Below are 144,179 nucleotides of genomic sequence, written 5' to 3'. Positions count from 1 at the left end.
GGCATTAAACCAGTTCACAGTGCTGTCAGGCAGAGGAGTGACTTCATGCTTATGGCAAAGTGAGTAACAAAGCTTTCTGCTCTTGACTCCTGCAGTGTCTTCCTAATTTCTAAGATCACCAGATTGCTTTTTAGTTGGCTTTAATTGTTCATTTTCCGGTATTTTTGGATATCCGATTGATAAGAAATGAATTTTTTTCTTGTGTCTTTTGTAGGAGAATTGGCAGGGACCTTAGCAACACCTTTGCAAAGTTGGAAAAGCTGACAATACGTAAGTGTCTGTCTGCACGACAGTTCAAGCCACTTGTCCAAGTCTTAACCCGTGTCCCATGTTGAGATTTGTGACATTCTGTCCTTTTGATCACAGTGGCCAAAAGGAAATCCCTCTTCGATGATAAACCAGTGGAGATCGATGAGTTGACCTATATTGTGAAACAGGTACAAATGTTTATGGTCTTGCCTGCATAGTTAATCCGTTTTCAGTTCTGCACTTTAAAGACCCGGTCCCACAATACCGATAACTGTAACGATAATTATAAATAAATCGGTCCCCTGCAGTTTATGTGGTTGGTGGTCACACCAGACCGATAACCATACCTATAGCCCAGGGTTTATCCGTATCGCTGAGATTGCTTCTGGAGCGATTTTTCCAGACCTGGACCTGATCCAATAAAACATCTGGCCAATCAGGTAATTGTTTACATGTGACGTTGTCTGAGCACGTGCTATTTTTCCTGTGCATCTTTGTACATCCTTGTTGCGTCATGAAGTCATGGAATACGGATTCATGGAAAATTAAAAAAAAAAAAAAATACAAAGCACGGATTTTTTATTCACGGTTATGTGATATTTTCTGTGAAATATCAATAGTAAATTAATAAAGTAAACATATAAATGCAGGTAAGATATTTTAATTATCAACTTCAGCAGGCCAAGCATTTGATTGTTTTTGACTTCTTAATTTTTTATCCGTGATGCATCATCCATATGAAATCGGTAACCAATCTGTAATATACTAAAACATCCGTGATCGATTCGTAAATTATTAGCATCCGTATTAAAATCCGTAACCACTCTGTCGTTTCTATCCTTTTTTTTTTATCCCCCGCTGGCCGAAAGGCCTGAAGGGGGATTATGTCGTGGCGATGTCCATCCGTCAGTCCCTTTAAGGATATTCACCTTCTGAAATCAACTCCTCTCACAATTTTTGGAGGAATTTCACGAAACTTGGCAGGATTCTTTGTTATATGTAGGTATTATGCATATTGCAATTTAGTTCAATTCAGTCACATTTTACCAGAGTTATGGCATAGTTGCCAGCATGGGATATTGTGCTCCAAGAGCACTCTTGTTGTTATATTTCTGTAATCCATTATCTATTCATATTATATAAACCACTGGAGTGTGTACATGGGTTGTTTTGAAATCCAAGCTGTACAGTATGACCTGGAATAATGTGCTACTATTTGGGAAAAAACTCCCATGACTGTTTCTAAGTTGCATGCATTTATTTACCTGAGTGGCAGAACCAACTGATATTATAGTTGTGGTGTGACTGCTCCAGACTGGAACCAAATTCAGGTATAGTCATAGTTGGAGCTATAGTTATTGGTGGTGTGGGACTGGATCCTAAATTTGTCTTCTTTTTTCCCCTCAGGATATTAACAGCCTGAATAAACAGATAGCCCAACTCCAGGGTTTTGTCCGATCCAGAAATGGCCAAAATAGCAGACATCTTCAAACACATTCCAATACTATTGTTGTATCACTGCAGGTATGGACACCTCCCAAACATCTAACTTAAAGCTGGACGGTCTTTCAGATTTTTCAAGTGTAGGTCATAAAAAAAATTTTCCCCGACACCCAATTATTTTTGTTTAGTGGACCGAAAGCTACTGAATTCGAATCACAGACTTCCAATTTTATTAGTTTTTTTAAAAATAGAACAATTAATGAATTTAAGGCCAAGTGGCCCTAAATTCTCCGTTATTTTTTCCTGCTTCACCATGACCCAATTCAAGATGCTACATCATGCATCACGTAGTGGGCTTTCTCCTTTTGCGCAAGGCATTGTGGGACACACATTTGAAATGGGAGAGGAAAACGGAGAATGCGAAAGACCGACTACAGTAACGGAAAGCGAGAAGAAAAGACATGTTGTGAAGGAAAGGAAATGCAGGACAAAACTAATAAATATCGGCGGTCAGCGAGCACCTCGGTGTGATCGCTGCTCGTTTAGCGACAGAATGATGGAACTGTCGGTGCACGGTTAAGGTAAACCTGTAGATGGCAGTAATGCAACACTGGATGCCAGCTGCTGTAAAACTCAAAAGAAGAAGGTAAACCTGCGCATGCACACACGGACTTCCTCTGTCTGCTTGACTGCGCAAAGCAAGCAATTTCATGCACATTATTTGCTCGGGAATCTGCTCAAATTACATAACTTCCCAACCACAGAATGGCCTGGGGATTTTTTTTTTTTTGAGATATTGCAGAAATAATGATGACCAAATTTCAGAGGGAACTAAATTTCACCGATTTTATGAAATTGAAAGGCTGTATAGCTTTAAATAAGCCAGAAAAAACTAATCTTTTGCAAAGTGAGATGACAGTTAATGCCTTTTATGTTTGTCTCTTTCAGTCAAAATTGGCATCAATGTCAAGTGATTTCAAATCAGTTCTGGAAGTGAGAACAGAGGTAACTCATGGTATAAATGAAAAGTTGTTTTATGGATATTTCATTCATATTAATAGTGACTGAATTAATTTTGCAGAACCTGAAGCAACAAAGAAGCAGGCAAGAGCAGTTCTCTCAGTCGCCAGCCGCCTCCACCTCCTTCCATAACTCCAGCTTTGGTAAGCACCAGCTTTATACTTGATCTTCTTGTAGTTTGTTATATATATAGGTGGTTGTGTGTTAATCTTAATTCAAGTCCAAAGACCAAGAGTGCAAGCATCCAGTTTCACATGAAAGTATGAACTTTAGTTAGCATGGATGTCTTGTTAAGACGGACAAATTTCACAATTCAGTCCACTGACTCTGCTCAGCAAGAAGTCAGCCATTTTGGATTTTGTGCGTTTTGCCAGATACCAAGCTTTTAAATACTCCTTCTAGAAGGTTCGTCTGTTGATACCAGAGTTGATCAAGATGATGCTAAGATATCTAAAATTCATTTGCAATTAAATATCTGAAACAGTGTTACTATGGTGGTACATTCAATCAGTGTATAACCAGAGGTGGACAAAGTACCCAACTTCATTACTTAAGTCAAAGTGCAGATCCCACTGGTCAAATGTTACTCTGATACAAGTGAAAGTTGTCCAGTCAAATTTTTACTTAAGTTAAAGTACTGAAGTACTTGCTTTTAAAAATACTTAAAGGGGAACAGAGGGCAATATATAGAGTAAATATAACAATAAAACACCCATTAACGAACCTTATTCAAGACTTACAAAAGTTTTTTGTTCTAAGGTTGGAAAGTTATAGTGTTTTGAAAGTAGCTCGAGCAAACTATTTCCGCAGTTTGAACAGCCCGCCATGATATTAATTTTATCCAATCAGAATGCACGTTCATTTTCTCTGTGTAACACTCATGACGTATGTATGTGCCCAGTTGTGTTGGCTCATTGAGGTTGGGACTAGCACGTGTGAATCGGAAAGTAGGATGAATTGTAAGTGATCGGCTACACGATGCCACAGTGTGTTGCTTTCGGGTGTAATAACAGGACCGATGGAAAGCATAACGATCCTCCAGACGTGTCTTTTGCGGGATCTCTTCGTATGATTCGACAAAGCTGTCGCTTTCACTTGATGCACCCGACGCCATGATTACACGCTTCTCTCCTAGTGCAGTGGGTAGGGCTGACGTCACGGTCTTTTAAAAATGGCGACTCTTGTGCCGTTTAGCGTACCGACTATTATATTTACAATTACCAAGATATTTCGTTGTTTTCTAGTATATAAATTTGATAGAATACGTTACTTTGTCACATCAGCAACTGTATATATTATATTTGGTACCCCTTTAAGTAGTAAAAGTACATTTTCCGTCAAGGCATCGTTGTATTATTGCCACAATGCTGACAAAACCTAATGCTCGTGGCTCAGGTGGATAAGGCGCCATACCATAAATCCGGGGACCCGGGTTCGATTCCGACCCGAGGTCATTTCCCGATCCCTCCCCGTCTCTCTCCAGTTCATTTCCTGTCTCTACACTGTCCTATCCAATAAAGGTGGAAAAAGCCCAAAAAAATCTTTTAAAAAAAGAATAATTTAAGTACAGTACTCAAGTAAATGTACTTCGTTACTGTCCACCTCTGCGTATAACTACACAGAAACAGGAAGTGAAGCATAATTCCACTGTACATCATTTGGTCCAAAGTTTTCATTTATATGCAATGATGGGGCATAATCACATACACAAGCCTTTCGTGATTCACTGTTATAACACCACCACGTGGCAACAGGAAATGAGGCTTATAAACCAAACTTTTCTTTCTTTTTTTAAATTAATTAATTAGTTTGTTTATTTATTTATTTTTTAGCAGAATCATCCAGTTCATATCAGAATTTTTCCAACATAATGTTAAGATATGCCTTTCTGTGCAGAGTTTGCATGTTCTCCCCGTGTCCGCGTGGGTTTCCTCCGGGTGCTCCGGTTTCCCCCACAGTCCAAAGACATGCAGGTTAGGTTAACTGGTGACTCTAAATTGACCGTAGGTGTGAATGTGAGTGTGAATGGTTGTCTGTGTCTATGTGTCAGCCCTGTGATGACCTGGCGACTTGTCCAGGGTGTACCCCGCCTTTCGCCCGTAGTCAGCTGGGATAGGCTCCAGCTTGCCTGCGACCCTGTAGAAGGATAAAGCGGCTACAGATAATGAGATGAGATGAGATGTTAAGATATCTGTGATGCTAAAGTGCAAAGGAAATGCTGATATCTCATTTGTTGTTGTTGTTATGGCAGTTCCATAACTTAACATGTAATGATGCTCAAATAGGAAGTGTGACAATTTCACTTCGCATGGTGCAATGTTAGGAACACACTTTAAATATATGTTAAATGATGGGACAATCATTCACACGTGCTAGTAGAGTGGCATTGGGGCTTTATAGTGCCCCCTGTGGCATTTGTCGAAAATGTGGGCATCTAATTTCACCTACATGCAACAAATTTGGAAGAAATATTGGATGTCTTAACTCTTTACCCCTTAATGACGACCCCGTGTATATCCCATAATGACAACATATGATGCCTTGTCTAAAACCTTGTCAAAACCTTGTCTTTAGACTTTTTTTCTTGTAAATATGTTCTCAGGGTGAACAGTGTATGCATATACAGTACAAGGGTGGCTGTAGCAACTGCTTTAAGGGGTAAAGAGTTAAACAAAGTTCACAATCAAATCCATTAACTTCGCCCAACAGTAAGTGTGCTGTTTTGGATTTTGTGTGTTTTGACGGGTACGTTTTTATTTATTTATTTATTTAAAATACTCCTCCTAGAGCGTTCAACTGATTCATTCCAAATTTGGAGAGCATGATGGCAAGATATTTCTGATATTACCGTGTGAAAGAATTTTTGATGTTTCAAACGATCCAATCAATCGTCCCGTCACTCCATGCAAACATGTATACTCGGTGATGAGGCATAAACATGTGTATTATATGGAAACGAGTGTTTTACTGGGAAATAAACCACTCGTATTTTTCATACGAGCTACATCCGGGACATGGAGAATGAAAACCGTGACCTAAATCTCTGTATATCACTTGTGAGGAAATCGATGAATTGTTTTGATAAATTTGGGTACTTTATGTTTGTGAATGTGTCTATATAATAAAAAGAAAATCACACGTTGCCTTAAAGAGATGAAGTTTATCTTCTCGTGTTGAAAAACTCTCACTTTTCATACAGAATACATCAAGGATCTGAGTGACACATTTAAATAATATTGGCTGGCTTTGACTCATTCAATATCATGCTAGCTAAATGGAATATAGCTGATAGACCATGAAAAAAGTCAGCCAATATTATTATTATTATTATTATTATTATAATACATACACACTCTTCATATCAGCATTCTTGAAGGCCAGTGTTAACTTGCCCGTGACTTGGTGCTGTTAGCATGGCAGTCCAGTTAACTTCCAGCTGGTGTAGCAGTAGCGTTAGCGAAGGCCAACGTGAGCTTACCCACGACTCAGTGCTGTTAGCGCGGCAGTCCAGTTACCTTTCTAACTGAAGTAGTGTTAGCGCAGTCAAGCCGATTATTATTATTATTCCTGTGTCATTTACTTGGTTACTTTTAAAATCAACATCGACAACTATACACAATGGAGCGACCTGGCAGCCAAAATTCTCTCAAAATTTTCCGTTTTTAACGAAGCAAACCTCGCAGTCATGTTTGTTTACAAACTGTCGGTCACTCGCTAGCACAGAAGTTTCACATCTTCGACGTGTCTTTTCCAGTTTTTCAATCCGTTGGTATGTTTTTCTCTTGTAAATATGTGTGAAAAATATATAATGAAGTTTTGGTAGCCTTTCAGATGTTCAGCGCATCTTTAGTTTCAGTTTATTTATTTACTGCTTAAACCTAGCACTGGATTAGCCTCGTCTTCTCTCTTTCCTGGCCGACAAAGAAATGATTCTGCACGTGCGCAGTAGACAAGTTTTGTCCTTGGATCTTTGCATGAGCTCCGACGTGTGATGTCATGTTGTCTCGACAACGTGCAATATTACAACAGTATTGCACGCTTATTCTCCATTGAGGAGCGTGGCGTAATCCATGGAGGAGTGGCGTAATCCATGGAGGATAAGCGATATGATTATAATATTGCATGCCATCAATAAACCCACTAGAAGGGAATAGAATGCATGTTTTTATTCCATGGAAGAAGTGGCCTGTATGTATAATAATTCCCGATATTTCACTCCCAGTGTTTTCCTGCTGACTTGATGCATGTTGTCAAAATGGCGAACTAGTTCAAAATTAAAAAAAAAAAAAAAAGAGTAATTTGCTTATTTATTTATTTAGTGGATGTGCCCATATAATATAAAGAACATTGCATGGTGGTGCGAAGATATGAAGTTTTTCTCGTGTTGAAAATATACGTTCACCACTCGAAGATAAACTTCATATCTTCACGCAACCGTGTAATATCCTCTATGTATGTATCAGTAGTGATCCATTGTCATAGCGCCACCAACTGGGTACAGGAAGTGATGCTTGTAAAACAATTTTTTTCAAAAATCTACCTAGTTATTTCTTCCCAAGTATGTTAAATGAGGAGGCCACAGTTGCATACTGATAAGATTAGTGATTCATTGTCATAATGCTACCACATAGCAAGAGGAAGTTTTTATTCTCTGTGTCAAAGGTTAATCAGATTGATGTCAGATTTGGTCAGCACAATGCAAAGAAATTTGATGTAAATTGCTAAAGAATTGATAATATTTTGAACACCAATGCCATGGTGATGTAATTAAATTACCTATAACACAGTTCAAAGAGAAAGTGCTGTATAATTATCTCTACATCATAGGATGTGGTTTAGATTTCACATGAATGTGACAACCTTGAAAATGCAGGATTATTTTATTGATCATCTCAACCGTTCATTACAATATGGCCCTTTTTTTAAACAATTAAAAAAAATTTTTAATTATTCACAATCCTTCACGTAACGGAGCTGATATTTCAATTGTATAATATTATTATAGTGTTCATGTCTTTTAATGTCTCTGACCGATGTTGTTGCACCCTTGGTGCTTGGATCTGTGAGTTACAGGAATATCTATTTATTTTTGATTTCACAACAGACAATTCAGTGTTGATGCAGGATAATTCCAAGAAAGCAGATATCTCTATAGACATGGATCTCCGTTCCAGCCAGCAGATGCAACTCCTCCATGAGAAGGTAGTTCATAGCGTCATAGTTTAATCGTTAGAAGGTTGCACATGCTATGAATTGAAAGTTTTAATATGATTAAGTTTATCTGTTTTATTAATGTGTGTGTCTGTGTGTGTGTGTGTGTGTGTGTGTGTGTGTGTGTGTGTGTGTGTGTGTGTGTGTTCTGGGCAATTCCATGTAAATGTCAACCTCACCATGCAAAAATAAAGCAACATGTAATACATCAAAACCACTCCCATAGATATCACCTAGGCCTGTATTTTACAGATGTGAATAAGTTGAATCAGTTTGTCACAAGAATTGTTCCCTTCGCCTTCACTACTTTAGCTAATGACAATCAAGAATTTGGTGATTTCAATGCATCCAATTGAGTACTTTTTTCAACAACCAAAATATGATACATACGGGGCGGTCCTGGGGGCGGTCCGACCGGGCAGCCGCCCGGGGCGGCATCGCGGGGGGGGGGGGGGCGGCACGAGCACGGGCGCAAAAAAAAAAAAGTGGTCCCAAAATAAAAAAGGTCCCCCCAAAAAAAACCCCGAAAAAAAAAAACAAGAGGGGGGGGGTGAACATTTTGGATGGGGAAGCCCAATAAAAAAAAAGTGGTCCCCCCAAAAAAAAACCCCGAAAAAAAAAAAAGCTGGGGGGGGCGCCAGCAGGGGGTTTCGCCCGGGGAGTAAATCACTCTAGGATCACCACTGGGGGTGAACATTTTGGATGGGGAAGCCCAATACCAAAGTTGCGCAGGTGACGTCATCAGTGTGTGCCTAACTTGTCGTAGCCCCATAATATGCACAATCCCGCCAGCGGAACGTTGTACTAGTCATCAAAAAGACTTTACTACCATAGTACTACACTATTATGATATTACACAGAGTCTTAAGTAATACATTACGACTTGATCATTGCCATTCTGGTAACAGCAAATTTATAACGGGCCGTGTCCGCGACGTACAACACACGACGAGAAATGTTTAAACGACCATGTAAAGCTGTTAACATTCTGTTGGCTAATACAGAGCCCAACGCGGGGGGTACGAGCGCGGGCGCGAAAAAAAAAAACGGTCCCAAAAAAAAAAGTGGTCCCCAAAAAAAAAACCCCGAAAAAAAAAAAGCTGGGGGGGGGGCGCCAGCAGGGGGTTTCGCCCGGGGAGTAAATCACTCTAGGATCGCCACTGGGGGTGAACATTTTGGATGGGGAAGCCCAATACCAAAGTTGCGCAGGTGACGTCATCAGTGTGTGTGTGTGTGCCTAACTTGTCGTAGCCCCATAATATGCACAATCCCGCCAGCGGAACGTTGTACTAGTCATCAAAAAGACTTTACTACCATAGTACTACACTATTATGATATTACACAGAGTCTTAAGTAATACATTACGACTTGATCATTGCCATTCTGGTAACAGCAAATTTATAACGGGCCGTGTCCGTGACGTACAACACACGACGAGAAATGTTTAAACGACCATGTAAAGCTGTTAACATTCTGTTGGCTAATACAGAGCCCAACGCGCGGGGGGGGGGCACGAGCGCGGGCGCAAAAAAAAACGGTCCCAAAAAAAAAAAGTGGTCCCCAAAAAAAAAACCACGAAAAAAAAAACAAGATGGGGGGGCGCCAGCAGGGGGTTTCGCCCGGGGAGTAAATCACTCTAGGATCGCCACTGGATACATATATTCGCCCACAACAATGTTCAGCATCCTTTCAGGACGCAATGGGGTTATTGAAGCAAACTGTAAATGAGGTATATGATTTCGCATTTCATTGTCACCGTGGAGCCGTGTTGATGCGACACCGATTTACAGGACAGGCGCTGTCACGTCCATAACTTTTTTTTTTTTTGAAAAAGTTCTTATTATACATCCGTATGAAATGCAACATAGAACACACTCTTTGCGCAAAACTAATTCATTTTGAGTTGATATATTAAAATAATTATATTTTCTGATTTTCTAAACATATGCCATGTCTATTTCAGACGCGTCACATCCATAACGGAATTTCGTCACATCCATAACGCTGACTTTTCCTTCCGAAACTCTGCATGAAATACAAAATATTTTAAACAAAGATTTTTTTAATATTCACCTTGGACCCCTCTATCAAATGGATATCTCCATTTCGACATTAGGTTTACAATTTCACAGAGTTTGATAAAAATGTACAGTCACCCAAGAAAAGTGATACTTTTTCTGTCACATCCATAACGCATCTTTTTATTGGCATTTTCTGGCATGCCCTAGATGTACTATGGGAATTGTTCTTGTTCTATCACTTCTCCAGTATGGTACAGCCTTAAAGGTCCCATGGCATGGTGGTTTGTTGATGCTTTAAACGGGCTCGTGGAGGTTTCCGGATGTTATATCCGCAGCCTTTCTCGAAATGAACCCTCGGCACGTAGAGATAGCCTCCTGGGAGAAAGCCCCATTTCAGCGCTTTTCCCAGTGCGTCGTTTTGCTAATGAGAAGCAGGAGGCGGGGAAGGGTAGAGGGTGGGGGCGGGTCTTATCATTAATATTCATGACATGTAAACGTGTTACCTCTGATTGGCTAACAGCACTGTGACGCTACCTCCAGTGGGTCAGAACAAGCGGATGTGGGTGTCTTACTATGGCGAGAGAGAAGGAACAAACCGCGAAGGGAAAAATACCGCGCGCTGACGTCATTAAGGTGCGACGCGAGGAAATAAAATAAATTCAACAAATGTTTGGGTTTTTACTGAACAAACAAACAAATAAAATGAACGAGTGACTTAAAAAAAAAGAATGTGGGTGTCTTTGTAAAAACTGTTTTGATTGGCTATTATAACAGAGCATGCTGCATGCTTTTTGGTTTTGTAGCACAGAGTACCTGGCTAACTGCAGGAAGCGGTTAGCTGCACAGCTAATGTAGCCATTGCAAGGCTAACGCACCAATTTTAAAACAAGGCAAAACATAAGCTCATAAGTTACAGTCAATTTCCAGACTAAACTCAGTTTAACAGAGCATGCTGCATGCTTTTTGGTTTTGTAGCGCAGAGTACCTGGCGGGCGGCACGGTGGTGTAGTGGTTAGCGCTGTCGCCTCACAGCAAGAAGGTCCTGGGTTCGAGCCCCGGGGCCGGCGAGGGCCTTTCTGTGCGGAGTTTGCATGTTCTCCCCGTGTCCGCGTGGGTTTCCTCCGGGTGCTCCGGTTTCCCCCACAGTCCAAAGACATGCAGGTTAGGTTAACTGGTGACTCTAAATTGACCGTAGGTGTGAATGTGAGTGTGAATGGTTGTCTGTGTCTATGTGTCAGCCCTGTGATGACCTGGCGACTTGTCCAGGGTGTACCCCGCCTTTCGCCCGTAGTCAGCTGGGATAGGCTCCAGCTTGCCTGCGACCCTGTAGAAGGATAAAGCGGCTAGAGATAATGAGATGAGATGAGATGAGAGTACCTGGCTAACTGCAGGAAGCGGTTAGCTGCACAGCTAATGTAGCCATTGCTAGGCTAACGCACCGATTTTAAAACACGGCAAAACGACTTAACAGTTATACGCTTACTTGTTCGGTGTTTGTGGCTGATGCGGCAGGGATGCTTGGTACGGACCCAGGCTTCAGTAACAGTTGATGTGCAAAACCTGCCCTGTACTGTCCCAAGTTGTGGAAACATTCATCAGGAAAATGCTTCTGACAAACATACACCGTCTTAGGTAGACTCGACGGCGTATTATTGGAGTAAATAAAATTAAGCTACTGCGTCTTCAGGGGCTCTCCCGTCGGCAGTAAAAACAGACTCCTTTCTGTGTTGTTACAGCGCAACTTCCATGTTTGGTGGCAACTTTTGAGCTGGACGGGCAATCCATACAGTGGGTGGGAATCCAGAGGGGGGGGCGTGGGGATCATCTCCCTTGCTGACGTAGGCAAGGGAAGAGTTTATCAACGCTCCGTTTTGACGCGCCATTCTCAAATGTTGGGCATAGTTTGGTTTACACATTATGAAATTTCTAGCCACTGGGGTGACTTAAGAAGGTCAGAGGAACTCATTTTAACTAGTGCTGTCAAAAATGTCGCGTTATTAACGTGTTAACTTGACTCAATTTTAACGGTGATAATTTTTTTATCGCGAGATTAACGCTCTGTGACATGATGTAGGTTTTTCATAAGCTTTTGAAACTGCCAGGAACTTGGAACAGAGACTTTGCTTAGAAAAACGATAGCAGCTAGACTACCCTACTATGGAATGCCATTTGAGACTCATTTATGCGCGAACAGAAAACCAACATTGAGCGCATGGCACCTGTTTTGAGCGAACAGAAGACTGCTATCGCTTAATTTCACCAGTGTTCGCTCAAATCCTGTACAGTGCGTTCCATTTGTGCCACGACTGTCGGCCAATCACAACTATCTGCCAGCGTTGGATTGGCGGGCAACCTGACCAATCAGAGTTTCCGATTCTCCCAGCTACTCTGATTGGTCAGGTTGCCCGCCAATCCAACGCTGGCGGATAGTTGTGATTGGCCGACAGTCGTGGCACAAATGGAACGCACTGTACAGGATTTGAGCGAGCACTGGTGAAATTAAGCGAGCGCGACAGAGATCATACGGAGCGAGCAGAGGAGATTGAAAGAGCGCGCGCAGAGGGCTGTTGTTGCGCACAGAGATTCATTCCCCCCCCCAAAGTATAATTTATGTGCTCGCTCAAAACACCTTTCTGCGCTCAATATCGGTCTTCTGTTCGCTCAAAACAGGTGCCATGCGCTCAATGTTGGTTTTCTGTTCGCGCATAAATGAGTCTCAAATGGCATTCCATACGAGTACCCCTGTAGTTCGAACGGTGAGCAAGCCCATTCACTTTTTTATGCTGATAAGAGAATTACAATGGTTTTTCATGTGACAAAAATGTGCGATTAAATTGCGATTAATCGCGAGTTAACTATGACAGTCGCGACATTAATCGCGATTAAATATTTTAATCGCTTGACAGCACTAATTTTAACGTTAAAAAACCTCAAAGTGAAAATTTCCTGCCATGGGACCTTTAAAATATGCAGCACCTGTTTAAATACTGGGAGACAATAAAACATGCACTGGGTCATTTGTTGCCATTTTGAGTTCAAGTGTCACGTCCATAACGCTGGAATTGCTCTTCTCAGGACTCTTTTATTCAGGACCGAGCAAACACTATGCAAAACATAGAGACGACTATTGTCGAGCTAGGATCTATTTTCCAGCAGTTGGCCCACATGGTGAAAGAGCAGGAAGAGACAGTTCACAGGTAAGAGAGAAGACACTGATCAGGAAGGCAAGTTGTTTTGTTTGCTCATATGCATTTTAATCCTATGTTTAATCTTCCTCATCACAGGATTGACGCCAACGTAGAAGACACTCAGCTCAACGTGGACTTCGCTCATACGGAAATCCTCAAGTACTTTCAGTCCGTGTCAAACAATCGCTGGTTGCTTATCAAAATCTTCATTATCCTCATCGTTTTCTTCTTCATCTTTGTCGTCTTCTTGGCCTGAAAACTATGGATAACGTGACTATTCAGCGGCAAAGATGAAGCATTTATTGACAGGAGCGAACAAGCAGGGAGTTAAAATGTAAAATAAAGCAAGGCTCCCTCAGCTTTGGTGTGGCTAGAGACAGGACTGTATAGTGTTCTTAAATAATGTCGCTTTACACAATCTTCACCTTTGGATCATGAACAGTGTTATTTGATCGGCCTATTACTAAAGTAACTTAGGAATATTAGCAGCAAGATTATTTTTGTGGTCAAAAGAATTTGGTTTTAACTACTGAGTAATTTTATACCCGGAAACATATTCTCATTCTTATCCCACTTCTTTAGATTAGAAGACAGGGTAGCTACACCATTGTAGCTGTAAATAGCTTGTTTCATTATTCCTTATTAATGACTTTTTGAAAATGATATGAAATAGTGTGGAACTTACGCTTACGTCTCAGGCTTTTTTTTTTTTTTTTTTTCACACTGTGATTCAGTAGCCATGTTTATTTTGAGACAGCGATGTAGATTTGGGAAAAACTCTTAAATAGGGCACTGTGCTGGGTGACTAGTTAAAACTAGCCTATTCTGGAGATCGCGAGTTCAGATCCTGGCAATGCCAAAGCAGCTCGTGACTAGAAGTCAAGAGAGGAAAGTTGACTGTGCTCTCCGGGTGGGATGGATGGCATAGTGTCTGTCATCTGTCAATCACAGCAACACTAGCCAATTGTGAGCTAGTGTATGCAGGTGTGGAGGTTAACGTCACATGCCTCGGAGGAAGCGCGTGTTAGTTTTTCTCTTTCGCGGTTGGTTTCGGGAGAGAGCTGGCTAGTGAGTGGTATTAGCAAGCCCGGATGTGTGAATTCAGCCAAAATTGTAAGAAAGATTTACGAGCAATTCAATTATTTAAGAAAGACTGAAAGTTGCCATAATATTTACTTCAGGAATATTCAAGAAATAAGGTTATATTGCAACATGAAATCAATACCAAACTGTGCTGAAACTATTTGTCTTAATGAATAGTGTTCTTGGAAGAGATAAACAGTATGCTAATTCACAATAGTATGAATGTTCTAATAGTTACTGCATTCTATTGAATACATTTAATGCCCTAGAATCATGACGTGGCAGCAAAGTTTATATCAGATGTCTAATTCATATCATAAAGTGCAATTTTAGAGTTTAAGTATACATGTAGACACTAACTCACTGTTCATGCCAACATTCCACTTCCTAAAATGTTCAGCTGTACTGTGAACCAGAGAATAAAAATCCAGCAGATTTATTAAAAAAAAAAAAAAGTGGCCTGAACAGAGTGTTAATACAACTTTAATTTCTCGTTCGATCTGCTTTTCTCTGTTGGTCTTTGTGTGAAAATATCTACTGTCTACAGCCACTTTCTGACATAATGGTTGCAGTTCATCACTTTTTAAAAGTGGTAAAAACTTTTCATGGCTTCTTTATACTTCTGGTCAGTAATTTTTCAATAGATTCAGAATTTCAGAAATCTCTGTTTGTTCTAAAAGTACCTATTGTACATTCTAACAGGACGGTTGATGTAATATTGATCAGTATCATAAATTATTTCTGTGAAAAATAAACTTACTCTTGCTAACTGTGTTTTATGTGACCTGTACTTTTAGATATCATATACACTTGTGTTCAAAATAATAGCAGTCCAACACGACTAACCAGATCAGTCACTGTTTTTGGTGGAAATTATATTACTACATGGCAAATAATTTACCAGTAGGTGTAGTAGAGTCCATAGAAAACCAACAGACCCAACATTCATGATATGCATGCTCCTGAGTCTGTGTAATCGAATAATTAAGTGAAAGGGACGTGTTCAAAATAATAGCAGTGTGGAGTTTAATTAGTGAGATCATTCATTCTGTGAAAAAACAGATGTCAGTCAGGTGGCCCTAATTTAAGGATGAAGCCAGCACATGTTGTACATCCATTTCTCTCTGAAAACCTGAGAAACATGGGTCGTTCCAGACATTGTTCAGAAGAACAGCGTGCTTTGATTAAAACGTTGATTGGAGAGGTAAAACGTATACTGTAAAGAAGTGCAGAAAATGATGGGCTGCTCGGCTAAAATGATCTCCAGTGCTTTAAAATGGACAGCAAAGCCAGAGAGGCGTGGAAGAAAACAGAAGACTACCATTCGAATGGATCGAAGAATAGCCAGAATGGCAAAGACTCAGCCAATGATCAGCTCTAGGGTGATCAAAGACGGTCTGAAGTTACCTGTGAGTACTGTGACGATTAGAAGATGCCTGTGTGAAGCTAATCTATCGGCAAGAAGCTCCCGCAAAGTTCCACTGTTAAAAAAAAGACGTGCTGAAGAGGATGCAATTTGCCAAAGAACACGTCGACTGGCCTAAAGAGAAATGGAAAAACATTTTGTGGACTGATGAAAGTAAAATTGTTCTTTTTGGGTCCAAGAGCCGCAGACAGTTTTTCAGACGACCCCCAAACACTGAATTCAAGCCACAGTACACTCTGAAGACAGTGAAGCATGGTGGTGCAAGCATCATGATATGGGGATGTTTCTCTTACTGTGGTGTTGGGCCCATTTATCGCATACCAGGGATCATGGATCAGTTTGCATATATCAAAATACTTGAAGAGGTCATGTTGCCTTATGCTGAAGAGGAAATGCCCTTGAAATGGGTGTTTCAACAAGACAATGACCCCAAACACACCAGTAAGCGAGCAGCATCAGGGTTCAAGACCAACAAAATGAAAGTTATGGAGTGGCCAGCCCAATCCCCGGACCTTAATCCGATAGAAAACTTGTGGGGTGACATCAAAAATGCTGTTTCTGAGGCAAAACCAAGAAATGCAGAGGAATTGTGGAATGTTGTCAAATCATCCTGGGCTGGAATACCTGTTCACAGGTGCCAGAAGTTCTCAGAAACCGTGGTTATACAACTAAATATTAGTTTAGTGATTCACAGGAATACTAAATCCTTAAGATTTTTTCAGTTTATACAGTAAATATTTGGAGTTTGTAATGAAAAATGCAGACACTGCTATTTTTTTGAACAGCCCAATGTTCATTTTTCTTCATTTTCTGTAAAGTAATTAAAATATTGATACATTTTTCTTCATGTTTTGATGTAGAATATAATGTGCATTGTTCCCAATGCATGGAAATAAAAACTATTATAAGGATTTTGAGCTTTACTCACGTTTTTAAACACACTGCTATTATTTTGAACACAACTGTAACTAAAACACTGAACTTTTATAAAGCATTCATAACATTTCTACAGATGTCAGAATCTATAAGTAAGAAGCGTTTTAAGGCATTTCCATCCTGTGCATTTTGATCAGACTAAAGTGAGTCAGGATCTGATCTATTTTTCAGGTAATAATGATAAGGAGAAGGACCAGCACTAACTGTTTAATATGCTTTATGTTAATATTTTGAGCGGGTAACAGGTGCTAGGAATAAATATTATAGACTTTACTAAAAGTCTATAATAAAGTCTATAGTAATACTCCTAAAGCGCATATATATATATATATATATATATATATATATATATATATATATATATAAGTGGTACAAACTCATTTTAATGTGAAAAAAATGTATATAAAGTCATGTTCATAAATATTCGGACAGTAACATATTTACATAATTTTGTCTCTGTACACCACCACAATAGTTTTGAAATGAAGCCAGCAAGATGTGACTGAAGTGTTGAATTTGGCGTTTAACAAAAGTATTGCATTAACCATTTAGGAATTACAGCCTTTTTTTTCCCCCTTCTCTCATAGGTCCCTCCCATTTTCACAGGCTCAAAAGCAATTGGACAGTTTACTAATAAGCAGTTTCGTGGTCAATTATGGTCTGTTTCCTCATTATTTCATGACAGATGAAGGAGATTAAAGGTCTGGAGTTGATTTCAAGTGTTGAATTTGCATTCAGCAGGACTGTTCATGGGAACTCTCAATATGCAGTCCAAAGAGGTGTCGATGTAAGTCAAGGAGGCCATCATTAGGCTGAAAAACAAAAAACGAAACAGACCTGTCAGAGAGATGGCAGAAACTTTAGGAGTGGCCAAATGAACAATTTGGTGCATTCTTAAAAAGAAGGAAGGCACTAGCGAGCTCAGCATCACCAAAAGGCCTGGAAGACCATGGAAGACAGCTACTGTAGTGGATGATCACAGAATTCTTTCCTTGGTGAAGAAAAACCCCTACATAGCATCTAGCCAAATTGAGACCATTCTCAAGAAGGAAGGCCCATCATTATCAAAGTTTATAATCAAGAGACACCTTCAGAAATGTAAATACATAGGTTTTACCTCAAGATGGAAACCACTGGTAACACTCAAGACTGGCCAGATTAGACTTTGCTAGAAAGTCTGCCCAGTTCTGGAAAAAGATTAACTTATTTCCAGAATGACAGCAAGAGAAGAGTATGGAGAAGGAAAGGAAGGGTTCATAATTAAAAGCATACCACACCATCTGTCAAACATGGTGGACATGGGCAAGTACTGTATAGCTGCCAGTGGAACAGGGTCACTAGCATTTATTGGTGATGTGACTGCTGATAGAAGTAGCAGGATGAATTCTGAAATAAATAGAGATACTTTCTGCTCAGATTCAGTCAAATGCTGAAAAACTGATAGGATAGTACTTCACAGTACAGATGGATAATGACCCAAAACATACCACGAGAGCAACTCGAGCTAATAAGGCAAAGAAATAGAATGTTCTTAAAGGGCCGAATCGGTCAAACCAACTGAGCATGCATTTCACTTACTGAAGACAAAACTGAAGGCAGCTGCACTGATAGCCTGGCGAAGTCAAGTCAAGTTTATTTTTATTTTTATAGCATTTTAACAATAGACATTGTCGCAAAGCAGCTTTACAGAATTTGAATGACTTTAAACATGAGCTAATTTTATCCCTAATCTATCCCCAATGAGCACGCCTGTGATGACAGTGGCAAGGAAAAACTCCCTTAGATGACATGAGGAAGAAACCTCAAGAGGAACCAGACTCAAAAGGGAACCCATCCTCATTTGGGCGACAACAGACAACGTGATGATAACAGTTTTAACATGAAGTCTGTTTCGTTGATGTTAAAGCATTTCAAGAGAGGAAACTCAGCGTTTGGTGATACCCATGGGTTCCAGAATTCAGGCAGTTACTGACTATAAACGATTTGCATCCAAGTATTAAAAATGATGCTTATAATTTTGTTAGTTTGTCCAATTACTTTCAAGCCTGTGAAAATGGAGGGGTAATGTAATAAATGGCTGTAATTCCTAAACAGTTAATGCAACGGCTATGTTTCAAATCCGTTGTGGTGGTGTACAGAGGCAAAATTGCAAAAATTGTGTCACTGTCCAAATACTTATAAACCTGGCTATTATGTACATCATTAACATTCACTCAAATAAAAGTTCTTTTGTCTGGTTTGACTACTGGGGTTTTTTTTTAGTGCAGGGTGAATTTCTCTTGCCATGTTCATGCTGGTCGCACTGTTGCAGAACATCTTTATACTTAGACAGATGTGAAGCACGAGTCCAAAAGAAGGAAGCTCACTTTCCTGGTAACTTGGTGGCAACACTAGATTGAGGACCTAACCGAGCCCAAATGAACACTTTGTTTTTGTTTTTTTTTCCAGTTTTATATGGTTATAGAGGCTAATTATTAAGTAGCTGTGTGCATCAGTTATGTACACAAAAATAATTTTAATTTGAATTACTTGCCTTTTAAGTTTTGTTAGACTCAAGTAAATTGTGACTGATTTGCACACGGTCCTGGTGATAAACAGGAGAGGATGTAAAGTCTTTTTTTATGTATATTTGCACCAGAACCAAAGAAGTGTGACAGTGAGTATGCACCAATTAGCATGATTTCCTTTACGAAGTCAAAATCATTGCAGAATTTCTTCAAATCACATTTCTTGCGGTCACGTATTTTGATAAATTGCATCATATTAATTGATGGCTGTTGTTCTTTCCCCACTTTCTCTGATATTGTTGACGTAATTTTTATCTGGTTTTCAAATTCAGTCTATATGGTTATACTTTTTTTTTTTAAACCTGAATTCAATTTTCAACAGCAAATATATATTCACACCATAATTACGTCATCATTGTAATTCCTCAGGTTTGTGCACTCTCCTCTATGGCGCTAAAATCAGGCATGCTCCTGACTCTCCGGCAACGTGGGACCACCACTCTGAACTCTTCATCCTTGGCCCAGGCCCCATCCTCCTCAAACAGTGTCTCTCTGTCCTGCCCTTCTGCTCCTCTGCTTGAATGTTTTTTGAGGCACTGGTGTGAGGAAAGGCCAATAGAGAAGGCGCTGTTACTACGATGCTGGCTCCAGAAGATGGCCTGAGCCCGCTGAGATGTCTCCCTGAATGTTAAGTCTTCATGCTGCTCATCCAGACAGTCACACAATACCAGGTAGAAAAGTCGTGGCACCTCTGTCACCTCTGGTTCCAACTCTGTCACCAACTTCCTTAGTCTGTACAGAATATAAGAACAGGGAAGTTATAGAGCTCATGAGATGTCAGCATATAGCAGGATCAGGATGAAGATTCAATTGATCATACATTTATTCATGCTTAATGTAGGTCCTGCATGAAAAGCCTAACTCTTGTCTATCCACCACTTTCTTTCATGCAGCGTAAAGTATCTGAAATTTTGGAACCAAACATCTATAATTGGGCATTTTCTATTGACTGGTCACTGGTCCAGTAGCAAAGACTTCAGCTGTATGATGGCCAATGTCGTTATTGGCTGTCCATCGTTAACAATGATGACTGCTTGGGGGCGTTGTGGCTCAGGTGGATAAGGCGCCATACCATAAATCTGGGGACCCGGGTTCGATTCCGACCCGAGGTCATTTCCCGATCCCTCCCCGTCTCTCTCCCGCTCATTTCCTGTCTCTACACTGTCCTATCCAATAAAGGTGGAAAAAGCCCAAAAAAATACTCTTTAAAAAAAACAACAGTGATGACTGCTTCATTAGGATGCGCAGAAACGCAGATGGGCCATGAGGCCCGCACCAGAGTAGACAGAGCCATTCGCAACGGCGGCACGAATGGCCCAGCTGAGCCGCCATGGAATGCCTGGCCTCATGAGCTCTTGCATACTATTCTCCTCTCCTAGCAAAGCACCTTGCACAGTAAGCCAAGACAAACAATGTCATGCCCCCATTGTGTTGTCTCTCTGGACCTCCAGACCTGATGCCAAGTGGTGCACAAAAGTGCCACAGACCTGACGGGGTATGGAAGTTGCCCTGCAGGGACAAATTACTTGCCGAGTGATGCCATCCGTTGGCCATTTGAGTGGCTCTTCTGCATGCCATCTGATGGTGTGCCGTTGACCTTGTTGGGTTCATCTGCCACAATGCACCAAAAAGCACCCTGCTGCCAGTGCCTTATGGGTGCCACCACTCCAGGTCAGAGCAGACCTGGGAGCAATGGTGATTAAGGGGTAACTCCACTTTCCCCAATACTCAAGTCCTCCCAGACCTGAGACTCACCACTGGTTGTAGTTTAAAGTCATACCCAGGACTAGATGGCCAATGTAATCAACCTGTCACATATTGTCACAACCTGTCACATATGTTGCACATATGGGGAAGCCATGGCCTAATGTTTAGAGAAGCAGCTTTGGGAGCAAAAGGTTGTTGGTTCAATTCCCTGGACCAGCAGGAATAGTTGAAGTGCCCTTGAGCAAGGCATCTAACCCTAGGCTGCTCTGGGTATGTTGTACATCGCTCTGGATAAGAGTGTCCGCTAAATGCCATTTAATGTAAATTTTTTACAACATTTTTTTTTTGTCTCAATCAGGCTCAGTGAAAACAGGATATAAGTGATGTGAATTGTATCAACAGAATTTTAAGACTTTGAAAAAAGCTATACTTCTATAATCACTTTAATTATTTAAACGAGACCGTCAATGATGGCGTACCTCACTCCGGCGCCATCTAGTCCAGAAGGAACGATCTAAAGTGGGCCACCTTGCGCAATAAATGTTGCAAGCTCATACACCCTAAGAATCCCTACCTGTTTGCCAGAAAGAATCCAAAATGGCGAGGAATTCACCAAGAAGAAGTGGTTTTTGTTGAACTGCTCATTAAGCTTTAATTAGTCCATAACTTCATTAATAATTGTGGTTAAGCAAATCTGGATAGAAGTTATACGCACCCCAGGTCCCCCTACCTTCATGCCAGAAAGAATCAAAATCGGTGAAGAACTGAGGGAGAAGAAGCGATTTGTGTGGAAACCGCTCGTTAGGGCTTAATTACTCCATATCTTCATTATTAATTGCAATTATGCAAATTTGGGTAGAAGCTAAATGCACCCCAGGCAGACCCACCTTCCTGCCAAAAAGAGTAAAAATCTGTGAAGAATTGAGAGAGAAGAAGCGATTTTCATGAAATGTGGACGACGGACAACACACGATGGCATAAGCTATCGCCTGTCGGCCGGATGAGTTAATAACTGGTTAAAATGGAACTGTACCTTTTGCTCTGAGATGTATTTGAAATGACGGATTGCTTTCAGTGCAAATTGGCCTGATTTCTGACCTAATTTTTTGGCTAACATGGTGAAAGATTAGGAATTTTTTCCTCATTTTCTCCCCAGTTTTGTCTTTCCAATTCCTAGCCATCAGCAAGCCCGTCCTTACTGTATGACAGCTACCAGCTGGAGTGAGTGAATACTGAAATGTGCTGCTCAAGCTGAGTCAAAAGGCAGAGTATTTCCTTCCACATTTGGAAGAAAGCACTAACTAGCCTCTTCCATATACATCTCACATCTCACAGACAACCCTGACCGGCTGCTGCCAACTACAGCAAAGGCAAAACATTGTTCGTCCAAAGACTCCATCCATTTTGAACTTAACGATGGCATCATTTTGTAATACAGTCAAATTTACCACCATCATCATTGTGACACTTTCAATTGTCCGTTTGGTGGAAAATCAATTTAGGGTTTATAACCCCGATTCCAAAAAAGTTGGGACAAAGTACAAATTGTAAATAAAAACGGAATGCAATGATGTGGAAGTTTCAAAACTCCATATTTTATTCAGAATAGAACATAGATGACATATCAAATGTTTAAACTGAGAAAATGTATCATTTAAAGAGAAAAATTAGGTGATTTTAAATTTCATGACAACACCACATCTCAAAAAAGTTGGGACAAGGCCATGTTTACCACTGTGAGACATCCCCTTTTCTCTTTACAACAGTCTGTAAACGTCTGGGGACTGAGGAGACAAGTTGCTCAAGTTTAGGGATAGGAATGTTAACCCATTCTTGTCTAATGTAGGATTCTAGTTGCTCAACTGTCTTAGGTCTTTTTTGTCGTATCTTCCGTTTTATGATGCGCCAAATGTTTTCTATGGATGAAAGATCTGGACTGCAGACTGGCCAGTTCAGTACCCGGACCCTTCTTCTACGCAGCCATGATGCTGTAATTGATGCAGTATGGCATTGTCATGTTGGAAAATGCAAGGTCTTCCCTGAAAGAGACGTCGTCTGGATGGGAGCATATGTTGCTCTAGAACCTGGATATACCTTTCAGCATTGATGGTGTCTTTCCAGATGTGTAAGCTGCCCATGCCACACGCACTAATGCAACCCCATACCATCAGAGATGCAGGCTTCTGAACTGAGCGCCGATAACAACTTGGGTCGTCCTTCTCCTCTTTAGTCTGAATGACACGGCGTCCCTGATTTCCATAAAGAACTTCAAATTTTGATTCGTCTGACCACAGAACAGTTTTCCACTTTGCCACAGTCCATTTTAAATGAGCCTTGGCCCAGAGAAGACGTCTGCGCTTCTGGATCATGTTTAGATATGGCTTCTTCTTTGAACTATAGAGTTTTAGCTGGCAACGGCGGATGGCACGGTGAATTGTGTTCACAGATAATGTTCTCTGGAAATACTCCTGAGCCCATTTTGTGATTTCCAATACAGAAGCATGCCTGTATGTGATGCAGTGCCGTCTAAGGGCCCGAAGATCACGGGCACCCAGTATGGTTTTCCGGCCTTGACCCTTACGCACAGAGATTCTTCCAGATTCTCTGAATCTTTTGATGATATTATGCACTGTAGATGATGATATGTTCAAACTCTTTGCAATTTTACACTGTCGAACTCCTTTCTGATATTGCTCCACTATTTGTCGGCGCAGAATTAGGGGGATTGGTGATCCTCTTCCCATCTTTACTTCTGAGAGCCGCTGCCACTCCAAGATGCTCTTTTTATACCCAGTCATGTTAATGACCTATTGCCAGTTGACCTAATGAGTTGCAATTTGGTCCTCCAGCTGTTCCTTTTTTGTACCTTTAACTTTTCCAGCCTCTTATTGCCCCGTCCCAACTTTTTTGAGATGTGTTGCTGTCATGAAATTTCAAATGAGCCAATATTTGGCATGAAATTTCAAAATGTCTCACTTTCGACATTTGATATGTTGTCTGTGTTCTATTGTGAATACAATATCAGTTTTTGAGATTTGTAAATTATTGCATTCCGTTTTTATTTACAATTTGTACTTTGTCCCAACTTTTTTGGAATCAGGGTTGTATATGGACGGTCTTATTTTGTAAGAGAAAAAGTCTGCATTTAATATCTGCCTTATTTTTATCATCCACTCACACACACAGTGAGCTCCACTATCACATGTTTTTCTCCCGACAAATTTGATAACCCACCTGAGAATGACAGGGCCACACTGAGACGGAGGGATCTTTAAGCAGAGTTCCTGAAGCTCTAACAACTTTCCAGGCGTGATCGCGTATGAGGGCTTCTGCTGTGTCACTGCCAGCCAGCTGTAGTCCACACCAGAGCTGCGTCTGCGAATCTTGGATGTCCTATCCAGACATAGACGTTCTGTGCGTTTCAGCAAAGAGCCCAGCTCCTGCATGAGTGTATGGGTTACCATCTCTGCAGGCGAGCGCTGACTAGGACGCTGGGGCTCCAGAGTGAACGTAGCAGACCAAGGAAACATCTGAATAGAGGACAGGAGGACACAATATCCAGAAATGGTCTGAAGTGCTGTAATATTAAATACAGAGTCGACTCAAAGATGAACAAAGTTGACATCATACCTTAGAAACTCTTAGGAAAATGGATAGTCAAGACAGGATTTCTGGCTTCCTATGATAGAGAAACTGCTGTAAGGTTTTAGATCGAAACATTAAGAATCCTTTTAGGGTTTTTGCTTGAACTATTTTGTATAATAGTGGTGTACACATGTGAGTCATTCTATAATTAGGGGTACATCTCAAGTCCATGTGCTGTATTTGTCAATTTCACTAACTATTAACTTCAGCCAATGATCTTTTGTACATTAGCACACATTTCTCTTTTATATAATACAAAAAGTCAACAAATTACATCATTTTGCTCTGCAAAAATGCATATATAATACTGGAATTTGGTGTTTTTATGCTGTCCGATTTTCCAAATGTCAGGTTTGGTCTTCATATTTACATTTTAAAAAAAGGTTTTTGTTTAAAGTTTTTACAAATATTTATTCATGGTAATTATTATAATATGACAAAAGTGTTTAAAAGCCTAAAATTATAAATTAAATGAAGAATTTTGTGTGTCCGAGAAACTTATGTCAACTGTGTTACCCACTGAAACACCCCCCCCCCCCCCCCCCCCCCCCCCCCCCAATAAATCGGCAAATGGTTTGGTCCTAAGTCATGTGACCAACATCATGTGATGTCATATCCTCTTTGGTGGGAAATTTGAAGACCGTGTGGTAAGTTTTGAGTTCACCTCTTCAATATTTTCATCAATACTGTTGTATAGTCCTAGAGAGGGTTAATTGTCTGTCAACTGTGTTGTCAACATATTCACATAAACCTGATTTAGAAATTGTATTTACAAAGTATACAGCTAAAGATAATAAAAATATGAATTGATTAAGGTCTTGTAGTGAAAGCTCTGAGGTCTGCAGTTAGCACAACACTCTAAAAATGGCCGAAATGTCAACTGTGTTACTGTCAACTGTGTTACCCATCAGCTATGACACAGTTGAGGAGGAGTATGTTTTTGTCACTTAATCTTCATATTGACAGACAAACAAACAGAATGATTTAATATGTTCAATTTGTTAAATAAGCTACGTTTCTCTGAAATTGTGTCTAAATGTTGTTTTAACAGTTCACCTGAATTCATCAGCTTATTTGTAGTTAAATTTAAAACAATAAAAAGCTCTTTTTATCCTAAAACGTGTCCTCTTGTTCTTCTGCCCTGTCAACTGTGTTACTCCCGTCAATTGTGTTACATTGCCTGTCAACTGTGTTGCAAGTGTTTTTTGTGCTATAAATCTCTTATGTGTTTGATGAACTGTAAAATAAAAGATTGGGGATTATCTCTGGATAGGGAAGTCTTGTATAAGGAGGGAGAACAACTCTAAATTCGACGTAACAAGGATTTATGTTGAAAAAAGTGTCATTCTGTATCACAGTGAACCATAAAATCCTATTTATGAAGCTCAAAATTCATATTTTCCATAACAGTTGTACAGATTAATTAAAAACATCTTGTTAATGGACTTAAGCACTTTCAAACAAATGTGTTTTCAAATGTGTAGTATTTTTATATATGTTTAAGATGACATAACGTTTGTCCGTAACGCGGTTGACAAAATAAACAATCAAATGTTCATTTTCATTAAAATATTTTAAAAGTAATTTAAGATTAAGCTTGGCAATTAATTTGTTTAGGAACTTGAGGGTATATACCATGGAAACATATAGCTTATTTATTGAAAAAGAATACTGATATTTTGAGGTTTTGCTTTACATGAAATGTACCCCTAATTATAGAATGACTCATGTACCTTGTCATGTTTCTAATGTTACCAAGCTCTATCACTGCTACATTGATAGCTTAAAGTACTAAAAGTGTCTGAAAACTAATAGTCACTGAACACAGTGATAAGTTGTCCTAACTACAGGTAATGCATGACTAGACGTTACCTTTTAAAAACAGCGCGATATGCAGTAGATGCTAGAGTCCCCTCTTGTCATCAAATGAGCCAAACATAATTACAAGATCCTGGCACCAATCTGTCCTGCATGACTAGCAAGTGGCTTAAAGCACCTTTCCTATCAACACAAGCTAATGGGCTGAGGATAAATGTTAATCCGCTATTATTACAGTGTCCTTTTAGCCTGCATTTTAATGCTTCAGCACTTTGGACACATAAACAAATAGAACCAAGCTGTGGCTTTGTTGTTCACACAGTCTGATAAAGTTATCTCACTGTATTTCCAAATCTATACATGTATATTTCTAATATTTCTCAGTATCCCTGTGGGGACTGTATATTATGAAACTGGATTAGTGTCTTGTCTGTGAGATCCAACAGGAGGGCTGAATGTATACAGTGGCCTCCATAAGCATTCACCTCACCTCAATTTTTCCTTTTGGAGTATTACAACCTGGAATTGAAATGGACTTCATTTGGATTATATTGTATGTCTTGAATCTACACAATATAGGCTATAATATTGAAATGGTAGGAAATCAATATCTCATCTCATTATCTCTAGCCGCTTTATCCTGTTCTACAGGGTTGCAGGCAAGCTGGAGCCTATCCCAGCTGACTACGGGCGAAAGGCGGGGTACACCCTGGACAAGTCGCCAGGTCATCACAGGGCTGACACATAGACACAGACAACCATTCACACTCACATTCACACCTACGGTCAATTTAGAGTCGCCAGTTAACCTAACCTGCATGTCTTTGGACTGTGGGGGAAACCGGAGCACCTGGAGGAAACCCACGCCGACACGGGGAGAACATGCAAACTCCACACAGAAAGGCCCTCGCCGGCCACGGGGCTCGAACCCGGACCTTCTTGCTGTGAGGCGACAGCGCTAACCACTACACCACCATGCTGCCCCAGGAAATCAATATAGTTTCCAAAATTCTAAATAAAATGTAAAGGTTGTGATTCAAACCTTTTTCTGTGAAATCACTAAATTAGTTTTGGTGCTGTTGGCTCCTTTGATTTTGAAAGATTATGGTGATCTGCGCCAGGGGTCATCCAACAGTTGTCGAGTTGCAGCGCCTAGTATGACTCTATAGGCCGATGCGTGAGCCGCATGGTCTGCTACAGTTGCTGCAGGTGAAGTTGCTTGGTCGGGTGTCTGTTGGTGCCAACTGCAGTCTCGGCTGTCGTCGGAGCCTCCTCTCCCTCCACCGGGTCTCTCTCCTTTCCTCGGCTTCCCCAATGATGGCCTTGGTGGTGGACTGCCAGCCAGCGCTGTCTGAGGCCGCCGTCTGCGGGGTTGAAGCCGCCTGCCCTCGGGTCGCACTTACACATGTCCTTGTAGCGTAGTGCAGGTCGTCCTGTGGGTCTGGAGCCTGTGGCCAGCTCATCTTACAGCACGTCCTTTGGGATGCAGCTGTCGCCCATGCGGCTGATGTGGCCTAGCCAGTGCAGGCGTCTCTGGGTCAGCATGGCAAACCCATGCTAAATACCGGGCAATCCTTGATAACCGATCTTCCAATCTGTAAGAGACTTGATATTTAGGCAGAGTATTATATAGATATATACTTCCAACATGACACCACCACGTCAAAACTCTTTGAAACAAAAAACTCATTGTGAGAGAGTAGAGTCAAAGCCCAGATCTCAAACCAGCTGAGAATATGTGACAAGACATAAAATTGCTGTTTTTCACCAGTCTTTATCCAACCATCCATCCATTATCTAAGCTGGAGCCAATCCCAGTGAACTTCGGGCAAGAGTCGGGGAACACCCTGGGCAGGTCACCAGTCTATTGCAGAGCTAACACAGAGATGAACAACCATTCACACTCAAATTCACATCTATGGACAATCTAGAGTAGCCAGTTGACCTAATCAGCATGTCTTTGGACTATGGGAGAAAACCAGAGCACCCGAAGGAAACCCAGAACATGCAAACTCCACACAGAAAATCCCCGGTTGGCCACGAGGTCCAAACCCAGAACATTCTTTCTGTGAGATGACAGTTGTAACCACTGTGCCACCAATCTCCATCCAGTCAAACAAATTTTGAGCACTTTTGCCAAGAAGAATGGGGAAAAATATCGAGATCATAATCTAAAAGCTGATAAGGACAGCTTTAACCCAGCTCTAATTTCAGCCCAAGGTGGTTCTAACAAATATTAACCCAGCAATGAAATATTTATGCAACCAACAAATTCCTCTGGGTTTTTTTTGTTGTTGTTGTTGTTGTTGTTGTTGTTAAAAAAAACACTAAAAACTATTTAAAAATATTTTTGCACCTTCAAATGTTGAACATTGAATAAATCAAACGATTAAGGAAAAACTTAAGTCCATTTCAGTTCTTGTTTGTAGCATTAAAAATGTGGAAAAATTCAAGGGGGTGAATATTTATGCAACATATTAATAGTATATTTTGATAGAAGCAGTACATTGTTCAATTTTGCACCGCTAGACCCAAGCAAACAACAACATACAGTAATAATTTGACTTTTGAAATTAAAATAATCTGCACTTGATAAATGATGGGGAATGTGCACTCACTGGCCACTTTAATAGGAACTTGTTCTTGATTCAAAGAGTCCTGTTCTTGGCTGCAGGAGTGGAACCCAATGTGGTGTTCTGCTGTTGCATGCTGAGATGCTTTTCTGCTCACCACGGTTGTAAAGAGTTGCTATGAGTTGCTATATCCTTCCTCACAGTTCAAACCAATCAAGGAGTTTGTTTCCACCTACAGAACTGTCGCCCACTCGATGATGTTTTTTTGTTTTTCGCACCATTCTGTGCAAACTCTAGAGACTGTTGTGTGTGAAAACCCCAGGAGATCAGCAGTTTCTGAAATACTCAAACCCGTCCATCTGACACCAACACCCATGCCATGGTGAAAGAAAGTCACACTTTGAGATCACAATTTTTCCCATTCTGATGTTTGGAGTGAACATGAACTGAAGCTCTTGATTTGATTTGTATCTGCGTGATTTTATGCATTGTGCTGCTGTCAAGGGATTGGCTGATTAGATAATTGCATAAAAGAGTAGGTGGACGGGTGTTAAAAAAAGTTAAAGTCCTTCTCATGCCTTACAGTACCTGGTATTCCTAGGCAGTCTCCCACTCAAGTACTAACCAGGCCCAACCTGTATGGTGGCGCATCGGGCGGCGCCGATCTCCGTTTCCATAGCCCTCGGCCTCTCGCCTATTACATAGCTAGGGTTACAGTGGGGGCTAGTCCTCTGGTAACCACGAGAGTTTAACTCCCCATGCACATCTGTATTGCAGCGTGCCTTGCCAGATGGCAGTAGGCACCATTTTTTATGATGGTCTTTGGTATGACCCGACCGTGAATAGAACTCACGATCTCCCGATCGAGAGGCGGACACGCTACCACTAGGCCATGGTGGACGGGTGTACAAGACTATAATTTTTTTCTGTCATGTGAAGAAAACTGGATTGTGATGTAAACTTCAGTGCTGGTCATAATCTTTTGAACTTCTCACCGTTCTTCCCTCCTCGACAGCCTCCCCTCCCCGGTCTTATGTTAAAAGCTTGCCAGAGTTGGATTAGATTATTAGATTAATGTGTAATGTAAGAGTTCTTCACATATTGATCAAGTGCAGGAGAGTGCTGTTTCTTTGGAGGTGTCTGCTGGGCTACTTCCCATCAGGATTGAGAGGGGGAAAAAAAGCTTACACATGCCCTCTTCTATCTGTCACTCATCATGTATTCCATTGAACGTAGAGTATTTCAAACTTTAAACACTTCCTATTAAATATCATAGTCGCTGATGTCCTTTGAGAGCATTTATTCCTACGTAAACGCTGTGAGTTAATGGTGTTTTATAGTACGTTATAGCACATTTTAGAAATCTGTTCGAGTGGGCGGAAATTGTGCTAGAATTGTTCTTTTCGGAGTTGTCTGCCAGTGGTCTGCTTCGCCCTGGGTGAAATGGGATAAAAATGCACACGTCTGCAAACAGATCAATTTGCGGCCTCTGAAATCCATGCATCATCAGAAAAATAGCACAAAAGGGGGCTTAATTGAAGACGCTTGTAATGTGGGAGATAAACACAGGCATTAGTGTTTAATCAATTCGAAAGTTTTGTCTTTGAACCAAGGCGCTGCTCACATTCTGTTTCCAGCCCATCAGGAAATCATCATCAGAGCATAGCATTGTCTTGCTTTTTTGTTGTGGCTTGAAGCAAATGGACAGAACAAATCTGAGACAAACTGAAGAAAAAGAAAACTTCCACCAACATTGCCAGTAAAAGGAATGAGTAAGTTTTCTGTCTTGCATGATGTCATGAATGATAGGAAATAGTTCAAGCGTCCATAATGATATGCTGTAGCGACAACTAAACGAGTGTATACGGTGTTGTTTTAGAGGCTAAACGTAGTGTTGTATTTTTGACAGGTGAGATCAGTGATATAGATAAAGTAATAACTTACACTGGAAAAAATGACATCTTAGAAAATGATTGATTTAGTATTTCTGATTACAAGATTAAACCAAAATATAAGATTATTAAACCTATTTCTATTTGCTTAGTTTTTTTAAAGAAGTAATTTCCAAATGTAAATTTTAAAGTTTGCTTCTTTCTAGAAATTAATGTTTAAATTTAGTCTGAAAAAAAGTCTATAACTAGATTTAATAATCTTCTATTTGGTTTGTTGTAATCTTATACTGTATATAAGGAAATACTAGATATATTTATCAATATTGAAGCTATTTCACTTCCTAAGATGCCATTATTTGCAGTGCATTACTTCACTGTCAGGCAAGAAAACATTACCTTTACGCCGGTTTCCTGCAGATAATATGTGATACAGTATGTCACTTTGGGATTCTTCATGCCTGCGTAGTCGATAAATGTCATTTCTTTAGTGTTTTTATAAACGTAACAGTGACCTCCTTTTATTTCTAGTGATATACTTAAAAATAAACCACAAATAATAACTTGCCTGCATATTGCCAGTGTAACAGAACCCTTTGAATGTTGTTAAGGTGAAAAAGAAAGAAAGACTCAAGGACTTGCAGGTAGGACACTTGACCTTGACTGAGTTCTAAAGAAAACCGACAGTGGAACCATTTTACAGGAAGGACACCTTTTATTCTTTGGACGGTAAGTGGCAAATAATCAGCAAGAAGTGGAAAATATTTTACCTACATTACATGGAAATTGTCCATGTCGTGATGGGAAGTAGGACGTAATCAATTTGTGGTCAGGAAAATGTGTAATTTGAGAAATAAAAAGAAGGCGTGAGAGAGGAAATGGTAAGGTATCACGTTTTATATTATTTGACATACCTGAGTCTGGAGCACGCAGGGCTCATCATGAGCTGCTAGCTATTTATTGTAGTCCAGATTGGATCATATCTAGAGCATCTTTGAGTCTCTTCTTGAAGCCGTATATATTTGGGCTGGAGCGTCTTTATGAAAACAAAAAATAAAAATGTACAAATTGATAATACTAACCATTCAAGCAAAGGAAGGTGCTTTTTTTCTTTTTTCTTTTTTTTTTTTGGTGCTACGATTTGAGGAATCCCTTACGAAGAACATTAAACATCAGGTAAGACTGCATAAAATCTTAGTCATGGCCATCATTAGCCACCATCTGCTCCAACATTCCAAAACTCCTCAATTTGGCTGTGTTCCAGTCTCAATTTTTGAGCAGTTTGGCACGACTGTCCATTGGACAACATCTCATCTCATCTCATCTCATTATCTCTAGCCGCTTTATCCTGTTCTACAGGGTCGCAGGCAAGCTGGAGCCTATCCCAGCTGACTATGGGCGAAAGGCGGGGTACACCCTGGACAAGTTGCCAGGTCATCACAGGGCTGACACATAGACACAGACAACCATTCACACTCACACCTACAGTCAATTTAGAGTCGCCAGTTAACCTAACCTGCATGTCTTTGGACTGTGGGGGAAACCGGAGCACCCGGAGGAAACCCACGCGGACACGGGGAGAACATGCAAACTCCGCACAGAAAGGCCCTCGCCGGCCACGGGGCTCGAACCCGGACCTTCTTGCTGTGAGACGACAGCGCTAACCACTACACCACCGTGCCGCCCGAGGACTAACATATAATATGATATTTTTCATAACAGACCTTATGGATTACCAGGTTGAACTCTAAAATATTTTCATGACTGATGGTTGATGTTGTGTGATGGTCAGGAGTAGGAGGATGAGTACAATTAACTGCACTTAGATTTTTCTTCCCCAAATCAGTTATTACTTCTATTATAGTGTTGTTGTCTACTGTCTATTTGTTTGTAGGTTAAAAATGTTAAAGCTTTTATTAGAACTTTTTTATTACCACAGAACATTGCTAAACACTTCACCTAGGAAACTCAGTCAAATCCATGCAGCTCTCTTTAACATGTTAGAATTTTTTTTAATGTATCTGGAAATGACTAAAAAAAGGTACATTGCAAAAAAAAAGGATATTAGCAAGTACAGATCTTATCTCATCTCATTATCTCTAGCCGCTTTATCCTGCTCTACAGGGTCGCAGGCAAGCTGGAGCCTATCCCAGCTGACTACGGGCGAAAGGCGGGGTACACCCTGGACAAGTCGCCAGGTCATCGCAGGGCTGACACATAGACACAGACAACCATTCACACTCGCATTCACACCTACAGTCAATTTAGAGTCACCAGTTAACCTAACCTGCATGTCTTTGGACTGTGGGGGAAACCGGAGCACCCGGAGGAAGCCCACGCGGACACGGGGAGAACATGCAAACTCCGCACAGAAAGGCCCTCGCCGGCCACGGGGCTCGAACCCGGACCTTCTTGCTGTGAGGCGACAGCGCTAACCACTACACCACCGTGCCTCCCGCAAGTACAGATATCTTGAATAAACAGAAAGTTATCTAATATTTCTCATTATGAGATAATTATATCACAAATATAAAACTATTAAGTCTATTTCTAGCCATATTTACACATTTCAAGGTTAAAATTGTTTTATTCCATTGGTAGATAATTTTGCTTCTTTCTAGAAATAACACTTGAAGTGCGTACAATTATTTGCTAAAAGATTATAACAATTTCAAGCTTGAAATTAGTAAAAATAAAAAGTTAGAAATAGGTTCAATGAGCTTATATTTGTTTAAAAACCATTAAAGAAGAGACATATTTGCCTGTATTTTTCTATATTAAAAATAGTTTTACTTGCTATCTTTATTTTTTTTGCTTTGTAACTGTCATGTAAATCAACCTACACATCTATGTACCTCAACATATTTGATTATTAACACAATTTTCCAATATTTTCCACTCCATTATCTATAGATACATTTCACTGCTTAATACTGGATATCATGAATATTTATTCTTTTTAAATACCATTTTTAAATAAACAAGAAACATCTTGTATTGTATGCTTTGCTTTTTCTCAAAGTTTAAATTACATCATGCTACACTGATAGAGGACCGTGAGCTAGCCTAGTGGTTAGCGTGTCCACCTCTTGACCGGGTGATTGTGAGTTCTACTCGTGGCCGGGTCACACCAAAGACCGTTATAAAAATGGTACCTACTGCTATCTGGCAAGGCATGTTGCAATCCAGATATGAGTAGGGAGTCAAACTCTCACGGTTACCAGAGGACTAACCCCCCACTGTAACCCTAGCTATATAATAGGCGAGAGGCCGAGGGCTACGGAAACGGAGATCAGTGCTGCCCAGCGTGCCTCAAAAGGGTTCTTACTGGGATGGGACACTGCCTGGGAAGACCAGGTCCTGGCATGGGATGGAATTTGACTGACACTGATAAAGGCAGTATCCCCTCTCCCCAAAAAACACATGAATTTCTACATAAATAGAAGATGCATGCATGCATTACACCAATTCTAACTTTTACATGAAGAACTTCTTTATATCACTGGTCCAAACCTCAAGTAGAACTAATAATAGACATCCTAAGTGATTGGACATGCCAACATGAATCCAAAAGGGATATAATGGCAGTTGTTCAAAGGGCGGATGACATATTCTTGCATCTCTAGTATGCACTTGTGCTTGTGTGGATTTCAGCACTCGGCCCTGCAATGTCCATACTAATGCACTGACTGATACAGTGGTGTTTGAAAGCTTGTGGACCCTTTAGAATTTTCTATATTTCTGCATAAATATGACCTAAAACATCATCAGATTTTCACACAAGTCCTGAAAGTAGATAAAGAGAGCCCAGTTAAACAAATAAGACAAAAATATGATACTTGGTCATTTATTTATTGAGGAAAAGGATCCAGTATTACATATCTGTGAGTGGCAAAAGTATGTGAACCTTTGCATTCAGTATCTGCTGTGACCCCCTTGTGCAGCAATAACTGCAACTAAACGTTTGTGGTAACTGTTGATCAGTCCTGCACACCGGCTTGGAGGAATTTTAGCCCATTCCTCCGTACAGAACAGCTTCAACTCTGGGATGTTGGTGGGTTTCCTCACATAAACTGCTTGCTTCAGTTCCTTCCACAACATTTCAATTGGATTAAGGTCAGGACTTTGACTTGGCAATTCCAAAACATTAATTTTATTCTTCTTTAACCATTCTTTACAGGCGGCACAGTGGTGTAGTGGTTAGCATGGTCGCCTCACAGCAAGAAGGGTCTGGGTTTGAACCCAGCGGCTGGCAAGGGCCCTTCTGTGTGGAGTTTGCATGTTCTCCCTGTGTCTGCGTGGGTTTCCTCCGGGTGCTCTGGTTTCCCCCACAGTCCAAAGACATGCAGGTTAGGTTAACTGGTGACTCTAAATTGACCGTAGGTGTGAATGTTGTTAGCATGGCTGCCCGATACTCTGGGTATATGTGTGTGTTCACTGCTTCAGGTGGGTTAAATGCAGAGAGGAAATTTCACAAGTGTGTGATGAATAAAGTTGTGCTTTCTTTCTTTCTTTTCTTTGGTAGAATGACTTGTGTGCTTAGGGTCGTTGTCTTGCTGCATGACCCACCTTCTCTTGAGATTCAGTTCATGGACAGATGTCCTGACATTTTCCTTTAGAATTCGCTGGTATAATTCAGAATTCATTGTTCCATCAATGATGGTAAGCCATCCTGGCCCAGATGCGGCAAAACAGGCCCAACCCCTGATACTACCACCACCATGTTTCACAGATGGGATAAGGTTCTTAGGCTGGAATGCAGTGTTTTCCTTTCTCCAAAGATAACGCTTCTCATTTAAACCAAAAAGTTCTATTTTGGTCTCATCCGTCCACAAAACATTTTTCCAATAGCCTTCTGGCTTGTCCACGTGATCTTTAGCAAACTGCAGACAAGCAGCAATGTTCTTTTTGGAGAGCAGTGGCTTTCTCCTTGCAACCCTGCCATGCTCACCATTGTTGTTCAGTGTTCTCCTGATGGTGGACTCGTGAACATTTAACATTAGCCAATGTGAGAGAGGCCTTCAGTTGCTTAGAAGTTACCCTGGGGTCCTTTGTGACCTCGCCGACTATTACACCCCTTGCTCTTGGAGTGATCTTTGTTGGTCGACCACTCCTGGGGAGGGTAACAATGGTCTTGAATTTCCTCCATTTGTACACAATCTGTCTGACTGTGGATTGGTGGAGTCCAAACTCTTTAGAGATGGTTTTGTAACCTTTTCCAGCCTGATGAGCATCAACAACATTTTTTCTGAGGTCCTCAGAAATCTCCTTTGCTTGTGCCATGATACACTTCCACAAACATGTGTTGTGAAGATCAGACTTTGATAGATCCCTGTTCTTTAAATAAAACAGGGTGCCCACTCACACCTGATTGTCATCCCATTGATTGAAAACACCTGACTCTAATTTCACCTTCAAATTAGCTGCTAACCCTAGAGGTTCACATACTTTTGCCACTCACAGATATGGATCATTTTCACATTGGATCATTTTCCTCAATAAATAAATTACCAAGTATAATATTTTTGTCTCATTTGTTTAACTGGGTTCTCTTTATCTACTTTTAGGACTTGCGTGAAAATCTGATGCTGTTTTAGATCATATTTATGCAGAAATATAGAAAATTCTAAAGGGTTCACAAACTTTCAAGCACCACTGTATTTGGGAAGAGCATGAGGTCATCTTGCTGAGGTAATGTCTGAGGACGTGATGCTATTGCTCCTTCAATGGCGTCTGGGAGGTTTTGTGTTTTGTTGGTCCACTGACAGGATGTGTACAGGTCAGATATGTAACAACATTGATCTTGAAGGGAAGGAGGATCAATAACCACACGAAACTCTAACGCATGTCCTTCAATGACTACTGGTTGAGCATCTGGGCACTCAAGTTTAGATCAGTGTAGTTCTCAAAGTGGAATCCAGGGATCCCCAAAGGTCTGTGAAGCTAAGCTAGGGAGTCCATGTCTTTTCTTTTTCTCTGTTACACTGGTGGAAATCGCAATGTCACATTAAGTTATTATATTTAGGGGTCCAAGCACCAAAGTCAGTTCAGACTTAATGTGTTCAATCAGTGGAAATTTCAGGAATAGAACGTCCTCTGCCTCTGAAAAATCCATTCATTATCTGTAACTGCTTATCCTGTACAGAGTCACGGGCAAGCTAGAGCCTACCCGAGTTGACTATGGGCGAGAGGCAGGGTACACCCTGGACAAGTCGCCAGATCATCAAGTCGCCAGGGCTGACATAGAGACAAACAACCATTCACACACCTCCACACCTATGGTCAATTTGGAGCCACCAATTAACCTAACCTGCATGTCTTTGGACTGTGGGGGAAACCAGAGCACCCGGAGGAAACCCACGCAGACATGGGGAGAACATGCAAACTCCACACAGAAAGGCCCCTGTCAGCTACTGGGCTTGAACCCAGAACCTTCTTGCTGTGAGGCAACAGTGCTAACCACTACACCACTGTGCTCCTGCTCTGAAAAATATAATTTCAAATTTTTAAAAATAATTTTCAAGAAATATTTGTAGGTGTCCGTGGAATTGATTTTACAGTTTAAGTGGTCCCTGGCTACAAAGGGTTTGAGAACCACTGCAATAGACCACCAGTATATTTCTACACTCTCAGAAAATAAAGTACATTATTGTACCTTTAGGGGTACAATGGCTTGTCGCTGGGACAGTACCCTCTAAAGTACTTATTTGTACCCTTTATATACTGCTTGGGAACATATATGTACGACCCCAATTCCAAAAAAGTTGGGACAAAGTACAAATTGTAAATAAAAACGGAATGCAATGATGTGGAACTTTCAAAATTCCATATTTTATTCAGAATAGAACATAGATGACATATCAAATGTTTAAACTGAGAAAATGTATAATTTAAAGAGAAAAATTAGGTGATTTTAAATTTCATGACAACAACACATCTCAAAAAAGTTGGGACAAGGCCATGTTTACCACTGTGAGACATCCCCTTTTCTCTTTACAGCAGTCTGTAAACGTCTGGGGACTGAGGAGACAAGTTGCTCAAGTTTAGGGATAGGAATGTTAACCCATTCTTGTCTAATGTAAGATTCTAGTTGCTCAACTGTCTTAGGTCTTCTTTGTCGTATCTTCCGTTTTATGATGTGCCAAATGTTTTCTATGGGTGAAAGATCTGGACTGCAGGCTGGCCAGTTCAGTACCCGGACCCTTCTTCTACGCAGCCATGATGTTGTAATTGATGCAGTATGTGGTTTGCCATTGTCATGTTGGAAAATTCAAGGTCTTCCCTGAAAGAGACGTCGTCTGGATGGGAGCATATGTTGCTCTAGAACCTGGACATACCTTTCAGCATTGATGGTGTCTTTCCAGATGTGTAAGCTGCCCATGTCACATGCACTAATGCAACCCCATACCATCAGAGATGCAGGCTTCTGAACTGAGCGCTGATAACAACTCGGGTCGTCCTTCTCCTCTTTAGTCCGAAGGACACGGCGTCCCTGATTTCCATAAAGAACTTCAAATTTTGATTCGTCTGACCACAGAACAGTTTTCCACTTTGCCAAAGTCCATTTTAAATGAGCCTTGGCCCAGAGAAGACGTCTGCGCTTCTGGATCATGTTTAGATACGGCTTCTTCTTTGAACTATAGAGTTTTAGCTGGCAACGGCGGATGGCACGGTGAATTGTGTTCACAGATAATGTTCTCTGGAAATATTCCTGAGCCCATTTTGTTATTTCCAATACAGAAGCATGCCTGTATGTGATGCAGTGCCGTCTAAGGGCCCGAAGATCACGGGCACCCAGTATGGTTTTCCGGCCTTGACCCTTACGCACAGAGATTCTTCTAGATTCTCTGAATCTTTTGATGATATTATGCACTGTAGATGATGATATGTTCAAACTCTTTGCAATTTGACACTGTCGAACTCTTTTCTGATATTGCTCCACTATTTGTCGGCGCAGAATTAGGGGGATTGGTGATCCTCTTCCCATCTTTACTTCTGAGAGCCACTGCCACTCCAAGATGCTCTTTTTATACCCAGTCATGTTAATGACCTATTGCCAATTGACCTAATGAGTTGCAATTTGGTCCTCCAGCTGTTCCTTTTTTGTACCTTTAACTTTTCCAGCCTCTTATTGCCCCTGTCCCAACTTTTTTGAGATGTGTTGCTGTCATGAAATTTCAAATGAGCCAATATTTGGCATGAAATTTCAAAATGTCTCACTTTCGACATTTGATATGTTGTCTATGTTCTATTGTGAATACAATATCAGTTTTTGAGATTTGTAAATTATTGCATTCCGTTTTTATTTACAATTTGTACTTTGTCCCAACTTTTTTGGAATCGGGGTTGTACCTTTTTGGCCCTAAAAAGGTACACATAGTTACCTTGAGGTCCAATAATGAGCACTAGGGGGTACATTAGTGTAGATTGTACCTTGGGGGACAGAAATGGACTCCTACTGTATCTCTATTTCTGACAGTGCACATGGAGTCTACAAACCAAGCATCATCGGTCAAAAGGCTCATAAAAAGATCAGTCAGACACTTTTTTTAGCAGCTCTAGCATATTATATTCCCCTTCCTCATTCAAAACTCCTTTCATAACACTCCCACTCTCTCTACATGAGTAAATCATCATTTTCTGCCACTGATCAATTTTTATATTTTTTACATTTAGCCAGTGAATGTGTCCTGTGAATCAGTTCACAAAACAACCGTGATTTACCGCTGCCTCCCATGAGGGTAATAAGACTCCTGTTTAACAGTTGTTGAATCACATTCAGAGCCTGGAAGAGAAGACAGCTGGAGACTCTCACACAAATTGCATTGAAAGAGCAAAGTGGGCATAAAAGTTTGCTGAAACTGAATCAAGCTGCAAATGGAGGTTGTGCTGAACACTCCAGGAGCTGTCAGGATGCAAGCGGATACTGTACTGTACGTATGATCACTGATTTCAGTTTCAAACACGTATGAGTCACCTATTTGGAATGTACTTTAGGACTTTCTGAAAGTGTAGATCTACTCCTCCATATTGTATGCAACTGATGGATGATATTGCTGAGGAGTGTCAGGGCGATTTGCCCTTCCCTGTTCTGACAGACGGCAACAATATGTTTGAGATATTTACTGAACTATGGAAGCTCCTTAGTAAAATGACCAGGCACTAAGCATATTTTATTTTTTACTGAATATGGCACAGAGCCCAGTGTAAGGAAATTGGCACATGGAGTGCTCCAGTACAACACATTTAATCAGTCTATCACTGTTGTGCATAACCAGCATAAAAGCCAGAAATTACCAAGGATAGGTCTTTAAATTAAAAAAAAAAAAAAATTGGACCATGTGACCACTTAACAGCTGGTTAAAACTGACTAGGGCAACTGTTGTTTACTTTCATCTATGGAAAGCCAAGATGATGTGGTTACAGTCAAACTCCCTCAGGAGTATTACTGTAGGCCATTCCTCCATCATCTCCAACTGGTTTACTCTCTATTACAAGCGGATTTCGATCCCCAGTGGCAGTTAAGACTGTCCCGGGGCAGCTGTCCTATAACTTTGAGCTTTTTCAACAGCCGAGAGAGATTACTGGAGAGATGTAATCGTTGTACTGTGTAAAGGCGATCACAAGAATGGAAAATGGATGATGCAGCCAATTTTGTAGACATGGCAGCTTAGTGGTACATCATCATGAATAATAGAGCATCACTGATGTACTCACAGTCCTAATGTGTAATTGATGGCTGCATATTGGTATTGAGTGTTTTACTAAATCTGTTACATTTATTTTAATTTTTGTTCCCATTTTAACAAAAATAATCATAATTTCCTAATCTTTTTCAGCTTCTGATTGATGTGTTGTTGTTGTTGTTGTTGTTTCAAGTAGGACATGGGAATCAGAGTCATTTATTCACAAAGTATATGAAATTTATTCTGGTTTGATATCATTAAACGTATATCAGTACACTACAATACACTACAATACAGTTCAGTGCAAAAATGCAGGACACTTTATACCATATAAATACTACCAGTGGTGAAAAAGTATGCTAATGATGTAATTGCTATTATTATGACTGCTAAGTATTGAATAATTATAAAAAATAGTACAATTTAATGGGCGGCACGGTGGTGTAGTAGTTAGCGCTGTCGCCTCACAGCAAGAAGGTCTGGGTTTGAGCCCCGTGGCCGGCGAGGGTCTTTCTGTGTGGAGTTTGCATGTTCTCCCCGTGTCCACGTGGGTTTCCTCCGGGTGCTCCGGTTTCCCCCACAGTCCAAAGACATGCAGGTTAGGTTAACTGGTGACTCTAAATTGACCGTAGGTGTGAATGTGAGTGTGAATGGTTGTCTGTGTCTATGTGTCAGCCCTGTGATGACCTGGCGACTTGTCCAGGGTGTACCCCGCCTTTCGCCCGTAGTCAGCTGGGATAGGCTCCAGCTTGCCTGCGACCCTGTAGAACAGGATAAAGCGGCTAGAGATAATGAGATGAGTACAATTTAATGATGTATATTGAAGAATATATACAGGTAAATATCCGAGCAACGAGTGTGTTGTGTTATGCAGTTACATGTTACACATTACATCAGTGAGGACGGATGTGGGAAGGGTTCTTATTTCAGAGCATTGTAGTCTTGGGAAAGAAGATATGCAGGGTTTGTTGACTCTTATTCTTGGTTTTCACTGTGAAGTGAAATGCCGGACGAGTGTGGCTAGTGGGGGGAGGTGTCAGCCATGTTTCCCCACCTTCTACCCCACCCTAGAAGACAAATCTAAGAGAGGTAGAACTGCAGCCAATGATTTTCTCTGTGTTGGACAATGCGGTGTAGCTTATGCTTGACTTGCAAGGTTGAAGAACTGAACCAGACAGAGATAGACCTGTTCCTGAATCAATATTCCTTATTATTATACATACAGGACACTTTTTCGATGGAATAAAAACATGCATTCTATTCCCTTCTAGCGGGTTTCATTCATTTGGTTTGATAGCATGCAATATTGTTAGCATATCGCTTATCCTCTGTGTGTTACGTCACTCTACCCAATGGAGAACGAGCGTTGAATATGGTTTACGATATTGCATGATTGTCAAGACAACATGACATCACATGTCGGAGATGTAAAACTTCCATGCTAGCGAGCAACTGTGACAATTTGTAAACAAACATGGCCGCCAGGTTTGCTTTGTTAAATATGGAAGATTTTGAGAGAATTTTGAAAGAGAAAGATGCGTTGAACACCCGAAAGGAATGTCTCATCTCATCTCATTATCTCTAGCCGCTTTGTCCTGTTCTACAGGGTTGCAGGCAAGCTGGAGCCTATCCCAGCTGACTATGGGCGAAAGGCGGGGTACACCCTGGACAAGTCGCCAGGTCATCACAGGGCTGACACATAGACACAGACAACCATTCACACTCACATTCACACCTACGGTCAATTTAGAGTCACCAGTTAACCTAACCTGCATGTCTTTGGACTGTGGGGGAAACCGGAGCACCCGGAGGAAACCCACGCAGACACGGGGAGAACATGCAAACTCCACACAGAAAGGCCCTCGCCGGCCACGGGGCTCGAACCCGGACCTTCTTGCTGTGAGGCGACAGCGCTAACCACTACACCACCGTGCCGCCCCCGAAAGGAATGTGTATGTGGAATAATAATAATATTGGCTGTTTTTTTTCATGGTATCTCATCTCATCTCATTATCTCTAGCCGCTTTATCCTTCTACAGGGTCGCAGGCAAGCTGGAGCCTATCCCAGCTGACTACGGGCGAAAGGCGGGGTACACCCTGGACAAGTCGCCAGATCATCGCAGGGCTGACACATAGACACAGACAACCATTCACACTCACATTCACACCTACGGTCAATTTAGAGTCACCAGTTAACCTAACCTGCATGTCTTTGGACTGTGGGGGAAACCGGAGCACCCGGAGGAAACCCACGCGGACACGGGGAGAACATGCAAACTCCACACAGAAAGCCCCTCGCCGGCCACGGGGCTCGAACCCGGACCTTCTTATTGTGAGGCGACATCGCTAACCACTACACCACCGTGCCGCCCCCGAAAGGAATGTGTATGTGGAATAATAATAATATTGGCTGGTTTTTTTCATGGTATATCAGATATATTCCATTCAGCTATTTGTTCAATATCATGCTAGCTGAATGGAATATATCTGATATACCACTCAATATTATTTAAATATTGGTCCTGCAACAACATTCAGCTTAATTAATCACCACTAAATAGTGTCCTTATTGTGTGACTTATCTCCCTCCCATTCCTGCGCCATTGAAAATGCTTCTAAGAAAACTCCTTCCAGATGCATTAAATGGCTTCCATTGGAAAGCTATTGTGTCACTTGGCATTTTAAAAAATTTTTCTTTCATTGGCTACTTTAATAGAAACACCTTTACAGCTGTTCATTCATGCAATTACAGTATTTAAGTAGCCTATCAAACATAAGAATGAGGGACATATGATCTGAGTGACTTTGATCACAGAATGTTTTTTGCTGCCAGATGAGCTGGCTTGAGTATTTCAGAAACTGCTGATCTCCTGGGATTTTCACGCACAGCAGTCTCTGGTGTTTACACAGAATTGTGTGAAGAAATAAACATCTAGTGAGTTGCAGTTCTGACAAGAAGGCTACCGTAACTCAAATAAACCACTCTTTACAACCGTGATGAGCAGAAAAGCATCTCATTAGATTAGATTAGATTAGATTAGATTAGATTAGATTAGATTAGATTAGATTAGATTAGATTAGATTAGATTAGATTAGATTAGATTAGATAGAACTTTATTGATCCCTTTGGGAGGGTTCCTTCAGGGAAATTAAAATTCCTGCAGCATCATTACAGGATAAACAGAGAATAGAAAATAGAGAAAACTTCTAGATAAATTAAATTACATTAAATATTTACATATACAAATATAAAAAAGAATAAGATATGGAAAAAGAAGAAAGAAAAAGGACAAAAAGCCCAGCAGGAGAGGTATTGTACATTATATTGCACATTGTCCAGTATTGCTTTTTGTCAGGCTAGGCTACTGCTCCTTCCCGTCCTCTGTCCTCCTGTTACCCCCCCCGAGAGGAGTTGTACAGTCTGATGGCGTGAGGGACAAAGGAGTTTTTAAGTCTGTTAGTCCTGCACTTGGGAAGGAGCATTCTGTCACTGAACAGGCTCCTCTGGTTGCTGATGATGGTGTGCAGAGGGTGACTGGCATCGTCCATGATGTTCAGTAGTTTGTCCATAGTCCTCTTCTCTGCCACCATCACCAGAGAGTCCAGCTTCATGCCGACCACAGAACCAACCTGCCTGATCAGTTTGTCCAGCCTGGATGTGTCCTCCTTGGATGTGCTGCCCCCCCAGCACACCACGGCGTAAAACAGGACACTGGCGACCACAGACTGATAGAACATCCACAGGAGTTTCCTGCAGATGTTAAAGGACCGCAGCCTCCTCAGGAAGTACAGCCTGCTCTGACCCTTCCTGTACAAGTGGTTGGTGTTGTAAGTCCAGTCCAGCTTGCTGTCCAGCCACAGCCCAAGGTACTTGTAGGAATCCACAGCCTCCACCTCGACTCCCTCAATCAGAACTGGTCGTGACCTTGATCTGGACCTCCCATGTATGCACAACATGTCGACTCTTGAGGCTACAACAGCAAAAGACCACTAGCATCTGTTAGCCAAAAACAGGAATCTGAGGCTCCAGTGTACACAGTGGGTACAGTGTTTTCTGTAATGCTCTGTGTAAACTGTAGTGACTGTTACCCAGGAAGTTAATTCATTCTGAAATACTCAAAGCAACCCCTTTGTTGAAAATATTGAAACATTTTGCATATATTGCTGCACACAGCCAATTTAAGGCCAAAGTAGTAGCCTAGTATAGTATGCATAGCTGGCAAACATCAGTACTGCAATTCCTAGGTTAGCTGATTTGATAGCTACAAATGAAAAGTACGAAGAAACCTAGTGATAGGTTTTGATTCGTCTGTATTCAAGAAGGTTGAACTGAGTGATCTAGGAACATGTCCTCTGCTGCTAAGGAGATTCTGCCTCACAGATTGATCCGGGAGTGACAATCACTGACACAGACTAGTCGTTCAGAGACGTTTATCAGTTTACTGAAGGTCAAACATGAGTATACACTCACTGGCCACTTTAATAGGAATTTGTTCTTGATTCTAAGAGTCTTATTCTTGGCTGCAGGAGTGGAACCCAATGTGGTCTTCTGCTGTTGCATGCTGAGATGCTTTTCTGCTCACCATGGTTGTAAAGAGTTGCTATGTGTTACTATATTTATCTTTCCTGGCAGCTCAAACCAATCTGGCCATTTTCCTCTGACCTCTTATCAACAAGGCGTTTGTTTCCACCCACAGAACTGTCACTCACTCACTCACTCACTCACTCAATGTTTTTTGTTTTTGACACCATTCTGTGTAAACTTTAGAGACTGTTGTGTGTGAAAACCCCAGGAGATCAGCAGTTTCTGAAATAGTCAAACCAGTCCATCTGGCTCAAACCAACACCCATGCCACAGTCACACTTTGAGATCACAATTATAGTCACACTTTGAGATCACAATTTTTCCCATTCTGATGTTTGAATGATGTGAACATTAACTGAAGCTCTTGATTGGTATCTGCATGACTTGATGCATTGTGCTGCTGTCAAGGGAGTGGCTGATTAGATAACTGCATCAAACAGCAGGTGTATGGGTGTGCCTAATAAAGTGGCCGGTGTGTGTACATATCTATATTCAAGAGTTTGGTGTATAGATATGATTCTCATCTCATTATCTCTAGCCGCTTTATCCTGTTCTACAGGGTCGCAGGCAAGCTGGAGCCTATCCCAGCTGACTACGGGCGAAAGGCGGGGTACATCCTGGACAAGTCGCCAGGTCATCACAGGGCTGACACATAGACACAGACAAGCATTCACACTCACATTCACACCTACGGTCAATTTAGAGTCACCAGTTAACCTAACCTGCATGTCTTTGGGCTGTGGGGGAAACCGGAGCACCCGGAGGAAACCCACGTGGACACGGGGAGAACATGCAAACTCCACACAGAAAGGCCCTCGCCGGCCACGGGGCTCGAACCCGGACCTTCTTGCTGTGAGGCGACAGCGCTAACCATAGATATGATTGTAAAATGTAATTTCAGGAAGCAGAGTTGACTGAGTGTGATAGGGTAGCTTCAACGGGTGATGGAAAATTACTGAGCAGAAAAACAGAGAGCAGATGTGCGAGCGAAGATAAGTTTCAAGGATTTAACTGAAACTCGCCAAAACAAGTTGCAAGCATGCCAAACAATTATCTCGATCACTTTTTATTATTTTTTTTTTAACTGTTGAAGGAAGTGCAGCTTTTTCAAGCTTGAAGGGGTTTGTTCATTTTTCTGAACTGAAAGTGAAGCTACACAATGCTTTACCTCTTTGGGGAAAAAAGCACTTTCTTTTTTTAAAATCAGTGACTTGGCTAACATTACTCGCTAAACTAACATTAGCTAGCTACACCTTACCCAACAACAACCAAACAAACAAACAAAAATGTGGAGCCACACAATAGATTTTCTGTCTGGAAACCAGCCAGTGTATTTGGAGATATTTTTTGGGATGAAATTTTTCCAAAGTAAACGATCAACTTTAAAATATAACAATTTAAAGGTGCACATGTAAAATTATGACATTGGAAGGCAGCAAATAGCTGAAAGGAATATTGTTCCAAAAACAGCAAAGTGATCTTGCTCCAGGAACTAAAAGAAGTTGTCACATTCAAAAAATGACTTTATTAAAGGAAATTGTGCTTTAAATTTGAGGCTTGCTTCCAACAACAGCTGTTTTCAAGTCAGCAGGGAAGTTGTTGTGATGTGGCCATGTCAACCTGGCTACCAGATGGTTTTTAAATCAGATAGCTTATGCAGGTATGCTCAGATCAGTATGTACCGTAGCTGATAGCAATATGACTCCGAGTTTACGGATTTACGCTTGCTATGATTGCAACATGTCTGCTGCAAAGCTCCCACAGGTATGCTGAACTGAATGTAACACTGCTACATACGGTACACAAACCATAAACCAGTATATCCATCCATCCATTATCTGTGGCCACTTATCCAGTCCTACAGGGTCGCAGGCAAGCTGGAGCCTATCCCAGCTGACTATGGGCGAGAGGCGGGGTACACCCTGGACAAGTCACCAGGTTAAACCAGTATAGTGTATGCTATATATACATTTTATACAGGAACAAACATGACAGAAAAGGTGATAGAGAATCGATGAGGTGAAGGAAAGACAGGTTAATACAGTAAGTGTCAACTTTAGGGTAAGTATTATTGATAAAAAGGGGTTTACTACTAAAAATACAGGGTTTTTTTCTTATTTCGTTAAATGGAGAAAATTATACACTCTTAGAAAAAAAAGAAGTAAAATCTAGAACCCTAAAAAGTATATTTGTCTGTCTAGGAGTAGCCTTAAGTGTTTAAGTTGTAATTGTAAAATTTATTATTATTATTTTTATTATTATTATTGAGTTTTAAATATCCTCATAATCCTTTTTTATGAGTGTATAAAGAATCTCATCTCATCTCATTATCTCTAGCCGCTTTATCCTGTTCTACAGGGTCGCAGGCAAGCTGGAGCCTATCCCAGCTGACTACGGGCGAAAGGCGGGGTACACCCTGGACAAGTCGCCAGGTCATCACAGGGCTGACACATAGACACAGACAACCATTCACACTCACATTCACACCTACGGTCAATTTAGAGTCACCAGTTAACCTAACCTGCATGTCTTTGGACTGTGGGGGAAACCGGAGCACCCGGAGGAAACCCACGCGGACACGGGGAGAACATACAAACTCCACACAGAAAGGCCCTCGCCGCCACAGGGCTCGAACCCGGACCTTCTTGCTGTGAGGCGACAGCGCTAACCACTACACCACCGTGCCGCCCTGTATAAAGAATAATTTACAAAAATAAATAATAATAAAATAATAACAATAATAATATTACATTCTTTTATACCAGACATCATAATGTCACATATACATTTTTATGATCTGTATTTGAAAATATGGCCAAAAACAACAACATGTGAACTAATGCTTTAAAATGCATACAGCATGTTTTCCTATGCTTGCTAATATTTAGATGTCGCGTTTTGAAATGATAAACCATCAATAATTTTTTTTTACTCTTTATATTTTGCTGTTATAATTAAAATATAAAATTTGTGTGTTTTCTGTAGGTTTGTTTTCCATTCATGCATTTTTTTTAAACTTTAACCAATAAACATACAGTATATCATTTTAGTTTCATATGAAATACTGGTGTTCATATAGAATGATCCATATCCAGAAATGACAAATACCTTCGATTTATCAGTTTACTGAGATTCTGAGTCTTGAGTCATAAGTTACTTGTGTGTGCCTTGACAGATTGCAGGCTTGACAGATTGTAAAAGGGAAGGATGGTCGCTGTTTCTTTCTCTGTAAATATTTCATGGAATGTCTCCAAAACCACATCGACTATGTCCACTGGAGGAGGAGCAGTGAAATACTGTCTGAAATGGCAAAAGAGGAAAGAAAGCAGCAAGACACATAATACGAACTAAGCAGTTAACTCAGTCAGGCTGAGAATATCTGCATCGACCCCTCCCTTTATTTCTCTCTCTTGCTCTCTCACTCTTTGCGTCTCTCTCTTTCGCCCTCACATTAGTACCTATTCATTTCTTCCCTCTCTCATTCCCTATCTGTCCCCCGCCCTCTTTCACGGAAACACACTTGGTGCACCACTCTCTTAAAACTTGCTTGAGTCAATTTGATTGAGTATCTTTTTATTTCTTGGACGCTCAGCAAAGTGTCTCAGACACACACCCAGCAAAACGCACTGACTATCTGGATAGACTCCTGCACTTTGTGGTTGCCTCTTGGAATTTCCTGGACCATTTACCGTACTCTGAGGTAAGAGATGGACATGAGTGTCTCTGTGTGGGTGTCTATGTGCATGATTGTATATTAGATGAAATGGTTCATGGTGATTTTACCATCTTGGCTCAGAAGTGGACATTAGCCTTATAAATTGTAATAGTCATGTCATGTATCACATTTGCTTGGAACTGTGCAACTGTTTCGCTGTAACTGTGCATGTGTGCCCTCCAGTTGTATACTTTTGCTCACTTTATATGCTGTGCATCATCGTGAGTTGGTCATGTATGGTCATGGAGCTGCACAGGTGAAAATGTGCACGTTCTTCGTTGCTATTATAACACTTAATAACAAATGTGTGTGCAGATATGTGTGACTTGTGAGTAAACACATCAGTCTAGCTCTCGAGCATGAACTGGTGCCATTCCATAGAGAATACCACTTGGGGTAATGGGATGTGTGCATTAAAATGATGTCTATAGTCACTTTTCTACAGTGCAGTTCAGGTTGATCTTGCAGCTGTAGAGTCAGCAGCAACTCCTGCTATCTGAATTAGCTCAAGCCTATTAAACTGTCACACAAATGTGTTCCTCCACCCCTGGCATCTAATCTAAACCTTCACACACACACACACACACAGCCACAGACAGACCACTACACACAATTCTCAGTATCATTCTACGGGTATAGGCTTACCACTTAAATCTTCACCCCCTAAAAAAATCTAATTACAATGTATGAGTGGTCAGATCATCTATTTGTGCAACATTAGTAATATCAACATCATCACTCAAGTGAGATACGAATGACAGACCATCACATTAACCCTGAGCTTATTCCTTTATGGACCTCAAGAGTTGTTAAGCTGTTAAAATGTTATTCCCATTCTTAGCTCTTCAGGTGATTATTTATGCAGACCTGACGTGACTTTTCTGTCATTTCACGGTCGATTAACTTTTCATGCCTCTTGTGTCTCACTCCAGAGCTGCCGAAATATGTTTTTCCTGCAAAATAGTTCACCTTTCCCAGCGACTTCTGGTGAATGGTATATGGTTAATATACTTTACAGCTTACCACAGGTGCATCCACGGTTGTTCCTACGCAATGGCTGTTCCAAAACATGACTCTAAAGAAGTGCCAAACACGCCCTGGACAAATGAAAAGACAAAAATACACAGCTTTATTGCCAGCCATGCATGAGGTGGGATACAGGCTGGGATTATAGTGTAAATTGTTTCCAGTGTGTTTCATGAAAAGGTTTTACAGCTTCAAGCCAATCTTTCATACAGACGCAAACTTTTTTGATGTGAACTTTCAGGTGTATTCTGAATACATGCTCTTAATTTAGGATATATCTTTATTTCTTTGTCATTAGTGTCTCCCCGGTCTGACTGTGAGGATTTCCCGGTCAGTTACGGCTCCAGAGATTCCATCCTCAGCCACAAAAACAGCTGGAGAAAGCAGAAAAGGAAAAACCAAAGAGAGAGGTACAGTACATACAATATTCCAGCCTTTTCAATGTCATCTCTATCGAGTGCAGATATAGTGTACGGAAGGAAAATCTATCAACTCCAAACTTGGTTGTAATAAAAGTCGAAGAGTAACTCCAAATCTACAATGCTGAATGGTAAATATTATGAAAAATTCACTTTTCAGAGCTTGTGCACATACATTTGGAGTGCCTACCAACCCATAAACATGACAATCTAGTCCATCTTTCGTGCTGCTTATTTCAGAAAACATGCTTAAAGGAGATACGCAGTACCTTTATTTTTAAATAAATTTCTGAGTGGATAGTATCTCCATCCTCGACTCTTGTATGCTGCATAAATGGGAATTAAAATAAATATATAGTTTTGAGAGTTAAAATTGACCGCAAAGTTGGCATTCGAGCTGCCCCGCTGAGCCAGCCAGCCCTGAGTGTGTGTCGTCACTGTGGGAACCGGTTTTAAGGCCGAGGCCTTTGACAACCATAGACCAAAGTCATATAAATAAAAATTTATGGTGAAGGTAAGAAATAGCGTTACCGACTTGCTCAACTAAGACTGATTTGACTTCATTGATTGTGGGTTGACTCTCATTAAAACAGGATAGGTGTTATAACTTATGCAACATACATGTACATGCATGCATTTTCACTGATAAAATGTAAAAGGCTCATTAAATAATCAGATGAACTGAGACAATCACATTCTGAAGCAAATTAAATAATCTTATATCGGTAACTTAAACACACAATACAAGTTACATGTATTAATCTAAGTGCAGGTAAACAACGTGTTGTTTTTTTATCTAAATGAGAGTCGGAGCTTACCCTTCTGTGTTCTCGCTTCTTGAAGGCCGATCTTCTGGCCGATTGTTTTGAAACAATCTGACTTTCAGTTGTTCGTTCAGTTCTCTGTTCATTTGCTTCTTCCACGTAAGGGCGAGACTGCAGCAATATCCAGTTTAGAAATCAGGTGGCTGCTCCACTCATTCTTCATTCTCTCCATATGGAGTACTCCGCCATTACTGCTTGGCTCAGGCAATTACTAAAATCTGGGACGGAACAGGATGTCACTGGTTTTAGCAACAAGTGCAGGGAGGTCATTGCTCAAGCGATATGTCCTGACCCGTTCCGTCCCGGGTTTTACCAACGACCCTCGGCTCACTCTGGTAGAACTGGTGCAACTAAACTCACTTTCCTTTTAAAAAAATAAATAAAATAAATACTTTCCTTTTCTTGTAGTTTTCTTTAATTGTTTATACTGCACCGTCTTTCAATACGGGCTTATAGCCAACGCTCCTCAACAGATCAGAGGTTTCGTACGAGTCTTCAGTAAAATGTGCAAAGCAGAGGAGAGACCACTTCGTAGCTGCCCAATGTGCCCGTGAACTTCTTGCAAAACACGTCCAAATCTTTGCAGTTTGAACATTCTTGGGCCATGAATGCAACATAAATCCACCTTCTGTCGTGTTGCTGCACCTGCCAACAACACACCTACGTGGCATGGCGATAAATTAGCTCAAAATGGAGGATCGGAGTTGCAGTCAGCTCTGTGTTTTAGTATCGCGGAAATGGCGATGAGACCGATAGACTTCCTGCTGTGACGTTACGGACATCAAGGTCATTCACTCAGGCCGCTACCTATATAAATCACTTTAATCGTAAAAATTACTATATTAGATTTATTGTTAACGCTTAAAACTATTCCTTTGCCATTCTTGAGGTCTCAAGGCATTTATAAACCAAAGTGAAGCCATGGTTCTGCATATATGCTTTATAGAAGCTGTTCAGATTCAGCTCCACTTCCTATGTCACAAGGAGAGCTCATTAGAATGATGTATCTGAGTATCTCCAATCATGGCTTGAGAACAGCCTTTCCGAATGAATATTCATGAGGAAAGTGCTACCCAACTGGTTGGGGGTGGGGTGAGTAGTGGCTCATTATCATTTAAAGGAACAGACATTCAAATAAGCCACTGTTTAGACAGGGTGAGAATGGAGCCATTGTGCTTTATCCTTGTTGTATTTTAACCAAAACATGTCACAGACCTCAGGGACCTGTGTCAACTTGTAGAAAAGGGGTTTAATATGTCACCTTTAAAAAATTCTGAATAAAGGCACTGGAATCAAAGAAACATGAGAAAGTCTTACCGAAGCTGTTATTACTGTATTCGTTTTAACCAACTTTCCAACACTGGAGTAAAATGATTGCTTCTATTAGTAACACAGAGCTACAAATTCCTCCCTTTGAAACATTTTTCTCATCTATATGGCTTGAATTATACAGATTTATCACAATTTTGCCTAATTTACAAAAATCAATTAATGAAAGAGCTTGACTAAAGCGCATGTTTCTCATAAGCACTTGTTAATTGGTCAATCAACTGACTTCCAGTAGACTTCAATATAGCCTTGTCAGGGCCGGCTCTAGGTCTTTGGCTGCCCTAGGCGAGATTGAGTTTTGGCGCCCCCCCAAGAAAAAAAACCCTCTAATAACATCTAAATAACACTTTAATCTAATCACTCTATTCTATTACTATTAAACAATGTATGGTGCATGGACAATAAACAAGAAGTCATTTTTATCTTTTTCATTATTGTTATTATTATCATTATTCACATAAAGTGTCACAAAGTAAAATGACCAGACAAATTCAATACATATCTCCATATAATGGGCAAAAACTCTTCCGCACCCTGTTCAAAGTGTATAGTGCATGGACAATAAACAAGAAATTATTTTTAGTTTCTTTTTTGCTATTAAAAGTTAAGTCATCTCTGAAGAATTAACAAATTAAATGAATAAAAAATTCTACAATTCTAAATTGTGCAAACTTAAGCACCCTGTTAGGACATCAATGGGCTGTATTTTCAAACAAAAGTGCTATTATGGGTACTTTGTTATTGAAGTCTATTGCTGTTTGCATCTAGTTAGCTAGGCAGACATTGATTCAGGCGTCTAAAATATTAATTTGCCACTATAATGGTTGATATGAGAGATTAGATCAGACTTACCTCTATACTTGGCTCTATTTGTTTCTTCCTGTAGCCTTCATTTGGATTTCTTCATTTAAGCACTTGTAGTCGGGGCTACTTTTTGCAGTGGATAGCCATTCTCATTCCCCGATGAACACCGCTCCCCCCGCCCCCCTTATAACCTATCATTGTGCATTTTTAGTAGGCATAAGGGAATCACCGACCAGTACTGCGTAGGCTACACTTGTTTTTCAACCTTTTTGAGCCAGGGTGCACTTTTTTCAATGAAAAAAATCTCAAGGCACATCACCAATAGAAAATGTTGACTGAAACTAAAACACTGTTGCCAATATTTACAATATACAGTCATTCTATAATTTTCCACGGTACACTTGGTGATCTCTCACGGCACACTAGTGTTCCGCGGTACTAGAGTTCGGCAGCACAGTGGTTGAAAACACGGTACACCACTGATGCACTTGGTAACATCTCCATTCAATAACTCCATCCCTCCTTTTTGGTGGGGTTTTGGTCGCCCTTGGCACCCCTGGGCACACTTTGCGCTCTAGGCAATTGGCCAAAACAGAGAATAGCCGCGGATGCGCACTTGTGCGCCCGAAGACACACTATAGACAGGGCGAACTACTGTTGAGCGCTTATTGTTTCATGATTAACAATCACCACCCCACCCCACCCTGCCTTTTTTGACAAATCGCACCCTGACTACATGCTTTGCTGTACAATTAAATTAGGCTAAGACATTATAATGCTAACTCGTTTTCAGAATAGTGGAAGTTATAATTTTTCTCCCCCCGTTTCTGCGCCCCTGGATGGACGCAGCGCCCTTAGCATTTGCCTATATTGCCTATGCCACGGGCCGGCTCTGAGCCTTGTTAATGTTAACATATTAATAAAACTTACCCCAACATGCTTTTTCAAATGGAGTTTATGTCTTCTAGGGAGGCAAAGGAGACACCCCATTTTATACAAGTCTTTTCACACTGCAGTTCAGTGGCTTACCTCTCTTCAGATGCATACGGATAGCTATAGCTATCTCTAACTCCATTGTGTAGCATGAGAAGGTCACTACAGATGACCAGTTCATACAATTCTTGATGGTTCTTTCTACATTGATAATCCGATGCTTTAAACGGAAATGTATATCACTTTAAAAAAAAAAGGTTGCCCAATTAAGTTATGTGAACCTATTTCTTCTCTTTAACTCCAATTGTCATGACAACTTAAGTTTTGTATATTGAATTCAAGTTTATAAGTAATCAATTTTCTTGACTACTTGTGAGTTGAAACAAAGGTCATCTTCAAGTTGAGTTTACTCACATTTTTAGGTCAGCAGGCGAACTTTGTTTTCTAAGTTTAACCAACTTGAAATTTTGTATAGTGTAAAATGAGAAGGCAGCTGATGTATAGCATACAGTCATTGACCGTGTGAGAGAAGAGATTTTCAGCATTTGTAACGATTACTTTGTGGGCAGCACAGTGGTATAAGTGGTTAGCACGGTCACCTCAGAGCAAGAAGGTTCTGGGTTCGAGCCCAGCAGCTGGCGGGGGCCTTTCTGTGTGGAGTTTGTATATTCTCCCCTTGTCTACGTGGGTTTCCTCCGGGTGCTCCAGTTTCCCCCACAGTTCAAAAACATGTGGTTAGGTTAATATGGAACGGCCTTGGGCTGAGGTGCCCTTGAGCAAGGCACCTAACTCCCAACTGCTCCCCGGGCGCTGTTAGCATGGCTGCCCACTGCTCTGGGTATGTGTGTGTGTGTGTGTGCTCATTGCTCATGTGTGTGTTCACTGCTTCAGATGGGTTAAATGCAGAGAGGAATTTCACAAGCGTGTGATGAATAAAGTTGTTCTTCTTCTTAAAGTCTAAATCAAAATTTAGGGAGTAAAAAGCATGAGGTTTTTTTTTTACTTACAAATGTAATTAAGTGTACTTAAATTTATTTTTCACTTTTAAAAGTCCCTTCCCATCTCATGTGGCGCATAGGGCAGCGCTGATCTCTGTTTCCGTAGCCCTTGGCCTCTCGCCTATTGCATAGGTTACAGTGGGGGGCTAGTCCTCTGGTAACTGTGAGAGTTTGACTCCCCACTCACATCTGTATTACAGCGTGCCTTGCCAGACAGCAGTAGGTACCATTTTCACAATGGTCTTTGGTATGACCCGACCGTGAATAGAACTTACGATCTCCTGATCAAGAGGCAGACACACTAACCACTAGGCCAACTTGCAATATTCATGTTTAAGAACACTCAAATAAAGCAAAAATGCTCCAAAACGATACTTTGGTAACAAAGAACAAAATAGTACTCAGGTATTTACCATTCCTGGATAGACATTAGACTGATAAACAATGGTTTATATCTTTAAGGGAAGCCATTCCATATTGTTAGAGAAACAGCTTTGGGACCAAAAGGTCACTGGTTCAGTTCCCCAAACCAGTAGGACTGGCTCAAGTGCCCTTGAGCAAGGTACCTAATCCCCAGCTGCTCTGGCAAGTGTGGTGGTGTACCTTGTGTCTAATTAGCCAAAGAAAAACCGATGATGTGAATATCAGTTCGGGCAAGAACTTGGCCATAATAATAATTTTAAAAAGTATACCTTTAATAACGTTAAAGCTATAATAAGATTAATGCCCATGAATAGACACAGTAGAAATCTATTGTCAAGATTGAAACTAGACAGTACACATGGAAGTCTTAATTTCCTTCTTTAGTCCATAAAATATCAGTCTAATTTTTATGTATGCTGGTGTGAGTATGAAACGAACGAAAACTAAACTCTGAGATTTTATCTGTTCCATGATCCGTCCTTGTGTGTCAATGAAATGCTCAAATTAATGGTTTACGGCCATTACTAGTCGACTCTGCGCTCCTGTGGTGAATCACTTCTATTGAGTTTAAAATAAAAACACATTAACGAGCTAATTGGTCCATCAGTCATTATCGACTGATTAATCTGATGACAAAACTAAAACAACTGAAAGGTTTTGCACTCTAAAGGATTTCTTTTTGAGTCTGTTGTTACTTGCTCAGGCTTGGCACAGACAGGAGCAGCACTGGCAGCAGGGGTAGGAAGCAAGTGGCCTCGGGCCTGAACAGAAGAACAGCAATGCGCTGCTCTACGCTGCTGTGCATCCTGGCATCTGTGGTGGTCTACCTGGTCATGGGAGCGCTAGTGTTTCACTTCCTAGAGTCTCCATATGAGGAAGGAATCCACATCAAGCTTCTGGACACCCGACGGGAATTCCTAGAAAATTATACTTGCGTGAGCCCTGATATACTCCAAGCACTGATTGAGGTACAGGAAACAAAAAAGTAGTTATTCCTACTGGTATTAAATGAAGAATGTTAATGTAATTGATCTAAATGTGTCCTTTGTCCTTTTATGTCTTAATGGAATGCTCAAACAGCAAACCTCAAAATATATTTTATTCTGGTTTCAGAATTGTTGAGGAGGTATATTGTGAAATGCTTGGTTTTACTGGTGTATACAACTTTAAAATTAACCTGCATTGACTTCCACAACACACATCTCTATGAAAACATGATGCATATTTTAAATCCTAGCTTACTGCTGATGCAGTGAAATAATGAGACCATCAATGATAGCGTAGCTCAGTCTGGCCCTGTCTAGTCCAGAAGGAATGATCTAAAGTGGGCCACCTTGTGCAATAAATGGTGCAAGCTATATACACTATCTCATCATCTCATTATCTCTAGCCGCTTTATCCTGTTCTACAGGGTCGCAGGCAAGCTGGAGCCTATCCCAGCTGACTACGGGCGAAAGGTGGGGTACACCCTGGACAAGTTGCCAGGTCATCACAGGGCTGACACATAGACACAGACAACCATTCACACTCACATTCACACCTACGGTCAATTTAGAGTCACCAGTTAACCTAACCTGCATGTCTTTGGACTGTTGGGGAAACCGGAGCACCCGGAGGAAACCCACGCGGACACGGGGAGAACATGCAAACTCCGCACAGAAAGGCCCTCGCCAGCCACGGGGCTCGAACCCGGACCTTCTTGCTGTGAGGTGACAGCGCTAACCACTACACCACAGTACCGCCCTATATACACTATATACAAGCTATATATAGAAGCTATATACACCCTAGGAATACTGACCTATTTGTCAGAAAGAATCCAAAATAGCGAAGAATTGACCGAGAAGAAGTAATTTTTGTTGAACTGCTCATTAAGGCTTAAATAGTCCATAACTTCATTAATAATTGTAATTAAGAAAACCTGGGTAGAAGTTATATGCACCCTAGGTCCCCCTACCTTCATGCCAGAAAGAATCAAAATCGGTGAAGAACTGAGGGAGAAGAAGTGATTTGTGTGGAAACTGCTCATTAAGGATTGATTAATTACTCCATATCTTCATTATTAATTGCAATTATGCAAATTTGGGTAGAAGCTATATGCACCCCAGGCAGACCTACCTTCCTGCCAAAAAGAGTAAAAATCGATGAAGACTTGAGAGAGAAGAAGCGATTTTCGTGAAATGTGGATGACGCGGGACAGACAACACATGATGGCATAAACTCATCGCCTGTTGGCCGGATGAGCTAATAATTGTCAACAGTTGGGCTATAAATGTCATTTTGTGTTAAAATTTGCATACTGCAGATGGCTTGCCAAAATGGCAAGGCATTGCCTTGTCCCATTGTGTGTAGTGAAATGATGGCGGGTCTACAAGATGGCGGAATGTTGGCGCAATAAGAGTATATCTTCAGTGACCAGTTTGCTCATTTTGCTTCCAAACACCGAGGAGAATTTCATTAGAGAAAACACTCTGAGCGGCAACTGTCCAAATCAGGAACCAGCCAGAAAGCCAGTCAAACTTGCCAGTGCTTCAGAAATGTAGTAAAATGAGGCCTGACTCTTAGCAAAAAAAAAAAAAATGCATTTGATGCATTGGCATATTCCATTTCAGATAAATACAAATCTACGTCATGTGAAAACATTTTCACTTAATCATCAGACATTTGTGTTCATACAGTATGTGAGAGGAAGTAAAAATGTCACACTTGCATAATTTAATTTAAGGAAATTTTATTCCAAGCAACTATAGCACAGGCCAGGGTATACAAGTAACAGGAGCTACTGGGTTGAATTCTAGTTGTTCGGTTAATATGACAATACTGACTGATAGATATATTACATATTATTAACTGCCCAAACAACCTCATCATCTTAAGTTGCTTTTTATGCTTTTATACATGAGTATACATTATCGTTACTCAAACAGAAACTCGGTGAAAGTCTATGGAGGACCATTTTTGCGATATCTCTAGATAGCTCAAGTCTAAATCCAAGCATTTGATGCTGCCAAATTATCAAATACACCTACACTGTAGCTATAATTATGAGCCATTATAAAATACTGCGGGGGCGGCATGGTGGTGTAGTGGTTAGCGCTGTCGCCTCACAGCAAGAAGGTCCGGGTTCGAGCTCCGTGGCCGGCAAGGGCCTTTCTGTGCGGAGTTTGCATGTTCTGCCCGTGTCCGCGTGGGTTTCCTCCGGGTGCTCTGGTTTCCCCCACAGTCCAAAGACATGCAGGTTAGGTTAACTGGTGACTCTAAATTGGCCGTAGGTGTGAGTGTGAATGGTTGTCTGTGTCTATGTGTCAGCCCTGTGATGACCTGGCGACTTGTCCAGGGTGTACCCCGCCTTTCGCCCGTAGTCAGCTGGGATAGGCTCCAGCTTGCCTGCGACCCTGTAGAAGGATAAAGCGGCTAGAGATAATGAGATGAGATTAGATAAAATACTGCGCAAAAGTCTTAGGCACCCAACTTTTTTTTCCCATACAAACTTTGTTATAGATTTCTATTTTATGACTTCTACATTATCGAGTCAGTACAAAAACATTTTAGAGTCCAAATGTTCATTTTCCAGAACTAAATTAAATGTTACAGAAAAAAAAGTCTGTATCTACAGTGCCTTGCAAAAGTATTCATACCCCTTGAACTTTTTCACATTTTTCCACCTTACAACCACGAACTTAAAAGTTTTTTATTGAGATTTTATGTGATAGACCAACACAGAGTAGCACATAATTGTGAATTGAAACGAAAATGATAAATGGTCTTCAAAATTTTAAACAAATAAAAATCTGAAAAATGTGGTGTGCATTAGTATTCAGCCCCCCTGTACTCTGATACCTCTAAATACAATCCAGTGCAATCAATTGCCTTCAGAAGTCATCTAATTAGTTAATAGAGTCCTACTGTGTGTAATTTACCCTCAGCATAAATACACTTGTTCTGTGAAGGCCTCAGTGGTTTGTTAGAGAACACTGAAGAACAAACAGCATCATGAAGACCAAAGAACTCACCAGACAGGTCAGGGATAAAGTTCTGGAGAAGTTTAAAGCAGGGTTAGGTTATAGAAAAATATCCCAAGCTCTGAACATCTCAAGAAGCACTGTTCAATCCATCATTCAAAAATGGAAAAAGTATGGCACAACTGCAAACCTACCAAGACATGGCCGTCCACCTAAACTGACAGAGCGAGCAAGGAGAGCACTGGTCAGAGAAGCAGCCAAGAGGCCCATGATCACTCTGGAGGAGCTGCAGAAATCTACAGCTCAGGTGGGAGAATCTGTGCACAGGACAACTATAAGTCGTACATTCCACAAATCTGGCCTTTTTTGGAAGAGTGGCAAGAAGAAAGCCATTGTTGAAAGACAGGCATAAGAAGCCATGTAGGGGACACAGCAAACATGTGGAAGAAGGTGCTTTGGTCAGATGAGACCAAAGTTGAACTTTTTGGCCTAAATGCAAAGCGCTAAGTGTGGCGGAAAACTAACACTGCTCATCACCCTGCACACACCATCCCCACTGTGAAACATGGTGGTGGCAGCATCATGCTATGGGGATGCTTTTCTTCAGCAGGGACAGGGAAGCTGGTCAGAGTTGATGGGAAGATGGATGGAGCTAAATGCAGGGCAATCCTAGAAGAAAACCTGTTGGAGGCTGCAAAAGACTTGAGACTGGGAAGGAGATTCACCTTCCAGCAAGACAATGACCCTAAACATACAGCCAGAGCTACAATGGAATGGTTTAGATCAAAGAATATTCATGTGTTAGAATGGCCCAGTCAAAGTCCAGACCTAAATCCCATTGAGCATCTGTGGCAAGACTTGAAAATTGCTGTTCACAGACGCTCTCCATCCAATCTGGCTGAGCTTGAGCTATTTTGCAAAGAAGAATGGGCAAAAATTTCAGTGTCTAGATGTGCAAAGCTGGTAGAGACATACCACAAAAGACTTGCAGCTATAATTGCAACAAAAGGTGGCTCTACAAAGTATTGACACAGGGGGGCTGAATACTAATGCACATCACATTTTTTTCAGATTTTTATTTGTTTAAAATTTTGAAGACCATTTATCATTTTCATTTCACTTCACAATTATGTGCTACTCTGTGTTGGTCTATCACATAAAATCTCAATAAAAAACTTAAGTTCGTGGTTGTAAGGTGGAAAAATGTGAAAAAGTTCAAGGGGTATGAATACTTTTTCAAGGCACTGTAAGCAGCATATGACATAAGAGACCACTTTTCAGATTAAAAAAGAAAACATAATGAAGGCTACTGGGTTTTGGTGCAAAATGAAGACGCGAGTGTGACAACCAAAGTGTCCAGAAGAACTGTGGCTGGTTCTGGAAGATGCTCAGTAAAACCTACAGCTCAGTTCCTTATCAGACTGCACTCATCGTACCTGAGACTACTATTTTTTGAAGAGCAAAGGGTCGCCTCACAGCAAATATTGACTTTGTTTCATTTATTATGGCTTACTGCTTCCTGTTTATAGTATTTTTTTTAATGTTGAAACATGTCATTTCATTATTTTTAAGCCATTTTTTGGTCTACAGCACAAAGACTTTTGCACAGTACTGTATATGTAAATAAATCTAAAATATTGATCTACCCTCATTCATCCTTTTCATCAATGGAAAGTGGGAAGGGAGTTTTGCTTCTTCTTTTTTTTTACCTACAGAAGTGCACCATATCAAGTCTACCTAATACAGTAAAATGGCCACAGTGTACAGAGCAGAAGGAATCACCTGATGTTATGTTCAACTTAAATTGGCAGTCATCTCTCATTGTTACATCCATGACATTTGCCCTAAGCTAATTAGAAAGAAAAAAAAAAAACACAACTGATGGCTGGTGATATTTTCATTGCCACAATTTCAGCACACGGTTACACAATGATGCCTTATACACAGTAATCTGATCAAGTGGAAGGAATGCTGGCCTGGTGTGTACTTAGTTGCTGTCTAAACATACCAGCCATCTAAACTATTATTCTTTATGTCTCTGCAGAAGGTTACAGATGCCATTGGGGCTGGTGTTGACCCAAAGAACAATGACACATTCAGCAGCAGCTGGGACCTTGCCAGCGCTTTCTTCTTCTCTGGCACGATCATCACCACCATTGGTATGGCATTTCGACAATGCTGCATGAGTCCTGCTCCCTTTTAACTCCAAGGCATTGGCCTGCTTCAAGCATTGTATGGATTGTTCACCCTGCAAGTTCTCTATAAATATCAGGGCCTCAAATCACATAGCATTTTCCTGTGGGCTCCAGGTTATGGGAACATCTCCCCAAAGACAGAATGGGGACAGCTGTTCTGTATCTGCTATGCCCTGGTGGGGATCCCTATGTTTGGGTTCCTGCTAGCTGGAGTAGGGGACCATTTAGGAACAGGGCTGAGGAACGCTATTGCTAAGATAGAGATGCTCTTCCTGGTGAGAGACTGAGATGATGATGATGATGATGATGAACAAACATCACTGTTTAAATTCACCTTTACATTGGCATGTATTTCATTACACATTCTTAATGGCCACTCTAAAAACATTAACGTTTGAACCTTTCAATTTTGCCTCCTAATTTTCTGTAATTTCTTGTTTCTGTTCTAATGCTGACAGAAGTGGAAAGTGAGTTCCACTATTGTTCGCATCATCACCGCTGTGCTGTCCATCCTGCTGGGCTGCATACTCTTCGTCTTTGTGCCTACACTGGTCTTCCAGGAGGTGGAGAAGTGGTCCTTACTAGAATCCGCCTACTTTGTGGTCATCACCCTTACCACTGTCGGCTTTGGCGACTATGTAGCAGGTATATTTCAAAGCCTCATTTAATCCATTATAATGTTAGTTCCATGATATGAAATACTGCCATGATCGCTCAAAAAAAAACATAGTTAACAATTATTCCACGAAATCAAGTCGTACATGAGCTGATAGCCGACAAGGCACGTAGCACCGAGTTGGCTATAAGCCATGTATGATGAGATTGAGTGGAATAACTGTTTTATTCTATCCATATTCACTGGATTTTGAGAAACAGAGCATTTTTTTTTTTTTGCAAATTCGATAAATAAAAACTTTATGCAAAACGTTCGACAAAATCATTTCCGCTTAGAATGTACAACCCCAATTCCAAAAAAGTTGGGACAAAGTACAAATTGTAAATAAAAACGGAATGCAATGATGTGGAAGTTTCAAAATTCCATATTTTATTCAGAATAGAACATAGATGACATATCAAATGTTTAAACTGAGAAAATGTATCATTTAAAGAGAAAAATTAGGTGATTTTAAATTTCCTGACAACAACACATCTCAAAAAAGTTGGGACAAGGCCATGTTTACCACTGTGAGACATCCCCTTTTCTCTTTACAACAGTCTGTAAACGTCTGGGGACTGAGGAGACAAGTTGCTCAAGTTTAGGGATAGGAATGTTAACCCATTCTTGTCTAATGTAGGATTCTAGTTGCTCAACTGTCTTAGGTCTTTTTTGTCGTATCTTCCGTTTTATGATGTGCCAAATGTTTTCTATGGGTGAAAGATCTGGACTGCAGGCTGGTCAGTTCAGTACCCGGACCCTTCTTCTACGCAGCCATGATGCTGTAATTGATGCAGTATGTGGTTTGGCATTGTCATGTTGGAAAATGCAAGGTCTTCCCTGAAAGAGACATCGTCTGGATGGGAGCATATGTTGCTCTAGAACCTGGATATACCTTTCAGCATTGATGGTGTCTTTCCAGATGTGTAAGCTGCCCATGCCACACGCACTAATGCAACCCCATACCATCAGAGATGCAGGCTTCTGAACTGAGCGCTGATAACAACTTGAGTCGTCCTTCTCCTCTTTAGTCCGAATGACACGGCGTCCCTGATTTCCATAAAGAACTTCAAATTTTGATTCATCTGACCACAGAACAGTTTTCCACTTTGCCACAGTCCATTTTAAATGAGCCTTGGCCCAGAGAAGACGTCTGCGCTTCTGGATCGTGTTTAGATACGGCTTCTTCTTTGAACTATAGAGTTTTAGCTGGCAACGGCAGATGGCACGGTGAATTGTGTTCACAGATAACGTTCTCTGGAAATATTCCTGAGCCCGTTTTGTGATTTCCAATACAGAAGCATGCCTGTATGTGATGCAGTGCCGTCTAAGGGCCTGAAGATCACGGGCACCCAGTATGGTTTTCCAGCCTTGACCCTTACGCACAGAGATTCTTCCAGATTCTCTGAATCTTTTGATGATATTATGCACTGTAGATGATGATGATATGTTCAAACTCTTTGCAATTTTACACTGTCGAACTCCTTTCTGATATTGCTCCACTATTTGTCGGCGCAGAATTAGGGGGATTGGTGATCCTCTTCCCATCTTTACTTCTGAGAGCCGCTGCCACTCCAAGATGCTCTTTTTATACCCAGTCGTGTTAATGACCTATTGCCAATTAACCTAATGAGTTGCAATTTGGTCCTCCAGCTGTTCCTTTTTTGTACCTTTAACTTTTCCAGCCTCTTATTGCCCCTGTCCCAACTTTTTTGAGATGTGTTGCTGTCATGAAATTTCAAATGAGCCAATATTTGGCATGAAATTTCAAAATGTCTCACTTTCGACATTTGATATGTTGTCTATGTTCTATTGTGAATACAATATCACTTTTTGAGATTTGTAAATTATTGCATTCCGTTTTTATTTACAATTTGTACTTTGTCCCAACTTTTTTGGAATCGGGGTTGTAAACAAACCGGCAAAATAACAGTAGTAATTTGTGAAAAATGCTATAATAATTTTATTTTACCCTCAGCTGGTTCAGCAACACCTTCCGCCGTTTTGCTTTTCTCTACTCACGGTATATGAGCTGATATCCTAGTAGAAGAGCAGCCAATCAGAACGCATGATTGCTCGTATCCAGTGAATGTGGATAGAATAATAAGAGTTAACTTTCTGGTGTATAGTATGTAGTCTGATGTCTACAAAACAATAGATTTTCCACTGTACTCTATGTATTTGAGCATGTTTTGTACATTTCTATTAACTGGAATGTTAAAAATACTCGTTCTAGCTTGTAACAAAAAAGCAAATATAGCTGAGACGTATGTCGCAGAATATAAAATAGTCATTCTCTCAATTTTTTTTTTACTTTAAAAGCATAGACTGTATTATCTTGAAAAAATCATGCACAATGGTTCAGCTAAAATTATTATATAGTTATTATAAAAGTGAGGGGTTAAAATAGGCATCATTTCTTTTTAAAGTAGTACTCGTGTAACACTGGCAGCGAACAGGGCAGGGTTACTAGGGGTTGGTTTCAAAATACTCTGTGGCTACCAAGATCTTGCTACTGTTTCAAAGCAAATAATTGGAATTATATCTTTTATATTTCTACAAACAAATACAAACTGTAAGCGCAGACAGTGTGTCTATGATGTGCAAAGTTCTATTGTGAGATACAGAGGGGTACTGCAAAGAAAGGCAGAGGGAAAGAGGGATTGTGGAGTGGATAATATCTGTACATCAGAAAAGTGTGTGCATGAAGGTGTCCTTGTTTCACATGCAAATGCTGAGAAAAAGAAGAAAAGAATATCTCTCTTCTCCAGCGCCCGAACATTTTGGGCTAGTTTCAGATCTTTTGTGTGGTTTTTGAATTGTAGCTTGGCTGTAAATTTTTGTTGAAACCTCGCAACCCTGATTAATCATATTAGCTCTTCTGTGTGCAGCTCACAAACTGCAATGGGAAACAACTGCTGTACTGAACACAATTCAACAAAGGAACATCTAAAACCGCTCAGAATGAGCTGCTAGACAGCATGCTGTATTTTTTTTAAAGCTATACTGCCTTTCAGATGTTTCAAGTGTAGGTCATAAAAAGAATTTTCCCTGACGCCCAATTATTTTTGTTTGGTGGACTGAAAGCTACTGAATTTGAATCACAGACTTACAATTTTATTAGTTGTTTTTTTTTTTTAATAGAACAATTAATGAATTTAGGGCCATGTGGCCCTAAATTCTCTGTTATTTTTTCCTGCTTCACCATGACCCAATTCAAGATACTATGTCATGCATGACGTGGTGGGCTTTCCCCATTCGTGCAAGGCATTGTGGGATACAAATTTGAAACAGGAGAGAAAAATGGAAGACGCGAACGTGCGAATGAAATGTGAAAGACCGACTACAGTAACGGAAAGCGAGAAGAAAATACATTACGTTGCGAAGGGAAGGAAACGCAGGAAATATCAAACTAATAAATATCAGCGGTCAGCAAGCAGCTCGGTGTGATCAGCTGTTCGTTTAGTGACAACGACGGAACTGTCAGTGCACTCTCAAAGGTAAACCTGTGCACGCACACACACGGACTTCCTCTGTCTGCTTGACTGTGTGAAGCGAGCGATTTCATGCATATTATTTGCTTTAATCCCCTCAAATTAAATAACTTCCCAGCCACAGAACGGCCTGATATTTTGTTAGATATTACAGAAATAAACATGTATCACAATGACAAAATTTCAGAGGGAACTAAATTTCACCGATTTTATGAAATTGAAAGGCCGTCTAGCTTTAACAGCTTTACTGGCCTTCAAACACCAAACCTACAAATTTTCAAGACATGCAAATGAAATAAAACCAACGGAAAAAAGCAAAACAGGAAGGTCCAAAAGCATAGGCACGAACGGGACCTAGAGTCCCATGTAAGGCACCTCCCTACTAAAACATTAGAAATCTTGAAGGATTTAGGCAAAAGAAATAAAATTTATTGTTGCCAGTGGCAACCACAATTATGACAGAGGCTCCATGAGCAAGGCCTGTCAGTATCAAAAACGTTAATTAACTGATCCTTGTACACATTAGTCACAAAAACCTTGAAAGACTTTAAACTAAGGAAGTTAATAGGTGTAGCTAATTTGCATATAAGGTTCCAGAGTTTAGCACGGCGGTTTTACAAAATGGTGTTTCTAAGTACTTAATTTCGCTAAACTGGGATTGTCATGGCAGCAGGGTGGTGTAGTGGTTAGCACTGTCGCCTCACAGCAAGAAGGTCCTGGATTCGAGCCCAGTAGCCGGCGAGGGCCTTTCTGTGTGTAGTTTGCATGTTCTCCCCGTCTCTGCGTGGGTTTCCTCTGGGTGCTCTGGTTTCCCCCAAAGACATACAGGTTTGGTTAATTGGTGGCTCTAAATTGACCGTAGGTGTGAATGGTTGTTTGTCTCTATGTCAGCCCTGCGATAACCTGGCGACTTGTCCAGGGTGTACCCCGCCTCTTGCACGTAGTCACCTGGGATAGGCTCCAGCTTGCCTGCGACCCTGTAGAACAGGATAAGCAGCTACAGATAATGGATGGATGGGATCGTCGTGCGTGACCATGACTTACATATTTTAAGAAAATAGTATTAGTGTCATCATGTCCATATAAAACCTTATAAAGAAAAACTAAGTCCTTGACATCGCAGTCATAGGTAAGCGGTAACAAATCGAATTGAATAAGTCTTTCTTTGTATGATTTCTTTGTATGGCTGTTTGTTGTTGATTCTCAACTGCTTATTATGGGGTTATCTTAAAAATTCACTTGATAATACCCTATAGAATATGTTAATTATGATAGCATCTCAAATTAACTTTTTGTTAATGGCTATGTCAATTTTAATGTTGTCCTACCTCATCAAAATTTATAGTCAGGAACCACTGCTGGTTATTTATCAGCTCAGGTCTGGCTTTATTCCCTTCTGGACGACTGTAAGAATATCCATAGCTACAGTGGTGCTTGAAAGTTTGTGAGCCCTTTAGAATTTTCTATATTTCTGTATAAATATGACCTAAAACATCATCAGATTTTCACACAAGCCCTAAAAGTAGATAAAGAGAACCCAGTTAAACAAATGAGACAAAAATATTATACTTGGTCATTTATTTATTTATTTTTTGAGGAAAATGATCCAATATTACATATCTGTGAGTGGCAAAAGTATGCGAACCTTTGCTTTCAGTATCTGGTGTGACCCCCTTGTGCAGCAATAACTGCAACTAAACATTTCCGGTAACTGTTGATCAGTCCTGCACACCGGCTTGGAGGAATTTTAGCCCATTCCTCCGTACAGAACAGCTTCAACTCTGTGTGCTTAAGGTCGTTGTCTTGCTACATGACCCACCTTCTCTTGAGATTCAGCTCATGGACAGATGTCCTGACATTTTCCTTTAGAATTCGCTGGTATAATTCAGAATTCATTGTTCCATCAATGATGGCAAACCCTCCTGGCCCAGATGCAGCAAAACAGGCCCAAACCATGAGGCTACCATCACCATGTTTCACAGATGGGATAAGGTTCTTATGCTGGAATGCAGTGTTTTCCTTTCTCCAAACATAACGCTTCTCATTTAAACCAAAAAGTTCTAGCTTGGTCTCATCCGTCCACAAAACATTTTTCCAATAGCCTTCTGGCTTGTCCACGTGATCTTTAGCAAACTGCAGATGAGCAGCAATGTTCTTTTTGGAGAGCAGTGGCTTTCTCCTTGCAACCCTGCCATGCACACCATTGTTGTTCAGTATTCTCGTGATGGTGGACTCATGAACATTAACATTAGCCAATGTGAGAGAGGCCTTCAGTTGCTTAGAAGTTACCCTGGGGTCCTTTGTGACCTCGCCGACTATTACACGCCTTCCTCTTGGAGTGATCTTTGTTAGTCGACCACTCCTGGAGAGGGTAACAATGGTCTTGAATTTCCTCCATTTGTACACAATCTGTCTGACTGTGGATTGGTGGAGTCCAAACTCTTTAGAGATGGTTTTGTGACCTTTTCCAGCCTGATGAGCATCAACAACGCTTTTTCTGAGGTCCTCAGAAATCTCCTTTGTTCGTGCTATGATACACTTCCACAAACATGCGTTGTGAAGATCATACTTTGATAGATCCCTGTTCTTTAAATAAAACAGGGTGCCCACTCACACCTGATTGTCATCCAACTGATTGAAAACACCTGACTCTAATTTCACCTTCAAATGAACTGCTAATCCTAGAGGTTCACATACTTTTGCCACTCACAGATATGTAATATTGGATCATTTTTCTCAATAAATAAATAAATGACCAAGTATAATATTTGTGTCTCATTTGTTTAACTAGGTTCTGTTTATCTACTTTTAGGACTTGTGTGAAAATCTGATGATGTTTTAGGTCATATTTATGCAGAAATATAGAAAATTCTAAAGGGTTCACAAACTTTCAAGCACCACTGTAACTCTTCTAGTCAGCTATTAGCATATTTACCTTAGTGTAAGTCATTTAATTACTTTACACCTCTTGCTTAGGTGATGGCGGTGTTAAGGGCACAGAGCACTGGTATAAACCTCTGGTGTGGTTCTGGATTCTACTTGGATTGGCTTACTTTGCCTCCATCCTCACCATGATTGGGAACTGGCTACGAGTCCTGTCCAGAAAAACCCGTGCTGAGGTAAGTTACAGACAAAACTAGTGTTGTGTACTGACGCCTTTTAGTTTTGCAGTTACATGCCTACACTGACATCTCATTACTTCTTTATAGAGCTTATGTTATTCCTCATCCTAATAAGGATGGTAGCTGATGATATATTGAAACAATTGGGATTCTTGCCACAGTTAAAAGCCCTGTAGGGATGTGCCACATACAGTGACTTGAATAAGTGTTTACCCACTTGAACGTTTCTGTTGTATAAGTATTCACCCTCTGTTGCTGTGAATGGGGTTGCTTCACTGACTAATGCCCTTTTTACCCAATCACTGAGCTTTGGTAGTCGGCCCCCTCAGGGTAGACTTGTGATTGTTCCATATTCTTCCTATATTTTTTATTAATGTATTTAATGGTGTTGCATGGGACTTGTAAAATTTGAGATAATTAATCCCTGATTGATTTTTTTTGTCCTAGACTTGTTTTGATGGCTCCTTAGTCTTCATGATGCTCTGTATTTGTATGGAGAACATTTGACACTTAATTGCACACAGATGGACACCATTTAACTTATTATACAACTTTTAATGTCAAGAATTAATTTAGGGCTTTTATGTCAACAGGGGTAAATACTTATCCATTTATAACTTTTACTTTTTGTATGTGTAACTACATTAGCAAATTATTTAAATTTTCCTACCCTGTGTCTGAAATCACTTCCTACTCCCTATATAGTGGACTATATAGTGAATTCGCCATTTTGTAGTGCTGTCTGATAGTGAGCATTATTACACCCTATATAGTGCACCTAAAGTATCCCACAATGCATCATGAAAAGTAGTGTACAAACGATAGTCACTAACCAAGCAATATCATCATTACCATCATGCATTGTGGTCACGCTGAAATAAATCAAATCAAAAGCCTCAAATTTGATTTAATAAAAGGCAGCGGCAAAGAAGAAAGTAGATATTCAGCCTTGATTTAAAAGAACTGAAAGATGCAGCAGACACAGAGTACTTTGTATTTATTAATGTGGGAAATACGCTCAGTATAATATGGATTTATCACATGTATTTATTATTTTGAAAACCCACCAGCCGACTGATCTGGCATGTTTTAATTGTGCGACAGTAATGATGTAAATAACAGCAGGACGGATAAGTGTCCGAAAGTGTTTTTTCATTTTATCAATGAGCTCACTATATAGTCCTCTATATAGTAATTTCCAGTATAGTGAGTAGGGAGTAGTGAATGAGTGAGTGATTTCAGACACAGGGCTAGTTTCTAAATTATGGGCAATTTTGTGCAAATTTATGATATATAATCCCAGTTAAGTCTATTTCAGTTCCAGGTTGTATCACTACAAAATGTGGAAAAGGTAAATATGGGGTTAATTCTTATACAAGGCACTGCCAGAACATTAAATATCATTAAATGGAAACAAATTAAAATTCGTTTCACTCACTGGCACCCTACAGCTTCCCTCTTATGGTACATATGGTAGATTATTGATCTTATACCAGTATGTACCTCAGATGGAGGTAATTACTCACTTTGGACTGCTTCCAGACCAGTTTGACTCCAAACCAGGCCTTATCTTGCTTGATGCTATATTTAACAATTATTCTACGAAATCGACTCGTACATGAGCTGATAGCACTGAGTTGGCTATAAGCCATGTACGACGAGATTGAGTGGAATAATTGTTTTATTATATCCACATTCACTGGATTTTGAAAAACAGAGCATTTTTATTTTTTGCAAATTCGATAAATTAAAACTATACAAAACGTCCAACAAAATAATTTCTGCTTAATAAACCAGCAAAATTACAGTAGCAATTTGTGGAAAATGCTAATTCTTGAAAAATTAAAAAAATTATACATTCTTTCCACCTAAGACTACGTTCAGACTGCACCCTGAAACGACCCATATCCAATTTTTTTGCCCATATGCGACCTGTATCCGATTTGTTATTGACAATCTGAACGACACAGATCCGATTTTTTTCACATGCGACCCAGGCCGCTTGGATATGTGGTCCTAATTCTGATGCATATCCGTTATTTTCACATGCGACTGCAGTCTGACCGGACAGGTCGCATTCATGCGACCTACACGTCATCAACAAGAGACAAACGTCACTATTCTGCGTTGGCTAATCCCGCCTCTTTGGTGGAAAACAACAACATTTGTACAGTTTTCAGAATTTAAATAGACTTTTATAGAATTGATCAAGCTAATGGTGGATTTGGTAGGGACCTGGATGTTGATCTGTTAGCCTGATTAAATAAAACAGTTTCTATAACTGATTTATAACTTAAACCATCCTGTATTACAAGATTATAAGATTGTTCTGGAAATTTCCAGTAATTTGACACCTTCGGTCTCATTAGTCTGCTGCCCACATTAATCAGATTATTGTGTGAGTTCCGCCGCCGCCACAAAAACCACATCGCCAGGTCTCGCATCATCTCCATGCTTTACTTGCAAAGTAAAGCTTGAAGAGTGCGCTTTTTTTTTTTTTTACGTATTACGTAGATGTGCTTATTACGTGTCAATTTGCGCATGCGTGACACTTTTGGGTCGTTTTCCGTTCATATTGGAGATCGCATACAAGTCTCATATAATTGGTAATGTGAACGGCCTAACAAAAAAATCGGATTTCACAACAAATCGGATATGGGTCGTTTCAGGTTGCAGTCTGAACGTAGTGTAATACTTTCATTCCATATTTTGTTGCTTTTTTGTATTTTGGGGGTTTTGTTTTTGAGTCGAGTTTTTATTTCGTCCTCGGATGGTTCAGCAAAACGCTCCACCATTTTGTTTTTCTCTACTCATGGTATATGAGCTGATAACCTAGTAGTAGAGTAGCTAATCAGAGTACGCGATTGAGCATAGCCAGTGAATGTGGATATAAAAATATCTACTATCCTTACAGAATAAAAACAATGCATCTGTAAATCTGTTCCCCTTTCCCAGATGGAAGGACTCCGAGCACATGCTACTGACTGGACCCAGAATATCCAGAACATGTCTGTGGACTTCCGCATTGCTGGCAAGCTGGACGACCCGTTTAAGCGCCGACGGCGAAGACGTCGCCATGGCACCCGTAGTCACGGAACCAGCCAAAGTGGTCCAGGCAATACTGGTCCAGGAGAAAGCAGGAGACAAGAGGACAGATATTATGATGACCAATCTGAATCTGGATCCTCCTCATACTCATATACATCCAACGAATCATACTCGGAATCTGAGCCGAGCTCAGAGGCAACCCAGCTGGAGAAGGTGCCAGACATGATCAGGAGGAAAGAAATAACAGATCCTACATTCTCACAACCATTAGATTACTTTGGAGAAAATCTAGCCTATATTGATGAGTCCTCAGATGCTGTTAGTGGCAAACTTCACCTGGACCCGCTCCTGGACAGACCGGAATCCCAAATGGCTGCACTGCATAAGGCTAAGAGGAGACGTCCCAGGAGAACAACAGGAAAGAAAACACTCAAGACTAGCCCCTCCAAGCAGCAGCACACAATGCCCAATGGAGTAATTCTAATAACGCCACCTAATAACACCCCGCCCGCTTCACCACAGCCTTAACTAGCAGGCATCCCTCAGAAGTGCATTTTAGGGTTGGTTGGAAAGACTTCACTAGTTTGCACTTCCCCTGTTGTCAATCTCTTCATGCCTGATTTAGCAAAATGGGAACTCAGCCATATGCACAGACACCAAAGAAAAGCTCTTAACGCTATCTGGTGGCTGTTCTTGGAGCTGCAGCTGGATTTCATAAGTTCGAGCACATTCAGCTCTTGTCCTAGTGGCCTTCAGCCTGCTTTTGTGTTCTTTACAATAAAAAAAAACAAAACCCAACCTGACTATACTACAGATCCAAACATTCTCTGATATTACATTCTGATGCCTTGTATTGACCCAGATGTTTGGCCCTGGTGCCTTTTCCATATCACGCTTTTTGGTTCCCCTTTTGCTCATTTTCAAAATGGACGTAGGAGAAGATAACTACACTTATCAGCAGTTATTTTGTGGAACTAAAATTAAACTGAACGTTGTGTATGCATCTGACAGGAGTCTGATAATATGGAAGTTATTGAGGTTATTGATTTATTGCCATTGTTGCTTAACCCCACAAACTCAGGGTTTCTTCTTCTTCTTCTTCTTCTTCTTTTATCTAATCACTGCAGTTAATATGCTAATTATACATTTTTCCCACAGAAATTGTCTGTATTCACGAATTAAAGGCTCCTAAAATGTGATCTAAAAAAATCTCAATAATCAGTAAGAACAGATTACATTCATCATTTTACATTATCACGTCTGATTGTGCACTTTAAGGAGCCAACATCATTCATGAAGGAGGATGTGAACCTCTAGGGAAATGGATAACTAGAGTTCATGTGGAGTCACTGATTGTTGGTGTGTGATTGACCAGGCTTGCCAATAAAAAAAAAAATTAAAGGTGCAGTTCAATAGGATGTCACGGGACCCAAAAGAAAACATGGTCAAAGCTTCCAAAGGGATTTCTTGTGTTTCCATCAGCCCACAGAAGACATCAGTGGGGAAATAAATGCTAAGCTTCACTCAACCCCTCTTCTGTAGATCAATAACTGTTGGATTCTTTGGATGTATACAACTTTTTGCTTGTACGAAACTGCAAATATTATACCAACAGCAAACCCTCATCACAGCATGGCAAGCTGAACTTCGGAGGCACTGTACCATGGCTGACCCTGAGCACTGACTGCAGCTCGGAAATACAAAGACAACAAGTCAACTGTATAAATGTATATATGTATAATGAGAGTAAAATCTGTCTTTCTTTTTGAACGGCCAATATTTCAATCCTACTGAGAAGCTGTGCAATCTATCGAAAGCTGTTCAAGCAAGGATGCCCACACGTATGCAAGAACTTAAACAGTTACAGTGGTGCTTAAAAGTTTGTGAACCCTTTAGAATTTTCTATATTTCTGCATAAATATGACCTAAAACAACATCAGATTTTCACACAAGTCCTAAAAGTAGATAAAGAGAACCCAGTTAAACAAATGAGACAAAAATATTATACTTGGTCATTTATTTATTGAGGAAAATGATCCAATATTACATATCTGTGAGTGGCAAAAGTATGTGAACCTTTGCTTTCAGTATCTGGTGTGACCCCCTTGTGCAGCAATAACTGCAACTAAATGTTTCCGGTAACTGTTGATCAGTCCTGCACACCAGCTTGGAGGAATTTTAGCCCATTCCTCCGTACAGAACAGCTTCAACTCTGGGATGTTGGTGGGTTTCCTCACATGAACTGCTCGCTTCAGGTCCTTCCACAACATTTCGATTGGATTAAGGTCAGGACTTTTACTTGGCCATTCCAAAATGTTAACTTTATTCTTCTTTAACCATTCTTTGGTAGAATGATTTGTGTGCTTAGGGTCATTGTCTTGCTGCATGACCCACCTTGTCTTGAGATTCAGTTCATGGACAGATGTCCTGACATTTTCCTTTAGAATTTGTTGGTATAATTCAGAATACATTGTTCCATCAATGATGGCAAGACGTCCTGACCCAGATGCAGCAAAACAGGCCCAAACTATGATACTCCCACCACCATGTTTCACAGATGGAATAAGGTTCTTATGCTGGAATGCAGTGTTTTCCTTTCTCCAAACATAATGCTTCTCATTTAAACCAAAAAGTTCTATTTTGGTCTCATCCGTCCACAAAACATTTTTCCAATAGCCTTCTGGCTTGTCTGCGTGATCTTTGTCAAACTGCAGATGAGCAGCAATGTTCTTTTTGGAGAGCAGTGGCTTTTCCTTGCAACCCTGCCATGCACACCATTGTTGTTCAGTGTTCTCCGGATGGTGGACTCATGAACATTAACATTAGTCAATGTGAGAGAGGCCTTCAGTTGCTTAGAAGTTACCCTGGGGTCCTTTGTGACCTCGCTGACTATTACACACCTTGCTCTTGGAGTGATCTTTGTTGGTCAACCACTCCTGGGGAGGGTAACAATGGTCTTGAATTCCCTCCATTTGTACACAATCTGTCTGACTGTGCATTGGTGGAGTCCAAACTCTTTAGAGATGGTTTTGTAACCTTTTCCAGCCTGATGAGCATCAACAACGCTTTTTCTGAGGTCCTCAGAAATCTCCTTTGTTTGTGCCATGATACACTTCCACAAACATGTGTTGTGAAGAGCAGACTTTGATAGATCCCTGTTCTTTAAATAAAACAGGGTGCCCACTCACACCTGATTGTCATCCCATTGATTGAAAACACCTGACTCTAATTTCACCTTCAAATTAACTGCTAATCCGAGAGTTTCACATACTTTTGCAACTCACAGCTATGTAATTTTAGATCATTTTCCTCTGTAAATAAATGGCCAAGTATAATATTTTTTGTCTCATTTGTTTAACTGGGTTCTCTTTATCTATTTTTAGGACTTGTGTGAAAATCTGATGATGTTTTAGGTCATATTTATGCAGAAATATAGAAAATTCTAAAGGGTTCACAAACTTTCAAGCACCACTGTATGTGTGAAGCAGCGTGATTCATTTTTACCAAAGCATTTTACTGCAGATGTCTTCATTCTGTTTCTTGATTCATTTCCACAAATCGTAGGTTTACATGAATCATGAATCCACTCATTTTAATGTTATTTCTATAGTAACGACTTACACAAGGGCTTCTATAGTGGATGCTTAGTATAAACAGATTAAAAACGGGTGTATTTGCTGATATGTTTTGTTTTTCTGAGGACATGTTTATCTAGCATCTTTTGAAGGAGTCTCCAGTGTCAGTGAATTATAACATTTCAGTGGTAAAGCTCTACCTTTAAGTTATATATCAAGACTTCAGGATAGAGGGCTTTGCGGTTTCCCTGTGACAGGACAAGTTGAGGGGGTGGGTTTTTTTAATTATTACCTTTAAAAAAGGAAAAGAGTGGCTGGTGAGGGAATGACTGTTTATAGTGACTATATAACTTAAGTTATACAGACGTTCCACAGCATTATACAACTATAAACAGATAAATGTACAATGGGTCATTCTTATAAAAAAAAAGATATTGTTAGTGCTGGCAAATTCCTGTAGTATAAGAGGAATAAAACACGTACTGTACTGTTATAGAAAAACAGCCCACTTTAGAGTGGTAACGCATTACAACAGCATGCTCTATTTAACAGTTATTCCATGAAATCAAGTTGTACATGAGCAGATAGCCGACAAGGCGTGTAGCTAATTTTTGTGAATTCGATAAACAAAAACTTTATACAAAACATCCAACAAAATCATTTCCGCTTAGAATGTAAATATCCGTCCATCCATTATCCGTAACCGCTTATCCTGTGCAGGGTCACGGGCAAGCTGGAGCCTATCCCAGCTGACTATGGGCGAGAGGCGGGGTACACCCTGGACAAGTCGCCAGATCATCGCAGGGCTGACACATAGACACAGACAACCATTCACACCAACGGTCAATTTAGAGCAACCAATTAACCTAACCTGCATGTCTTTGGACTGCGGGGGAAACCGGAGCACCCGGAGGAAACCCACGCGGACACGGGGAGAACATGCAAACTCCACACAGAAAGGCCCTCGCCGGCCACGGGGCTCGAACCCGGACCTTCTTGCTGTGAGGCGACAGTGCTAACCACTACACCACCATGCTGCCAGAATGTAAACAAACCGGCAAAATGACTAGCAATTTGAGAAAAATGCTATAATAATAATTATTGAATTAAAAAAAGATGCATTCTTACCATCTAGCTGATAGCCTAGTAGTAGAGTAGCCAATCAGAGCATGCGATTGCTCATATCCAGTGAATGTGGATAGAATAATGTGTTTTATTCCTTACTTATACTTACAACAAGAATCATTCGATCACATTAGGAGCCATATATGCAGAAATCCATATAAGCCTTCATGAACATTTACCTCATCCAAAGCATCCAAATCCTTATTTATTCACTAAACTAAACATTTATATGATGAACTGAAAATTTAACAAATCTGGGAAAAATTAGTCCATCAGTATTTCATATTAGAACATAAGCCTGTACTGTCGTACCTCTGTCTTTTCTTTTTAGCTGTTTAACATAAATATAGTCAAATCATTTAATTGAATTATCAATTTCATGAATTTAATTTAATTCAGTGAATTTTTTCCAAAAAAAAGTATGATTTTTTTTTCATAGTAGTAATCAATTTTAAAACCATATATGCTTCCAGTATAGATTTATGACACAGATCAAGCTTGTTGATCCTCGGAATTTTGACTTTTGTCTGTGTCCAGTCAACGATGAGGAGTCAGGAATTGTAATGCCAGTGTCCTTCTCTGGTTAGTAAAGGTAGCTTAAACGGAGGATTTTGCAGTAGACTGCTGGTTTGAAGGAGAATGCACTTTATCATCTTCACGAAGCATGGTTTTCTATGAGAAAAACAAGTTTACAATTTAACTGTTCATAATGCATGACAGAAATGTAGGCTTGGATATTGGGGTTGTTGGTGTCGTCCTTTCGGAAGTTGCTGTTTCTAATAAATAAATAAGAATCATTTCTCATCAGAATCCAAATACCTGGTAAGTGATAATATTTCCTGCAATAAAATGGTTTGCTCTGAACACATATTTTTCTTTGTAGTGGGCATCTTTTGTACTGTGGTTCCAGCTAATGCAGACATAGTGGTAGCTGTAGCTGGGTGTGTGTGTTGGAAGCCTAGAGCATTCAGAAGCTTAGGTTGAATGGCTTTGTGATAAACACATCCTGACACATCCAGAGATACCTACTGTTTGCCCTTGCTTCTGCTCAAGTCAGACCAGCACTATGAGTTGAACTAAGCGATTAGTGGCACAAAGCAAGCAAATCCTCAATGATTGTATCATCTACACTACCTAATAGCATGTTACTTTACATTACATTACAGGCATTTAGCAGACACTCTTACCCAGAGTGACGTAGAACATACCCAGAGCAGCTTGGGGAGCAGTTGGGGGTTAGGTGCCTTGCTCAAGAGCACTTCAACCATTCCTGCCTGTCCAGGGAATCAAACCAGTGACCTTTTGGTCCCAAAGCTGCTTCTCTAACCATTAGGCTATGGCTTCCTCATGTTGTGCTTTGTTTGGTCTCCAGAGCCGTAGGCTATTCTACAAGCTTTTAGATGTGTTCATGCAAATATGTTGTACCATGTAGAAGTGATTATGCTATTCTGAATTTGTACTTTTTGTGAACACTTCTTTCTGCATCAGCACAAATATGCTTGATATTGTTGAAATCCAAGGACTATAAAGGCTAAGGAAGCAACACAAACTCACTGTCACGTTCTATTGAGGTATTTCACCTGACGTCACAGGGTCACGTGACGCCCCGGTGTCCGCCATTTTGAACGTCAAGCTAGCTAATGTCAACAACAGTAGCTGGTATGTTACTGTAGCAATGTTTATGTTCAGTCATTTGGATGACTGTTAAAACCTTTCAGTCTCAAGTTTTTCCTTTACTGGATTTACTAGTTTACTGAGCTAGCGCGCCGGCCGCTGGCAGGCTAGCGCGTGCTAGCTCCCAGCTTGCCCGAGCACGCTAGCTCAGTAAACTAGTAAATCCAGTAAAGGAAAAACTTGAGACTGAAAGGTTTTAACAGTCATCCAAATGACTGAACGTAAACATTGCTACAGTAACATACCAGCTATGATGTTGTTGACATTAGCTAGTGCTAACAGCTAGTTGCTAATGCACTGCTACAACTACACCGACCCTAATAATACAGTTCTTGGTCATTGCCTGGTAACAGCAAATTTATAACGGGCCATGTCTCAACAGACTAAGAAGTTATTTCAATGACATTTAATAACATTTTGTTTATCCTGAGGACCAAAAGTAAATGAAAATGTGAACAAACCTTAGCTGTAATAAGATGGCGACCACCAGCTCCAGGGACGACCCGCTGATGTAGGCATGTTACCCAGCCTGACACAAAATATTTGTAGGTATCCAAACTCTTATACGCTTTCAGATCAATACCTGTGTATGGCGATGGGTTTTTAACGACATAGGTATACAGATCATGTGGGCCGAAGTCAGGTAAAGATGAGGGCTTCGTGTACTTCCGTACGTCAGTGAACAATCCTGGTGGAAGCAGGTAAACGTCGTTCTCTAAGCCTGCTAACCTCAATTTTTGCAAATACCTCTCCCTCTGCTCGTCCTGTAAATGCCCTACGTTGCTGGATAGTGAAGGTGTTTTCTGCATCTCGCTCCTTTTTCTTTTATGTTTTTCGTTTGTCGCCTTCCTCGCATTCAAACTGATTCGAGCCGTGCCGTCCAAAATGGCAGCATCACATGACTTGGTCACGTGGGTGAAATACCTCAATAATCTGTTCAGTGACAATCCTGTAGCTAAATGATAACAATATCATGATAAAAAATAACGCTTAATATTGCAGGTACACTGCAAAAAAACTGAATTTGAGGAGAAAATTCCTTAAGATTCGTGAAATTATCTTGCTGCATGGACAGATAATTTTACTTGGCAAGACATCTTGGAATAAGTTGGTTACAAAGAACTAGTTTTAATCATCTCAGAGTTGGTGTCTTGTATGCTTCTACACTGCAAAAATGATATCTTAAGTTAGAATATCTTGAATATAGTAGAAACGATCTAGCATTTCCTATTAGAAGAAAACAAGACACCAACTCTGAGATTATTTGTAATAATCTCAGTAATAAGTTGTAATAAGTTGTAACCAACTTATTTTCTCCTCAAATTCAGTTTTCAGGTTTTGTTTTGTTTTTTTGCAGTGTATTAATGCTGTAAATAGATATAATAGTTCCTCATAGTATCAAGTAGCTGACTGAATGCTAAAAAAAACTATTTTGGTAATTGTGTCATTGGTTTCATTTCTCATTCTCGTTTTCCTTCTTGCATTACATTTTTATGGACTTGAGATAAAAAATAACAAAACCTTCATTATCTCATCTCATTATCTCTAGCCGCTTTATCCTTCTACAGGGTCGCAGGCAAGCTGGAGCCTATCCCAGCTGACTACGGGCGAAAGGCGGGGTACACCCTGGACAAGTCGCCAGGTCATCACAGGGCTGACACATAGACACAGACAACCATTCACACTCACATTCACACCTACGGTCAATTTAGAGTCACCAGTTAACCTAACCTGCATGTCTTTGGACTGCGGGGGAAACCGGAGCACCCGGAGGAAACCCACGCGGACACGGGGAGAACATGCAAACTCCACACAGAAAGGCCCTCGCCGGCCCCGGGGCTCGAACCCAGGACCTTCTTGCTGTGAGGCGACAGCACTAACCACTACACCACCGTGCCGCCCACCTTCATTATTTAAGGCTTTTTTATGTGACATAGACTTAAACATTATGATAGACACTGTAAAAGTAATGTGAGTTGGAGCAGAAATACATCTCTGTGATATGGTGTAATATATGATCAGGCTGAAAGCATCCGACCCAATGTGAAGTAACTGTAGCTACAAATGGACAAATCAATCAAAGTCCTTCCCACGCCATGTGGCGGCACCAATCTCTGTTTCCATAGCTAGGGTTACAGTGGAGGGCTAGTCCTCTGGTAACCGCGAAAGTTTGACTCTCCACTCAAATCTGTATTGCAGCGTGCTTTGTCAGACATCAGTTTTTATGATGGTCTTTGGTATAACCCAACCGTGAGTAGAACTCACGAGCTCCTGATCGAGAGGCGGACACGCTAACCACTAGGCCAACTCGCGGTACAAATGGACAAAGTTGGCCAGCAATTATGTTCAGGAGAACTTTTCACACACCATCAGACTTCCAGTGGTGGCTTTACACAAAAACAGGATAATTCCATGGATTTAAGCCATTTTAAGCCAAAGAAGAAGAAAAGTTTGAATTACGGAAGATCACAAGTTTGAATTCCTGAAGTAATCGGACATTTACAGGGCATAATTATCTGTGCTCTGTGGGTAGGAGGGATGGTATTACTCTCTCGCTCTCTATCATGTCAAACACAGTGACACTAGCCAATCGTGGGTGCCTGTAGCCCATGCATGCAGAAGAGGGCAGATAGTGGTTTCCTCAGACTGTGTTACAGTACAATACAGTACAGTCATTTAGCAGACGATCTTATCCGGCGCGGCGTACAACATACCCAGAGCAGCCTGGGGAGCAGTTGGGGGTTAGGTGCCTTGCTCAAGGGCACTTCAACCATTCCTGCTGGTCCAGGGAATCAAACTAGCAACCTTTTGATCCCGAAGCTGTTTCTCTAAGCTGTCCAAAACCTGTTTCCTTTTGGTCCCAAAGCTGTGTTCTGCTGCTCTGTGATGCAGGATGAGCAGTAGATTGAAATGTTGGCTTGCTTCATGTGTCTTGGACAATGAATGTGCTAGTGTTCACCATCCCTGACTGGTAGCTGTTGTATAATAATGGAGAGATGGCTGGTGAGTGGGAATTAGCAGTTGAACAATCTGGGCAGAAATATAATGCTAAAAAAAAAGTGTTGCCAAGCAAAACAAACCTTGCCCGGCAGCACTTATTTTATACCTTGATAATGGTAATATTTCTCAATCATCAGCTGTCAGGTTATAGTCCTATGAAAACTCATGACCTTGAGTTTGACATTTCAAAGTCATTCAAGGTCAAATGTCATGGCAGCAACTGAAAGCCCATATGGAACTTCTTATATGTTGATAATGGTAAACATCTGGCTATCATGAACCATTTTAAAGTTATAGACCTTTGAAAACCCATGACGTTTGGCTTGACCTTTTAAGGTCATGCAAGGCCAAAGATCATGGTGCCAAATGAAAGCCCATATGGCACTTCCTATAAGTTGATAACAGTAAATATCTGTCTATCATTAACTGTTTCAAGTTACAGCCTTCTGAAAATCCATGACCTTGAGTTTGACCTTTCAGGGTCACTCAAGGTCAAAGATCATGGTGCCAAATGAAAGGCCATATAGGAGTTTCTATATGCTCATAATAGTAAACATCTGTCTATCGGCAACCGTTTTTGAGTTATAATGGAAAATGTTATTTTGACCGAAAGGTTGACCTTTCCGGTGACCTTGACCTTCACCTTGACCCGATTACCCCAAAAATTTATTTAGGTAATCTATGGACCATTGCGCACCTGCCCTGAAAATTTGAAGTCAATTGGTGCAACCGTCTAGACGCTAGATTGTTAACAGACAGACACACAAACAAACAAACTGCACTGATTACAATACCTCGCCCCGCTTACTTCATCGCGGGCGAGGTAATAATAATAACAAACATTTTTGTGAAGGGGGCGGCACGGTGGTGTAGTGGTTAGCGCTGTCGCCTCACAGCAAGAAGGTCTGGGTTCGAGCCCCGTGACCGGCGAGGGCCTTTCTGTGCAGAGTTTGCATGTTCTCCCCGTGTCCGCGTGGGTTTCCTCCGGGTGCTCCGGTTTCCCCCACAGTCCAAAGACATGCAGGTTAGGTTAACTGGTGACTCTAAATTGACCGTAGGTGTGAATGTGAGTGTGAATGGTTGTGTGTGTCTATGTGTCAGCCCTGCGATGACCTGGCGACTTGTCCAGGGTGTACCCTGCCTTTCGCCCGTAGTCAGCTGGGATAGGCTCCAGCTTGCCTGCGACCCTGTAGAACAGCATAAAGCGGCTAGAGATAATGAGATGAGATGAGATGAGATGAGATGAGATGAGATGAGATGGTGCAACCGTCTAGATGCTAGATTGTTAACAGACAGACACACAAACAAACAAACCACACTGATTACAATACCTTGCCCCGCTTACTTCGTCACGGGCGAGGTAATAATAATAACAAACATTTTTGTGAAGGGGGCGGCACGGTGGTGTAGTAGTTAGCGCTGTCGCCTCACAGCAAGAAGGTCCGGGTTCGAGCCCCGTGGCCAGCGAGGGCCTTTCTGTGCGGAGTTTGCATGTTCTCCCCGTGTCCGCGTGGGTTTCCTCCGGGTGCTCCGGTTTCCCCCACAGCCCAAAGACATGCAGGTTAGGTTAACTGGTGACTCTAAATTGACCGTAGGTGTGAATGTGAGTGTGAATGGTTGTCTGTGTCTATGTGTCAGCCCTGCGATGACCTGGCGACTTGTCCAGGGTGTACCCCGCCTTTCACCCGTAGTCAGCTGGGATAGGCTCCAGCTTGCCTGCGACCCTGTAGAACAGGATAAAGCGGCTACAGATGATGAGATGAGAAATTTTTGTGAAGTTATATGTCTATGTAATTAACTGGCAACTCGGAGTACAACAGATAGCCAACTTTTTTTAGCTTTAAATGATTCAGTATAAATGGGAGTCAGGCAGGACATGGTGTTCTTGCACTCACAGAAAAAAAACAGGCAATGATATTAAACTCTTTCACAAGTACAGAAGCATGTTTGGGCTTGATCATGATTTACACCATGCAGAAAAGGCTAATGTATTGAACGAAGGAAATATGATCCTAGAACAAAACTTTGTGTGTCTTCTACACCTCTGAGAGATCACATGATCAGCCATTATTTGCAATGTGGAGTACAGATGATGTAATTATACCAAGGTTTGCATCAGAGCCTGATCTTATATAACACCATCCAAAAGCGTGTCTGTGACAGGACTCTCATCACAAAACTGGCACTTCTGTGACTGAAATGTTATATAGTGACACACAAATTGTGCATCACTATATAAAACAAAATAAGTTACAAGGTTGACTGTATAGAAATGTTCCCCTGCTCCATCTGAGATCGAGATGCTGGCTTCTTCTGTTCCTTGGACCTGCCTGATCCATCCTGAGGCCCTACGTCTGGCTGGAGTCTCATTACAACGCTCCTGTGGAGGATGGCCCCATATGGACAGTCGAAAGTCGCACTTGGAAGACGCTCTGGACTCTTACAGTAATGCTTTTATGGCTGAGGACTACAGTTAACTTGCTAACTTTAGGACTGCGGTTGTCATGAACAGTTTTGCACTCAAGTTTCCATCAATGAAGAGTTTATAACATCAACGAAACTGACTTCATGTTAAAACTGTTAATATTATAGTCATGTTGTCTGTTGTTGCCCAAATGAGGATGGGTTCCCTTTTGAGTCTGGTTCCTCTCAAGGTTTCTTCCTCATGTCATCTGAGGGAGTTTTTCCTTGCCACCATCACCACAGGCTTGCTCATTGGGGATAGATTAGGGATAAAATTAGCTCATGTTTTAAGTAATTCAAATTCTGTAAAGCTGCTTTGCGACAATGTTTATTGTTAAAAGCGCTATACAAATAAACTTGACTCCATTCGAATTCTTGTTGAGTATAAAGAATTACACGCCGCTCTTGAGTGGCTACAAATAAAATGGCCTGACACTTAAAGAAGCAGTTTGTCATGTTTAGAGTCCTCTGCTGCCTACAAGGCAAATTGCAATTAACAAACTCTGACAAGCTTTTCTCTTTATCTTTTTTTTTCCCTGAACCAACCCATCCCTCTTTTTCTGAAACTATATGTCTCATGAATTACCTTTTAGGGAAAAGCTGCAGAGCTGAGCGACACTGTTCTGACTAGAGACAAAGCCTATTTCTGGCTTTGAAAAATAACCATCAAGCTTTTTTTTCTTCTTTTTTTTTAAAAGCTAGTCAGATAAATGCACTGCAGTATTGCAAATCAAATTTATCATTCATTGTTTTGATTATATTAATAATTATAATATAATTATACAGTAAGTCTAGAAGAAAACAACAAATGGCACCAATATGTCATAGCTGAATTAGTTTAGAAGGTGATGTCCGATGCAGTCCTATACACAAGAGCTTGTTTTGTCTCCTGAGGGCTGACTTAAACTTTGCAAAGGACATTTCTGCAACTCTGCTGTCACATCTGACCTCTACTAATCACTACGCAGAGGAACATGGCCGCCATTCTGCTCTGCTCTGCCTGCATGGACATGATCTCTCTAGGCTCTCTGCTGGGGTGAGCTGTCAAGCTAGAGGTAATGTAAAGGTAATATGTGTGAACGTATGGGGAGCCTGTATATATGTATGTAGGCATGTGCTTGAACGTCTAAACTTGTGCCTGCCCAAGACTTCTAAAAACATACTGTATGTGTCCTTTACAAAGTGAATTTTTCCTGCAGGAAATATAAGAAGAAGAAAAATCTAATTCAGTATATCCATGTAAATCGGGGTGACCAGGCAGACATCCTGTCTTGCCCAGAAGTTATATCCATGCAGCCTGGATTTCCAAAGTTCATAAATTGTGTTTTATTCATCGCTTAAATTAACAGTCATGTTAAATAAATAGGCAAATAGATCTAAATACCTGTGCAATGTATGAACTGAAACAAAAAGCCATATATATATATATATATATATATATATATATATATATATATATATATATATATATATATATATATATATATATATTAAACTATGCAAGCATGTGATAAGTGTCATACCTGCCCATTCCCCTGCTGAGTATTTTAAGAGTCACAATACGATATTTATGGTATTTATTTATAGCCTAGTTATTTCACTGCAATTAGAAAAACACCTTGAGCTCAGAAAATCAATTCTTAACACGTTATGCATACAGAACTAGCCCAACATGCATTAGTGTCTCCTCAGCTGTCTGAGCTTCTCAAACGTGTGACCTTGTGCTCAAGGACGCTGGGCGTTGACGTCACCATTCGACAGAGCCTCATGAACACTGGACCACTAGAGGGCGCCATACTGTTGCTTAAATTATATACACTGCATTTCTGTCTCCTAGTCTTTACCTTCAGTCTATTTATAGCCTGGGAATTATTGATGACTGGCGAGATTTGCTGACGACTGTATAACAAAGGACTGTAGAGACGTAACAAGGACGAAAACATCACATAAAAAGTGTGATAAAATTCTGTTTTGAGTTACAGTACAATGAATAGTTTAGCCTACAAATATGCTGAGCTCACTAGTTCCACAATGTCCACAATATCCACAATGCACAAGCTGCCTTAATAGGTTCATAGAGAACTAAGGCCATATGGAAGTTGTTTAAGTTACGCAGGCATGCATAGACAACGCTCTTTGTTTCAAAGCATGCATGCATGGATTGTGTAGACTGGGCTATTGTACATGTCTGGGTGTTATATCAGGCTACAGGAGACACATAGGCTAGGAAACTGGATAGCAAACTATAATCTACCCTACTGCAGCCTGATTTCCAGTTTTATAGCTTATACACCATGTGTGAGTATGAGTATGAGTATTAGATGCATATAGTTGCACCTGTCTTGGGTTGGGGTCATGACCCCAGTCAAGACTGATCCATAATAAGATAAGATAAGATAAGATAAGATAAGATAAGATAACTTTTTATTATCCTACAAGGGGAAATTTACATTTTATATATATATATATATATATATATATATATATATATATATATATATAATCTCATTATCTCTAGCCGCTTTATCCTGTTCTACAGGGTCGCAGGCAAGCTGGAGCCTATCCCAGCTGACTATGGGCGAAAGGCGGGGTACACCCTGGACAAGTCGTCAGGTCATCACAGGGCTGACACATAGACACAGACAACCATTCACACTCACATTCACACCTACGGTCAATTTAGAGTCACCAGTTAACCTAACCTGCATGTCTTTGGACTGTGGGGGAAACCGGAGCACCCGGAGGAAACCCACGCGGACACGGGGAGAACATGCAAACTCCGCACAGAAAGGCCCTCTCCGGCCACGGGGCTCGAACCCAGACCTTCTTGCTGTGAGGCGACAGCGCTAACCACTGCACTACTGTGCCGCCTATAGATAGATAGATAGATAGATAGATGGATAGATAGATAGATAGATAGATAGATAGATAGATAGATAGATAGATAGATAGATAGATAGATAGATAGATAGATAGATCAGTGAAGGAGTAGTGCAAAAGTACTAAGTATACAAAAAAAAGGAGATATATAAAAGAAATAAACTACAAATTTGGAGATATTTTTTTTACAAATTTGCATAAATTAACAGATTTGCAGATATACACTTAGCATAAGTGTATTCCAAAGGTTCATAGATAATTTCACCTCTGGATCTCTCTGCCTCCTCACATCTGCAACTCTGACTCTCTCCCCATCTTCAAGTCTCAACTCAAAACTCACCTGTTTAAGCTTGCTCACTCATTTTAACTTCTATTACACTCTCCATTGTTTCTTTCATGTATGTTGATTTTATTTATTGTCGTTTTTATTCATTCTACAGTGTCCTTGAGTGTCTTGAAAGGCGCTTAGAAATAAAATCCATTATTATTATTATTATTATTATTATTATTATTAAAGGTGAAATTGCACGTGTAAGTATTGCACAGGTATTATTACCCGGCCATTTTAACCATGTGTAGCTATCAGTTCACTGTAAAGTACTGATGCTGATAGTCTGCTCACTGCAGTCATAATAATTTACTCAGCACTTCCAAAAACAACATAAGAGCATTAGGTTGATTTGTCAAACTGTTGAAATGCACAAAGCAAATGGTTAAGGGGGGAAAAGGCATCTCTTGTCCTGACATGGTTTATAATTCTCTATGATGGAGACACAATGCAGCAGGACGGAGCACTTCCGCTGCTGAAATGCAGTGTCGGGGAATGAATGACCTTGAATTCAAGGTCGCGTGCAGATTCTCAATGACACCGGGAAAGCATGCTATATAGAGCTCTTTTATTACTGTTCATACCAGGACGGGGATGGATGACTCATCTTCTATCAGTTTTATGTTTATGATTTGTGCAATAGTGGATCAGGTGTTTTTTTTTTTTTTTTAAACCCCTATGATCATCCCCCCCCCCATGCCACTCCATGCCACTCCATGCCAGACACCAGCACGCGCCTGTGTTTCCGGTTCGAGTTACCAGTGCCACTGGAGACTGGAGACTTTCAGGCTTGTTTCCTCTGGTCTGTTCTGTCAGGAGTGGAAGTGTGTGTGTGCCAGCTGACCAGGGGAAGGCCGCAGAGCTGCTGGGTCAGTGTCACGAGACCGAGAATTTTCCATGCCATCTAAAGCCATGCAGGATTTACAACCAAGCCAAAAACATTCTGCCGCATTACTTAGCTACAGCACCCACCTACTTTTCTACTATCCCCCTAAATGTATGGCCTACATAACACATTTTCGATTTTATTAAATGATATTGATGCATTTAAAAAAAAAAAAAAATCATCATCCTATCAGAAAGAAATAACTTCATGAGCACTGTTACACAACCTTTAAGCATTAACAGCCATGTGATAAATATTGAAAATGATCACTCCTTGTCTGAGCACTATTTTGACAATTAAATTAGGGCAAATAAAACAGGCTTCTTAGACATGCAGCTACCATGTTAGAGCTCTGTAAACTATCAGATCCTTTTCTATCTGTCTTTTATTTTACTTGTTAAAAGCCTGAAAATAGAAACATGATAACAAGGGGGGGAAAAAAGCTGCAAGATCAAAAGCATGTTAACTCGTGAGTCAGAGACACAGAGGCCAGAGGGCGAATCCTGACTCGCTCCCTATGCGCGAGCACTAGATAGGGTGCATAATTAATGGCTCGTGCACCCTACTTAGTGCACTTAGTGTGTAATATGGACTCGTTTGGGATTCGCGCCGGCGTTGCGGCGTTGATGACGAAGAAGCGGCATGGAAAAGGACGTAACGGGGAGAGAAGAAGGAGGAGAAAGAGTGTGCGTGTGTGTGAGAGAGAGAGAGAGAGAGAGAGAGAGAGAGGACGTAATCAGGATCAGCAGAAGACGGGATTCAGGCTTCCAGTGGCAACCGAAAGACACCTTAGAAAGCCTTCCAGCGGACAACCTCTGGATTAAAAACACCTGCATAGAAGATCTCGAGGTGTTTGGGTCGTGCATAGTGTGTAGTCTTGCGCTCCAATCCGAAAGCTGCTGTGAGATTAAAGTTGCTCGAACCGCGTTCAAAAAGATAGAACATTGGTGTGCGCGTGCGTGCGCGTTGATTAATACCCGAGTGTGTTATTGGAGGACCAGCGACGATGTTGTGAGACTTGTACCTTGTCATATAAATCGACTTCTGCTATATTTTCCCCCACTGGTAAGTAGCTTGCAAAAAGATGCATTAAAAAGCCTAATCTTGCTGGAGCACACATTATGATGGGTCTGATGAACTTCTCCACTGCACCTAACTAATCATCTATTTTGATAATATCCAGGACATCACTAAGTTTACTTTTGTAGATTATATACAAGGAAGGCCAGATGTTTCCATCCAGGGTAAATTCATACTTATTGTAAAAACTGATTGTCTTCATAAAATATGTTCCATATGGGTGCCATTATTTTCCAAACACGAGTGTGATGATTGATTTTTTTTTTTCTTCTTCAATGCATCCGTCAAGGTTATCTGGGAAATGAAAATAAGACATTTTAATTCCCTTTATGTATGGAAACTTATGGATAATATTTTCTTTGGCAAAAGTCCTTCACAACAACGTGCCAGATGTTAAAGCTTTTTTTTCTTCTTCCCTTCTTCCAGTAGTTGTGTGGTGGGGTGTGTAAAGTAAAGAAGAAAGTCCGCATAGACTGGAGCAGTGTGTTGATGCCATACTGACCTTGATCATGTTGTCCTAATCCTTAGTCCATACTAATGTGTACAGTTCCTTCCCACTACACCGGTCATTTCCCATTGGCCTTCAGTTCGCAGTCTGAAAATAAACCCAGACCCACGTCAGAGCCTCATGAGGCAGACTGACATTCAGTGAAAAGTGGATCTTTGGTGTCGCCGATAGAAATTGCATGATTCTGTTGAGGACTTAATGAACGATCGTGTAATTCATTTCACAGGCACGTCCAGGACATGCTAAAGTACCACATGGTCCACTTTGACCTACTATCATTGATTGATTGATTGATTGGGTAATAAGTTTTTAAATAGTAAAACTGATATGTCCGCTACTGGTTGGTCATGTATACAAATCTCGACCTAATCCAAGAGTGTGCACTCTTCTCAGAAATTCCCTTTACATGCTGGTTAAAGCTACTGTCCTTCAAAAGGACTGCGATTGACATGGGAATCCTTGCTCTTAAGTAGTAGTAATCCAATTTTTGAAATTAACCTTTCATCTTTCACTTTGCAATGTCACCTTTTGAGGTCTACTTTGGCAATCTTTCCTGTATGCTCTTGTCGTACGTGCGCTTCAGCCAAAAAACAAGATGGCTAATAATCCTCGTTTCATATCTCTGCCGTGAATTGGTTTCACACAGTGGCCTTCAAATAAGGCAATCGCTCAATCTGTGACTTCACTTCATGTGTGTGATGTGAAGTTTTACAGCGCGTTTACGTACGTGGCTGCTGTGAATATCTCAGTCTGATGGCTCGTACGTCTCCTTCACCTTGGGCACCGTGCCACTTTTTCTCTTTACTCCCTTGATAATGTTAGTGGGCTGTATTTCTCTGCGGTGTTCATTCAGTATGAAAGCAATATACAGAACAAAACTGCTTTTAGGAAACTAATCTCTTTGTCTGGGTATCGCAGCACATTCTGGCAAGAGCTTTGCTTTTTTTAAATCAGTGTCCTGACATTTTATATATCATATTTTCAATAATGCAATGACATTCAGTTATAATGTTTTGGGCTGTTCATAGTCAGGCAAAGGCAACTTTATTAATTGATATTTTGTTATCGTATCAATTTGCTTAGCTTCTGTAACCACTAAATCTTTTCTATTATACATTGTATTAGTTGCACTTCGTATATTATAGTAAGAAAAGTATGAAAGGGTCATTCACTTAAAAGCACAGATGGTTGTTGAAGCTCAAAGAACAGTCTGCCATTCACACCTCTGTATATCTCTTCCAAGATCCCTTGCCAGGTCGTTACTCCAAATTCACAAAGTTGAGGGTGTTTGCACCTGACTTGACTACTTAAGCTCCTTGATCTTAGCGTTGTTTGCAAGTGTTAAATACATGAATTTCATTTAATTATACCTGCGTTGGTAAAACAAGCCTTTCATATGCATAAGCGCTTCCATATGGTCACACTGAGTATTCTTGCAATGTTATGTTATTCTTACTTTGAATTAAATCCAATCTTGACATGTATTTTTTTTAAATTCATCCTTTTTTTTAGATTAATTTCATCAACAAACTGCACCAAATGGTAGTTTACTAGATTTCATATTAAGTAAGCGTTAAATAAGTAGAAACGTGTATATAATTGGGTCCATACATTATTGTTCCTTTTTTGACTGACTTTCTTTTGTGTTGTCAACGTCTATAATCTCTCTCTCTCTGTATCTCTTAAAGCTTAGTAAATTATCACCCAGGTGGAACTGTGTTTTTCTGCATGCGCACGCAGTGCGATAGGAGTTGCGAGTTGCCTGGTCTGTCCTTCAAGCCCTCATGTGACTTTGACCTTTGGAATGTGTTGGAGAAGGGGAGGGGGTATTGTGAGCAGAAATGGTGTGCGCGTGTGTGTGTGTGTGTGTGAGAGAGAGAGAGAGAGAGAGAGAATATGAGCGAATGAGAGAGAATGTCCCCTGACATGAGCAAAGAGTGTGTGAATGACAGTAAGCAAGAGCAGCAAATGTTTGCCTTTGAGAAAGATGAAGAAATAACCTACTTTCCCCATACGTCAGCATTTTCAGTCGAATGGTGTTGATGCAGTGTGATAGACAGACAGGCAGACAGTCTATTAAAGGCTGAAAATCAAATTCAGCCCTGTATGACGTATAAAGGTGCCTAGTGAATATATCCTGTGAGCTAGTCTTCTCTTTAATTGATATATGACCCTGACAGAATGCCTTAAGTTAGAGAAGCCTGAAAAAAAATCAATTGTTAATTGCTTTAGTAAATCCAAACTATGTGGCTTACAAGCTTGATTCAGATCTAACTTTTATAATTAATACAGTGTGTCCATATTTATATAGTTACTCATACAGGGTTGTTTCTATCTTACAGTGTTCCTGATGGCTGGAGAAAACTGACCCATCGTCATACGTCTGAAGACACAAGGAAGCGACTGGACATTGTTCATAGCCCACGTGGGGCTGAACATAAAAGCAAATTAAAAAAAAAAAAAGGTAGGGCACCTCTCCAAATAAATTCCAATCCTCTAGACTCTTGAATGGGAATCTCTGTTTAGTTTAAGGGATATTACACACTAAAGGAATTTGTCCTGGTGGGTTCACATAGTACAGACTAAATAGTTAAACAGATAGCACTGGATTATTTTTACAGCCATGGCACTCCAAGTGGGGACCTAGAAGTCTCTCCCCCCAAGACGAACATCAATAACAAGTACGTCAACTTAAATCTAATTCTGCAATAAAACTAGGAAGAGTTCTCTTGATATTATGCAAAATGTTTCAAATATACATTCAGATCTAGGGTTGTGAACTGTGAATGAATAAAATCCTCTAATGATTTTAATGAATAGATAAATAATGTTGGTAATTAGGCTACGTTTACATTACGTCGAATCAGCGGATCATCAGATTAATGTTCTTAAAACGATTCGCGTTTACACTAAAACCGTTAGCCGTGCACACAGCAACGCAAATACGCGGATACGCTCGGCTCCGCAGGCATCCTGCGCTCCAAATCACTCCGCCCTGAACAGCGAGTGCCCTCTGGAGGGTGCGCACTCTGGCCCTGCGCAGCTCACAGAGCACGCGAGTGAAGTGCACAAGCCATGATTCGGGACTGAGCCGCTGTGTGTGTGATCCCAGCGCATATCACTTACTACTTGCAAGTGGAAGGATGGCAAGCCTAAAGACAATCATAACTACACAATGGGCAGTATTTGCATCAGTATTTGCAGTATTTTCATACTTTTATACTCTTTAATGAAAGGTGATACAAGGCGGAAGTCCGCGCCGTTTTTCAGCAGTCGCGTCACATGACCAACGCCAGCGAATCAGGAAGGTGGACGTCACAGTGACGTTGTCCAATGAGACGCCAGCTAGAGCTCAGCACAGCGTATCCGCGTATTTTGAATGTTTACACAGCACCGGAGCTGACACGATCTGGATTGAATACGTGGACGCTGGCGGATTCCCGTTTCCAGGCGTTTCCAGGCGGTTTAATGTAAACGGACAGTGCATCCGCGAAGAAAACGAGATAGATACGGTCTAGTGTAAACGTAGCCTTAGTTATTAAAATTTAGTGGCAGAGGTATGATTACAGGCCCACATGATGGCATAGTAGGTCACGTTGCTACCTCGCAGCTTCAGGGTCCCTGGTTCAATCCTGTGCATCTAGGTGTGTCTGTGGCGTTCACAGGGGTTCTCCGGTTTCTTCCCATCTCCTAAAATCATGCCATGGCTACGTTAAATTTGCTTCATTATGCAACACAAAATGACTATATTAAGCGTGAATGGTGCTCTGTGATAGACCGGTACCCCTTTCAGGGTGTGTTCATGTCCGTCCATTATTCCTGGGATAGGCTCCGCATCCACCATTATCCTGACATGGATGAAACGGTTACTGAAGATGAATGAATAATGATTTAAAATGAGGTATAAATGAATTATGTGCATGTACTTGCAAATATGTACACTATATGATCGACAGTATGTGGACACCTATCCATCACCTCCGTATGCGGTTTTTGAACATCCTATAGCAGATTTAGTCTCTATTTGCTATTATCATAACCTGCACTTTTTCTGGGAAGGCTTCCCACTAGATTTTGGAGTGTGGCCATGGAGATTTGTGCCAATTTAGCCACGAGAGCATTAGTGATGCCAGGCAGTGATGTCTAGTGAGGAGGCCTGGGGTACTCGGTTGCCATTCAAGTTCATCCCGAAAGTGTTCAGTAGGGTTACTCTGACCACTTGAGCCTTCGCAAAATATGGACTTTTGTTTTGTGCACAGGGACACTGTCATGAGGGAGGTCCTCGTGACAGTGGAAGGGCAATTTTAATCCTACAGCATACAAAGACATCGTAGACAATTGCGTGCTTCTAGGTTTGCGGCAGTAGTTTAGGGAAGGTGGGTATGTATTGCGGGGCGGCACAGTGGTGTAGTGGTTAGCACTGTCGCCTCACAACAAGAAGGCCCTGGGTTCGAGCCCAGCGGCCGGCGAGGGCCTTTCTGTGTGGAGTTTGCATGCTCTCCCCGTGTCTGCGTTGGTTTCCTCCGGTTTTCCCCACAGTCCAAAGGCATGCAGGTTAGGCTAATTGGTGGGTCTAAACTGATCGTGAATGACCTGGTGACTTATCCAGGGTGTACTCCGACTCTCGCCCATAGTCAGCTGGGATAGGTGCCAGTCTGTCCATGACCCTGTAGAACAGGATAAGCGGCTACAGATAATGGATGGAGGCGGCACGGTGGTGTAGTGGTTAGCACTGTCGCCTCACAGCAAGAAGGTCCGGGTTCGAGCCCAGTGGCCGGCGAGGGCCTTTCTGTGCGGAGTTTGCATGTTCTCTCCGTGTCCTCCGGTTTCCCCCACAGTCCAAAGACATGCAGGTTAGGTTAACTGGTGACTCTAAATTGACCGTAGGTGTGAATGTGAGTGTGAATGGTTGTCTGTGTCTATGTGTCAGCCCTGTGATGACCTGGCGACTTGTCCAGGGTGTACCCCGTCTTTCACCCGTAGTCAGCTGGGATAGGCTCCAGCTTGCCTGCGACCCTGCAGAACAGGATAAAGCAGCTAGAGATAATGGATGGATGGATGGATGGATGGATGTCATCGGTTCAATTCCCTGGACCAGCAGGAATGGCCGAAGTGCCCTTGAGCAAGGTACCTAACCCACAGCTGTTCCCTAGGGTATGTTGTATGTCGCTCTGGATAAGAGCGTCTGCTAAATGCCTGTAATGTCATGTGTCTACAAACTTTTGGCCATATAGTAGTGTAGGCTATATTTCTCTTAATATATCTGGCCACATGTACAACTTTGTGCATTCTTGGATGCTTTTCTGTACACCACGGATGTAAAGAGTGGTTATGTGTAAGCTACTACTGTACTGTTTCTCAGCTCAAGTATATGTTTGGCCAAAGTGTACTTGACTTTGACCAGCTTTACAGCTGAGCACCTAATTTTTATTCAGTACAGAATTGTACTAGCTATTTGTTTGTTTGTTTGTTTGTTTGTTTGTTGAGGTAATATAAAAACAAAACCATAACCCCACCCCCCAATCAGGCTGTTTTGTGAGTTGCTCCTCCTCTCCTCTCCTCCCTGAAGAAGATCCAATGAGTACAGCCCATGTGAGGAGGAAAAAGTGAAGTTTACAATGTTCCTAACTCAAATACTAGATTTATGCGCCCTAAAGTTGGATTTTCGTTGCTAAAATTGCAAACAAGTGGCTAAGAAACAAATAATCTGTGAGGAAACCGACGGCTAGGCTAAGGAAATCTAGTGCGCTTTGCTGCTTTTAACAAGGTACAGGAGGTAAGTTAGCAATCACACCGTGTATGCTAAGCTAACTTTGGCTAACGCTAAGCTAACTTTGGCTAACGCTAGTCTGCGTGGGAACAATAGCTTGTGTGTTGCTGCTACGTTTTTTGGGGGCCGCCAGGTTAGATGTGGCTTTGAATATAAATCCGACGAGCTAAATATTTAGACAAAGGAGCATTAAAATGACGCTGTGGCTGATATTAGATGACAGCCATGCTAGTTTGCTAGCATAGGTTCAGAAAGGTGAATGAAAGACCTGAGGCTGAGTGAGTTACCACTCGTGTGTTAAGTGCTAACTGGGTTAGTGGAAGTGACACTTCTGTGGTGGTTGTTTTGAAGTCTTCAGGAGGTTATTGAGTGAAAACCCGGAGCACTGGGACACACACACTTGGTTTGCTGCGCCGTTTATTTGCATCAGGTCGTTTTTTTAAAAGCAGCAGAGATGTTTGTCATGCACCATTTGATCAACCGGCGCTTTCTCAAGTCATGCACACACACAGACGAGCGACGGTTATAGTGTGTTTTTATTTATGAATAAAAAGCACTTCAGACCTGTGGTGTGATCGTCTGCCTTTCTGTGGCCACGTTTTTATTATCTAATACTGAGGTTTCACTGTTTGCATTCAGTGGCCTTTTCACAAAATGCTAAGCAGCTGAGACCAACGTGTAATCATATGTATTTATCTCTCAGAACGAGCATATACATTTATTATCCATGCACTTTCTTTCCACAGAACCCAAACGAGTTAACGTGAAAATGTAGATTTGGTGATCATAGGCATGTATATACAGTAGGTCTAAATCTTGTTGCATGAGAGATTTATATTCAAATCAGGAATTCTCAAAGTTTCTGTAACCAGAGACTCCTTTAACGAAGGGTGGAAACCTCAGGCTTTCACAAGATACGATATCGATTCAATATTATCAAGATTCAATTCAGTAGACGATACCACTGAATCTGGTACGATACGATTTCGATTTTTAAAGCAGCGATTCGATATTTGACAATACCACCGAATCTGGTACAATATGATTTCGATTCTTAAAGCAGCGATTGAATATTTGGCGTTACCACTGAATCTGGTACGATACAATTTCAATTCTTAAAGCAGCGATTCGATGTTTGACAATACCAATGAATCTGGTACGATATGATTTTGATTCTTAAAGCAGCGATTCGATATTTGACACTACCTCCGAATCTGATACAATTTGGATTCTTAAAGCAGCGATTCGATATTTGACACTACTGCTGAATCTGATACGATTTCGATTCTTAAAGCAGCGATTCGATATTTGACACTACTGCTGAATCTGATATGATTTTGATTCTTAAAGCAGCGATTCGATATTTGACACTACTGCTGAATCTGATATAATTTTGATTCTTAAAGCAGCGATTCGATATTTGACACTACTGCTGAATCTGATACGATTTCGATTCTTAAAGCAGTGATTCGATATTTGACACTACTGCTGAATCTGATATGATTTTGATTCTTAAAGCAGCGATTCGATATTTGACACTACTGCTGAATCTGATACGATTTCGATTCTTAAAGCAGCGATTCGATATTTGACACTACTGCTGAATCTGATATGAGTTTGATTCTTAAAGCAGCGATTCGATATTTGACACTACCTCCGAATCTGGTACGATACGATTTCAGTTTATTTTAGTAGCCTCTGATTAATATATGACCAATCTTGTTCAGAATCTGAGGAAGGCTTAACATTAATTTGTGAATGATGACGTAGAGAAGGTCTGATTTTAAGTATCAGAGTTCCTGGCAAGTATGAATATCATGAATCAATAAATAGAATATGAATTTTATTTAACAAACCATTTCTGTTTTTTTTTCCCCCTCAGTTAAAAAATCTATTTAATCAGTAATAATCTAGTTGTAATCGTTTCCTTGATTCATTTGAGTCATTTGCCTTTTAAATCAACACGTTGATCCAAATCTTATGATCATTATGTCTGTATCTTTTATTGGAAAAGGTATTTGTTGCAGAGTCATCCCTGTCAATGCCATTGACATTGAGTTTTGTTTGTTATTCCATGTCTCTCCATGAGAGATTTATATTCAAATCAAGAATTCTCAAAGTTTCTGTAACCAGAGACTCCTTTAACGAAGGGTGGAAACCTCAGGCTTTCACAAGATACGATGTCGATTCAATATTATCAAGATTCAATTCAGTAGACGATACCACTGAATCTGGTACGATATGATTTCGATTTTTAAAGCAGCGATTTGATATTTGACAATACCACCGAATCTGGTACAATATGATTTCGATTCTTAAAGCAGCGATTGAATATTTGACATTACCACTGAATCTGGTACGATACAATTTCAATTTTTAAAGCAGCGATTCGATGTTTGACAATACGAATGAATCTGGTACGATACAATTTCAATTCTTAAAGCAGCGATTCGATGTTTGACAATACCAATGAATCTGGTACGAAATTATTTCGATTCTTAAAGCAGCGATTCGATATTTGATAATGCCACTGAATCTGGTACGATACGATTTTGATTCTTAAAGCAGTGATTCGATATTTGACACTACCTCCGAATCTGATACGATTTTGATTCTTAAAGCAGCGATTCGATATTTGACACTACCTCCGAATCTGATACGATTTTGATTCTTAAAGCAGCGATTCGATATTTGACACTACCTCCAAATCTGATACGATTTTGATTCTTAAAGCAGTGATTTGATATTTGACACTACTGCTGAATCTGATACGATTTCGATTCTTAAAGCAGCGATTCGATATTTGACACTACTGCTGAATCTGATATGATTTTCATTCTTCAAGCAACAATTCGATATTTGACACTACCTCCGAATCTGATACGATTTTGATTCTTAAAGCAGCGATTCTATATTTGACACTACTGCTGAATCTGATACGATTTCGATTCTTAAAGCAGCGATTCGATATTTGACACTACTGCTGAATCTGATATGATTTTGTTTCTTCAAGCAACAATTCGATATTTGACACTACCTCCGAATCTGATACGATTTTAATTCTTAAAGCAGCGATTCGATATTTGACACTACCTCTGAATCTGATACGATTTTGATTCTTAAAGCAGCGATTCAATATTTGACAATACCACTGAATCTGGTGTGATATGATTTCGATTTTTAAAGCAGCGATTCGATATTTGACAATACCACTGAATCTGGTACGATACGATTTAGATTTTTAAAGCAGCTATTTGATATTTGACAATACCACCGAATCTGGTACAATACGATTTCGATTCTTAAAGCAGCGATTGAATATTTCACGTTACCACTGAATCTGGTACGATACAATTTCAATTCTTAAAGCAGCAATTCGATGTTTGACAATACCACTGAATCTGGTACGATATGATTTCGATTCTTAAAGCAGCGATTCGATATTTGACACTACTGCTGAATCTGATACGATTTCAATTCTTAAAGCAGCGATTTGATATTTGACACTACCTCCGAATCTGATATGATTTTGATTCTTAAATCAGCGATTCGATATTTGACACTACTGCTGAATCTGATACGATTTCGATTCTTAAAGCAGCGATTCTATATTTGACACTACCTCCAAATCTGATACGATTTTGATTCTTAAAGCAGCGATTCGATATTTGACACTACCTCCGAATCTGATACAATTTTGATTCTTAAAGCAGCGATTCGATATTGGACACTACCTCCGAATCTGATATGATTTTGATTCTTAAAGCAGCGATTCAATATTTGACACTACTGCTGAATCTGATACGATTTAGATTCTTAAAGCAGCGATTCGATATTTGACACTACCTCCGAATCTGATATGATTTTGATTCTTAAAGCAGCGATTCGATATTTGACACTACTGCTGAATCTGATACGATTTCAATTCTTAAAGCAGCGATTTGATATTTGACACTACCTCCGAATCTGATATGATTTTGATTCTTAAATCAGCGATTCGATATTTGACACTACTGCTGAATCTGATACGATTTCGATTCTTAAAGCAGCGATTCGATATTTGACACTACCTCCGAATCTGATACGATTTTGATTCTTAAAGCAGCGATTCGATATTTGACACTACTCCTGAATCTGATACGATTTTGATTCTTAAAGCAGTGATTCGATATTTGACACTACCTCCGAATCTGATATGATTTTGATTCTTAAAGCAGCGATTCAATATTTGACACTACTGCTGAATCTGATACGATTTCGATTCTTAAAGCAGCGATTCGATATTTGACACTACCTCCGAATCTGATATGATTTTGATTCTTAAAGCAGTGATTCGATATTTGACACTACCTCCGAATCTGATATGATTTTGATTCTTAAAGCAGCGATTCTATATTTGACACTACTGCTGAATCTATGATTTCGATTCTTAAAGCAGCGATTCGATATTTGACACTACTCCTGAATCTGATATGATTTTGATTCTTAAAGCAGCGATTCGATATTTGACACTACCTCCGAATCTGATATGATTTCGATTCTTAAAGCAGCGATTCTATATTTGACACTACTGCTGAATCTGATACGATTTCGATTCTTAAAGCAGCGATTCGATATTTGACACTACCTCCGAATCTGATATGATTTTGATTCTTAAAGCAGCGATTCTATATTTGACACTACTGCTGAATCTGATACGATTTCGATTCTTAAAGCAGCGATTCGATATTTGACACTACCTCCGAATCTGATATGATTTTGATTCTTAAAGCAGCGATTCTATATTTGACACTACTGCTGAATCTGATACGATTTCGATTCTTAAAGCAGTGATTCGATATTTGACACTACTGCTGAATCTGATATAATTTTGATTCTTAAAGCAGCGATTCGATATTTGACACTACTGCTGAATCTGATACGATTTCGATTCTTAAAGCAGCGATTCGATATTTGACACTACTGCTGAATCTGATATAATTTTGATTCTTAAAGCAGCGATTCTATATTTGACACTACTGCTGAATCTGATACGATTTCGATTCTTAAAGCAGCGATTCGATATTTGACACTACTGCTGAATCTGATATAATTTTGATTCTTAAAGCAGCGATTCTATATTTGACACTACTGCTGAATCTGATATGATTTTGATTCTTAAAGCAGCGATTCGATATTTGACACTACTGCTGAATCTGATATAATTTTGATTCTTAAAGCAGCGATTCGATATTTGACACTACCTCCGAATCTGGTACGATACGATTTCAGTTTATTTTAGTAGCCTCTGATTAATATATGACCAATCTTGTTCAGAATCTGAGGAAGGCTTAACATTAATTTGTGAATGATGACGTAGAGAAGGTCTGATTTTAAGTATCAGAGTTCCTGGCAAGTATGAATATCATGAATCAATAAATAGAATATGAATTTTATTTAACAAACCATTTCTGTTTTTTTTTCCCCCTCAGTTAAAAAATCTATTTAATCAGTAATAATCTAGTTGTAATCGTTTCCTTGATTCATTTGAGTCATTTGCCTTTTAAATCAACACGTTGATCCAAATCTTATGATCATTATGTCTGTATCTTTTTTATTGGAAAAGGTATTTGTTGCAGAGTCATCCCTGTCAATGCCATTGACATTGAGTTTTGTTTGTTATTCCATAACTTTCCAATAGCAGAACAGGTCTGGGTAGCTGAGTTTTTAAAATTGTGTAAATGAATGAATTTGTTGGTCATTGATCATGATGTCCACCACTTTAAAAAAAAAAAAGTGATGGGCAATATTAAAAAAAAAAAACTACTTGTGTATATAATATAGTTTCTGCCATATATGATGTGTGATATTTTATATAGATTTGCTGCCAGTAAAACAATAAAAAAAACTAGAAGGGCACTTGGTAGAGTACACACCTCCACCAAGAGACACATCCAAATTTGCATCAAAATCTAATCAATTGTTCTTTGGCCCATGGTCCACCTTTTCTCAACATTTCATTGAAATCCATTCACTAGTTTTTGAGTTACGCTGGGAACAGATAGACAAACAGAGGTGAAAATATAACCACCTCCAACCAAGTTGGTGGAGATAAAAATAAAATGCTTTTTATTAAATGTCTACAAAAACAAGTTATTTAACACTGAAAAAGGGCATGGAAAATTCTGTAGTAATAATAATATTTTATTTTTTTCACAGTCCGGTTTCCATCAAATCCTGCGCTCTGATTGGCTGGCGAGCAGGTCCGTATCCTACGTTACGGACCCCGGTTATGGACCTCTGGCGACTTGCTCGTTCGCAACAACAAAAAATATAGTATCATTTTTTGTCAACATTTATCTTTTTTTTTTTTTTTTGTAAGATTTATTTATAAGATTATCAAAAATCTTATAAATTTTTGCCAGCATTTCTCAGGAGAATAGCATTAATTTAATTTTACAGCAGGGGCAGTGATAACGACAGTGTTCACAGCGAAAGCAAGTTTTACTACCCTGAGGAAGAAGAAATAAAAGAAAACATTTCAGGAGAAAGCTAAAAACCTGTAACTGTTGCTAACACCGAGCAAAAACATGGCTGAATCCTGAATGACTCAATTTTGTATAAATAGGGGACTACATAGGCGGCAAAATGTAGTTTTTCTCCTGCCATGGAAGTGCACTTGTATACCGAGGAGGAAGCAATTTGCATTACAGCCGTGAATGAGGATTCAAAATGGCGGCTCGGTTTTCCCTTTCGGGTGCTCTCGTTTTCTGTTAGAATTTGGTAAATAAAAAAATAAATATTATTTACCAGCTTAAGGTCGGTCTGTATGGTGAAATACCGTGACCTTGGTGTTGAATACTGACCTCGGCCCAGAGGGCCTCGCTCAGTACTTTCAAGACCTCGGTCACGGTATTTCACCATACAGACCTCCCAGCTGGTAAATAACATGTATATAATATTCGCATCCAATCAGCTGCTTATAGTCAATTTATTATTAAAAATACTGAAAATACATCATGTACTGCAAAATGTACACAGGGCGCGACATTAACTTTTAAACCCACTTGCCCTGGGGGGAAAGTGGGGGTAAATTTCCACTTGCCCCCCAATATTATCACTTTCCCCCTATTTTGCGAGGTTTTTTTTTTTTTAGGAAAACCGTAGAACAGTTGTGAATTACAACATAAAATGAAGCTCACGCATTTGAGTTGAAGTTTGGTTATTGGTTACTTCTTACTTGTAGCGGACAAGAACAATTTTATCCAAAATAGTTTTTCCTGCCTTAGTCGATTTATTTCCATTTCGCATGCATACAGATGTTGTAAAGTTCAGAGTTTGTGTAGAACTCTCTCTGACTGTAGGTTCATTACTCGATAATGAAGAAATAATAAAATAGAAATCTATAACAAAGTTTGTATGAAGAAAACAACAGGGTGCCAAGACTTTTGAACAGTACTATGTTTGAGAATATTTATATATCAGGTATTTTTATCATCATGCACCTCTAGGTTAAAAAAACAAAACAAAACCCTGCGCTGCATCATGACAGAAAGGATAATGTTTGAGTTTAAAATTATTGTTTAGTGTATAGGTTGTTGTGTTTTATACGGACCTGGCAACCTGTAACTGAATCAGCGCAGCTGGTCTGTCATGACGCAGGGTTGAGGTGGGTTTTTTTTTTTTATAAATAAACCTAGAGGTGGATGATATAACAACAAAAAAACCCCGATATATAAATATTTTGCACAGGACTGTGTTCCTCTGATAACAGGAACAAAGCTCCAGCTCTCTGCTCTTAATCTGTTTTGTTCTTTCAGGATTTATCGCGCATGTCGCTCCTTGTTGAGATTTTTATGCCCGAGTTGTTTGAAACCAATCCGGGTTTTCTGTGTCGAATAAGGAAACGGCTTCACCTGTAAGAAAATCAAACACTTTCATGAAGGAGCTAACTTGGATGCGAGCAGAAAAAAATAAAACGAGATTCTTAAGCAAAAACTTCCATCCTCACTTCCGACTTTGTTTTTGTAAAATACATTTTAAATACAATCGTGAATTTCTCTGAAGTTTTCAGGCTGAGCTCCTCTCTTCATATTCTTTAACCACTCATTTCTTCGTTGTTTTTGAAGCATTTGCTTCTATTTTGTAACATTTTTCTTGATAGCGGGGGGACAGTAATGTTTTTTATCTATTTCTCTGTTTGAACAAGCAAAAACAGCGCAAAAATTAACCACGTTGAAGACAGAATAAGCCTTGCCTGCATGAAAGGCGGTGTCTGTCTGACCCCAGCTGTAATTATCACGTGATGCACGACGTCCTGCACAAGGGGTCTATAAACAGTGGGCGTACCATACTACAACAGCAGGGGGATATAAAATAACTTGCAAAAACAGCCAAGACATAATCGCAGATACGTAGTAAGGGACGCGTTTAGGAACTAAAATAAAAGATCAAACAGCCTAATTTTTGTGGTGCTAGTTCGTAATATATGCTCATTCCAACTTGCCCAGTTGGGCATGTCGGGGATATAGCCCACTTGCCTGAATGCATGTTTCACTTGTTCACCCCGGACAATCGGGCAGTCCTTAATGTCAAGCCCTGGTACATCTGGTATTTATTTATGTTGTATCCCCTTCGGACACAAAGAAAAATGCTATGGAACTTCATGTGTACAATTGTATACGTTATGTCCAAAGGGGTTATTATCCTACTGCCCAGCCCTACTCAGATCTGTGGTGTTAAAGCTTCTCAGATATGCATAGCTGCCAACTACTACGAATAAATCGTATTTATTACGATTTGTCGTTTTGAGTACGAAAATACGAATTTACTACAATAAAATACAATTTTGCCAATTTTCATGGGTCATTTTCAAAGTCTATCACCGGTGGGATTCGTATTTGATAAAACACCGCTTCGTTCCAAGCGGCAGATACTACGCCAAATTTCATTGGCTATTGCTTGTTCTCTCAGCCAATCAATGATGCTGTTAGATCATCCATGGCACGCTATCGTCTGGCCTTTGTTCACGAAGTTTCTGAACAAAGCATGGCGTTTCAAGCTTTTGTTATGAAGATGTAGCGTAGTACTAATCTCTAAAGAAAGCATGGCTAAGGGGAAGGGCCAGCGCTTCAAGGACTCGTACCGAGAGGAGTTTCCCTTCATTTCTAAGTCAAGTAAGAGCGATCACTACGCGTTTTGTGCTCCATGTCGGCGAGGCATTTCTATCAGTCATGGCGGGCGTTTTGATATCGTAACACATGTGAAAACTAAGATGATAGTTTAGTTTGTAGAATAAATTTTGTCAAACTATTTTGTTTTAGTGTGATTTTTTTTTTTTCAGGGTAGTTTTGCTAGAAAGCTTTGGCGGCGGGAGGGCTTTACCCAACCTTGTATTACTATTTACAATTTCGGAATGTTGGCAGCTATGGATATGTCATCGCTTACATTGCATATTTAAAACGTTGACACGTATTACTGCACGTGAATAGAAAGAAGTCCTGAGTGTGTTTTCGCTTGCCATTTCGTTACAGTCGGAGAGTGTTGCATGCTTAGTTTGAGATGTGTGGAAGGGTGATTTAGGGTATAATGTCAAAGTTCACCGGGTTGCGCAAGTTCTAGAACACAGATTGTGAGCATTGGGCCATCGTTACACTCTGTACACGACTCAGAGTGCACTCCTGTCTCTCATGTATGCATGGATTGCAGATGATCTTAGAGATACCTGTTGTCACTTCTTTTTTTTCATCAAATTCATGCACGTCTTGCCATCATCTCTGTCTGTGATCTAGCAAACACTTTGAAGTTAGGCTTTTTGTTGTTGGCTTTTTTTTTCTTTTGAGAAAAAAAAACAAAACTTATGCAGTATATGTCTGAATTGAAGGTACAAAAATAGCAAAGACAACTGCTAGTAAACCAGAGTTATGGCCATGCCTGCACCATGGTCGACTATTTAAGACGTTTGGTACTTTTCCAACCATCTCCAAAAGCATAGTGGAGAATGTCCAGGCTTGTTATGAAATCCCAAAATGCACTGCAGTAGGTTAGTGGTAAAAGGTTAGTACCCTGGCTCCAGAGTGGCGCAACACTCATGAGCTCTATTTTGAATCCTGATGATGCCGTCCATGATAAGGAAACAAAGTTGGGCATGCTGTCCTCTCCCTGTCAGTTACAGGGACACTAACCAATCGTTGCTGTCTGTTAGCTTATTTATGAGTAAAGGCCTCTGCATGCTCTTGCGACAAGGCTTTCGCAGATAGCTTTTCGCAGACAGTTGTAATTTATCGTTGAGCGGGGAGTATAGGCGTGCGCGATGTTATTCACCGCCACAACGCAAGGGGGCGCGAAGTCGCGAAATCACTAGGAGTAGTTGGTGGGTGTGGTTAGTGGAGTGTTTATCTTCCGGTTGAGCAACAGGTCATTCAACACCGCTGTCCTTATAATGACTTGAACTGGAGTCGTATAGATGTACGTACTTCCTTGATCAACCGCTCTTCATGCTGCTCCATCTTCGCTTGTGTTTTTAAAAATGGCGGTCGTGAAAACAAACCAAACCGGGGAAGTAGGGAAGCGGAAGTGCGTGTACAGCGGATGTAGAGTGGACCAATCAGAGCCCTCTTGTCTGCGACGCTGTCTGCGGTGGTCACAAATTTTGGGAGGTGCGCGCAGAGCATCTGCGAAGGGGGGGGGGCTTCGCAGACGCCATCTGCGAGGACTGGGTTGTCAGCATAAATTGGCCCTAAGAGGGTGGTAGTGCTTTCCTTCATGTATGTTACACTGCCCTGTGATGCAGCAGGAGCAGCAGTTAAAAAGATGTGGTGGTTCCTGTTGAAGCACATGTGAGCCATCACCTCCTTGGTTGGTAGCTGTTATATGATTGGAGGAGCTGTCTAGTAAGTGGTCAAACTGGGGAGAAAATGGGTAACCCCCCCAAAAAAAAACCTGATACAGACTACCCATAATGCACTTACAAGTTTGTAGGGAATAGGGCACCATTTGGTATCCCAGACACAAGTGAGATTTGCGTTGCCGGAGTTATTTTTAAAACCGGTTAAAATTTTGGTCGTTACTAACATTCACCAAGTTAGCTAGCAAGTTCTTTGGCTAAAAATTTCCAGGTACTAGTTTATCCTTTTATAATTTGCATAGCAGGAAGCACAATGGTGCAGCTTTGCCACCTCACAGCTCCAGGGTCCCTGGGTAAGATCCTGAGCTTGGATTACTCTGTGTGTGGGTGTTTCATGTGTTCTTTCCCTGTCAATGTGGGGTCCCTTTTGGTTCTCTGGTTAAATCCTACTGTGCAAGCTATGGCAGATTAGAGTAGTATCCCACTGGGCTGCGACTAGTTGGAGACGCAACAATTGCGATAAAATATGCGAATTAAAGACAATTTTCACTTGGAATCACACTGAATTGATATTCGCATATTTTATCGCAATTGTTGTGTCTCCAACTAGTCGCAGGCTGTCGCAGCCCAGTGAGATACACTCGCACTTCCTGTCTCACGGAAACTGACTCGAGAAGGGTTGGTGACGGCTTTGCGACACCAGTGACGCGTTTGCGGCTATTTTGAGAGAAATTTTGTCGCACAAATTTTTTGAACATGTTCAAAATTTCAGCGACGAAGGAGCGACACATGCGAGGAAATTGACAAGCCCCGCGAATGTTTCAAGACACTTTTGAAACTCTCTGGCGAATGACGTTCGCAAGCTGTCGCAGCCCAGTGAGATGCTGGCTTTACCCCTCGGTGTCACGGAGTGTGTGTGTGCCGTGCCCTGGCATCCTATCCAGGGTGAATTGCGCCCACTGTTTCTTGGATAGGCTCCAGATCCACCATGATCCTGACCAAGATAAAGTGTATTGATGAATAAGAGACCATCTATTTTGTGACCTCGAAATTCGTCGGTATATAGATGCACCTGACCGGTGTGTTTCTCAAGCGAGGTCAGTTTTGCCCTTTAAGCTGATCGTTATCAGTAATCTCGATGTGTCCAATTCCCACCCTCCAGATAGGGGAGACCTATCACACAACAGCTACCAACCAGGAAGGGTGAAGGTCATTTCTTCCAAGGCATGCAATGACAACATCTTTTTGAACTGCTGCTTATGCAGAGTTCGGGGATGGCGTAACACGCTCAGAAGAAAGTGCTGTCCGTCTACTTCCGTAAGCATGAGCTCACAGATGTCCATGATTGGCTAGCATCAATGGAAGTCACAAGCGAGAGAGATGATGCCACGCCTCCCTCCCTCCCTCTCTGACAGTACAGGCCAGTTTTGCCCTCTTGAGCGCCTGGACGCGGATGGCTACGGCATCATCAAGATTCAAACTATTCCTTTTGAGTGCCATGGATGCATAGGATCATCTATTGTGTCCAATTTTACTAGCTGTATCAATGAGACAGGACGTAATGATGCACTGATCTACCTCGACAACCCAGACTAGCCTGAGTTTACCAGCAACACACTATAAGGCCCTGTCCACACGGCAACGGATTCAGGTGACTCCGATACAATTGCTTATCGTTTAGGCCTGGTGTCCGCACGGCACCGGCGTTTTGGGTGCCCAAAACGCAATCTTTTTGAGAACGGGTTCCAGAGTGGAAAGATCTGGCAATGTTGACGTTGTGAAGTCGTCTGGATGAGTAGAACGGATTTGTTTACGATGACGTCACAACCACATGACTGTGAGTGCTTCATGCCGGGTAGAAGTGTAACGAACTCGATGCGAGTTGTCAACAAATCCTATAACTTGGTTCATGAAACGCGCTTACAAAATATTTTCACTGTGAATATTTATTGTGTAATGGTGCAAAGTGAGAGAGAGAGAGAGAGAGAGAGACTCTGCCCTTAGGGCAGAGTCAATCCCGCCAGCAAAAATAGGGAAAAAAAGGAGCGATCTCACCTCTTCAGATGTTGGTTTAAGTCCGACAATACATTCCTCAAAAAGGGCGTAGAAGAGCAAATTAATCCATCGTGTAGCATTCAATTTATTCCGGACCATTAAAGACGCCGCCTTCCAGGTAGAATCATACGTCATCCTCGCCGCCATATTGGATAGGTCAAAGCAGAGAATAAAGATTAGCTGCGTTTAACTGTACCAACAGGTTTACCGTCCAAACGAGATCACATGGGATTACCTTTCACAGGTGAGAAACAACAAATTAATCCATCAACATGTAGCATTCAATTTATTCTGGACCATTAAAGATGCCGCCTTCCGCGTAGAATCATACGTCATCCTTGCCGCCATATTGGATATGTCAAAGCGGAGAATAAAGATTAGCTGCGTTTAACTGTACCATCCAAACGGGATCACATGGGATTACCTTTCACAGGTGAGACTGGAAAAATACTTTTCATTGTATTTGGTCATTATAATGTAATTTTACGAACAGATTTTTCCTGACTTTGTGGCTAATATGAAGTCTCGCGCATAATAGTTTATGCGCATGCGTCCTTACTTCTTCTATTGTTCTGGTGTCTCCGAAGGGACCGTCTTACAGCGCCCCTAGAGGTGTGGCATGTGTATTGCATCGTTTTCAGCAAGCGTTGCGTTGCCATATGGACCTGATATTTTACTGATTGTTGCCCATTTGGACGCGATATATTTTTAAATAGCATCTCGTTGCCGTTGTCGTGTGGATGTAGCCTAAGATTAGCCACAGTGTGCTTTGACATTGTAAAATGTGTCAACTTATAAACAGATCACGTTTCCCCAGAAGGGCCTGCTTTTCATTTTCATCGTGTTGACACAAAACAAGTGATGTTGGTGTACGACCACAATGCTGTTTTGGTGTACACCAACGATAACATGTATTGTTAAAGGTCTCGAAGTGGCCGAGAGCCTGCATCGTTCTCAGGCTCTGCAAACGATGCAGCTAATAACCTAATCCCCCAGCCATCTGGGAGTCTACAAATCTACTTCTGCCAATTTACCATAGCTGCTATTGTCATTAGGAGCTGCTATCAAAGCAATATTTCCTATTTGGCAATTGGATTGTCTTGTGTAATATCGTGTTTAGTAATGTCTTGGCTAATGGTTTTGAAAGATCAGCACGTTCTGGGAAAGGGGGCCATGAGTCAGAGGTTTCTGAGGAAGGACACTCTGTGGAGCCGCTGGAGTGTTCAGTAGACCTGTGTGTCTGGCTTCTGTAGGACTGTATCTCCTCCTCAGTAGATTAATGCCACTAATCTGGTGTAGGCTGAGGCCACGGTCGGGGCGTCCGGGATTATGAGCCAACGTTTTGTGTAGAATTCACTCTGTTCTGTGCGTACATGTCGAGCATTATGGATTCCTGTCGTGACAAAGTTACATCATACTGGTGGATAGTTGAATGTATCTGCAGGCTTAATTTAACTGCACATTATGCATTGTTGTTGTAAATGCTGCAGCCTGCTCAGACACGTATGACCCCTTAGGTTCTTTGGGTCTTTTTAGACTGTTTGAATTGAGATTTAAAATTTGTGCGCTGAAAATAAAGCGACCTGTACGTGTCACTAGATTTAACAAGATCAGCGAATTTTTAAAAAATTTAAGTTGCATGAGGACTCTTTTGTGTTGATCCTGATGATGTTTTTTGTTTTCACGTTCAAAACCTGGGATGTTGTTGTTTTTCATACCTTTTCTACTCATATATTTTATTCTTTTGTATCACCATTACTTGTAGTTTTCAAGGAAATATTTTTTTTAATGAATATTTTCAGATTCGTATTTACCATGATGCTTTTCTTTTACCATTGACTTATTTTACTTTTCTTGCTTCACTATGTTAAATAAGATGCCTCAAAGCTGTCAGTGTTTTTAGGAAAAATAACCGTAAAAACATCACCCTGTTTCCCAGTAATGTGTCAGCCTCTTCACACACAAACCTTCCCGGTAATTTCCCAGGAATAGTAGAAGTCTTGACAATATATCTGAACTTTTAAGTACATGTATCAATCTCACTCGCGCTTGCTGTCTTTTTTTTTTTTTTTTTTCCCCTCCCCACAGGTATCATGTCTTCCAGAGAGCGCCGCACAGAGCTGCACATAAAGGCTGAGCCCAGCAGTCCAGAGGGCGGAGGTGGCGGCGGGAGGACGAGTCCCGGAGGTGTCTCTTCTGACTCGTCTCAGAGCGGTGGAGGAGGCGTACGGGGAGAAGGAACAGCACGCTACTCGTCGCCTGTATACAGCCCGGCACTGCGCTGCCACTTTAAGGAAGATGGAGCCGATGGTGCAGACGAGGGCTCTACGGGCAGCAGCGGGGGCCGCTGCAAATACGCCCTGAGCACTCTTCCTAAGAGGCTTTGCCTCGTATGTGGAGACGTGGCCTCTGGCTACCACTATGGTGTGGCGTCCTGCGAAGCCTGCAAGGCGTTCTTCAAGAGAACCATCCAAGGTGAGCACACCTGCCTGTCAGCAGGAGGAGAAAGAATAATAGTTTAGCTAATATAAATGGGAGCACGCCTGGAAACATACTCGCTTTACTAAAGCTGTATTCACACTAGGCATTTTTTTTTTGTATGGATTTTGCTTCCTGATGCATTTTTATTGCTGATGTATAAGTTTAAAAAAAGCATCTCAGCAGGTGATTTGTACATTGTAACTACGACATTGCTGTTACTACATGCTTGTGCCTTGTACAAGTTATTTTTTAAATAGTTTAGCTAACTACCTGTATTATTACTATGAATAAAAAACATTTATCAAAATTTACTGTCATGCAAATAACCAGGATAGGTATTTTTTTTTTAAACCAACATGCTACCTTCTGTAAGTTTTTAAAGCTGCCCATACTGTTCTGGCGGTTAAGGAGGGGGGGGAAAACCCTCTAGTACACAACACAAGTTATAATTTTCCAATGTGTGTCAACGAGTTCGAGCTGTATGTAAAAGAGGAAATATCCCAAATAAGTGAACTCTAGCATTATTTTTATTCCTTCCACTCTTCACCTCCTTAACAGGCAACATAGAATACAGCTGTCCAGCGTCCAACGTGTGTGAGATCACCAAGAGGCGCAGGAAGGCCTGCCAGGCATGTCGCTTTACAAAGTGCCTCAAAGTGGGCATGCTCAAAGAGGGTAAGAAAATGAACGCGATACAGCCATTATAGCAAAGTGAATGCACTCTGTCTTTTTGTTCCATTTTATTTTGCTATTCCAGTCACTTTACCTTAGTACTACTAGACATTTTTCACGTAACTGGTGTGTGTGTATGTGTGTGAGAAGGAGTTCGTCTGGATCGAGTGAGAGGAGGGAGGCAGAAGTACAAACGGCGGCCAGAAGTGGAGAACGCCATGTACCAGAGCACACCAATACCTGTAAAGAAGGAGGGGGAAAGAGGTAAATAATACACAGATATTATAATATAGTTAAGTTATTCCACGAAATCGAGTCGTACGTGAGCTGATGGCCGACAAAGTGTGTAGCACAAAGTCGGCTATAATAATAATAACAATAAGTTCAATTTATATAGCGCCTTTCAAAAAACCCAAGGACGCTTTACAATTATAGACAAAGAAAAAATAATAACAATAAAAAAATAAAAAAATAAAAGTAAAAAGTCCACCAAGTAGGGGTCAAGATGTAATTCCAGTGGTGTAGCAGCCACAGTCCCACCAAAAGGCGCATGAAAACGAGTCCCACATCTCCAGCACAGCCGCCGCGACGCCGTCAGCCACATCGCTCGAACACCACGCCATGGATCCACAAAGCGAGCAGAGAAGCTCCGCCACGCAGAACGCTGGTGTGTCCCAAACCGCCTGCACAGCCGCCGCGACGCCACCGAGCAACATCGCTCGGAACATCACGCCAAACGTTAAAGTGCAGAGCGCTGGACAACCACGAATGTTAAATGAGCAACGAGCTTACTGCAGTCCACAGCTGGGAGCACAGGCATCACCCACGGCGAACCAAGGCCAAGAGGGAACCAACGCTCAAACTGGGTCCGGAGCTACACCACAACCCGCGGACAAAACACTCAAACAAACATCAAACTACACAAACACACAGAAAAAAAAAAAATAAATAAAATGAAAATTGAAAAAGAAAGAAAATAAAAATAAAATTTAAAAAAAGCTCTGGTGAGAAGCGGCAGTCATAATGCGCACGACGTACTCTCAACCGGAAACAGAAAAAAAAAAACATACATATAAACCATGTAAGACGAAATTGAGTGGAATAACTGTTTTATTATATCCACCTTCACTGGATTTTGAGAAACGGAGCATTTTTATTTTTTGCAAATTCGATAAATAAAAACTTTATCCAAAACGTCAGACAAAATCATGTCCGCTTAGGCGGACCTGTCGATGGCTACACAGATCAACTTGAGTGTTTTTTTTTGTTTGTTTTTTTGTCGAAAGTGCCGTCTTGCTGTCATGCCAGGGTATAGAATAGCTTTAGACATTTATTTAATTCTTCCTTGGTCATTTCAGTTATGTAATTTTCAAACTTCTTTGAGCTTTTGAACCAGTCTAAAAAATTCAACAAATTTTTAATGCTTAAAGATGAAGAATGTAAACAAATTAGCAAAATAACAGGAGCAATTTGTGAAAAACGCTATAATAATAACTCTTGAAAAATTAAAAAAAAAAGTTCTTACTATCAAATACTTTTATTCCATATTTTGTTGTTTTTTTGGGGGGGGGGGTATTTTTATTTCATCCTCAGTTGGTTCAGCAGCACGCTCCACCATTTTGTTTTTCCTCTACTCCTGGTATAGACCCTTTTCACTCACGTGACCTTCGTAAACGCGACCGCCATTTTGGACATGAAGAAATAACGGTTTATGGCACAGACCCTTTCGGTTCTCGCTCATCTAGCTGCTACAATGACTGCTTAGAGTGCAACAATAATACCTAACGCACATTTAAGTACCCGTCGTAAAGACGTGAAACTCGTCGAGTGACGAGTGTGTTCATTGATAAGCTAACACAATCTAAAAGTAGACATACCATCACACTGCCCTGGTGCTGTGTACAGTTTCCCTTCTATGGTCTGTGCACTCACTATTTGCCATTACTTTCTCCAACCCAGTGTTCGAACTATGCCGATATTTTCGGGGGGTCCCTTTTTTTCCCTTGGGGGGTGTGTGTGTGTGCTTGCACTTGTCTCAGAGCGCGTATCTCCAAACACATGAGAAGCCTATCTTGCGCACATATCACGCGGACTCCACACTAGGGATGTTAACCGATGACCGTTTGACCGGTGGTTGACCGAATCAACGTTAACCGGTTAATTTTTTTTTGGTTGTCGGTGAAAAAAAAAAAAAATCAATCGTTTTGAAGCTGCTGATTTTGGAGCGGAGAACCTGGAATTCTGTGTTTGTAAACGCTTGGGCCATGCCATGCGGTGTAAGGACGACAGCTGACAAATCAGAAACACCCATTCAGTCATGTCCCGCCCTCCCGCCCCAGTTAAAGACAGCTGACAAATCAGAAGCACCCATTCAGTCATGTCCCGCCCCAGTTGAACACAACTGCCACCAGTGTTGCCAGATTGGGCAGTTTTAAGTGGATTTTGGCGGGTTTTGAACATATTTTGGGCTGGAAAACGTCAGCAGTATCTGGCAACATTGGCTGCCACTCGGCGAAAGAAAAAAGTGTAGACACAGGCTTTTTAGCTTACAAATTACTATTGTTTTTTTTTTAATTATTATTAGAAGGCACATCGAGTTTAGTCCTGCCTTGGCCAGTGCATTCTGAAAGTATGTTTCGGTCTGTAGCCAACAATGCATGTTACTGCAGATCATATCTCTCCACACAAACTAAAGGCGCAGATGCCGACTTTTTCACGGCTTTTTCATGGACTGTAACGGCATTTGCTTATGTAGTAATTTTAATACACAATTTACTCTGATGAAATTATTCAGACACTCCAACACCCCACCCCCCCAAAAAAAATAGGATCTGCACAAGCCGTGAAAAAGGCACGCCGTTTGCATCCCTGATTAAACTCAGGTTAACCGACTTTAACCGGCTAATAAGGCTCGGTGGTCGGTCAAGATTTTTTTTTTAGTTTTCGCCATCCCTACTCCACACCTCCACACACGCATCGCATCTGAAGTCATAACTCATCAGGGGAAATCGTGCCCGCATTGGCAAAAAACAACCTCGCATCAACAATGATACCACACGCAAGAAAAAAAAAAAAAACAGTCAGGCTACTCAACACATCTGATCCACAGCAGCACCAAAGCATCACTGGAAATCATTTCAACAACCAATCTTCCATTTCAACACGCGTCAACAAACAAATGGCACCACAAACATGAACGAATCGGTCAGGCTACCGATTCCAAACCCACAGCAGACGAATAATTAAATGCATCTTCCCTTAAAGCAGAATCGACCACAAAGGAAGTCTGTTGGCACACTTCCTTTCTACTAGTTTGTGTCCCCAACCTGGCAGCAGCAGTCGTTGTCATATCGGTTTATTTTATCTTTGATGTAAACACAACACTTCGGATATGCAAATGCTTCCCGTTACACACGATTGCTATGTCAATAAACATCATTTTGCCAATATTTTAGAGACCATCCATCTTCTCCGTCGGTCAGCATCTGTCGGGATCCGATAAAATGATAAACCTTGCCTTGTGTGTTGATGGTTACTACATCCAGGTGCACAACAATATAATGGCATGATGGAAGTCTTGCTGAAAGTAAAAACTTTCTTTGATGGCTATATTCCTTTCGATGCTTCGCCGTCATTCCTCGTTGTTGGCTGTGGTAGACTACTGGTAGTTCATGTCCAAAATGGCGGCCGCGTTTGTCGTGACGTCACGTGAAAAGGGTCTATATGAGCTGGTAGTAGAGTAACCAATCGGAGCATGCAGTTGCTCATATCCAGTGAATGTGGAAAGAATAATTTAAGCTATTACACAGGTGGATTACAGTATGAAAAAAAACATTGGTCACTTTGATGTTTAGATGCAAAGATTTTTTTTTTCAGTCCAATGAATATATCCTGAGATTGCGAGTTCACATCCAAGGGACTAAAACTTTCCGTGCATATTCAATCGCAGAGACGGTAACCAATTGTGGCTGTCTGTAAGCTCCTGTATCTGGAAGAGGGCAGATGGCGCTTTCCTTTGTGTGTCTTATGTGGTGCAGAAGTTTGAAAAGACGCAGTTGACTGGCTTCACATGTCTTGTAGGACACTCGTTTTAGCCTTCAGTCTGTATGATAGGGAGGGAGGGAGGGAGTGGGTGGATGAGGGGCAATTGGAAAGTGACCAAAGTTGAGAATAAAATGGGGGAAAAGATCTTCTCTAAAAAAAATTGGCACTCTGTTGAAAACCTCATGTACATGTAACGCAGAACCTGAATGTAACTGAATTACAGGGTGCTAGCTAAGATGTCAATTGCATTATTGTTCCTAAATGATCAGTCTCCAAGAAACGTACTCTGAACGTTCTTATTAAACAAAAGGATGAGTCCGAATTCATGTCCTGCAACATTCTGTTTCAAGGTGTTTGCTAGATGCGCATTGCACCATCTGATTTTAACCTTGAAATCCTTAATAAATAAATTTAATTTAATTTTGTCTTGGCGAGTTGTTTTTGTTCTTACTGTGTGTACAAAAATTCTGAGCATGAATGTTATTTTTCAGCTATATATTAGGGTGCATCAGTTGCCCCCTAAAAATGAAAAGTTCCTCTGATCATGATGCATTTTTGTTTTTATGTTCCTTTTGGTAAGAAAACACACTGGGTGAAATATTTTGACAAAATTCAAAAGTTTAATGGTGGCACCAGGAGCTCAAAGTTTTGGAAAAAGCTGCTATTTTATGACTTTAATGACAAAATTTCGATCACTTTTCATGAAACATTATGGCACCTTATAGAGTATACCAAATATCTTAGATACACATTTTTAGTACATATTCTAAATATATTATCAAGCACAGTTTGAGTTTTAGCTGTTCATTGAATCATTGTTCAACTACTTTTAAACAATACAAATGTATTATGAATCACATTAATGCTTCTCAATCCCTCGCAAAGGTTCTTAACATGATCTCTGGGTCACAAGAAATCAATAAATGGAGTCCAACATTGTGATTCAAACCTTACGCGAAAACATAAAATAAGTGTTTTTTTGGCAAAAAATGAATTTCATGGTGCCACCATTAGACTTTTGAATATGGTCAAAAAATTTTACAAGATGTCTTTATTGGTGAAAAGGAACACCCAAACAAAAATGCATCAGATTTTATGAAAGCGAGGGCAACTGATGCACCCTAATATATATATTTTTTTTATTGACAGAATAACCAGCTAATTTGCGTACATAAAGATTAAAACTAGATGGCCTTTCGATTTCATAAAATCAGTGAAATTTGGTCATTGTGATAGATGTTTATTTCTGTAATGTCTCACAAAATATCAGGCCATTCTGAGGCTGGGAAGTTATTTAATTTGAAGGGCTTCCCAAGCAAATAATGTGCATGAAGTCGTTCTCTTCATACAGTTAAGCAGACAGAGGTGCGTGTATGCGCAAATTTACCTTCGTCGTCTTCATCTTTTGGGTTTTATGACAGCTGGCACCCAGCGTTGCATTACTGCTATCTTGACCGTGCACTGACATTTACATCATTCTGTCGCTAAATGAACAGCTGATCACACCGAGGTGCTCGCTGACCGCCGATATTTATTAGTTTGGTATTTCCTGCATTTCCTTTCCTTCACAACATAACATCCTCTCACTTTCCGTTACTATAGTCGGTCTTTCATGTTTCATTCGCGCACTCGCGTCCTCCGTTTTTCTTTCCTGTTTCAAATTTGTATCCCACAATGCCTTGCGCGAACAGGGAAAGCCCACCACGTGATGCATGACGTAGTATCTTGTATTGCATCATGGTGAAGCAGGAAAAAAATAGCGGAGAATTTAGGGCCATGTGGCCTTAAATTCATTAATTGTTCAAATTTTTTTTTTTTTAACTAATAAAATTGGAAGTCTGTGATTCAAATTCAGTAGCTTTCAGTCATCTGAACAAAAATAATTAGATGTCAGGGAAAATTCTTTTTTATGACCTACGCTTGAAAAATCTGAAAGGCAGTCTAGCTTTAAATTGAGATTATTAACAGATTATTAGGGTGCATGTAAAGATCTCATTTTGTGCGTTTATTACTAGTCCCGCTTTTTAATTGTTTGGTGTGTGTGTGTGTGTGTGTGTGTGTTTCCCAGGCTCCCCCAGCATCATCGTGTCGCATCTGCTGGTAGCCGAGCCTGAGAAGCTGTTCGCCATGCCGGATCCACTGCAGCCCGACACGGCTCAGCGCACCCTCACTACGCTGTGTGACCTCGCTGACCGCGAGCTCGTCGTCATCATCGGCTGGGCCAAACATGTCCCTGGTGAGAAAGCGGAACTAGACGGAGTAATGAAGCAGATACAAGTACGGTCTAGATTTGAAGGTACTGATAATAGGCTGGCATTTCCTGAAGCCGTTAAAAGACCAGCTGGAAAAGCAGTGTAAAGGTAGAGAACCTGTCAGCCCATTGTTTCGGTGGCCCCCTGCAGAGAGACCTAGAATGTCTCGAGCGCACGTTGCTGTGGAGAAACGTGTGCCTGGAGAAGAAACACTTATAATTGAAAGGGTAGCTGGAGATAGGGATGCAGTGTGGGATGTTTTTCACCTAATTGCCGTCCAGACCCACAGCAAGTTTTCCAGGCTTTTCCCTGCAAGGCGTGAGCGAGCGAGCGAGTGTGAGCGCCCTGGCTTTGGTTAGTTCCATGCTAATTTTAAAGAGTGCTCTAAATTCCAGTGTACAGTTGTAGATCAGAATTCCAGGTTACAGTTGTTTGATTCAAATCAATAATACCGTGAACTACGCTTATTCTTATTCTCTGTCTCTTTTGCTCTCTCAATGCGGTGCAGGATTTCTCTCTCTGTCTCTGGCTGACCAGATGTCTGTACTGCAGTCTGTATGGTTGGAGGTGCTGGTACTCGGGGTGGCATATCGCTCTCTGGGCTGCGAGGATGAAGTGGTGTTTGCTGAAGACTTTGTGCTGGACGAAGAGATGTCACGTGTAGCTGGCTTGACCGAGCTGAATGCTGCCATCTGCCAGCTGGCACGCCGCTTTAGGGCCCTGCAGCTGGAGCGTGAGGAGTTTGTCATGCTAAAGGCCATCGCTCTCACCAACTCAGGTGAGCAGCTTTATCACTTCCAGTCTTTACCAAGATACCAGTGTCCTGATTCAGTCATACATATTTCATTTTCTGCTCGAAGCTAGGGATGTGCGTTGGAAGAGTCGGCTTTTTTATTTGCATGGCACGAAGAAAAGGCACATCGATTAACAAGAGCATAATAGACGGCTCGTGTCTGGTGTAAACTTGGTTCATTCGTTCATCTTGAGTAACTTCTGTATCTTGGCCGGAGTTGCTTTGTTTTAAATTATATACTGTTTGTTTATATTTTGGGATCTTGAAGCAAATTAAATAACTGCAGGAGTGGGATTGAGAATTGAAAAGAAAAAAAAAATTCATGCCCTTCTACTCAAAGACACAGACTCAAATTGTCAACCTTTCATCAGGCTCTACGTATGAGTAATGGACATTACGCAACTACTTAATCGTCATCTTTCAACTGCTCCCGTTAGGGGTTGCCGCAGCGGATCATCCTTCCCGATTTATGATCTGTAGATTTTATTTATTTATTTATTTATTTAACACCAAATGCCCTTCCTGACACAACCCTCCCTGATCTATCTGGCCTTGGGACTGGCACTAAGAATGCACTGGCTTGTGCAACCCCAGTGGCTGGGTATTTTTACCTAATCTGCATGTCTTTGACCTGTGGGAGGAAATCGGAGCGCCTGAAAGAAACCAATACAGACACATGGAGAACATGCAAACTCCATACAGAAAGGCCCGCGTCAGCAATGGGCTTCGAACCCGGAACCTTCTTGCTGTGACCACAGAGATGCCTACCCCAAATTTTGAATTTCAGTATTCTTGAAAACATTTTTCAGTATTTTGGAATGACTTTCAGTAACATTAATTTATGTGCATTTCCATTATAAAGAGGTGTATATACCAATATGTTTAACATTTAAATTATTAAAAAGAACTGTTTTGTGTGAATTGAATAAACAAAACGCGAGCAGCCATCTCAACTGAATTTCCACTCAACAAATTTCTAGAGCATACAATATCTCACATTTTTATAAATACAATAGTGTTCCCTGTTTGCAGACATTACGGTTGACTACCAATCATTGGTATTGAATGTAACTCCTCAAAAGTATTATATTATATTGCCTGGCAAAATGTTCTACCTGTTAACGGATTCTAATAAAATTTAAAAAAAAATTCTTATTTCATGCCAAAGAGAGTCCGACATTGTTATCTTAATGTCCCAATATATAAATACTTCAGCATAATGCTTCAGAAGAGACATTGAATAAAATGACATTTATAATTGTATTTAAAACAGTGGAATGATCAATTTTTTTGCCACAATCCCAACAGCACTAATCATAAAATTCTGTTTTTGATCATACTACATGTACATTTGCACTTGCAACACTGAAAAGACTTTGAATTCAAGAAGTACAGCCAGTGTTTGATATTTCAGTGAATAAAAATCATACATGTAAAAAGAAACTGAATAAGTTTAACTCACATTTCATGGCACTAATTGGCAAGTTCAACTCCAAGCACAGGTCAACCATCACCGCTTCAGCACGTGTCACGTTCTGTGTCTTTTCATCCACAGATTTCGTAAAAAACTGCTGGATACCCCCAGATTTACATTCCGCCTGACTCGCCATTTCAGCATACTCCATATGTGGTTTTTTTTGTTTTGTTTTTGTAGTTGACATGCCATGTGCAGTCATCGCGACCACCATGAGTGATGTTAATGTCAGTTCTACACAGTTTGCAGTACGCGTATCCATTGCCCTTTTGACTGGGTGTAATGCACGGCCATTCCACCGTATCGAAAATAGGACAAACAAATGTGCGGAATCTGCGCATGTCACACACAGCATGTGTGGTTGTCGTAAAAATAAATAGCCTAGCCGTGAATCGCGCATGGATTGAAAAAGTCGCTTGGACATTTAAAAACAACTCACTGGAATTTTTTAAGACTTTATAATAATTCCGTACAGAATAACACTGTTTGCCGTAACATCGTATTTACGTAACTTTTCCGTACAAAATACGGCCAATCCGTACTAGTAGGCATCTCTGTGACCACCATGCTGCTCTGTGTAGTAGTAATAATAGTAGTATGCAATTACTTAATCTATAAGTAAAAATCTCAGCCGAATGAAAATGGGTGCCAATACTTTCATGTGGGTGAAAATAGAATATAGAGTGTCACATTTTTAAATTTGAAGAAGGGGAAAAAAATCTACTCGATCAATTTCTGTTCAATGTCACCTTTGTTCAACTTCATGTAAAGGGCCTACTTTAAATATGAAGCCTTTTTTTTTTTTTAATTCAAGATGCCATATTTTCTGAGGGTAGCTTAAGAAATGATATTTGGTATCAGTGATGAAAGCAATTTTAAAATGAATGCGTTTCATCACTTCAAGAAAGTAACGTCCTGGTGTGTGTGTCCAAATAAATAAAAATAAATAAATAAAGGTTATAACAACTATCACTTTCTTATATAAAGGGGTGTTCACACGGCAACTTTTACTCCGGTGTAGCACCGGGGCTGCCCCGGTGTAGCACCGGGGCTGCCCCGGTAGAGCGTTCACACGGTACAAAGTTATACCGGTGTAGCCCCTGAAAGCTGCTTAAACCGGTGCAAATCTAACCCTGCTCGGGAGGTGGTTTAAGAAATTTACTCCGGAGTAAATGCTAGTTTGCGGGGCAGCACCGATATAAAATGGGACGTCTGAACGCTACAGGGGTAAACTCGCTACGCGTGAGGAGAGTTGATTACATACGGGCATTGCATAATTTGCATCCTGGTATTTTGCGCTTCCAAAATGGCGAATATCAACAACAACAGAACTGCGTGTCTTCCAGTGTTGCCAGATTGGGTAGTTTTAAGTGCATTTTGGCAGATTTGAACATATTTTGGGATGGAAAACATCAGCAATATCTGGCAACACTGGTGTCTTCATCCACGTTGTTTTCCCGGCGCTTGGTGATGCCATGACAACTGGGAAAAGGAAGTACATTTTCACGCATGCGCATATTTAATTTCCGCATTATTACTATCGCAAATGATAGTAATAATGATAGGAAATGATAGTAATAAAGGGAAATGATATCAAAACTTTATTACTATCAAAGGAAATGATAGTAATAAAGTTTTTGCTACTATTGCACGGTCGCAGAAACTGCCGTGTGACCGCAAGTGGGGCTGCACCGGTGCTAACACGCTTCTCTCTAGTAAGCAGGGTTGTGACGTGTGAACGCTGCGCAGAATTTACACCGGTGTAAGATGTATCGCAACAAAATACATCGGTGCAGCATCGATGCAAATATGTGCCGTGTGAACACCCTATAAGACTGTCGCTCCTGCACCGGCCTGTCCAGCCACACCCGTCGCCCAGAGCGCAACTTTATAGTCTCCTGAGACTGAAGGATGCCTATATGATGTATACAAGACTTGCTAGATGTTTTTTAAAAAAATCATCTCCCAGACTGGGAAATATAGTAATTGCTACAAGTGCAGCAGAGAACACAGTAAACGGTGCAGTCTTATGGCCCTGATAGGATTCTTCCTGTTACGATTTTCTTCAAAGATCTAGTGCAGAAGAATAGTCAACCATTTTGTTTCATGACCCGTACCCACACCAGTCCTGTTTTTGTAATTGTATTGTAAAGAACAAAGCTGACTACTGATTATTTTGCCTCCAGCCGGTACAACACAAGTGACCTGCACAGCATCGGTTACTGTAAACAGTCAGCTCAAAACCCTCCACACCCAAAGCCTTTCTATTTGCTATGCAAATACGACAAGTCTCATGTGATGGCCTTTGATTTTAAACGCAGACTTCTGATTTCTCACCGCTGGATGTGTCGGCGTATGTATTAGGAAGTCCGATTGTCCAAGTCTGGTTTGGTTGGTAGCTCACACCTGTCTCTGTCTCTTAGACTCTGTCTACATAGAGGACATCGAGGCCGTGCAGAAGCTGAGGGATCTCCTGCATCAAGCTCTGTTAGAGCTGGTGGTGCAACAGCGTCCAGAAGACCCGCAGCGCGCCGGCCGTCTTCTCCTAACGCTGCCCCTCCTTCGGCAGACAGCCAACCGCGCACTCACCACTTTCTACAGTATCAAGACTCGTGGAGGTGTGCCCATGCATAAACTCTTCCTGGAGATGCTGGAGGCCATGATGGACTCCCCCTAGCACGAGGTACACAACCAGGTGAACAACGGGTCAGTGAAAAAAAAAAAGAGGAAGAAATGAATCATTTATTTGTAAAATGAAGAGATTTTTTTTTTAATCTTTTAAAAAGCAAGCGCAGTGACCGAAAGGCAACCAGAAGTCCCTTCAAACATCATTCATATGTGAAAGCTTTGCTATCGAGCAGCAAGACCGGCGATCCTCTCTCTCTCTCTCGTTTGATTGGACTTATTTCACACATCACTCGGATACCCTTGTATCATTCGAGTGAATCAGTTTATTCTCATACGGTTTCCGATTGATTTGCTTTAACAAATGGGACCTTCCATCAGTGTAACGTTTAGGGGCTACAGTGGTGCAAGGAGGTGATGTTCAGTTACTGCTACATGAAGTCGTAGCACCTCCTTGTGAAACTATAGCCAAGCCATACAAAACACCACACACATAAATTAATCCATTTATTTATAGGTGACCTCATAAAGAGCCATGTTGAACCTTCTCGCGGTCCCCTTCGTGCATTTGTGTAGATCGTTTCACAAGTACTTGCTTTAACATGTAAGTACTGTCTTGTTTTATCCAGATCGTTTTGTGGTTTGAATTGAAATATGCAAGACATGTACAGGAATGTTAGACCTACAGGGTGAACAGGGGATGTAGTTATTTAGGAGTTACATGTGACCGGAGCAGAAATATAGTACATGCTATAACATGCAATATATTTTAAAGCAATATGTATAAGAAGTGCAAGTCATGCATTTTTTTTTCCATACACAGGGGGCGCTGTTGAGTCAACTTTTTTTTTTTTTTTTGTTCCGAAAATGTTGCGGTACACAAAGGGAATGTTGTCAAATAGGACACGACTCTTATTCATACAGTAATGCACTCTTTATATTTTAGCAATCAGTTCCGCAGAGTGAATGGCGAGAGAATCTTGAACTTCGTAAATGTGTACGTGCGCGTGTGTGTGTGTGTGTGTGTACAGATGCATCAGTGCATTTAGATCAGGGTAAAAGAGCCACCTCGGGCCCTGTAGGCCAGCTGGCTCTGTACATGGAGTCTGCTGCTGTGCTGTGGAAAGACGTTGTTTAATAATCTGCCTGAAAGAATTGAGCGTGAGCTCATGCTCAAAGCTAATGCTCAAGGCTTCACCCGATGTCACAAGTTCTTCACGTGACCAAGACGATATTATACACTGGGAAGCCCACGCAGAAGACGGCGCCGAGACCGATCGTAGCCGTCAGTCATTTATGCCTCTGCACTCTGAATCCTCACTCTGAAAGACTGAAAAGGAACTGATCCAGGATCGAGATGGAGTGAAACTTGAATCCTCATGACAGACGTGGATGCGGCGCGTGGCCGTCATCGGTCACGCATCGTATGACTTTCACTGCATGAGAGCAACGCTTGGTACAACATGAAGAGCCTCACAATATGATGTGTAAAAAAAATATAATAATAATAATCCTTCAGTCCATGAACATTCTTGTACCTTTTTATCGACGTTGTCTTGGTTACTGCTGTTTCCATGCTGTTTTTGGGTGTGTGTTTGTTTTGCAGACATTTGTCTGGTATTATATGCAATCATTTTCAGAGCCCAACAACTACCTTTTTTTTTTTTTTTTTTTTTAATTTTTGCATTTTAAAAACTCAACAGTAGGAAGAAAAGCCAACTGCTGTCCAGGCCAAGGCAGAATAAATAAGAAAACGGAACCACTAATGAACAGTTTCAGACCTCCGAGATTACAGTGAGTCTTCAGGGTGCTTTTCACTGTACGTTTGTAGTAAAGTGTGTGTGTGTACAAGTTACGCTTGCATCCCATACACAAATAATTCCCAATTCTACGCTGTGATTTGAATTTTTTCTTAGATAATTTCCAGTTAATATAAACTTAACCTCTTGTAGGAATCCCCAGCTCAGAATGCCATGGGAATTTCTGATCCTGTCGTACAATCTTTGTTTTCTCCTTCCTTTTGTCGTTTGTCAAAGTTTAACTGACTTGAAACATAGACTTTCCATATATTACATGTCCTCAAGCTTGGTACAAAAATAAAGCAATCTGGTTGAATGTTGTAAAATTATTACTTTCGCTCTTTTTTTTTTTTTCCGCCTCTTTACACTTTTTGTGCAACATTGTGGTTTTGTTGAGTGCTGCAGAATAACGAAAGCCAGGGAAAGATATTTTCGTGTGTTTTAATGTGACAATAATAATAATAATAATAATAATAGTGTTGCAGATTTCAGGTGATCAGTATGTGGTATTGAACACTGAGTTATTTCCTCTAGTTACTGTCTCTTTCTAGCATGGCATCAGTCCTGCTACCTGGCCGAAAGCTGTTCGTTTTTTTTTTTCTCCAGTTAGGCTATCTTTAATCAACACTAAAATAATTTTGGGTTAGTTTCCTGTGGAAGTTTTCTATAAGTCTTTTCCTCTTTTGTATATACAGAGATAAACACGCCTCTCTGTTCCTGGTCACGTTACAGAATGTGTACAAAACTATAGATGTCTGGGTCCATTCAAAGGAAGCTGTAAACAATGTCAATGTTTGTGTGAATAATTAATAATAATTAATAATAATTAATAATAATAATAATAGCTACAATAATATTAGCAAATCATTCTAATACATTAGTGTTTTCACCAACTATCAACATTGTATGATGCCATTTTTGTAATCGTCGACGTTAGATGAGATTCTGGGACATCCATGAGTGGGGCACATCATTTAGAAATCACTTAAAGTCACGGGTAGCTGTTAGTGTGTCTGTGTATATTTATGTAAATGAGCAATACCAGAATTTACCAAAACTCTGTTTTCACCTTTCTCTGTATAGTGACCTACTGTAAATCAAACCTCAGCAGTAACAGTGTTAAAAATCCACAGAAATGGTACAGCTTATAAGGTAAAGAACAAATCAATGTTTGTATTTTAAAATATTGTATTTAAAAGATTAAATTCTATTTTTTACTCAATTTGCTGATGTTTATTAATATTATTTGGTTGTTTTTATTTTCTGTGGGTTTTAGTATAATGATTGTGGATGTCTCTGTGTGCTGTTTTTTTTTCTTTTTTTTTTTCCGTAAAGCTAAATGGTTCTGCAGTAGTGACTCTTTCAGCAATTTGTTCATATTGAATCACTGTGATTAAAAGGCAAACACTAAAACACCACAGGAACTTAGGGGTACTTCAAGATATTGTCGGTGTCATGTGTTTTGTAATAAAATAACACGCGTCAGAATTTGTCATTTGGTCTGTCCTTTGTTGTAATCTTGTTTGCTGTGAAAATTATGTGTGGTTTTTAAATGTGCTTTCTACATCGGAATGTGGTAACATGCAATACGTTCACGGTTCAAGTGGTTAAATTGTAAGGCCACTGTTGTGGTATAGGCACCGAGCTAGCTAATTAAATTTTTAACAGTAATCAAGTATACCATGCACTGAGAGGCTCCGGTTGAAATGATGGATTCTCTGAGGTGGCTGGCATAGTACTATTCTCTGAGGGGTGCAGCCACAAAGAAAAATAGTACTATGTCAGTCACTGATGAGAATCCATAATTACCAGTGCCTCTCAGTGCATGGTATATTAGATTTATATCCCTCATAAAAAAAAATCCAAACTAAAAGTGCTAAGATTGAAGCTTGGCATAAATTCACTGGAGGCAGCCATGTTTGTTGTTTATATAGGTGACCTTCAGCCTGCATATGTGCAATGTGCCATGCTATCGCCTGCCTCGCTAGGCATGATCATGATGCGTAGATTCTGTGTACACATAGAGAAAGGCTCGCAGAGCCACAGCTTGAAATTGTGACGGTGGTTCATAGTACAGTGGTGCTTGAAAGTTTGTGAGCCCTTTAGAATGTTCTATATTTCTGCATAAATATGACCGAAAACATTATCAGATTTGCACACAAGTCCTAAAAGTAGATAGAGAACCCAGTTAAACAATTGAGACACAAATATTATACTTGGTCATTTATTTATTGAGGAAAATGATCCAATATTACATATCTGTGGGTGGCAAAAGTATGTGAACCTCTAGGATTAGCAGTTAATTTGAAGGTGAAATTAGAGTCAGGTGTTTTCAATCAATGGGATGACGATCAGGTGTGAGTGGGCACCCTGTTTTATTTAAAGAACAGGGATCTATCAAAGTCTGATCTTCACAACGCGTGTTTGTGGAAGTGGATCATGGCACGAACAAAGGAGATTTCTGAGGGCCTCAGAAAAAGCGTTGTTGAAGCTCATCAGGCTGGAAAAGGTTACAAAACCATCTGTAAAGAGTTTGGACTCCACCAATCCACAGTCAGACAGATTGTGTACAAATGGAGGAAATTCAAGATCATTGTTACCCTCCCCAGGAGTGGTCGATCAAGAAAAATCACTCCAAGAGCAAGGCGTGTAATAGTCGGCGAGGTCACAAAGAACCACAGGGTAACTTCTAAGCAACTGAAGGCCTCTCTCACATTAGCTAATGTTAATGTTCATGAGTCCACCATCAGGAGAACACTGAACAACAATGGTGTGCATGGCAGGGTTGCAAGGAGAAAGCCACTGCTCTTCAAAAAGAACATTCCTGCTCGTCTGCAGTTTGCTAAAGATCACGTGGACAAGCCAGAAGGCTATTGGAAAAATGTTTTGTGGACGGATGAGACCAAACTGGAACTTTTTGGTTTAAATGAGAAGCGTTATGTTTGGAGAAAGGAAAACACTGCATTCCAGCATAAGAACCTTATCCCATCTGTGAAACATGGTGGTGGTAGTATCATGGTTTAGGCCTGTTTTGCTGCATCTGGGCCAGGATGGCTTGCCATCATTGATGGAACAATGAATTCTGAATTATACCAGTGAATTCTAAAGGAAAATGTCAGGACATCTGTCCATGAACTGAATCTCAAGAGAAGGTGGGTCATGCAGCAAGACAACAACCCCAAGCACACAAGTCGTTCTACCAAAGAATGGTTAAAGAAGAATAAAGTTAATGTTTTGGAATGGCCAAGTCAAAGTCCTGACCTTAATCCAATGGAAATGTTGTGGAAGGACCTGAAGCGAGCAGTTCATGTGAGGAAACCCACCAACATCCCAGAGTTGAAGCTGTTCTGTACAGAGGAATGGGCTAAAATTCCTCCAAGCCGGTGTGCAGGACTGATCAACAGTTACCGGAAACGTTTAGTTGCAGTTATTGCTGCACAAGGGGGTCACACCAGATACTGAAAGCAAAGGTTCACATACTTTTGCCACTCACAGATATGTAAAATTGGATCATTTTCCTCAATAAATAAATGACCAAGTATAATTTTTGCCTCATTTGTTTAACTGGGTTCTCTTTATCTACTTTTAGGACTTGTGTGAAAATTTGATGTTTTCGGTCATATTTATGCAGAAATATAGAAAATGCTAAAGGGTTCACAAACTTTCAAGCACCATTGTATAGCCAGGATACATCATACTGACTCACACCACATCATTTTTTTTTTTTTTTTTCTTTTGACATCACGATCAATGGTGGAACTATTTTTTATGTCTTGTGAGCCATCCTTGGCCAATTCCTGCATGGGAATTTTTTTTTTTTGATGAGGGATAGCACTATTAATATGAGTAGTGTAATGACACGATTACTGCATAAACTATTTAAAAAAAAAACTGCCAGAAAAAGCAAGATGAGTTGGTAAAGGATTCAATGCAGAAAAAAATGGTCTTCAGATCAAGTTTTTGATTATGTCAAGAGAATGACCTCGGTCTTGAGAATTTCTAGCAATTGGCAATTCATATAAAAACTTCAAGGATTAATGATGTTGGGGTTGGTGGTGTTAGTGGTTCTATCTTTTCTTATAACCTAAATTGTAATGAAATTGAATGAGACCTAAATACAGTACATGGCTTTTGCTTACTTATATTCATACACAAAATTAAGACTTTTTTGGTGTCCATTAAAAAAAAAAAGTACTAATATTTACTTCAGTGAGAGTGATGCATTGATGGATATCTCGCATCAATACTTGCTGATACATAAAAATGATTAAAAATAGAATTAAACTCTGTAGTCCATTAAAAAGTTTGTCGGAGTTTAACTTTTGATGGAATGTTAAAAAAAAGATACCCTACAGGTTGCCTGAGTTCATTCTTGCAAATTTACAATAATGCAAAAAAACAACTGTTGGATTTTCAAGTTGAGGAAAGGAATGAAGTCATAAGATGCGCTCTGACTGCTATCCCCATCCTCTGAAGCAGACACTTCAAGTCCTCCAAAGTGACTTTTGACCACTAGTGGCACGATGTTGGAAAAATTACGTCCCTGAAGTTTGCACATCATAAGTTCTTCCTGTTTTTGGGGCAAGGGGTGAACCTCCTTATCAGTGACTGGTCCTGGCATGTGTCAGGAGCATGGGCGCCGCCAGGGGGGGAAAGGTTAGAACAATTCTAGGGGCCCAGCACTGCCATGGGGCCCTTTAAGGGGCTGATAATATGCTTTTAATGATTTTAATAAGACTTTTGAAATAACAACAATGCAATATTCCATCTGGTAAAATGAGCTAATTGAACAAGGTTGTCTATTTCTTGAGTTCTTCAACATATATTGTCATTTAACCCTCCCCCTTTTGCGAAACGGTACGGTCCAGTTCTGGTAGAAGCGCGATACGTTAAATCTGTGTGCTGATCAGTGCAACGCTACTTGCTGCTGTGTCGCGGTGCAGCAGCCAGCCAACCAGCAGTGGAATGCGTACAGTCTGTGATCGCTAAATATGAAGTGTGGCTGTCAAAAACATAAAGGCAGCTGAAAGCTGAGAGGGACCGGAGAGGCAGGCAACTGGTCACTCAGTTTTTCCCAAAGAAAGGTAGCCATCGCTCACATGTGTGTTCAAAATATTAGCGAATGGTAAACGAACAGTATGAACGTGGTTGGATTAGCCTATCAAGAGAACACTTTTACAGTTTGTACAGTGACAATTTTTCCATTTTAATAACTGAACGGACTTGTGTGATAAACAAGATGAAATATTACGTTATGCTGGTGCTAATAACTAGTGCTAATAACCAGTTTCATAACTAATGGGGTGCCCTAAATATGCACAGATTCAGCCTCAGGGGGACCTCCGCCCTACCAAACCACTGAACCCCCCCCCCTTTGGAGAAGGAGGTAAGCAGCAATACAACCCATAAATGCTTTAGGATTGAAGTTTTTAATGAGCGAGCGCCATATACAGTTTGCTAGATTAAAGTGTTGCTAATAACGGACAGCAGTCACATCACACATTTCACTACCAATTGTCCTAGCACAAGAAGGCATGTGGCAAAATCTTGAATTTTCATTTGTGATTGTAAATGCACCAGAATTAGTCACTGACCAGTTTTCATCTAGTCCCTGGTAGGTTAATACATAAAATGTAATAAAGTCACAAACTCAAGGTCCATGGGCTATCAAAAGTCAAATAATGACAATAGTGCAATTGTGACGAGGGTGGGCAAAGTTGGGGGGCCCAAAATTCTAATCTTTCATGGGGCCCAAAATTTCTGGCGGCGCCCCTGGTCAGGAGGAACGGTTGCAGAAAACATGGCAGCTAATGGCACTACAAAACCTTGGTGAGCAAAGAAAAGATGAACAGATAGGTGTGATATTGCCTGGAAAAATATCGATTGATATGGGAGATACATACGGTATGGAGAGAGGTGATTTGGAATAGATGTGTTGTGGTACAAATTTATGACTATTGGAAGCATAGAAATAAAAAATGAACTGTGGAGTAGCTGAAATTATTAGTAGTATTATTGAGTTTTTCCCAGCTGTAAATGTATTGCTTAAGCAGCAGAAGGTGCAATCACTTGGCGTGCTCCCCAACCAACTAATGCAACCTACAGAGGTAACACTATGGAATGGCGAGTTCCAGATAGTGGTCAAAATTAACTTGAGGATGCGTCGTCCTCATTTAAATCAGGGGTCTGGAAACATTTTGTTTTCTGCGTGTTGACAAATATCAAAGGAGACCAGGTAACGGATAAAACAAAAAAAAATCCTAATATTGCAAGACAACACTGACCTATAATCAGGGGTTAAATTGGGATTGGTTATGTGGGGGGGCTCTGCCTCGTACCTGCCCCCGCCGCCCTGCCCCAATATACTTTTTGGAAAATAACCCTCTAATTTGATAACCATATCATATTGCACAGAGATATACACCTTATCTGTGTGTTGTAGGCCTATGTGTGTCTTGTAGTGCCCCCCTACACATTATGGCAGTTTGAATGTAGATTGGTTGGCCAATGTAACAGATTGTACAGGTTGTTGTACATTGGTTTGAAGGAAATGATTAGTGGGGGGTCTGGGGGTCCTCCCCCAGAAGTTTTTTATTATCATACATGTTATTTGCTGAATTCTGGTGCATTTTAATAAGTTGTTAGCTGACTTTACAGAGGTAGGTTGAGCAATATCATGTTAAAGCTTGTCACATGCCTACAGGTGAAAAATGTGAAGGAGAAATGTTCAGTGAGAAAATTTGAAGGCTTGCACAATCTTAAACCAAAACAGTTGATTTATTTTGGAGGATAAATGTTAAATATGCCAAAACACTGTCAGTCAAATTGTCAATCAAATATATTCATGCAGTGAATGCAACCAAATACAAACAACACTATAACATTGGAAGCATTTATTATTATTGTTATTATTATGTATTCAATTATTTATTTGGCATGTGGTGCTTTTTGTATTGTCTAGAACATACATAAGATGAGCATATTATAGCAGCAAAATAGAAGCACAATCATTTGAATGCAGCAAAAGTTTTGCTGCATTCAAATGATTGTGCTTCTATTTTGCTGCTATAATATGCTCATCTTATGTATGTTCTAGACAATACAAAAAGCACCACATGCCAAATAAATAATTGAATACATAATAACAATAATAATTACACTAATAATACACTAATAATATTAACAATAAATAATAATAAATTAACATTAAATTAAATATTAACAATAAATAATAAAACACTAATAATATTAACAATACAGTGAACATAATCATTATCATATTTTTTTATTATTAAAAACAAAATATCAAATAATACTGAAGAGGGGAAAAAATAATACTGATCTAAATATGTTGTGTTTTTATTTTTAGACAGTATGTGTTTTGCTAAACACATACTGTCTAAAAATAAAAACACAACATATTTAGATCAGTATTATTTTTCCCCTCTTCAGTATTATTTGATATTTTGTTTTTAATAATAAAAAATATGATAATGATTATGTTCGTATGCAGGTAAAAGGGGAGACGGTGTACGGAGAAAATTATAAACAAGTCACAACGCTGAAACACAAGCCCAAAAACCCGCAAACCACGACTTCTGATTTTTTTTAAAGCGAGCTCACAAAAAAAGAAACCCCGAAGTCGCTTATAAAAAGCGGAATTGGCAACCCACGCAGTGTTCCAGAAACCAGAATCTCTGATTGCAAGTTCTGTTCTAAATAGCTTTGACAGGTCGTCTTGTTATCAGGAAAACTATGATCTATCTCATAAAAGTCATGGGCTTATTGATTAATAAAACGATATTTAATTATTCAGAACTGAAAATCGTGAAAAGGGTTTGTTGCTTTTGATGTGTGTGTGATCATATGCCATCCGCTCCAAGCTTATGTGCCGGGGCTCAGCCCCGGACAGCCCCGGCCCAATTTAACCCCTGCCTATAATACTGTGAACTACAAATTTGTTTCAGCACTTAAAAACTCCATCACAGTGAAAAGCTCCAGTCTTTGCCCAAGAGAAAGAAACTACTAAAAAGACAGAGAATTAGAGATGTACACCCATCAGCTATAACATTACAACCACTAACAGGTGACGTGAATAACATTGATTGTCTCATTACAATGGCACCTGTCAAGCGGTGGGATGTATTAGGCAGCAAGAGAACAGTCAGTTCTTGAAGTTGATGTTTTGGAAGCAGGAAAAATGGGCAAGTGACTTTGACAAGGGCCAAATTGCGATGGCTAGATGACTGGGTTGTCTGAGCATCTCCAAAATGGCACATCTTGTGGGGTGTTCCTGGTATGCAGTGGTTAGTACCTACCAAAGTGGTCCAAGGAAGGACAACTGGTGAACCAGTGACAGGGTCATGGGTATCGAAGTTTTGTTCGCCTGCATGGGCCACGAAGGCTCGCCCATATGGTCCAATCCCACAGAAGAGCTACTGTACAACAAACTGCTGAAAAACTTAATGCTGGCTAAACCAGAAAGGTGTCCTGGATGAACTTTTTCAGCAGTTTGTGCGACAGTAGTTCTTCTGTGGGATTGGACCATATGGGCTTTTATATAGTTTTTTAATAAAATGAATATTTTACTTAATAAGCTATTTATTTACAAGGCGGTATGGTGGTGTAGTGGTTAGCACTGTTGCCTCACAGCAAGAAGGTTCCAGGTTTGAACCTCATGCCTGATGGGGGCCTTTCTGTATGGAGGTTACATGTTCTCCCTATGTCTGTGTGGGTTTCCTCCCACTGTTCAAAGACATGCAGGTTACATAAAAATACCCAACCACCGGGGTTGCACAAGCCAGTGCTTACTTAGCGTCGGTCCCAAGCCCGGATAGATTGGGGAGGGTTTCGGCAGGAAGGGCATCCGGTGTAAAAAACTATGCCAAATTAAATATGCGGAAAAAAAGATCTGCTGTGGTGAGCCCTAACAGGAGAAGAAGAATGTTTACAAATGTTTGTAAATAATTACTGTTGGTTATTAAGAAAATGAAACAAAAGTATTAGTTTACCTTTAACAAAAGGAATATTTAAGTTGATAACATCGGCCATGTTTCTGCTCCGTATATAAGTACGGGCCGAATGCATGCACAGTACGTTTGTACTCTACTTTTTAGGGGAATTCCTTGATTCGTCAAAAGACTAGATATCTCTCCATTTTAACCAGAATATCAGCTGCTTTGTCAAAATGGAGACCGGTATCTAGTCTTTTGACGAATCAAGGAATTCCCATAAAAAGTAGAGTACTGTGCATGCATTAGGCCCGTACTTGTATACAGAGCAGAAACATGCCCGATGACTAGGAACCTTGAAAACATGGTGAAGAGATGTGATTGCCGGATGCTCCGATATACGGCAAATATACATTGGGAAGAGGGAATATCAAGTGAGGAAGTGATGGAGAGATATCAAGTGGAAAGTATATGGAATTTAATGAGAAGACAACGTTTGAGATGGTTCGGGCATATCAAAAGAAAAGAAGAGAGTAGTGTGGTACGGAGAGCAGCAGAAGCTGTAATTGATGGAAGACGCCCCTGAGGAAGGCCTCTGAAAACATGGAAGAAGTGTATAGAGGAAGATCTGAGGGAACTTGAAGGAGATACGAAGAGCCATGGCCTCACTTTTGTTTATAAATGCCTTGAGACCTCAAGAATGGCACAGGAATAGTTTTAAGCGTTAAGAATAAATCTAACATAGTGATTTTTACAATTAAAGTGATTCATATAGGTAGCGGTCTGAGTGAATGACCTTGATGTCTGTAACGTCACAGCAGGAAGTCTATTGGTCTCATCGCCATTTACGCTATACTAAAACACAGAGCTGACTGCAACGCCGAGCCTCCATTTTGAGCTAATTTATCGCCATGACACGTAGATGTGCCAGCAACATGACAGAAGCTGGATTTACGTTGCATTCATGGCCCAAGAATGTTCAAACTGCAAAGATTTGGGCGCGTTTTGCGAGAAGTTCACGGGCACATTGGGCGGCTACGAAGTGGTCTCTCCTCTGCTCTGCACATTTTACTGAAGACTCGTACGAGACCGCTGATCTGTTGAGGATCGTTGGCTATAAGCCCGTATTGAAAGAGGGTGCAGTATCACCAGTTAAAGAAAGCTACAGGAAAAGGAAAGCTTTTATTTTATTTTATAAGGAAAGTGAGTTTAGTTGCACCAGTCCTCCTGGAGTGAGCCGAGGGTTGTTGGTAAAACCCGGGACGGAACGGGATGTGACATATCGCTCGGGCAGTGACCTCCCCACGGTTGTTGCTAAAACCGGTGACGTCCCGGGTTTTAGTAATTGCCTGAGCTGAGCAGTAATGGCGGAATACACAGTATGGAGTGAATGAGTGGACCAGCCGTCTTATTTTCTCCACTGGATATTGCTGACATCTCGCTCTTACGTGGAAGAAGTGAATGAACAGAGAACTGAATGAACAACTGAAAGTCAGATTGTTTCAAAACAATCGGCCACAAGCTCGGCCTTCAAGAAGCGAGAACACAGACGGGTAAGCTCCGACTCTCATTTGGATAAAAAAAACCACGTTGTTTACCTGCATTTAGATTAATACATGTAACTTGTATTGTGTTTAAGTTACCGGTATAAGATTATTTAATTTGCTTCAGAATGTGATTGTCTCAGTTCATCTGATTATTTAATTAGCCTTTTATGTTTTATCAGTGAAAATGCATGCATGTACATGTATGTTGCATAAGTTATAACACCTATCCTGTTTTAATGAGGGTCAACCCATAATCAATGAAGTCAAATCAGTCTTAGTTGAGCAAGTCGATAACGCCATTTCTTTCTTTCACCATAAATTTTTATTTATATGACTTTGGTCTATAGCTGTCAAAGGCCTCGGCCTTAAAACCGGTTCCCGCAGTGACGACACGCACTCAGGGCTGGCTGGCTCAGCGGGGCAGCTCGAATGCCAACTTTGTGGTCAATTTTAACTCTCAAAAATGTATATTTTTTAAATTCACATTTATGCAGCATACAAGAGTCAAGGATGGAGATACTATCCACTCAGAAATTTATTTAAAAATAAAGGTACTGTGTATCTCCTTTAAGCATGTTTTCTGAAATAAGCAGCACGAAAGATGGACTAGATTGTCATGTTTCTGGGTTGGTAGGCACTCCAAATATATGTGCACAAGCTCTGAAAAGTGAATTTTTCATAATATTTATCATTTAATATTGTAGATTTGGAGTTACTCTTCGACTTTTATTACAACCAAGTTTGGAGTTGATAGATTTTCCTTCCATACACTATATCTGCACTCGATAGAGATGACATTGAAAAGGCTGGAATATTGTATGTACTGTACCTCTCTCTTTTTGGTTTTTCCTTTTCTGCTTTCTCCAGCTGTTTTTGTGGCTGAGGATGGAATCTCTGGAGCCGTAACTGACCGGGAAATCCTCACAGTCAGACCGGGGAGACACTAATGACAAAGAAATAAAGATATATCCTAAATTAAGAGCATGTATTCAGAATACACCTGAAAGTTCACATCAAAAAAGTTTGTGTCTGTATGAAAGATTGGCTTGAAGTTGCAAAACCTTTTCATGAAACACACTGGAAACAATTTACACTATAATCCCAGCCTGTATCCCACCTCATGCATGGCTGGCAATAAAGCTGTGTATTTTTGTCTTTTCATTTGTCCAGGGCGTGTTTGGCACTTCTTTAGAGTCATGTTTTGGAACAGCCATTGCGTAGGAACAACCGTGGATGCACCTGTGGTAAGCTGTAAAGTATATTAACCATATACCATTCACCAGAAGTCGCTGGGAAAGGTGAACTATTCTGCAGGAAAAACATATTTCGGCAGCTCTGGAGTGAGACACAAGAGGCATGAAAAGTTAATCGACCGTGAAATGACAGAAAAGTCACGTCAGGTCTGCATAAATAATCACCTGAAGAGCTAAGAATGGGAATAGCATTTTAACAGCTTAACAACTCTTGAGCACGGGCGCAGATAGAGGGGGGGACGGGGGGATTCGTCCCACCCAGATTTAAATTCACCTCGTTCGGTCCCCCCCACTTATAGGGAGGAAAAAACGTCTATGCTGTCTTTCTTTGCATAAGGCAAACCTCACGGAAAAATCAAAAGACTAATTACCATTCAGTTTATTGAGGTGCACAGCAGTACATACATAGTTGCAACTGCACAGGTTGCGAGCTCGAGCTTGGTTGCTATGGTTACAAGTTTGACAGGCATATCGGGGACAGCTCCTCCTAGTTCAGGACCCCAACATGGCATGATGAAGGGTGCCAAAAGGCAGAAAACGATTGCATCGTTTTTAAAAAAAAAAAAACGACTAAGTAAACTGTGCCTTACTTTATCATATCACCTTGCAATTTTTTGATAGTCTGTTCAAAGTAATGTCGTAGTGAAAGTAAAATCGTACGGAGTAGAGATGCCTTTCTGGTAGCCTCCTTCTTTCGGTGGCAGCCTGTAGATACAGTGCTCAGAAGGCAGTTTTAATGTTTAATCTGGCGTTCCCTGCCATAATTTCAGCGAGCATATTGTTTCATAAGGAAACTTTGCGAAGAGTTGTTGACTGACTGCCGCTCACGCAACACACAGGCATAGTTAGAAAGTCAGGATGCACTGGTTTACACTTTACACGCACACACGTAGCCCAGCCTCTCGCTATGTTTAACAGTTGGAACTTGGCGGTTTTAAAACTAGTTTTGCAGTTTTGCAATTGCTGTGCGTGATGATAATGTGTAAACTTTGGATTTCCATAGGCTATGTTAAAATGTTATCATTGTCCTGGCCTGCAGGTAGTTCCTGGTGATGGCAGTGAGGGAGGTGAAATAACATGTATACACACTACCGTTCAAAAGTTTGGGGTCACCCAGACAATTTTGTGTTTTCCATGAAAAGTCACACTTTTATTTACCACCATAAGTTGTAAAATGAATAGAAAATGTAGTCGAGACATTTTTCTGGCCATTTTGAGCATTTAATCGACCCCACAAATGTGATGCTCCAGAAACTCAATCTGCTCAAAGGAAGGTCAGTTTTATAGCTTCTCTAAAGAGCTCAACTGTTTTCAGCTGTGCTAACATGATTGTACAAGGGTTTTCTAATCATCCATTAGCCTTCTGAGGCAATGAGCAAACACATTGTACCATTAGAACACTGGAGTGAGAGTTGCTGGAAATGGGCCTCTATACACCTATGGAGATATTGCACCAAAAACCAGACATTTGCAGCTAGAATAGTCATTTACCACATTAGCAATGTATAGAGTGGATTTCTGATTAGTTTAAAGTGATGATCATTGAAAAGAACAGTGCTTTTCTTTCAAAAATAAGGACATTTCAAAGTGACCCCAAACTTTTGAACGGTAGTGTGTGTGTGTGTGTGTATATATATATATATATATATATATATATATATACAAAATGGAATCATTTGCTGACAGCTCAGTCCACCCCAGTTCAAAAATCCTATCTGCGCCCCTGCTCTTGAGGTCCATAAAGGAATAAGCTCAGGGTTAATGTGATGGTCTGTCATTCGTATCTCACTTGAGTGATGATGATATTACTAATGTTGCACAAATAGATGATCTGACCACTCATACATTGTAATTAGATTTTTTTAGGGGGTGAAGATTTAAGTGGTAAGCCTATACCCGTAGAATGATACCGAGAATTGTGTGTAGTGGTCTGTCTGTGGCTGTGTGTGTGTGAAGGTTTAGATTAGATGCCGGGGTGGAGGAACACATATTTGTGTGACAGTTTAATAGGCTTGAGCTAATTCAGATAGCAGGAGTTGCTGCTGACTCTACAGCTGCAAGATCAACCTGAACTGCACTGTAGAAAAGTGACTATAGACATCATTTTAATGCACACATCCCATTACCCCAAGTGGTATTCTCTATGGAATGGCACCAGTTCATGCTCGAGAGCTAGACTGATGTGTTTACTCACAAGTCACACATATCTACACACACATTTGTTATTAAAGGAACAGTCCACCGTACTTCCATAATGAAATATGTTCTTCTCTGAATTGAGACGAACTGATCCGTACCTCTCCGAGCTTTGTGCGACCTCCCAGTCAGTCAGACGCACTATTACTCCTGTTAGCAATGTAGCTAGGCTCAGCATGGCCAATGGTATTTTTTGGGGCTGTAGTTAGATGCAACCAAACTCTTCTGCGTTTTTCCTGTTTACATAGGTTCATATGACCAGTGACATGAAACAAAGTTCAGTTACACAAATTGAAACGTGGCGATTTTCTATGCTATGGAAAGTCCGCGCTATAATGACAGGCGTACTAACACCTTCTGCGCGCTTCGACAGCGCATTGATACCTTCACTCCTGTTTTTTTTTTCCTCTCCCCCGCCCCCCCAACTTCCGTCAATACAACCAACGTGACCACCAAGACAAGTAGCCTGCACTCCTTGGAACACAGTCTAGTCAGGGGGGCGGGGGAGAGGGGGAAAACAGGATATATGGGTAGTAGCTATTTTAAATGGCAAGGTTTTCAAGAAAATAGGACACATGTTAGTCAATGGCATGAACTCACATTTGTCCCAATTAATTGTGTACCCAGACAATTTACTAAATGATTTTATATAATTCAGGAGGTTGGGAATTGAGACTACTGGGTCCGAAAGAAAGATCAATAAGTCATCAGCATACAGGTTAACAAGGCTTTCCACATTACCAAACTTTACCCCATGAATGCCTGTATGACCTCTTATACCAATTGCAAGTGGTTCCAGGGTAATATCAAAAAGGAGAAGAGAAAGAGGGTCACCCTGTCTTACACCCCGCTGTAACTCAAAGGGTTGGGATCTATCTGAATTGGTAAGGACAGAGGATACTGGTTTAAGACAAATTATCTTCACCCATTCAATGAAATTTTCCCCAAATCCAAATTGTTTTAGTGTCTTCAGCATATAAAGCCATTCAATCTGATCGAATGCCTTCTGAGCATCAAGAGATAAAACAGCAGCCTGTGTATTTTTCCCATGCACTGAATATATTGTATTTGAAAGCAGACGGACATTACTAAAAGAAAATCGACCTGGAATAAATCCAGTCTGATTAGGGTGAACAATTGTGGAAATATGCCTACCTAATTTTGTAGCCAAGACTTTAGTTATTATTTTCAGATCACTATTCAAGAGAGCGACAGGTCTGTAACTTGCAGGATCCAACGCTTCCCTTCCCTCTTTTAAGAGTAAGCAGATATTTGCCTCGTACAATGAACTGGGGAGCGTCTTATTTCTCATAACATCATTCACCATCCTCAGCATGAGTGGGACTATTTTGTCATGAAATGATTTATAAAATTCGCAGCCAAAGCCATCTGGGCCGGATGTTTTTCCAGAGGGAAAGGCTCGAATAGCATTCAAGAGGTCGGTTTCAGAAATTGGGGCATCTAAGTCATCTCTAGCAGTGCTATCTAATTGGGGAACAGTTAAATTAGCAAAGAAGTTACAGAAATCTGCTTCAGTAGCCTTTACTTTACTAGAATACAATTCCTTATAGAAATCTCTGAAGCAATCATTTATGCCTTTCGGGTTGGTTAGGAGTCTGCCTGATTTAGGTTTTATCCTGTGAATGGCCTGTTTGGCCCTTTCACCTTTAAGTTGACTAGCTAGCAGTTTCTCCGGTTTATCTCCAAGTTCAAAATATTTCTGTTTAGTTTTTAATAGAAGATTACCAACTCGTTTATTAAGGATAGTATTATATTCATATTTTAGTTTCAAGATCTTATTGTAGTCAGCGGATGAGAAGGAAGATCTATAAGCCTCTTCCAGTATCGGAAGCATTTTTTCAATGTCCTTAAGGCCGTTATTAAGTTCTTTTTTCTTGGCTGCTTCAAATGAAATAATGTGGCCCCTCATAACTACTTTGAAGGTCTCCCACAACGCAGAGTCGGAGACTTCCCCATTATCATTTGTAATAAGGAATTCATCTATACATGCAGTCATATATTGAGTAAAAGACTGGTCCTCAAGAAGTAGAAGGTTGAAACGCCAGCTATATTTTGGACGAGATAGGATATTTCTTAAGTTAAGAGAAACTGGACTGTGATCAGATATTAAAATGTTATGATAAGTAGAGTCAGTAACACTGGGCAGTAATTCAGTAGCTATCAGAAAGTAATCAATCCTAGTGTAAGATTTTATGGACATGAGAATAAAAAGAAAACTCCTTCTCTGTAGGATGCTGCAGTCGCCATATTTCAGCCATATTCCTTGTTTTCTCTTTCAACAATCACTAATCAAGGTGTGTTACCAAATGACTGGAGAATAGCTAATGTAATTCCAATTTTCAAAAAAGGGAAAAGATCTCTAGCAAGTAATTATAGACCAGTATCCCTTACTTCTGTAACATCTAAAATAATGGAACATATCATATGCCGTCATATTTGGAAACACTTAGAAGATCATAAGGTGTGTAGTAATTTTCAACATGGTTTTCGTAAAGGGAGGAATTGTGAAACCCAGCTTATAACAGCATTACATGATCTAGTTAGTGCAGTCAATTCTAGGAAACAAGTCGATGCTTTTATATTAGATTTTTCTAAAGCTTTTGATAGAGTACCCCATCAGAGATTACTTTATAAGTTAAGCCATTATGGAATTCAAGGCAGCCTTTTGTCCTGGATCAAAGTGTTTCTCACTAAGAGAACACAGAGGGTAGCCTTGGAGGGTATTTTATCAAATCCGTGCTCTGTAACATCAGGAGTCCCTCAAGGTACAGTCCTAGGACCATTACTGTTCTTGATTTACATTAATGACTTGCCTTTGTGTATTACATCAACAATAAGATTGTTTTTTTTTTTTTTATATTGTGCCATAAATAATCTGACTGATTGCCAGCATCTACAGAAAGATCTAGATGCTTTAAGCAAGTGGGAAAAAGATTGGCAAATGTCATTCAATGTTGACAAATGTTTTTCCACCAAGAAAACTATTCAAGATACAATATATGTCCTCAATAATCATAGCTTAGATAGAGTTCATCATTACTCTTATTTAGGTGTTCTACTTTCTGAAAATCTAAAATGGTCAGAGCATGTTGCACACATTACATCTAGTGCTAAACAAACCCTCGGTGTCATCAGAAGGAATTTTAGAAATGTCTCTGCAACCTGTAAATCTAAACTTTATTGTAGTTTAATAAGACCCAAGATAGAATATGCAAATTCTGCCTGGTATCCCTGTCTTCAAAAAGACATATATCATCTTGATATGATTCAACGTACCGCAGCTAGATTGCGTTTTAATAATTATTCGAGGGAACCAGGGGTAGTAACTGATATGCTCAACAAATTGGAGTGGCCATCCCTTGAAGGTAGAAGAGTTCTCTCTCGATTGGCTATGTTTCATCGGATTGTATATCGGACTACTGATATCGAGAGAGACTTGCATCTTACTCCTCTACCTCGTATTTCAAGGAGTGGAAAGTCTATGACTTTTTTACGGCCACATTCAAATTGTAATCAGCATGCAAGTAGTTTCTTTCCTTGGGCGATTAATCTATATTGTTAATATAGAGGATAACACATGGGCGTCGCCACCATTGAATGTGAAGGGGATAATTCTTCGTTTGGACACCCCCCCCCCCACACACACACACACACACACACACACACATTTAACATAAAATATTAGTTCACCCAGCGCTGTTTCTATTGCTTCATGAAAGAATCCATTCCACTTGATCGATAAGAGAATACACATACCACTGAAAATCCACTCTGGGTTTTCCGGGCATTACCTACAGAAGAAGAAACCTTACATACACACTTCAAGTGCAGTGAAATTCGTCCTCTGCATTTAACCCATCTGAAGCAGTGAACACACAAACGCGCGCACACAGAGCAGTGGGCAGCCACACCAGAGCAGTCAGGGGTTAGGTACCTTGCTCAAGGGCACCTCAGCCCAAGGCCGCCCCACGTCAACCTAACTGCGTGTCTTTGGATTGTGGGGGAAACCCATGCAGACACGGGGAGAACATGCAAACTCCGCACAGAAAGGCCCTCGCCGGCCACTGGGTTCGAACCCGGAACCTTCTTGCTGTGAGGCGACTGTGCTAACCACTACACCACCGTGCCGCCCACAACAACTCACTGCACGCAAGTGAAGTGAATCTCAGTGCAAGCAGAGAAATTTTAGTGCAAGGTGCAGGCTGCTCGAAAGTGGAGGAGGTAACGTCAGCCCCATTGCCACCTCACAATGTCTAGCTTTTGCTAAAACCTTATTCTTTTGTTATATGCCCTCAAAATTAACCCTAGGCCACGTTAAATTAATGTTCAACTAAACAATCAAGCTTAGCCTAATGGGGTATTCTTGGTTGATGATGAATTGTTTGCAATATTTGCTCCCTCCCCAGACACAATGGACATAAGGACATTCTTTACAAAGAAGCGGAAAGTCAGTCAAAATTTCCCCACAGGACAGTTTTTTTGTCCCAATGGAAATGTTAGTGCAGTTAGCTGGCTAGTCAATGTTAGGAGATGTATCAGCTAGCTTAACGTTAACTGTCATTTAATTCAAACCCAGTAGGCCTGCCTTACTGTAATGCCGAGAATGAGGTCAAGTCTGCTCTGATGATATTTACTGATTCCCTGTTGTGATTTGAAGAACTTTTGTCTGGTCTTTGGCAGTTTTCTGTAAAGTAACATGGGAAATCAGTGTATGGGGAAGGAATAGTAGAAAGGAAAGCGATGGAGAGAGATGGATGTTATTCCAGGTGGATTGTGAAGGAAAGGGGGATAAAAGTTATGAAGTGGTAGAAATTGTGGTGGCACCAATATAAGAAGGAGTTCTATCTATAAATCTATTTGTTATACTCATCTGTAAATGCTACTGTAGTACCACCATCGCATGTAGGTTGACAAAACTGCACTTGTTCATTGTGTGAAGTTCTCTTTTATGTGTCGTTGCTTGACACAGTGTAATTTTGGGTTATGAAGACTGCATGATGCCACGTCATTTTTGTTATGAGTATCACTAAATCAGAAAAAAGTAAAATGCACCCACGAAAGTCACTGTTGGTGGTGAACAAAATTGCACCTGTTCATTGTGTGAAGTTATTTTTTTGTGTGTCACAGTGTGATTGTGTGTTATGAAGTTTGCACGATGCCATATCATGCCTGTTCATTGTGTGAAATTATGAATATTCTTATTTTTAAACTTATGCCGCTTTTCCACTACCAACGCGGCTGAGTGGGGCTGTTGGAGTTGCATTTCGACTACAACCGCGCTGAACCGTGCTGGCTGGAAGTGGGTGGACACATTGGGTGGAGTTAGCGAAAGTGGGTGGACGTCACGTGATGTCGTTAGGCGGCACAAACAGTGACATCAGTGACCTTTTAAGCGGTAGTCTCACGACCCGGATAGTAAACAATAAACATGGAGGACATGGAGTCGTTAGTGTTGCTGGTCTTGGTGCTGTGGCTTGTTGTCATCGACAACGCCAACAGATACTGGCAAGAGCGTATAGATGAGGCGAGGCGCATAAGGCTTCAGAAATTCTCGTAATTCTTCTTCTTCCGGGTTTACGGTGTTTACAGATCCCAGCGTGCTCGCGGGGCGTGTGTGGGCATGTGAGGACACTCCTCCTCACCAATCAGTGCACAGGGGAGTGTCTGCTCACGCCCCTAGCCCCACTCGGCTCGGTTTGGCTCGCTTCAGCCCCACTCCAAAACCGTGCGAGTTTTGGGTGCTAAGCAGGGCTGAAGCGAGCTGAGTCGTGCTGCTCTGAGGTAGTCGAAACGCAAGCCGTGTCGGGCTGAAGTGAGCTGAAAAAGGGTAGTGGAAAAGGGACAATACAGTTGAGTGTCACTATTGCTTTAGCCTGGGCCCGCCCATCCTAAGCGTGACGCAACACAA

The 144,179-nt window shown here is 40.6% G+C and overlaps 4 protein-coding genes across 9 annotated transcripts in view; 3 read left to right on the top strand and 1 right to left on the bottom strand.

Moving 5' to 3' along the window:
* Nucleotides 1-14,984, top strand: part of stx5al (syntaxin 5A, like) — a 20,876-nt gene extending 5,892 nt beyond the window's left edge. The window contains exons 3-11 of the mRNA XM_060936350.1: nt 1-59; nt 215-270; nt 367-437; nt 1,657-1,773; nt 2,641-2,697; nt 2,774-2,855; nt 7,817-7,914; nt 13,020-13,141; nt 13,229-14,984. The exon at nt 1-59 is cut by the window's left edge and continues 12 nt beyond it. Coding sequence (XP_060792333.1) covers nt 1-59; nt 215-270; nt 367-437; nt 1,657-1,773; nt 2,641-2,697; nt 2,774-2,855; nt 7,817-7,914; nt 13,020-13,141; nt 13,229-13,388 — 822 coding nt within the window. The 3' untranslated portion in view covers nt 13,389-14,984. The remainder of the gene's footprint in view (nt 60-214; nt 271-366; nt 438-1,656; nt 1,774-2,640; nt 2,698-2,773; nt 2,856-7,816; nt 7,915-13,019; nt 13,142-13,228) is intronic.
* Nucleotides 14,985-19,509: 4,525 nt separating this feature from the next.
* On the bottom strand, nt 19,510-24,381 carry LOC132894809 (protein RD3). The gene is made up of 2 exons (XM_060934923.1): nt 24,086-24,381; nt 19,510-19,876 (listed from the first exon to the last, which is right to left on the bottom strand). Exons 1-2 carry the CDS (start codon nt 24,379-24,381, stop codon nt 19,510-19,512), a joined length of 663 nt encoding a protein of 220 aa, XP_060790906.1.
* Nucleotides 24,382-56,297: 31,916 nt separating this feature from the next.
* LOC132894808 (potassium channel subfamily K member 4) lies at nt 56,298-72,522 on the top strand. Its single transcript, XM_060934922.1, has 6 exons — nt 56,298-56,486; nt 61,525-61,639; nt 61,790-61,950; nt 62,134-62,320; nt 68,801-68,943; nt 71,902-72,522. The coding sequence occupies exons 1-6, from the start codon at nt 56,298-56,300 to the stop codon at nt 72,520-72,522; spliced, it is 1,416 nt and encodes a 471-aa protein (XP_060790905.1).
* Nucleotides 72,523-88,649: 16,127 nt separating this feature from the next.
* Nucleotides 88,650-125,794, top strand: esrra (estrogen-related receptor alpha). Of its 6 annotated transcripts, none has more exons than XM_060936347.1 (8): nt 88,650-88,990; nt 91,856-91,977; nt 110,252-110,638; nt 111,203-111,319; nt 111,467-111,580; nt 117,429-117,596; nt 118,121-118,390; nt 122,303-125,794. In XM_060936347.1, the coding sequence occupies exons 3-8, from the start codon at nt 110,257-110,259 to the stop codon at nt 122,554-122,556; spliced, it is 1,305 nt and encodes a 434-aa protein (XP_060792330.1). In that variant the 5' UTR covers nt 88,650-88,990; nt 91,856-91,977; nt 110,252-110,256; the 3' UTR covers nt 122,557-125,794. The 6 variants fall into 6 exon arrangements, with proteins under 6 accessions (XP_060792330.1, XP_060792332.1, XP_060792331.1 ...); XM_060936348.1 differs by lacking the exons at nt 88,650-88,990; nt 91,856-91,977 and adding exons at nt 95,096-95,289; nt 110,103-110,137; XM_060936349.1 differs by lacking the exons at nt 88,650-88,990; nt 91,856-91,977 and adding an exon at nt 92,133-92,194.
* Nucleotides 125,795-144,179: the final 18,385 nt, after the last annotated feature.

Source organism: Neoarius graeffei, chromosome 12, assembly GCF_027579695.1.
Source record: "Neoarius graeffei isolate fNeoGra1 chromosome 12, fNeoGra1.pri, whole genome shotgun sequence".
Classification (NCBI taxonomy): Eukaryota; Metazoa; Chordata; class Actinopteri; order Siluriformes; family Ariidae; genus Neoarius; species Neoarius graeffei.
The sequence above is the reverse complement of the archived record's forward strand: the minus strand, read 5'-3'. Positions and strand labels throughout refer to the sequence as shown.

Excerpts from the sequence above, each read along its gene's own strand:
- LOC132894808 (XM_060934922.1), top strand. The coding sequence starts at position 56,298 with ATGCGCTGCTCTACGCTGCTGTGCATCCTGGCATCTGTGGTGGTCTAC. Across the intron at positions 56,487-61,524 it reads TACTCCAAGCACTGATTGAG|AAGGTTACAGATGCCATTGG; the intron begins GTACAGGAAACA and ends ATGTCTCTGCAG. Across the intron at positions 61,640-61,789 it reads CACGATCATCACCACCATTG|GTTATGGGAACATCTCCCCA; the intron begins GTATGGCATTTC and ends TGTGGGCTCCAG.
- LOC132894809 (XM_060934923.1), bottom strand. The coding sequence starts at position 24,381 with ATGTTTCCTTGGTCTGCTACGTTCACTCTGGAGCCCCAGCGTCCTAGT. Across the intron at positions 19,877-24,085 it reads TGTGGCCCTGTCATTCTCAG|ACTAAGGAAGTTGGTGACAG; the intron begins GTGGGTTATCAA and ends TATTCTGTACAG.
- esrra (XM_060936343.1), top strand. Across the intron at positions 117,597-118,120 it reads CTGGGCCAAACATGTCCCTG|GATTTCTCTCTCTGTCTCTG; the intron begins GTGAGAAAGCGG and ends AATGCGGTGCAG. Across the intron at positions 118,391-122,302 it reads CATCGCTCTCACCAACTCAG|ACTCTGTCTACATAGAGGAC; the intron begins GTGAGCAGCTTT and ends TCTGTCTCTTAG.